The sequence below is a fragment of the Rhamphochromis longiceps genome, linkage group LG14, assembly GCF_057381845.1.
Source record: "Rhamphochromis longiceps isolate RC_006_pf linkage group LG14, R_longiceps_female_GT1.1, whole genome shotgun sequence".
NCBI classification, from domain to species: domain Eukaryota; kingdom Metazoa; phylum Chordata; class Actinopteri; order Cichliformes; family Cichlidae; genus Rhamphochromis; species Rhamphochromis longiceps.
In genome coordinates, this window is record NC_140570.1 from 28,990,084 (window position 1) to 29,119,585 (window position 129,502).

The 129,502-nt window shown below is 39.6% G+C and overlaps 2 protein-coding genes across 6 annotated transcripts; both read left to right on the forward strand.

Annotated features, from left to right (window-relative positions):
- Window positions 1-14,337: 14,337 nt before the first annotated feature.
- On the forward strand, window positions 14,338-98,431 carry ncam1b (neural cell adhesion molecule 1b). 4 transcript variants are annotated; one of them, XM_085380006.1, is made up of 21 exons: window positions 14,338-14,594; window positions 58,418-58,492; window positions 59,107-59,316; window positions 60,364-60,507; window positions 61,347-61,484; window positions 61,862-61,979; window positions 64,731-64,891; window positions 68,837-68,979; window positions 70,211-70,234; window positions 75,818-75,847; window positions 79,376-79,526; window positions 79,697-79,884; window positions 80,228-80,324; window positions 81,794-81,964; window positions 83,442-83,570; window positions 87,221-87,345; window positions 87,913-88,093; window positions 90,335-90,533; window positions 92,284-92,394; window positions 93,159-94,292; window positions 96,335-98,431. In XM_085380006.1, the coding sequence occupies exons 1-20, from the start codon at window positions 14,543-14,545 to the stop codon at window positions 94,288-94,290; spliced, it is 3,579 nt and encodes a 1,192-aa protein (XP_085236132.1). In that variant the 5' UTR covers window positions 14,338-14,542; the 3' UTR covers window positions 94,291-94,292; window positions 96,335-98,431. The 4 variants fall into 4 exon arrangements, with proteins under 4 accessions (XP_085236132.1, XP_085236129.1, XP_085236130.1 ...); XM_085380003.1 differs by having other exon boundaries at window positions 93,159-94,274; XM_085380004.1 differs by lacking the exon at window positions 70,211-70,234 and having other exon boundaries at window positions 93,159-94,274.
- Window positions 98,432-100,660: 2,229 nt separating this feature from the next.
- Window positions 100,661-121,221, forward strand: zbtb16b (zinc finger and BTB domain containing 16b). 2 transcript variants are annotated; one of them, XM_085429432.1, is made up of 7 exons: window positions 100,661-100,805; window positions 101,933-103,198; window positions 106,702-106,799; window positions 109,160-109,246; window positions 115,645-115,815; window positions 116,924-117,091; window positions 118,136-121,221. In XM_085429432.1, exons 2-7 carry the CDS (start codon window positions 102,024-102,026, stop codon window positions 118,363-118,365), a joined length of 1,929 nt encoding a protein of 642 aa, XP_085285558.1. In that variant the 5' UTR covers window positions 100,661-100,805; window positions 101,933-102,023; the 3' UTR covers window positions 118,366-121,221. The 2 variants fall into 2 exon arrangements, with proteins under 2 accessions (XP_085285558.1, XP_085285559.1); XM_085429433.1 differs by lacking the exon at window positions 109,160-109,246.
- Window positions 121,222-129,502: the final 8,281 nt, after the last annotated feature.

Below are 129,502 nucleotides of genomic sequence, written 5' to 3' on the forward strand. Positions count from 1 at the left end.
CAAATCATATATTAATCAATGGCCAAACTTTACATCACTATTATTTATTTTGTCGCTGGTGCTGTGCACTCCGTATTTGCTGCCACTTTATTAGATTTGTTCAGCTGATTGTTTACAAAAAATCTAATCAGGCAACATCTGGGTGAAAATGCATTGTTGATGTCAGAGATCAAAGAAGACCAGAGTGCTTCAGAAATGATAGAAAGGTAACAATACCTCAAATAACTACCAAGGTATGCAAAGAAGATCTCTGAATGCGCATTCAACCTGGCATATCGGCTTCAGATGACAGGGTCAGAATCTGAAAACATGGATCCATTTTGCATTCTGTCAACAGTTCATGCTGCTTTTGGTGCAATGGTGTGGAGATATTTCCTTGGCATGTATTGGGCAAGCATTGTTTAAACACAACACATCCTACCTGAGTATTGTTGCTGACCAAGTCCATCCTTAAATACAGTGAAGCCATCATCTAATGGCTGCTTCCTGCCAGGGCTCAGATCATCTCAAACTGGTTTCTTGAACATGACAGTTTACTGTACACAGGCAGCCTCTACAGTTACTGGAACAGGAGATTCGGATTGTGGTTGTGCAGCCAACAAATCTGCAGAAACCCTAATGCTGTCATTTCAGTATGGCCCACATCTCTGAGAAATGTTCCCAGCAACTTGTCGAATCCCTGCTATGAAGAATTAAGGAAGGCACAAGGTGATCCAGCCTGGTACCTATTAATGTCACGGCTGGCGGGGTGAGCCGTGTGGTGTTGGAGGAAAAGGAGGACCCAAAATGCGGCAGTGACTGATGATTCGAGTGATGTTTATTTACAAGTGGTGGAGTGGCAAAAACAGGCAGTGAGGCATGACAAAACAACTGAAGAAACCTAAACTGGGAGAACTAAATGACAAACCTGAGACCATACAAAAGGGGTGCGGGGCAGAGAGACGCAGAGACAGGAACAGGAACACCATAGAACGCAGACGACACCCACTATATATACACACACACATAGACAAGGTAATCGGGTAATCGCACACAGGAGGGAAGAACAGCTGATCTGAATACACATGATGACTGGAGGACACAAGCTGAACACAATGACAACAGACACAGACCGTCAGAATAGAACAGGAAATCCAGAACACGAGCCTTCAAAGTAAAGCAGGAAACACACAGACTGATTTACAACACAACACGGGGACATGAGCAGAGCACCAAGGACAGACACCAGTAGGGCTGAATATACACCAAACTTCAGGTTCAACCCTAAACTAGTACAAAATCAGAATAAACACAAAACGCTGGGTCAACGACCCAGGACCATAACAATTAAAGTGGTTGGTGATCCTATCATAAACATACCATAAAGAAAGACATCTACTTCTAGTTTTTAGAAATGTCCTGTTAAAAAGCTGGAAAAAAATGTACATAGTAGTTTAAAGCATGAAAAGACTGTTCGGTAGTTCAGTAGAAGCTCACAACAAGCACGTATAGAACTGGTTACTTCCTTGACGTGGAAGCAGCATCCATCAGCTGGTCCGTGTGGCTGTGGTGGGCTTTACAATAAACTTGACATGACAGCTGTACTACCAACAGACTCACAGAGACAATGTTAAGATGCAAATCTGTGTTATCTTTATGATATTTTCCTGGCACACTTTGGGCCCCTTGGTAACAACTAAACATTCTTTAAATGCCATAAGCCTACTTGAGTATTATTGCTGACCATGTCCATCCCTTTATGACCACAGTGTACACAACATCCAGTGACTGTACTCAAAAGGCCTCCACAGTCACAGATCTCATTTAGGATGTGGTGGAATAGGAGATTCACATCATGGATGCGTAGCTGAAAAATCTGCAGTAACTGTGTGATGCAATAATTTTAATGTGGGCCAAAATCTCTGAGGAATGTTTGTTTTTTAAATCTAAGCACACAGATAAAGTAAGGTCCAGCTTTAATTTGAAATTAAATGTCATTAAGACCAATTTTAACGTAAATGAATAAATACTAAACAAAGATGATCTGAATGTCATTCAGATTTATACATTTAACATAACTTAGAGAGACTTAAATGGAATTCAGAGATACACTAGTGCGTGACCTTATCTTTAAGCAGAGTTTATAAGACTGCAAGAAAGTGCTCCACCTCCTTCACACTATACAGAAGGTGTAATGAAGAATGGCATGAAAAATGTGTGGAATCACCTCAAAGATAGCATATGCTTTCATGACTTCAAATATTTCTTTGATGTCAGGGTTTTGCAGGTTTTTTTCTTAATTGCTTTGACAGCATTCAATTCTCACAACATTTTTGAAGTTCTCAGCTCTGAAGGTGCATCTCCCAGAATATTTCATGCAGGCAGCAAAACACTGCAGATAACTTGCAAAAAGCTGTAACGTATCCAAAGTCCTTAATTCATTTAGCAAAATGAAGTGTTTGTGTCAATGAGCGAGTCACTGCCACTAAAATGACATGTTCCTTTAGCAGTGTGTAAACCAGGGTGGTCAAAATATTTTGATATCCTGTCAGGATGACGGTGGACAACAAAAGTATGTTCCCCATCTTCTCACTTACTTATTTACTGACAGTCTTGTCCTACATGTTTACACTGACACTGAATACCACTGTTTGAGCAAATTCTTTTTCATTCCATTTTATTGAGTAGGACAAAAAAAAATCTGTGGTGTATTTCACATAACACAAACATTTAGATAATCAGAAAAGAAGCACAGTGGAAACAAATTAGAATGACTTATTACTGTGTAATTGTATCTTACAGAAATAAAACAGTGCTGAGAATACCTGGGCCTGCTGTACGCTTGACCACAGACTTTGATCAGACTCAGCAGTAGTAGCAGGGAAAGAAAGTGTCTCATTCATTCACTCTTCTACACTCTTCTTCTACTCGCCTACTTCATTAACTACACCACTGGGTTTGATTCCCTTTTGCCTTGAGATACGCTTTTTTATTCTTTGTTGGATAGATTCAGCAAAGAGCTGGAAAGGTTCTTCATATATTTTGGTCCATATTAACACGATAGCATCACACTGGTCTTGCAGATTTGCTAGCTGAACATTCATGATGCCAATCGCCCGTTTCACCACATCCCAAAGGTGCTCTATTGGATTTAGATCTGGTGACTGTGAAGACATCGAGTACCATGTTCATGGTTAGAAGAAGCCATCAGAGGATGGGTACACTGTTGCCATAAAGAGAACAAAAAGGCTAAGGGTACGTCTTTCACCATCTTTCAGTGCTGTGATTGAAGGCATTCCTCAACTGTCTGCGAATGGTATTCATAGCCATGGATCAATGGTCATGATAATTTGCATAATGATCATAAAACTGACCTCAAGGCCCATTGTTAGTAAGTGGTGCTTGTTTCGATCATTATGCATTTGTGCTGTTTATAAGGTTGGGGAAATATGCAGTCAGCTGTGAAGAAGTCACTTGGATGAGCGACAAAAAGATTTCTCCCACTGGAAACGCTGCATCCAGATGAACAGAATGAACTTTTTAGGATCGCCCACACTATTACACCACCAGTAGCAGCTGGATCTGGAAGGATGGTTTAATGCTACCATGGTATTTATGCCAAATTCTGAAATCTAGACTCATCAGAGTCATCATCAATCGTCTATTTTGAAGTTTGGCCATTCTTTTCTGAACCATAACATTAACATTTTTGCCCACAGAACTGCTGCTTACTGGGTATTTCAGTATTAGCGGTTTCTGAAATACTTGGACCAGCCAATCCGGCACCAACAACTGTGTTCTATGTTTAAAGTCACTTAAATCACTGTTCTTCCACATTCCGATGTTCATTTTCTCTTCAGCAGGTCATCTTGACTGTGTCTGCCTGTTAAAATGCACTTTGATACTGCGACTGGCGATTTGATATCAACAAGCAGTTGAACAGGTATACGTAATGATGTGGCCAATACGTGTATATTCTGCTGTCTTCTCCTTGTTACACCCCCACATTCCTATAATCCTGCTCTTCACAGATAAGCCTTTGCCAACATAAGTGTTTATCTGAGCACTCGCCTTGTTCACAAATAACTGTAACTCAGTTGCACTTAAAGTTTTTCTCAGTTGCATTGGCCCAATTCCTGAATGATGCTTGAATTTTGCAAAATAATATGTGAAATCCTTCAACAAGGTCATTTTGTGCACATTGGAAAGAACGTTTCACATTCTTTGCAAGCGTTTGTAAATGTTGTACACACGAAAAGAAATGACTAAGTGCAGTTCTTTTGCTTTGCAAAGTAAAATATGAAACACTCTCGGGATTGTTAGCGTATTCATTTTGATACACAGTAGCGAGTAATTCTTCTATTCTTTTCTTCTCAGAAAAATAACAGTGTTGTACAGTAAGTGTTCATTGTCAGTGAGCTTGCTTAGGACAAGACCTTTAGGAAATTAGAAGATGAAACCTCATGAGAACTTTTAGTTTTTGTGGCAATCATTTATTAATGCAAAAACAAAACAAAAACTGAAAGAAATGAAAGTCAAGATGGTTGGAAGGGTGTGAACTGTGAAAGGGGTCAAAGGAAACATGCAACAGGCAACATTTCTTTGTTCTTATCTTTCTCACACGATCAATAGAAGTGAAAGGGGAAACATTTTAAACACCTCCCCTTTCAAGTCCAACTTATTCAACGTCTCCCACCCCATGCAGCAGACTGTGACAGCACTGAGCAGCTCCTTCAGTGGGAGACTGCGGCACCCACGGTGTGGGACGGAGAGATTTCGCAGGTCTTTCCTCCCCACTGCTGTCAGACTCCACACACATCCACACATGTGCAATAACACTAAGTGCAATAATCCTTTCTGGCATCGTTGTATTTTTACTCAGTTGTATATAGCATTCGTATTCTATTTTTATCTTATTGTATATTTTTATTCTATTTTATTCTACTGTATATAGTATATTATTTTATTCTATTCTGTACAGTTGTGTACTGTATTTATTCTTATTGTATTCTAATTTTTGCCTCATAACTTTTGCACTGTCCACTTCCTGCTGTGACAAAACAAATTTCCCACGTGTGGGACTAATAAAGGTTATCTTATCTTATCTTATCTTATCTTATCTTATCTTATCTTATCTTATCTTATTCTGTTTGAAGTCGGTATTGTAGTACTTAAAACAAGTGAGAGTGTGTTGGTATCTACACTCAGCTCCTCGTAGACTTGAAGAAATGCTATATTTTACAAGCGCACATGAAGAAGTTTACTTTTGATATATGAAGGGTCTAAATATGTCTACATCAAATGATAAGAACAGCTTACTGTATGCCTATGATAATGTGGTATTACAATAAAACTGTGCTGTAATGGAAAAAAAAGAGCTAGAAGCGTTAGACACATTATGAAACTAATGAGAACACCACTTTTGTCACTTGAGTTCCAGAGTTGTTAGCAACTTTGAGTCAAGATGCATCACTTAAAATTAGATGTGGCAAGAATTTTATGTTTTTATTTACCTTTCAGCACTACTACAGTTTCATAATCATACATATCACTGAAACAATGCACAGTAGTTTCTTTTTCTTTACCTATATCACAAATTAAATTCCTGAAATCTACTTCTCATTTAGAAGTCTGCACACTGCAGGAGACTGATGATCTCTTGTATTTCTCAGTTCAGTACCTTGTTGCAGTCACTTCGTCTGAAGTTGAACTTTATGGAGCTTTCTGGTAAAGCCAAGACACAGCCGGGTCTGTATCTTACTGAAATACACAATCGGAAAGTGCGAAGAGCTTCTGAGTATCCTGAATACCTCTGGCTGAGAATGATTTTACATGCCCATATCAGTGTGTGTTCCTGCCGTGTAGCTTGGTTTCAGACAGGTGCTGCATGCTCCAGCGCTGGACACACATCGCCTGTGAAGATGAAAACTCTCCAGTAGAGGCAAAGCAGAAAGCTTTGTGTTGGCTGAGGTCAATATAAACTGTTTGGGACTCCCAGGATCTTTCAATAGAAAGAGTCAACAGAGCTGTTTATAATTCTTTAGGCTGAGCTTCATTCTGTGTTCTTCCATGTCCAGGCCTTGCAGGGTCTGTTGCAGAGTATGGGATAACTGCCTGCCAGAATAATATCATCCACATTTTTCCAGTGGTCACTTCCATTCTGTTAATCGTTGCAAAAAGATGATGGGCCCTAGTACAATTATCTTCAGATATGGGGTATTTCCAACTGGAGAGGTGTCCCTGGTAGCGTACTTTCTGACAGTGGTCTGTTATAATGCTGCAGATCCATGAAATTAGGCCTGCTTTCATTTCAAGATCGAGGAGGCATTGTACTGCCACTGTGTGATCTAGACCATCAAAGACCTTGGCAAAATGTGTTGTAATTAGACTGCATACTGAGCTCCTAACATCACATGATGTATATACTATACGATTTGCTGACATCGCTTAAAAAAAAATTATCAGAAGCTGATAGCCTTACTGAGACTAGTTCCATCCTCATACATCCAGTCGTCTTTTGGGGGGGTTTTTTGGGGGGGTTTTTTGTTGTTGTTTTGTTGTTGTTTTTTTACCTTATCTTACTTCTTGGTTTGCTGGAACAACACCCACAGAGCAATTGCCCAGGTGACACACAGCAGTCCCTAAAGCTCCTGATTTCCATTTCATTTGGGTTTATTGAATTGTATAAAATCCCTATTTTAATCAGAGAAACTGAAGTATAATTGTCTTTCCATCCTTTGTCTTGTCTTGACTATTTTTAGTGGGTTTATTTCTTGTTTTTATGTGATTTCTTCATTATTTTTTAAATACGTATAACATATGATTTCATACTGTATTCAGATTTGAACACATTTGGGTTTTTTTAACATAAACAATTAATTTAGTTTTTGACAATTTTGAAATGTTTATTAATTACCAGATTTTCCCTCAAAATGTTTTCTGCCAATCGACTAATCAGCTAAACACTTTATCTCGGTATGGGTTGAGAAAGAAATGTTTGCCCAGGCTCAGGTAAAAACAATTAGACAGAATAAGACTAGCTGTTTCCCACTGATTTGAGCCTATTAGCTGAGGTAAATGGTAAGTGGCTGTAGCCATTAAAGTCAGACTAATCTTCATATCACCCCTTCTTTTGATGATAGTAAATAGGGATGTTTTTCAACTATCCCCCAATTAAGTTACTACTTAAAATTTGGGGGTAATGTCTGTGTAACAACAGTAGATTTTGAAGGGGACTCTACGGAAACCTTTCTGTTTCTGTTACAAAGCACTGTTTTTTAAATCCTGGCTCTCATGCAGATTACATTCTTTCCTTTTCACTGATTTTGTGTTCTATACCTCCACGTGTCAGTTTTCCAAATAGATTTCCTAACGTTGTGCAATTGCTTTTCAGCGCTGTGTTGAATTTGAACTTAGTTCTCTTTTAGTCAGTGCCTGACTGTGTTTAGCCCACACCTTATTTTGGCATCAATCTAAAGGCACATTCAAAACCCCACTGAAGTTATAGTAGGAGCTGGAGCCAACGAACCATGGCAGAGTTAACTTCCAGGTTGGCTTGCAGGATAATAGCCCGGCTGGACTCAAGTGCCTTGTCAAGGCCATAACACTGGTCACATAAACACTGCACAATGGGAAGAAAGGGGTGGGGGGATGTTAAACTAAGACTACATGGGCAGACACACACAAACGTAGATCTATTTGTGGTACCTAATAACAGCAGTATGCCCAAAATATGAAACAACACACAAGTGAAGATAACACATTGCATTTAATGTATAGCACTAAAATGCAGTGTGCTTGTGTGTGCATTCAGTCCAACAGCTGTTTTTAGATCCAGATGTACCACTAAAAAATGCAAACGATCGTCTTTTTTTCAGTAAAGACGCATTTTGTGCATCTCATCTTTTTTAATGCAGAATTTTTTTTTTCATTTTCAGTATTGCAGAGAGAATGTTGAAGGCAGTTTGATGACAGAGAGCAGTGTTCTATCCAAGGGTTTGAAATGGGGTTTGAGTATGTTAGAGGCTTGTCATACACTTTGAGTGAAATCCAAAGTGACAGGCTTCCTGAAAGACCCAAGATCTGATGCAAACTGTCACTGCACATTATAGAAGCTGGCGCATGCTAAGCTCGGTTTACAGCATGTTTGGGTTGTCTGCAGTGTGAGTCTCAAAATTACACTGTTACTCTGATTGTTAATAAGTTTGTATAAGTAACGACTAGAGCATTTGGGGAGGAGGCTGTTTGCTTGCATTTTTGATGGATTTATAACACTATACAGCTATTTGCCACCTGTTCAGTTGGAACATCTGTGTTGAACTCATTTCCCGTCATTATCAGATTGCAATTTTGGTGTATTTCTGGGTTCTGTTACAATAATTTGTCTGTTATTGTGGTGTAGCAATGAGGCATAGTAACCGTGCATGCGCGCGTGTTTTGAAGGTGATGGGAAAGAAAACCATTTAGCATGTCACATATGGTCAGTGAATTTTCATGTTCGGATTCACTTGTCAGATGTCATTAAATGGTGACGTTTAACACAAATAGTCAAGGTTTTGTGGAATTGTTTCAACCAATTTGGACTGCTTTTAGAATAAAAACAAGAGGGCGTGGGGGCGCATACGAAGACATGAGCCAAAAGCATAAGAACAACCTAAAGATCGGGATAAGAGTACTACTTTTATTTGGTATTGCACACCCCATGATACACTGATGCATGCGATCTAGTCTACCGCTGGTTCCAATTCGGATTTAATTAAATATATCTTCACAGTGTCCAGAAACAAAGAAATTTGTGGAAAAACAGGGGAAAATATGAAAAAACAAATAGAAAAAATGTATGCAATTTGCTGAGCTCTGTAGGTGAGACTTCTTTTTTTTTTTTATAGAATAACCAAGGGAGAGAATTTGCTGGAAACCAACATAGGAAACAAAAAAGAAAAACAATCAATCAAACATGAACCATATCAGATTCAGTATATATCACTGCAGTTGTTTTTGTCTGCGAGGCAGACCTCCCATCCAGCTGGAGGGTTGGGTCATAGTTAGTTAGGTTTACAGCCAGAAACAATGGGTGCAGAATGGAAATCTATTATCCACTCCTTTTTTTCCCCAAATTGCACCTCTTTACAAAAGTAATCAACATTAGTTATCATTCATTCTTAATTGCTTTTGTACAGTGTCCACACATGAATTATACAATAAAAGCAAAAGAATCTGTTGAGGCAGATTTACAGAAGAGGTATACTGCCCCCAAATGTCAGAAAGACCAAATTACATGCTCAGGATTTTCTCAGGTTTTATTTCAGTGCTGTAATCTTTTTACAACCCTAGATGGCAGCAGATATCTAATATGTATTTTTAAATAACATTTCATTTTCAACTTGAGAATTAGTTTTCTTTTAGGCTAAAACACTTTAAGGCTCAAAACAAATTATTTACGTCTTACACTGTTTAAAGGTGTCTCAAATAGGATCCCACATTTTGTGATGTTCAGATGTTTGATTCTTATTTTATTTCTTTATTTATTCCCTAAAGTAAATGTTATAAAAAAAGGTGTTTGAAGATATACGCACTTAGACTCCACCATGAGACAATTTTCATGTGTTAATAATGTCGATTTTGAGCCTCTCAAAACTGTTCAAGCTATTTTGACTGGAAAATGTTCGTTGCACTTAGATGTCATTCATTCATTTGTGGGGTTTAGACTCTGTCAACTTGTGGTCACAGAATGTAGTTTCTTACAATGTGAGTTATGCAAACGAGGTAGAAACAAAATGCCGTCACTGGACTGGCAGGAAAAAACACTAGACTATGAGAGGAACTATGCCCGCTTTGTACTTGGCGATGATGAAACCTGGTTAGAGCATTGCAATGACATCTGGCAATAACACTTAATGTCTACAGTGGTGACAGCAGGCTTGCAGTTTGAATCTGTTCAAAGAAGAATGAAATCTTTATGATGGGCAAGCTGCACGGGAGTGGACACAGCATCCTTTTTTCCTGTTACATAATGAATATGCATATGGCTTAGTCTGTGTCTGTCTGATGTGTGTGGTTGTATGTGAGCTTAGTCAGACTCCTCCAGATTTCTGCCTACGCAGATTAATATCTGCACTTCACAAAGGAGCCCTGTGTGCCTTGCAGGACAGACTTTCAGGACAATGAGTCCACTGTGTGACAACACCATCTCTCACTGAAGCTAACTGATACGCACCCTTTAGTTCTGAGATTATAGGAAGCACAATCTTTCTGCACTAAAGGTGATAATTGAATGACAGAGCTTCCCAGGTTTTCTCAAGGCTTTTCAAAGATTCATTCCTCTGCACTGCAGAACATTCAACTAGAAAAGCCAATACTGTTGCTTTGACACCTGTACCTCTACTTTTGGTCTGCTTTCAGTGTAGGCAGCCCATTTATAGCTCAAAACCACAGGATTTTTAAAAAAGTACATATGATTTATAATGGTCTAAGAAAAGTGCTGTTGGTTATATCAACAAATCCTTATTGAAGTTTGGTGCTTTCACAGGCCATGATGCTGTATTTCTACAAGCCTGCCTGATCCACAGCATGTTTTTGTTCTCCTCTGTCTGAAATGCACAGTAATTGAATATGATCCTGAGAGAAAAAGCCGAGGCTCGGTGGGAAGAAGAAGGCGGTTTTAAAATAATGCTATCCTGGAACGGTGGATTCCCAGTTTATCTCATTAGTCACGCTGATGTCCACAGAACATGTCGTCCACCTCCCTGCGGAAATGACCTCTTGTTACATTCCCCTAAAAGTCCAGGGGATGCAGGGAGGTAACAAAAAATGTCCTTGTTGAAAAAAAAGAAGACAAAGAGGCAAGATTTGGATGCCTGTTAATCAGGAGGTATTGGGGGTCATCTAAAAATCAAAAGGTTAGTTTGCATGTAAAAATATCCCTTGGGCAAGATACTGAACTCTGACTTACAGTGTAGTCACTGTAGTGTAAATGGGCAAATGTTAGATTAAAAGCACGTAGGCTTACAAAAAGGTGTGAATGAGTGTATAAAGGCTTGGAGTCAAAAGAGTGCTCAAAAGCACTATATAATTACCATTCCATTAACCAGTAAAGTAAAGCTTTTTACATAATAATGACAGTCAAGCTGCCATCATCATCAAAAGAAAGAAAACATAAGTTGGTCACAAAATAAAAGAGTAAGTTAAATAGGTAAACCACCACCAACAACCTCCTCTCCAGAGAGCAGGAGTAAGCAGCCGCAACACACCAGGCTCTCTGGTACTGGAGCTTTGGAGCTCGCCTCTCTCTGGCCTAATTGCTGAGTAGACTCAGCGGCAGGGAAGGGTGCACCTGAGGCTGGAGCGAGAACAAGGCACACTTGCTAGGGGAAAATCACAGCAGGGCTTGGGCTGTAACACCTTTGCTTTTCTCTCATGACCCAGAAACCAATGTCCATGTCAGTACTGAATGTTGTCTTCTGTTACAGTAGTGGAGGAGGTAATTGAAGCTATTTTAAAACCTCCTACAGTAGAGACTGTCCACATGGATCCTCTACTGGAGGCTACGGATAGATAGATAGATAGATAGATAGATAGATAGATAGATAGATAGATAGATAGATAGATAGATAGATAGATAGATAGATAGATAGATAGATAGATAGATAGATAGATAGATAGATAGATAGATAGTATATACACTAGTATGGTTCAACAATGGAAAAAATAGATGTAAAGTGCTCCACATGTGTGTGTCCATGTAGGTGTGAGTTCAAGAGAGTCCGTGTGTGGTCATGGCTCACATGGGTGAAGAGGATGAGAAGAGGCGGGAGAGAGAAAAAGTGAGAGAGACTGTAAAAGGGAGGGACAGAAAAAAGAAAAAAAATACCCCCTCACAGGCCGGTGTGTAATGAAACATATGTTTTGCGTTGGAGAGAGATGTGTGTGCATGTAAGCGTGAATTGTGTTTTTGAAATGACTGTGTATTTAATCCTACGCTTCTCTGTGTAAAAGTGAGGAGAATGAAGCACAGTATAAGCATGTACAGTCTTATACTACTACTATTAATACTACTACTATTACAACTGTATGCTTTTTAGCATGAGAGATGAAAACGTAATAGGTCTTGACATGGTTTAGAGAGGGATTCTGGGTAATTTGAGTAGATAAAAGAGCACGTTATGGGCGAATTACCACAAACAGACAGCATATTTCAGTTTAACAAAAAATTGAGTTGATAGCTCGGTGAGAACACAGGAGCACAATTTTTTTTTTACCAAATGATTTTTTTATGAGGAAGATCAGGACATGTGGCAGTTCATGGTATGGTGCCACGCAGAAGATGAGAGGAATGCGGAGTTAAAAGCACGACACTGTTAATGCTGGGCAGATTACTCAGATGGCATGATGTTGTTTGTTCTCTTCAGACTAATTGAAAATAATGTCTCCAGTTAGGCATTTTAATTAATTAATATCAAGGAATTTAGCTGACTGAACCTATGAGATCTCATAATCGTAAATAATTACTCAGCCAGTAGATTTCTCCATTTAAAAAGAAACCACTTGAAGATTTCTTGGGAATTCATACGATACTGAGCTCCTACGTTAACAAGATAACCTAAAAATAAAAACCCGAACTCCACGCCCACCCTCCTTCACAAGTTGCTTATTAGTCGATGGAAAGAGCAAAGCAGGAAGGGAGTGAAAATTCTGAGGCCGGACTCCCAGTGGTGGTATGTTTGGAGGGAATTGCTTGTAAAAGGGTGGGTTAAGGAAAATATGCCAGATATAACCACAGTGCAATTTCAGTGAGCCCACAGATTGATTTGGGTTTATTACACTGTGGCCAACTGCATGTCTTTGCTGGCCAGCAATGAAAATATAAAGCAAACCGCCCTCTCAGGAGGCCTGAGAGGGTGGTGCTCATGGCTACCGATCATCCCTGCTGTGCAAGCAAACAAGCATCTTTTACCCTGCATCGCTCTCAGGTGGCATTCACTTTACAACCTATATAAAAGGCTCCCTTTGGTCATTTGTGGGGGTAACCTGTGGGGTGAGTAGTACTTCAAATATGTCAAAGCAAATGCCTGTGGTTTAACATGCAGCATTTCAAATATGTGTGACACAAAACAGAGTTGGAAGAGATCCAAATGATCAATATTTCACTGTAAATTATAAGCTAATGTGTATAACACTGTAATTAGTTTATCTGGCGCACAGAGGGTAAGATATCAGTGGTGTTGTCGCCACAGTTGTACTACAAGCCCTATTATTTCTGTGAATAGCGGGCTGGGTTTAATAAAGACCAGAGGAGTCTCAGTTCGACAGATGGATTTAATAATTCTCCACAAAAATTATATTTGTGGCAGTGAGATAAAAGCTTTGAAACTGCATTTGGACTAACATGAAGGAAAATAAACTTTTCAAGAAGCAAAACTGATTTGGAGAAAATAGGGAAAAAAGGACATTTGAAGGTCTTCTTTTGGTGTGCAGTCAAAATACAATAGTTGATAATAAACGGTGTCTCTTTAATGATTAATAAATCCTTAACTAATGCAGCAGTAGCAAATTGGGCATTCACATGTTGTGAAATTCCTACTGACTGATGCTTTTTCTTTGTATTTCATAATTAGCCTATGCAATTACAGATGTTGGCAATCCGTTAATGGTTGTGTAGTTAATGAATTTTAGTTTAGATTCTCTACAGCCTTTTTATGTACCATGATTACAGTCAAAGGGAAATGTCAATTCCTTACAAGTAAGGTTGCAAAATATGGTGATGACTTTGGCTCTAATATGTACAACTCACAATAGTAAGACATAACTATCACAATATCCTAGTCCCAAGCATTTTTCTATTTTATTTTTATAATTATTATTTGTGTTATCAGTCCAGAGTTAAAATATATTCTGTTTGCTATCAAATAAGACTGGAAAAGCAGAAAATCCTTGCGTATAGCAAGCTGCAAAAGAAATCAATTATTTGAATTCAGTAAAATTAATTTGTAATAACTGGCCAACAACCATCTTTCCCTAAAGCAATGTAAAACTAAAAGAAACCCTTAAAGTTATTAATTACAATTGCTTATAAAGGGTGCCTTGTTATGTATCTTACCGTAGGGGGGGGGACACCGATATAAAAAAAATACACTAAACAGCTCTGCATTTCACACTTTTACTTGCTTTACCATATTTTGAAACAATCTTATATATGCTATATTTCAACTTTAATTTTTCATTGTTATGATTATTTGCAGCTGTTCCCCTGCTTCCCGTTGATACCCACGCACTAGTTACAGGAGGTGCTTTATTCCGGCTCTGCGGAGTAATTCAAGTGTGTGAAAAGGCTCCGCTTGTCAGTCAGACTTTGAACTGTGCACTGGCGCTCATCGCTGCTAATCTCTGACCGCTGCTTGTCATCAACAACGCTGCCGCTGACACTTATTCCCGACGAGCTCAGTTCTGTAGATTAGGATGAACAGTCGCTAACAGGGGCAGGAAACCCGAGGGCAATACCGTAGGGACCGAGCGGAGATTAAACGTTAGCTACACCGTTTAGCGTTCACGTTACTCGGGAGTTGCGATGGTCCAGACAAGGGATATTTTTTTAGCCTTGCTTCTCGTGAGCTGTACAGGTAAGGAAAAAAATCTCACATTTGAATCAAAGTCATCGCTTTTAAGACAGACGTGTTTTTGTTGGTGTTTTGCCATGAATCCCCTTCTATTTCCACCCTTAAAAAAAAAAAAGTGACCAGGACCGCAGGCATCTCCTCGCCACCTCCGCCCGCAGGCACTCATTTAGCAGGTGCGACGGTAACGGCACTGCGACTGCTGCTAATTAGCCTACTGACGAGCTGTTTATTTATTTTCTCTTATAAGTAAAAACAGCTTAAAGCTGCCAGCTGCTAATGTGTTACACACTCCCATACATTCAGAGGGGGAGCTTCACTTTGCGTGACCAGCCTGCTCGCTGACTTCGCATAATTGTACATTGAATAAAATATGACACCGAAGAAGAAGAAGAGCCTTTAAATTTATATTGGAGTGGATAGGAGCAGCATGGGAAAAGGGATTTGCAGGGGTGGCATGCATTTCTCTGCATTTGTAGTCGTGTTGATGTGGGCCGTTCTCTTAGCTTGGATGGGACGTGTTTGTTGTTGATGGGGAGTGATGCTGGGCTCTCTGTGTTTGTAGACACACACACACAGAACGGGATACGCACTGAATCACGGGCTTCTGGGTTGAGTCACGGCATCTCAGGTAAAGGTATAATCTGCATAAAAAAATAAAACGCATTTTGGCAGGTACCTCTTCATGTGTACAGGTGCGATGGTAGCATTGAGAAGACGATGATGACTGGATGAAGTGCATGGGCAGTCTGTGAGGGACAGTGTTTGGTCTCTCTGGCACACTGATGCATAGCAAGCACAACTTCTACTCTGAATCATCTGTTATGTAATCTGATGCCACGATAAAGGCTTTGAAATGAGATCCTCTAAGTTGGTAAAATGTGTCGTTATGTAAGTGTAATTGAGGGAGTTTTGTGTGAAATTACATTTTAATAACATCTGCCCGCCCCCCCTTTTTATTAACCTTAGTGATTTCACACGTGAGGTGCTTATGTATGAAGTAGTACTCTTAGCTACCCTCACAGGGGCTCAGGATTTTCGTGGGATAGCCTTTTAATCCTTTATGTGCAATCCAGTATGTGCAGGGGTGTTCCTCCATCAGGAGAGGAAAACGCAGAGGGAGTGGAGCTCTCCCTGCTCTGTAATGGTAAACTCTCTTGCAGTATTACAAAATATTAGGTAAAATAATAATAAGACCTCGATTGCTGGATTAAATTTTCTCTTGTAGAACCATTTGAAGTAGGAGGAAGTAGCAGTAGGAGGAGGTAGTATTTTTATGATGTAATGGAGCAAGTATTTATGTTAACCTCTTAGCATATTTGATTTCAGTAGTTGAGGTGAATGTAGACTTGTGGACTTCCTCTTGGCTCTGTTTTTGACTTTAGAAAACCTATTTCATAACAGGAGAGTTCAGCCAATCACACATCCTTTTCATACCTCATCGGGAGAAACAACAAATTCCATTTTGGTGGTGTAGTGGGTTAAACAGAGGTCCTTTCACCCACGAGAGCTGCGTTTAGATCTCCATCATTGTGTGAAAATCATAATTACAGTAATTTTGGTCAGTATTAAACTCACAATTACCTAACACAGTTGGACATATTTTGTAAAAGCAGTGTATTGGAAAAAAAACTTTTCTTTTATTGAAGTTGATTGCTTAAAACTTATTATAATTATGTGAGATTTATCTGTCATTCCATTTTCTTCTGCTTCGGGGGCTGTCCGAGCTTTCATAGTGGAAGCAGCATGGTATACCCTGGACCAGGGGTGCCCAATCCCGGTCCTCGAGAGCTACCGTCCTGCAGCTTTTAGATGCATCCTTGTTCCCACACACCTGAATCAAATGAATGGCTTGTTATCAGGCCTTTGCCAAACATGATGGCATGCTGAAGAGATCAAACCATTTGATTCAGCTGTGTTGGAGTAGGGATGCATCTAAAAGCTGCAGGATAGTAGCTCTCGAGGACCGGGATTGGGCACCCCTGCCCTGGACAGTTCGCCAGTCTATCACAAGACAAAACTGACTAACTATATATATAAATGTGAAATTAACCAAATCTGCCACTCTCTCATGGGGAGTAAATTTTGACTGAGAGGCCATATTGATTGAAGGGGCTGTGCTGAAAGGCAAAGTAAGGAAGCACAATAATTGTATAGTAATTGTTGAAAGCCAAAAATTAAACTTAATTGCACAGTCCTAGTCGCAGTGCTAGTGAAGTAAAAAGTCAGTGTTTTTAAAAAAAAATTTGTATAGGGCTGCTCGATTATGGCAAAAATGATAATCACGATTATTTTCACTGAAATTGAGATCTTGATTATTTGACGATATTTATTTAACCCTTACGACCTACTATAGAACCAAGTCCGCCAGAGCTTATATTATTTTTTTTACATGTTGTAGTGCCATTTGTGGGAGCATTTCAAGTTGCTATACAACTATTATAGCCCATATTTTAATAATATGTATGCGTTAAGTCCATAGTAACTACATTAATTGCAAAAAAGTGCAATAAACTACAAAAAAATTAAATCATTTTTGTTTTGTTTTTTACATATATTTCTACTTGGAGAAATTTAAGAGGTTTATCCCTCAAAACTTTAAATACAAAAAAGTTGCAAAAAATAGTTTCCCACCACACGAAATTTATTTTGAGTGTCTTTATAGTTTTATTTTGGAGATACACCAATTTTTATATACTGCAGGAAAAACGAAAAAACAATCCTATGATGCAAATTTGCAAAGAAAACAGCAGGTGCATCAAAATAAACTATTTCCAGCAGTGCAATTCGAGTTCTAAGCATCCCAGCAACTATTCAGAAAAGTCAAACATGACTTATAAAACACCAGTATAGGCTTTTAAGGCCTACAAGTAAAAAACTACATTTTCCGCGAAAATGACGTCACTTCTGGTTTTGGGCAGGAAATGGCGGACATGCGCGATAATTCGCACTGACGTCTGTTTCACTGTGGGAAGTGTTAGGAACAGCTGATCGGATCGGCAAAGCCTGTTTCTGGAATATTATGTTTTTGTTCCTGCAAGCGCTTTTTATGCAATTTTTGCAAAGCTTTATGTGGAAGGAAACCGTGACCGAGGACAAGCTGATGTCATAAGATGTAAGTACAACTCCTCTGGTTTCATATGCAAAAAAAAATTATTGTGCTAGCTTACAGGGCTCAGGGTTCTTCAGGGATTTAAAAATAGTTACACAAAACTGAGCGTGCAGCTCTGACCGGCTTTAAAGGGTTAACAATAACAATGTATTGAATAATGACTTTAAAAAATAATAGAAAATAGTGTGCAACACCACTGAAGTTTTTTTTTTTTTAACCTCTCTTTTCAACCAACAGCAGTCACTCTCCTCTCCAAATAACTTCTGCTTAGCTTTCCGAGCTTCCCTCGGGTCCTCTTAATCAGCGGTCTCCACCCTTTTTTGCGCCACGGACCGGTTTATGCCCGACAATATTTTCATGGACCGGCCTTTAAGGTGTCGCGGATAAATGAGGGAGGGGCTAATAATCGGCTCAGTCATTTTTAATGATCGTTGAAAGCCCAGATCGTAATCGTGATTAAAATTCGATTAATTGAGCAGCCCTAAATTTGTATGTCCTTACCTTTGCTAGTGTTTTTCTGATGGGAGGAGCTTAGAACCATCCACAGAATAAAACAATGGAAGTAGATTCGGGGTGTGAAAAATGAAACAGACACAGACGTGCCTTAAACCTATATTTTTTTAAATGGCTACCAGTGGGTGGTTGCGCTTGCAAACACTTGCAATCCTATTCACGTTTCATCATAAGCACATTGCGCAAGAGCTGTCCCCCTGTATCAGACAACTCCTTTCTTTGGCACAAGAGAAAATCTAATCCAGTGGTCAGTTTCCTGTTATTTTACCTACAATTGTCTAATATATGCAAGAACGTTGCAATTACAGAGCACGCAGGGCTCCAGTCATTCTGTTTTTCTCTTATGATGGAGGAACACCCTTGCACATACTGGATTGCACATAAAGCGTTAAAAGGCTTTCCCACAAAAATCCTGAGCCCATGTGAGGGTAGCTAAGACTACTTCTTCTTGACATGACCTTCGACACTCTACTCACATAGTCATTGTTTACATACAGATTATCTTTTTTTTTTGTGCTGTACCAAAAAGCTCCTTGTGATTGCTTTGTTCAGCAGCAGATTGCTGCAGTCAACTGTAGTTTGTATAGAACATGTTGGTTTGCCTGCAAACACTCACCAGTTACTACCCAAGTGCTGTTAAACTTGAATGAACTTCAAGAAATGAAGAATGTTCATCTTCAAAGTAAAAGTTGTGCCTCAGTGCTGCAACCAACACGTTTCAAAAGTCACATCATATACTTTTAAGGCTAGTGTTTGCAGACAATTCCCCGTCTTCCACACAAACTACAGTTAACTGCAGCAATCTGCTAGCAAATCGGTTGGGTAATACATAGTTCTACCTTGTGACTGATGGCCTTCAGATGAGCACCAATTGGTCTCTAGGCCTGTGTGACTGAGAGTTTACTCACTTGACCCTGAAGCGTCACACATCCAAAATAGAAAACAAGTTATTGTCACATGGTTAGACAAGGAAAGACCTCATAAATAATTAAAGCAGCTTGAGATCCAACAGACTTCAGTAAAAGTCTGGAAAATGTCCCTAGACTTAACTTCCGTACAAACTTTACTGCTGGGTTTCTGGTCCCATTAACTCATTTTGGATCATTTTCAATGAAAAATATTCCAAAGACTTAATCATCTTTCACAAGAAGGATTATCCAGGCTATTCTCATTGACTAATGACTTAGCCAATGACTGTGCAGTTCCATAGTCTGATCCGCCCACTTCGAAACTCCAGCACGGTGAAGATGAATATGTGCATCTCAAGGCTTAACAAACCAATGGGTGATGCCACAGGCGCTTCACCCATCTTTTATACTGTCTGCGCTTAGAACAGAGGGGAAACAAGAGCAATCCTTTTTTTATTTTATTTTTCAAATTTCTGCATAGTGTATTTTAGTAAGTTAGACACAGATGTATTGCTTATTATATAGCATAATAAATCATAGGCGCCCGTGAGTAACTTCAGAAAATCTGAGTAATGAAATGATAGTGTTAGATGAACTAAAAAAAGTTCTTAACATTTTAATAACATGTGCATAATCATGTTTTTCACTTCTTATTTTCCACTTCATTGCACTGATAATCATGGTCTATATTCAGTGTATCTGAGTGTAAACTGTCATAACGTCATGATTTATGACTCATAAACTAGTCACATTCTCACATAACTCATATGGCATCACCGAAGCAAAATATTTTTTACATTTCTTTCATTAAAGTATAAAAAAAAGGTACTTTAAAATAGCACTTTTGAACTTCGAGCATGTAAATCAAAGAAAATCGTAATCTTTTTACAGATGATTATATGGTGTAGTTGCAGTATTAGTGACTGAACTGAGATTGAGGAAGGATTAACCCTCTTTCTCTATCTCTTTCCCACTCCTGATGGCTGCATGCTCAATGGGCCCGTTGAGCTGCTTGACATGATTATTAATTGATCCTCTTTGAACTGATAACTGGGATATGGAATCATTTCAGAAAATGAAACATAGCCTCGGAACTTAAAGTGAGAGAATTTAAGGAGAATTGGGCAAGATAAGAAATGACTTCCCAGTGTCCTCAATGTGTGAAACTGATGAATGAAGTGCAGTTCTGCAGTTTGACCCTGCAGTTTGGATCCTTTGACTATGCAAATGTGCCTCTCTGGTTTACAGCAGGATTGTTTCACTTAGCTTGTGTTACATCATCAGTCAGATCATGTGGAAATCATGACATTGCTCCATGCTGCACCATACAAAGCAAGATGGAAGCATAGACGACTCTAGGCTGACTAACAAAAGCTCCAGACTTCTGACTTAGCTTCATGAGGGAAAAAATCCAATAGTTCCATCTTAATAAAGCCAGTAGATTGTGGCACATTGTGTACTGGCAGCACTGCTTGCCATATTGAGATTTTATTTGGGACGTCCACTAAAATAGATTTCCCTCCCCCAAAACACACACTACAGTCACCTACGTGACTACAACCAATCATTTTACAAAATTATATAACCCCACTGAGAACAGAGGCCTTAACAGTGTGTCTCTGGCCTAATACCGTTTGTATCTTGGTTCAGCATAGTCATACCTTGCACAAAGACGATAGTTCCATACAATCAGGACTCCAGCTTCTGTTTTTGTTATTGTTAAAGTTCTTTTTGATCTTGTCTGATATAATATTTAGAATTTCAAAATAATTGTCTTTAAATTGTTTGTGTTGCCAGCTAGCGTCAGTCATTTGTTGATGTTAAAAGGATGTTATTCAAGCTCAAATGAAAGATTATTTGGCAATTTTCTTTGGATAACTAAATTTAACAATTATCTAAATGTGTAATTTTGATAAATTCATCTTTTTTGTGGACATTATATAGGGTTTCTTGACTGCCCTATATAATGCCCCCAACATATTAAACCAAATGTCTTTGATTGACTGTGACCAGGATGGACAAGATTAGAAATGAGTATTTCAGAGGGACAGCACGGGTTGAGCAGTTTGTAAACAAAGTCAAAGAGGCAAGTTTGAGATGGTTTGGACATGTGCAGAGGAGGAATAGTGGATATATTGGAGGAAGGAGGTTGACTATGGAACTGCCAGGGAAAAGAAGGAAGTGCAAAGCATTGGTGTGACAGAAGACGATGCTAGGGATAGGGTGAGATGCAGGCATATGTCTGCTGTGGACCAGCCAAAAGACAAAGAAGATCAAAGCAAATGTATTTGTGTCCAGGGTTATCATTTATTAATTAAAACTGTAATAGGAATGCTAGTGTAATGTGTATCTGAAGACTTTACTAAACCTACTAAACCTTGGACTTCTAGTGTCAAGGCAATCTCTGCAAAATTGTGTTAAATGTTGGATTTGAAGGAAATCTGAGTAATCCAGCCAGCCACAGTGGATAAAAGGCTAAGCCCATATCTTATCACCTCCAGTTTCGGTTATTTTTGTTTTGTCTTATCAAATAACTTAACCTGCCATCATATGAGTGTCCACTGACAGTCTACTGCTAAGCTTTAGAGGATGTTTATTGAACCCGAATTTGTTTCGCTATGTAACAGATTATGGAGACGACTACTGCACTGGGAACAGTTTCTGGGAGACAGTTGTCAGCTATTCATTTTTCAAGTGTTTTATTTGTTGAGATGTTCAATTTCAAAAATTTATTATGTTACTTTAACTGTTAAACAGTCCATGATGCCCGTTCCCTTACTCAGTAGCTCTGATACCTCTCACACATGATTTTTAACATTCTCATAGAATCTAAGGTTTTCACCCAGAATTAGGATGAAGCAGCAAGGGAGGGGGTGACTGTGTTTTTATTCAAGCCAGGACTGCTTGACTCTTTGGTGATGGGGACTGGATTAGACAGATCCAGGTCTGAGAGAGTTGAGGAGATTCAGTGCCTAAGGACGTTAAAAAAGATAGCATTACACGTGCATGTTACCCTGTGAGATACTGTAGGAGGAACATAAACATCCTTTCCTAAGGGTGTGCTCACAGAAGACTCGCAGGCTGTGGGCTTAGTTTTTATTTATTTTTCTTTTTGAGTGATTAGCTTCTGCTGGGGTACAGATCTTACAGCATTCCTGGGAGTTTTGACTTAATATATCTGGGATTAATATTAATCAAATTTAATTTAAAAGTATGAAACAGGTTAAAGTAAACTGAACAGAGTGGCCTGGGAGGCAAGCTGGGTTTGCCTTGTTTTTAATGTATATGAGCAGGAAAAATCTGCTTCAGACACTGCTGAACATTAGAGTAACTTCAGACTGTTCCAGCTTCTCTCAGATATAGACTAGAGATGGACCGATCCGATATTACGTATCGGTATCGGTCCGATACTGACCTAAATTACTGGATCGGATATCGGAGAAAAATAAAAAATGTAATCCGATCCATTAAATATCACGAAAGCACCTCACAAAACTTGCAACACGCCGTAACTCACCTCAGAACGTTAGCGCGTCGGAGCAGTATGCATCACGTGATAGAGCGGCTGTGGCATGCGGGACCTGTCGGTGGTCTGGATAGCATGTGGAGCTTCGCTAGCAACCCGGCATTTCATCTCCGACAAAGTTATCCCCGAGAGAAGTAAAGCAAGTGTGTAAGTCCATCTCTGAATGTTTGTAAAGCATTCCTGCGTTAAGCTTAACAAGCGATATATGGAGCGACTGCCTCTTCTTGCTGCTACTTCAATCATGAAACTGCTTAATGATCAGCTGATCGGCTTTTCTGTCGCGAGTCCGTGTCTCTAGTTTGCTTTTGGCCCACTTTGCACCAGAAAGAGGAAACCAGCGGCTGAACAACAGCAGCACGTTTAAGCTTGATCAGCTGTTGTTAGAATTTATTTAATATTACTTTCTACTCCAGGATCTTTTTCTACAGCTGACGCTGGTAACTGTGCAGGGGCGGATCTAGCAAAGTTTAGCCAGGGGGGCCGATAGGGCATTAACAGGGAAAAGGGGCACAAAGACATACTTTTCTTTATTCTCATTTAAAATGTCTAGCTTTTAATAAATAATTATCCGAATCTTACACCCAAAGTTTTAATTTGATGTAAAAGGAATAGAAGTCCATTACTGTATATAGTAACTATTAAGTTACTTCCTTTGGGAAGGTACCATCTGTGCAGTCTGCAATTTTGTTGAAGAAAGATGTTGAATCTATTTAATATTTCTTGAAAAATAATTGATTTCTGTGCATTTTTTTTCACACTGCATCAAATTAAGGTTGATTACGTCGATTAAGCATCATGAGGTGGAGCGTGAGGGGTGGTTCCCTATTTTTTATTTATTTATTTTTGTTGCTAGGAGTTGGAACCCTATTAGTTAGGTTGCTTAATATTTATGCTAAGTACTCTTTAAAATACCAGAATAGGGAGGATGGTGTAGGTTTAAGTTTATTAGATTGATCAGTATTGCTGAACTATGAAATATTTTTTTTTGCATACAGGTATAACAGAATAGCTTTAGTGTAGTTGTTGTTTTAAACTTGAGTATGAACTTATACAAAATTCAGCAAGATATTTAAAAAAAAACCAGTTTTGTTGATTAAAAAACACTATATCGGATTCATATCGGTATCGGCAGATATCCAAATTTATGATATCGGTATCGGTATCGGACATAAAAAAGTGGTATCGTGCCATCTCTAATATAGACATGCTAATATCTCAGCACTTGCATGAAATTAGGGCAATGTGTCCTTGTCATTCATTGAATTAACAGAACACAGTATCCCGGTGGACATGTAACCCTAAACTCACAAACCTTTAGGCATTATTCTCTCTTCTTTGAAGTTTTCCCTTTGTGGAATTTTCAAAATTTTGAGTATCAGTTATCTACTTGGAGTAGGCAAGTCAATTTAATGCTCTAATTCCATCCAATGTTTTAAGGGAGATATGTTATAATTAAATGTTTGCAAACAGTTAAGGTTGTCAGTGGGTATAATAGAACTGATCAAAACCACTAGTCCTGTTTTACCAGAGTTGACCAGTTCCACTTATCTATTTAAATACTTGATGCACTTTCAAAATGTGTCACCTTTTCTCTCCTGGCTATTCACCCTTAAATAAAGACTTATTTTGCCTTGCTTAGGATGATATGAAGTGAGTACCTGCTGGCTCTGTTTGGCCTTTCTGTGCCCTATTTGGCAGTTAGAGAAGCCAGGAGAGACAGCACTCCTGTGACCCAAACTAAATCATCACAGCCTCGTCTGTGGCCCATGTGGCCCCCTGAAATAAGAGATGGGCTTACAATCATGTCATGTCCGTGCTGGGAGGAACTGTGTCCCACTTTACATGAGATGCAGATGAGCCTCCTCAGCTTGAGCTTACAGAGTCTTATCAAGCTTACAGTATGTCTGATTTAAGAAAATGGGTGTCTCATCTTTCCATAATAAAGTAACATGCTGTTGGCTAGGATTTGGCTCTCAACTTCTTTTGTGTAGCGTGAAGGGAAGCAGTGTGTGCGTCTTCTCATGCATCCATGCACATCGTGGTGCATTCATTACCGAAACACTGTAGGATGCATCACCATGCATAAAGCAGGGAAAATTTGGATTGCTATGCCCTAGGCTTTCTTTTGATTCAGTCACTAAAGTGTGTCACCCTCTCTAACATTATACTCCTCTACAGGGTTAGTCATTGGCTGGCAACTTAAAGATACCTCTGTTTCTCCCAGTCTTGACATGTGGTAATATAATTATGGAAAAAAATCCATCATAGTGGTACCACTAGAGGTTTCTACTAGTGTGGAAAGATGAAAAATGTAGTCTTAACATTTAAAATCTTTTAAATACTGTAAAATTGTGCATTTCGTGTTTTTGATGTTTGACCATTTATATATATTAAAAAATGTCAAAGAATCTGCTACCTTAATCAGTGAAAGTTAGAGGGCTAATGGTCACCACCTGCTTGAAGGACTTGTGGAAAATTGTAAAGTAAGTTATCCAAGCCAGAGCTGCCCTGCTCAAGACAGAAAATCAACTTGCAATTGCTTTTCTGGGTGGCTGCTACACCCAGTTAGCTGGAGACAATGCAAAATCGTAAATGAAAAAAGACAAATTCGAGAGTAGATACAAAGAAATCACCATATTATAGAGAATCAGAAGGCTAACACTTTATTCTCCAACCTACCCTGTGTTCTAAAGCTTTTAATAGTAATAAAAAAAAGCTAGTGAGCCATTACAACTAGATTTTGAATGTCAACCAAAAGAACAAGACGAGATTGACATTTATGTGAAACTAGGTTACACGGAATTTGATTCTACTCTGAACAGGGCACACGCCTACTTCATCAATGTAAGACACTTTTTTTCCATTTTAAAGTTTTTCATTGACTTTTCTGTGCTAAAGATGAATCATGACCTGAAATGAGCCCCCTGTGTACCATGCAAAATAGGGCCCAAATTTAGACTTTTTCAGAAACTTTGACTCAAGGCCACTTTCCAGTTATTTATACTAATAGCAGTACTTCAAATAGCAGTTGAAGAACTAATCTTAGAACATATAGCTTAAGTTATGTATGTCTAATAGCTAGATCACTAATTCTTCTAAAGTGGAAGGATGCAACATCACCCACCCATACTCAGCTGGATCAGAGATCAGTTGCAGAGTAATTCTAAAGGGGCTCCATTGACTCAAAAATCTGTTGGTATTAATATAGATTAAATGTGCTGTAAGACAATTTACCTGTTATACCCAGTCATTTGTAGTAAAATATTGTATGTGGTGTTTTGTAATGAAATAATAAAGCAGATTTTCTTATCCCTCTGCATTTCATCATCAATAATAGTATACTTTCTGTATACCCTATTTTCAATCTTTATCTATATTTTTGTGCTTGTCTTAGTGTAGAAGCAAAATGATTAAAAAAAAAATCTATCACTGAACTAGTGCAGTGACACTCATTCAGGAGAAAAAAAAAGCTAATTAGATCACAGTAAGAAGGCTCTATCTCCAGGGGGGCATTAGCAGCTATAGCTATATCTGATCCATTCAACATGCAGGATCCACTTTGAAATAATGACAGTGAGTTCACAGACAAGCATTACTCCCTAAACCTACAGAAAATAAACGGTCACAAAACTATACAGTGTTAAAACCCCGTTTTGCCACATGTAATGGTTTTACATGTGGCAGGGGTTATGTGATGTAATCCATACATGTGGAAAACCAAGCATGTTGATAATTTTTAATGTAATGATAAACAAATGACCCTTACAATTTGCATAAAAATCAATAACCTTGTATTCAAAAGTACTTTATGCATATTCTTAATCAGCTTTTTGTAGATTTATTAGCCTGTAGCCACAGGGATGAGTTAAATGTCATATTATTGTCAAGTTAATTATATTTTATGGGTAAATGTTTCAGTATTAGGATTTTAAGAGCATTAGAAGAGAGGAAAATTTAGAAAGTGATATCACTGGGGCTGGGAATTAACCTCATTTCATTCTCATTCATGCAGAGCAATCTTAAAATTATGTAATGGATATGCCCAAAGATAGAGAGAAACCTACATGGCAACATGGACCCTATTTTTAATTCTTAGCAGAACTTTTTTATCTCCTGGAACTGTAGGTGCACTGACGTGGTAAAAAAAAGTGTTCATTTTGATTCCAATATGTAATATTTACAGATAATTTCTGATCAGTTTGCTTGATTACTTCATTCTGATTGTATCATTGTGTGATAATTGGCTGTCTGCTTTATTTCTAGCTGTGCGAAAACCACTGTGGACTGTTTTGGCAATCCTCCTATTGAAATTTGAGCAGGATGAAGATTTTACACTGTACACTCTGAGATCTTAACGTCCACTTTGACCTTTTGTTATTTTGACACTGGATGCAAGCCCGTGGTCGTTGATCTCAATGAATAATGAATAACTGATGCTAAGAAAACTAGACCATGTCCTTGTATTTGCTTTCTTACTGCTTGCACTCTACTGCCATGCGTTTTCATATTTGTTCACCATTTGACAGACATTTCACTTCAATTTGAGGTGTTTAACTTCTAACTGAAATGCTTTCCACTGTATTTCCTCTAACAGGGAGTCGCAACAACCCTTTTTCCCCAACAGAGTAGCTTCACTAGGAGTGTGTAGCACATGAAGAGGTTCACTCTATTTACCACAGACCCCAACCATTTTCATTCACACTGTAACTAATCAAATGTAACCACAGAAGTTTGGGTGTGGAAGCAATTTTCTGAAGCTGTTGAAGGCCATTTTATTTTGTTTTTATTGGGAGCACTGGATTCCTGACATTAACTGGCAGTGTTATGGTCAGCTTAACAGAACATTTTGTGGAATTCCTAAACCTGGCACCCACACCCATTGGTTAGGAGGTGCAGCTGGAAAACTCAGTTGTCCATCTGAGTCAGAGACCACTGGAGTGCTACAATGACAGGGTGCAGGTGATGGATGGGATGTGATCTGAAATGCTGAAGGCTGTTTAGATATCGTTGGGGTCTCTAGGACCAGTACACCATCACATCTCCATGTCTGTGTTGTTGTTAGTCCACCACGTTATTGGAGTTGAGTCCAAAACCCTGTTTTACTGTGATGGAGATTGACGTCACTTGCGTTAAGAGGAACAACTCCTAATTAAGAACTCGCTGTTGAAGGCTGTAATTATACTGATAGTCTGTTCCTGCAAAAAATAATATTGTGTATTTTTTCCGGAAAGGCAGAGAGCTACATATAGTCATAGATTTTTTTTTTTCCATTCATTGATCTTGCGTGCTGTGTTAAAACACTTAGGCATAGTGGCAAAGTCGTATATTGGTAGGGTAAACTCCGCACACATAATGTTCTGCCAGTAATTCCACATCAGTCTTCTGGCTGTGGACATTGATATGGATGCTTTGGGATAGTGAGTCTGACATTTATTGACAAACCTAGGAAAAAACTAAGAATCTCAACATAGCTCTGGAAATTCCATCATTATATTTTTTGCAATAAAACTATCAAACTAAAAGTCGAATTTCACATTAATAGATAGATATGCAGCTCTTGTAAATATTTGGTGCCCTAAAAAGTGCTGATGACTCATAACTCATGAAATTTCACTTTAAATCTTGACAAATAGCTTTTTATGTTTTGAACATTACTGATCAAGCAGTGACATTAAACTGTCTGAGTACTAACCCATCAAGAAACACTTGGTAGTATTTGTTTAGTGCTGGTTCACTGATATCATATTAAAGTATCATTGCTCAAAAACTAAATGGGAAAAAAAAAAAGCCATTACACTTCATCATTTTCTTCATTTAATATAAATTAATCATAAAAAACGAGCTGTAGATAAAGAGTAGTTGACGAATTAGAAAACAGTTCTTCACCCCAGAAACAATTGATATGATAAATCCTATATAGAATTATTAAATAATTAAAATATGTCCTCTGTATTACTTTATTGATGGGGAATATTTTTATTGTTATTAGTGGTGCTTCTAAATATCCAGAATCCAAACAATGATACCTAGTTACAGCAGAAAAGAGTAGTTAAAAAAATCAACCAGTAGTCAATAAAGCTTACCACTTGATTTATCCAAGTAATGTTTGATACTAAAATGCAGTATCCAAATAGAATTTGTATAATACAGAGCTTTCTTTGAACCTAACTTTTTTTCTATTTTTAATGCCGTGCTGTGAGCTTGGCATCTTGTCTTGCTTGTCTGTCTTGCTCTGTTTTACCCTGTCTCTCACACTGCTCCCTAAAGGATCCCTACTCAGTATGACTCATTGACTTCCACTGGCTGAAAGCTGTCTTGCTCTCTTTGCCAGCAGAAGCCGGATGTGTCATGAACCCCATCGTGCATCTTTTCCATAGATGCCACAGCAGATGAAAATTGCTCTGAAGCAAATAATCTCACAACACCAGTCACGGTGACCAAGCCAGTGTGGGGGCGGGTCATCTATGCGTCCTTAATATGTTTGAAACTGGGAGTAAAACATGAAAACCGCCAATAAGAACCATTGCCATCTTCCCAAGATTATCTTTATAGTTTTAGTATTGTATTTAATGCTACTGTCCTTTTGGTTGTGATTATAAAGCTTCAGTATAGAGCAGCTCAAAACAAGGGTTGTGCTCAAATGTTAACAGTCCCTTAAAATGGTGTTGATTTACTTAACCCAAACCCTGTTAGATTTTTATGGTGGTGTATTCCTCAGAGCATATCTTTGTCAAGCTAAATGCATTTTAAACCAATGGGAGACTGGCACAACAAACAAATCAGAACATGTTTTATTTTTCACATTTGCATTTCTTATTAATGAACCATTATTGCAGTGAATAATAATCTAAAAAAAAAAGTAAAAAGAAAGCACATGTCTTATGAGGCTGCATGTATGCTGTTAGCAAACAGTAATGATCCCCTGTATCCTCAGTGGCATACTAGTGACTTGAGTGCATATTCCCAGTGGAGATTCCTTCACAACACCCACCATTAGTGGAAAGAGGAATATGCCCGTGAAGGACTTTTCTCTACCTTATGACAGCACATGGCTGCTTTCTCTGCATGAGTGGCTGCAATAACAGTTAAAACACATTTTGACTGAACAGGGTCAGGGCTCTGTTTCACTAGTAGTGCTGCCACCATGCTGAAACATTAAGTATTATTGACATCAGCTGCTGTGAGATTCAGAACACTGGTGTGAGTGAACCATATTGGTAAAGATGTGCATACAGTTGTTTGTGTGCATTAGGTTTATTGATGTGAAGAGGCTGAGTCAAATAAAAGTGCCCCTGTCATTTTTTTGTATTATGACCTTGAGTATTATGTTGCAATACTTAAACTATTCAGAGTTGGTCTTTCATTTCAATTTACTGGACCTTTAGGCACTGTATTTGTTGGCATTCAATATAAAAGTACTTTTAAAAGTTTATGCTGATTCCTTGATCCAGCTGTCCAGGTATTCATATGAGCAAAAAAGTGGTTTTAGTCATATATTCTGAGGATCTTTCTTAAACAATGATGTAACAGTTACATCAGTTAATGCCTATCACAGAACATAGCAATGGCTATGTACAGTAGGGCTGCCACGATTAGTCGACTAGTCGCGATTACCATCGACGACTAATTTATTAGTCGAGGCATCGTTTGAAGCTTTGTAAGATCCCAAAAGACGCAGGAATGAGTAGTAGGATTTAAGAGTGTAATAACAGACTGAAACAGAAGATGGCAGCACTGCATGTACAAGGATGCCAGCTGCCGTTAAACCCCAAAGAAGAAGAAGCAGTGTCCCAGAATTCATAGCGCAGCCCAGCTCAGTTTCCAACAATGGCGGCAGCTAGTTGGTTTTAATATTACTCTTATTATTCTTTATGGGTCACAAAATAAACTTTTAACATATTTTCAGGCGCGAATGTAGCTGTGTAAACCTCAAATATCTGCTCAGTTTATCAAGACACCACATATTTTCAAAAGCGCGCCAACGTTTTCGGAGACGTCAGTTATCCACCAGCTTGATAGCTAGCCGGGGTTCAAGGCTCACTAGAGCCCGTGAGAACACCGGACTCCCGGCAAATCGTTTTCAAACCCTCCGCGGTCTTTTGTTACTCAGGTTAAACATGATATATAAGTCACTTAGATAACTTAAAAATGTTATTGTTTGGCTTTTTTCAGTATTTTATTTGTTCCTGAGTAAATCGGTTTGGCTGAGATAAAGTTATAATTTTTACACAGCTGAATAAACGTCAAGCAGACAACTGATTATCAGAAGTGTGAGATGCTTGAGAATATACTCCAGTGTCCCGTTATATTTTAGATAGCAAGGAGCAGACGGCTGAGTTTATTAAACTCACAGATCACAATCTGCAAATTTCATTAAAATTTAATAAACTATCATCTTGTCTTTATTTTTAGTTAGCACAGACCTTAAGCACTTAAAGCTGTAAGCTAATGATAGTTATATAAGAGCAGATGCTGCTGGTGCAATAAGCTGTACGTTTTACGTCCAATGGATGTATGATCTGATTAGTCGATTAATCGCAAAAATAATCGTGACTGGTTGACTATCAAAATAATCGTTTGTGGCAGCCCTAATGTACAGCATACAGTCAGTGTTTTTTTTGTTTCTTTTTCCATACTTTCTCTTACAAATGAGCAATTAATTAAAGAAATAACAGTTATTCTTTTAGTATTGCCTTGTATTGCTGAACTCAAAGGACCCTCATTTAATGTAGCAGATCTACAATCATATTCATCAAGAAATTTTTTTTATTTAATTTCATTTGGACTGCACTATATGCAGTTTGTGTCCAAATCATTGCAGTTTAATGTGTTGCCCAGCCCTTAATTAGAAAATAAACATGGAGGAATGCAGCATTGAAATTCTTTTGCAACATGAGACATCGTGATTGCAGGGCTCTATCACAGAGCTGTTGTGTTGCTTTAGGTTTTTTGGTGGTTTTTCAGTGATAGGTTGACAGATTTTCCCACAATTCCAGGATGCTGTGGGCTGAGGCGACTGTGGTTACTCTGCTAGTGTCTCGTTTAAATAGCCAGCGACAGTGGCCATCATAAACAAGCTGGAGCTACACAGGGGTAAAAATGTATGCTGTTGTCAAAAATAATTGGTCTCAGCCTGATCTGTGTGTTGTGCAAATTATGAGAGCATACAGAAATAATCAGGAGGCTCAGAAGAGCAGTAAAAACCATGAATACATTTATTATTGACAACAGGTGATAAGGGAAGTCATCATACTTCTAAAGCAGGGGTGGCCAACCAGTCAGAGACCAAGAGCCACTTTTTTTTTACTGTGTTACCGCAAAGAGCCACATCCTACACATGGGCACACATGAACATCACCCATCCTTTCCTCCCTCTCTCTCTGTCTCTCTCTCTCTCTCTCTCTCTCACACACACACACACACACACACACACACACACAAACACACACACACACACACACACACACACACACACACACACACTAATATGATAATGACTCCTACAGTACTAAAACCACAGGCCAGTCATTTTCAACAATTGTGTGCACTGTCTCACACACACAAACTCTCAGTTCAACCAAGTCCACAAACAAAAATATAATAATCTACAATAGCATTTACTTTTACAATGCATGTTGTTTAATGGGACTTCTGGCATTCCTTGCCTTGTATGTTGACCCAAACATTGACAGTATCTTAAGCGCAGCCCGTTTGACATTGGGGTATTTTTCCATTGGCATACTTTTCCAGAACTCAATGGTCCCTTCCCTTAAAGCAGGTTTCAATTGGTCCTCCTCACAAAGATCGATCATCTCCAACTCAGCCGCAGCTTTATCTGTGACTAGCGAGACTTTCAAACAGCCGGTCTCTGCATTCAATGGGTCGACGAGGAACGTAATCTGTGGCCTTTTCAATTGTAGATCATGGAACCCGGTCACAAAGCTTTCGTGCAAGTTTTCAATCAGCGTTGCATATCTGGCTCTTTGCTTACTCAGGGCAGCGCTGGTGACTTGCCCGCTTGGCTTTTAGCAGAGTGGGAAAATGCGTTAAATCTCCCTTTTGAATATGTGTCTTGAACAGCTTCAGTTTGTTGACAAACGCAAACACACTTTGCACCAGGTCAGGCAGCATTTTTAACTTACCCTGCAGGGTCAGGTTATGTCTGTCCAAGTGACACAGCATGTCGACCAAAAAGGCCAGATCCATAATCCACTTGAGGTCCGAGAGCACGGGATAGTCCTTGTCCTTCTCTTCCATAAACAGTTTCATGGCATCCAAAAGCTCAAAGAAGTGAGAGAGTACCTGGCCTTTTGACAGCCACCTCGCAGTGCAGCGGCAGGTCACCTGGAAGCCCTTGGTCCAGCTCAGCAATGAGATTCTTGAATTGACTGTGGTTAAGCACATGTGTGCGGATATAGTTGACGATTTCCATCACAGGCTTCATGACGTTATCTAAATTCAATGATTTAGACACGAGTTGCTCCATGTGGATGATGCAGTGGAAATTCCAAAAGTCAGGAATAGTTCGGTCAGCTTTGCACAGCCCCACAAGCCCGTTCACAGATCCCATCATGGCTGGTGCTCCATCCGTGGCTATTGCAGTTCATTTCGTTATGGGCAGATTTGCTTTTTCTAATGCAGCCATCATGGTTTCTTTCACATCTGTGCCACGGGTTCTGTCTTTTAATGGCACAATATCCAGGAGTTCTTTGATCACACAATCGTTTGACACAGACTGTGCAAATATTGCCAACTGAGGCTTGTCTTGTATATCACAACTCTCATCCAATGCGACACTAAAATACTCACATGCTTGAAGGTCAGAGTGCAACTGTGTTTCAATAGCCGTGTTAATGTCCGATATTCTGTGTTCAACAGTGTGGCGGGACAGTTGGACGTCTGATACCATGCGTTTTAATTTGTCGTTTTCAGGAGACAAGATTTCAACAACGTCACTGAGGCATTTTTTAACGAACTCCCCTTCATCGTATGGCTTTTTAGCCCGTGCAATGTTCCAAGCCAGCTGATAGGATGCGAGTGTTAAGGTCTCTGACCGCTTCGTAAATTTTTGGAAAAACTGTATGTGCTGACTTTTCAAAGTGGCCAACTCGTGCTTGCGAAGTTCAGTCCCTTTTGGGTCGATGGTTCTGGTCGATGTTAGCATGGAGTGAGCTGAAGTGGCGCTGAAGATTTGAAGCTTTGAAATGCGCTAATGACGTCTGACATATAAGGCAGAATGGCTTGCCATTGCGTTCAACAAAAAAATATAAACTCTCCCACTCTGTTAAAAACATCCTGTGTTCATCTTCATATTTTCTTTTTGCTGTGTATTTTTTCCTTGCCATTTTAAGGGCAAACTTGCTCCTACTGGGAAACTTTGCGGTATTTTCATCTCACACACATGGCCATTTAATGAAAATACCGTATTGAACTCAAGCGAAGCGAACGTGCACATTTTAAAACAACAACACAAAAAAACCCCAAAACACAAACTTTGATATGAACGTAAGAGCCGCATGAAACCAGGCAAAGAGCCGCATGCGGCTCGAGAGCCGCGGGTTGGCCACCCCTGTTCTAAAGGGTCCACCAAAACAGACTTTTTTTTTTAGCCTCTCCAAACACTAAAATCTCACCATATGGATGAGTCAACAAAAAACTCCACTAAAAGGTGCACTTTTAATGGGGTGTGACATAGGGCTGGGCCATATTATACCGTTCACGGTAATACCGGTATAATGTTAGGCAACGATGGGAAAATGAAATATCGCGATAGAATGGGAGTAAAACGCGCATGCGCAGTGCCTTTGTTTTCATACGCACATGGCCGATTGTTGAGTGAAACAGATGAACCAGAATTGGTTTGTAAAAATGGTGCAACTTCAGTGATGTGGAACTGGTTTGGTGTTTGTCCGTCAGATACACGACAAAGCACATTTTTTTGCAGAACATGCAAGCGGCCGTTGTTATTGTCATATTTGTCGGACTAAGATGCTCTTAAATCTGGGAGTAATCTGGGTCCTAAACTCCGTATACTTCAGGTCAAACAACACTGCAGCATCACTTAGAGTTAAAAACTGTCTAAATTCTTTCATCTTTAATAAAACGATCAGCATTGCTGCTTTACCAGGTGTAACTATAAAGTTTAACTTCCAGGCATCCATGAAAACAAAAGTTATTACATTTAACGGAGTTAGAAGTTAGCAGGAAGCTAGCGGAAGTTAGCTCGCTAGTTTCGCTAGTTACCTAAGCATGATATAGCATGTTCTGACGGAGAGATTTCTGAAAAAAATCAAACGTGCAGCTCTGCTATCACTTCCAACATAAATGAAGACAGGAAACTAAACAGCATTGACGTTTGTAGGGTTACTGAAGTTGGGCTAGCTGGTATATAATGATGTGCTACGTGATCGCTAGCGACACAGCTATGTTAGCATAACATAAACAGTGAAGCTGGAGGACGAACACTAACACTTTTCCACTTATAAAAGTTAACGTGAAGGTTCTTCATGGTTAGAGACAAATGCAATCGCATGGCAGGATGCTGTAAACGGACCAAACTTCAGTCAGGAGAACAACTGAGATAATCCATCCACAATACGAGGTTAGTCATTAATATACTGCAACAACATGGGAATAGAGCAGCTGCCAGAGAATTCAACATTAATGAATCAATGGTACAGAAGTGGAGGAAGCAAGAAGAATGAGTTTAATAAAGTTTGATTTATCTGACTGCTTTGTTTCGCTTAATGTGCCTTATAATCCCGTGCACCTTATGGTCCGAAAAATGCGTACTGCACACTGCAGTTTAATGTTGCAAAGCACCTCTTTTTAACTTCAGTGGATATTATACATGGTTATGCTCAGGATATGTCAGCCCATTTCTACTGGAAATGCCTTTTGGTTAAACTTTCAGCAAGGAATTTGCATTTGCACTGTTACATTTTTATAAAGCTTTAATGTACATAAAAACCAGCTTCTTGTTTAAGTGAAAATAAATGGAAGGTTGTCTTTTTGCGCTAGTAATGTTGTGGAATTGTATTTTGTCTCGCATCAATTATATCGTCGGTTATATCGTTATCGCAAATTTTCAAATATATATCGTGATAAATATTTTTGGCCATATCGCCCTGCTCTAGTGTGACAGCATTACTGTGCCTTCAGTACACTAATACCTGCAGATTACACCCACAGAGTACTACAATAAACTTAAAAAATGTGTCACAACTGTATTACACATGGAATCGGGGGTGATTTATTTGTGTTCTTGTAGAATCTCACAGAGGTTGTGGGATTTTGCATCCTCTGTGTTGCAAATGAATGGTTTTGAAGCAATTACATGCAAACAGTTGCAGCTTTCATGCCTCTATTTAACTTGCTGAATAATATTTCACAGTGCTAGAGGAGAAGAAGTAGTAGTAGAACTTGTAGAACCTCCATTTGATTAAAAAACATATATTGTAGTGTCTTTGGTACTATATTGTGAATATGTGGGGTCTCCTTACATGATTCTAATAAATTATTTCAGTCTGATTTTTTTTCTTTTTCTTTTGGAAAATTTGTGTCTGAGACATTTTGAACATGACTTACATGAAAACTTTTATTTAATATGTCCCCTCACTTGGGAATGACCTGAGTTTCTCAAAGGAAAAAAAAGAAGACCTAAACTGACTTCCTCAGATGACTTACATTTCCGACTTCTGAATTTCCCAGGCTTTTTACTGCTGACAAATGTATTCTGTTAGCACAGCTCACAGGCTTTGTAACAGAACATTGAATGAACTACAGCTCGAACGTGCAGCGTATACCGCCTTCCTTCTACCTCAGGCTGAATTTAATGAATTTTAAGCTGGGAAACTGAATCTGTACCAATCGGGTAGCTTGACTGTTTTTTATCATTTGAAGGTCAACCAAATGAAATGCTCCGGTAACTATCCATAACAAATCATAGCAAATTTAGTGATTTCTTTTTTTTTTATACATATCATCAGCATAACTGCCTTGAAATACATTTCCACTGATAATGAAATAAAAAGCATGATAATGAAAACACTCACGTATAATAACAAGGTATTAAAGGATCTAAAAGGCATTGTGTTGCTAATAGTTGTAAAAAATTCTAGTGCCTAGATTAATGGCAGTGAAACTGTTCCCTCTTTGTGGACGTCTCTGGAGATCCTAGCTCTTAGAAACAGGGAAGTTAACTCTCTGGAGGCTAGCCCTGTCCCAGTGTCTATTTTTATAGTCCAGTCTCTGATTGGCCAAGAAGGTGTGTATGTGTGGAAGCTAATGTTGTGTCATAAGGTGCCTCTGTGCCATCTGTCGCCCTCAGTGGAACCATCGTGTAGCCCGACCACGCCTTGTCAGTCTGTCTCAAAGAATGCAGAACACAACCTTGGGCTTTCCTTGCTCTCTTTTACTGACAGCTATACAGCAAACATGATGGAGATGCTTCTAAAGAAGAGAAATGAAAACCTTTTTGAAGTGAAAAAGATTCTTTTTTTTTTTTCGTGTTGTTCATTTGAGAAGCTATATGTAGTGCGATGAAGTGAATTGAATGTTAATACAATTTTTCTTTTTTTTTTAAATGTGTGTTAGCTCTTTGGATTTGTACAGAAAGGAATGCCTGATGTTAAATGCCAACATTAACCATGGACAGATTTCTTAGCAGGTGTAGTAACAGGTTGTTCATGAGTCACTGCTTGTCTAGTCTATGTGTCGAATATGAACTTGTCTGACTATAAGTGTTAAATAACTGAATCACAACATTTGTGTTACAGACTTGGCGGACCGAAAGATAACACAAAACAGATGACTTTATCACGCTGCGTGATCGTCTCTTGTCATAACTGTCTTTTCTGCCTAAACCTGAACCTTTCCATCACCTTGTTCAGCTTTTGCCTGAACAAGCACACCTGTGTCTAAAAACTCTTAACTGGTGTTGCCTATCCTGATGCTGCATGACAACATCGCTAATTAGTCAGCCACTGGAAATATTTTGGAAGAGGATGGCAGTGTTGCTTAAGAATGCTAATGGCCTGCTGTTATGGCTTAGCACAATTAGATGTGGCATGGATTAATGAGGGACATCGGGAATGGCCTTGAATAACACACAGCATTCTACTGGAGTACAACAGTGTCCTTGTCACAAAGCACTTTACAACTTCAGAGAAGTCAGAATCTGCAATAAGAATTCTGACCATGACCCTGGGCAGGACTGGACAATTAAAATAATTTTATTTTCAATTACCATTCTGGCTTCCAGCACTTATGAAAAGATAATTGAGATAAAGCGATTATTGTGCAGCATTCCTCTGGCAATGATGCTCTTGTTTTGTATTGAATTATAAATATAGCTTGCCAGTTTTCTTTATAGTGGTGGAATTTGACTCCCTAGAAGCCCAAACTAATAGGTTCAGGTGCTATGGTTATTTTTATTTATTTCATTTTGGATTTTTGCTATACTCAAACAACCTCAGTAGCCCAAAATATAAAAAGTATGCTGATAAATGTCTTTTGTTGTTATATAAATATGTATTACTTTTAAGGTCAAGAATCTGTTTTGACTCCTGTCACTGTATTTCCTGTAGCTGCTGTGTTTATTAACCATATGAACATGCACAATAGTTAACAGAAGAGGCCTGTTATTGTCCCTAACCAAGGTACCCACTTCAGCAATTGGTCCCAAGTGTCTTGCAGGACAAAATTTTTCAACAAAAACTATAAAGTCTGTTGTTTTTAATTTGTTAAAAAAAATGAGGGTCTTTGTCATCATTCTTGTGTTGTAATAAACAGGGTTTTATTCAGATACTGCAACCAGGAGGCCAGTTTTTCAATTGGGAAAATGTTGTTTATACACATCGGCCATGTGAACTGAACTGAAGACTGGAGGCTGATTAGTAAGACGGAGAGAGATCCTATGCATATGGATTTTATAAGAGGAGGAAACATGCTGCAAAAATCTGGTGTTGCAGGAAGCTGTTGACAGCTTGGTTTAGTATTTTGAAATCACACATTAAATGAAATCAAAATAGGGTTATTACACAGGGTTTCTAACTGCAGTAAGTAAGTTGACATTTAACATACAAAACAAGTATTTTAAACCCCATTTGACAGTATAAATATTTCTCTTTTCTTAAAATATTATTTCATCAGTTTAATTATGTTCGATTGATTATGGAACATTACTTTCTACTTTACTTTTCTCTCTGCCGTGCTGCTGTTTCTTCTCTCCTTACAATCTTCACGCTTGATGTGAGTGAGCCGTAACACAAACCCACTCATTTTGAGTGCGGCTTCATGTTCTGGAACAATTGAAGAACATGGTGAAAAAGTCAGTAATCTGTTGAACAGGTAAACGCTTTGATTTCAAGCTTGGTCACTCAGTTTTGTATTCATCATGCAGTCTGTTTGGTCATCTTTAAAGTGGTGTTTGGCTGGTTAATCATATTGTCAAGTGGGAAATAACAGCTTAGCATTTTTTTTGTGTGTAGAGCCAGCACTTAAAACAGCTCATCAGAAACCTGTTTGATACACAGGCACTGTTTTGCTTTGGTTTGATTGGCTTAGAGTGGAGAAAGTGTTCACTGGTCAGCAGGGACATAATCTGAGGACAGGAGAAGGCAGCTGAGGCATCATCGTCTTGGCCACTGTGGTGGTTGACCCTTGTTTATTTACTGGCAAAGACAAATTTTACTGGCATTTGATACTTGGCAGGTGTTTGAGACTCTGTATAGAAGGCGGGACATTGCTATGTGATTGACTGCTGGTGGGTGATGTCCAAATGCTCAGCTGCAGCCAACTGTTTCCATGCCAGCAAGCGAGCCGAAAGAGGCAGCCACGATGAACTTTGTCCAGTATTTGTCTGGTCGTGCGATAGCTTTGGACTCCTGGCGAGCGATTTTTTTAATTTATTTTTTTCCACCTGCTATCAGCTAGCTCATGTGATTGTCCTCCTGAGCTCTGTAACCTTGATGGAGATGTGCTCATGCCAGTTTTTATTTTCATTAGTGCTTTAATCCAATTACTGTGTGGTCTGCCCTAATCTCTGAGGGGTTTGCAACACCTCCCTCCGTTCATAGATAACTCCAGAAGTGGCTGCACACACTGTGTCATCCTACACAACATAATGAGCACTCAAGTGCTGCTCTGCCTCTCTGCCCTGCCCCTGGCTCTGTCTGGCTGTATCCGAAATGGTGCATTCCCTCCTATTGATCCTCTTCCTGGTGGAGTCACAGGCAGGCTTATCCGGCTCGTCCCAGCTTGTCTGCTTTCTCAATGGACACACAGAGGGAGCTGTGTGCATGTGCCAGGCTTCGGGGTTCTGTGTAGTCACAGGCATCTTGTGGCTGAGTGGTCATTTTGGCTCCCTCCGTCCAGTCCTCCTACCCTCCCAGTTAGCCCTTTTCCCCCCTCTTTGTTGTTACATTAATTATTAGAGGTGTATGAAAATCTGCCCATTTAGCACAGCCTTATAGTTTTTTATTCTGCTAAACCTTAATGGCTTTCACTCAAGTAGCAAGCGGAGTGGTTGCTTTGTGGGCTGTTTCAGGGGAGTATGTCGTGACTAGCACCATCAGGGAAGTCACAGGAGAAACACTGTAATGATTAATCTGTAAGGATGAGTGTTCTCTTTTTTTTTTTTTTTTTTTTTTTTTTCAGTGACAGACAGTGATGGTTAACATTTCAGTCATTGTTCATGTTACACAGGCTCCCTATTCTTGCCACGGAGAATTCAAACTGTAAATAAAAATTCCTTGCAGAGTCTCCAGTATTCAGCCTCCAAGAATCTTTCCATTTCACTGATTATGCATGTCTTTTTTAGACATAGTGACAGACTGCTCTCTCTCAGTCCTCGCACAGGTTGTACAGCTCTGCTGGAGCTCTAAGCTGGATGAAAATCAAACTCGGGTTTTGGGCATTATTATGTTTTTTTTTTTCACAGGATCATGTATCTGTTTGTTTGAGATGACAAAACATGTTTATTATGGATTGTTTTGGTTTCTTTTGCAGAATTATCTGTTTTTTGTTATGCCAAAATTAATCTGTTTTCTGTGTATTATTATTATTATTTTTAAAGCTTTTTCTCACCTAATTTTTGAGTGTCTCTGATAGCACAATGTCTATATTGTCTCCTTGGCCTTGTATTCAACCTTCTAAATACTGATTCATTACAGGAGCACGCAGCATGGCATGATGGGTCACAGGCGCTCAGCTCTCCGCCTCCCTGGGCTTTTGTTGTGTGGTGCACAGCTGAGGCAGATGCTGAGGGGCACTCACACTAAATTGCCTGAATGAGGGCAAATTTCTCTTGGCCACTGAAGTGGACTGCACCGTAGCTCACTGAGTCACAGCTTATCTTCAGCAGAGAGGAAAAGGGATGCAGCTCAGAGAGGCATATGGCCATTAGAGAAAGAGAGAGATCATTTAAACTCATATTTTGGCTTCTGTTCGATGTTAAAGATCTCTGAGCACCATGGCAGTGTTTACCACAACACAAATTATTATGTGAGTTTTGTCCTTGTTTTTTTTCTTTTTCTTTTTCTTTTTTTTTCCAGCAGACTGTAAAATGAATTTGAAAGTGTCATGTCTGGGAGCGTGTTACACTCAAGTGTAAACCTGGAAAAATAACTTCCCAAATTGAATTTTGCTCATGAATACAGTCGATGAAAATTGAAAAACTGAACCAGCGCACTGAAGCATCACATTATTCCACATTTGCCTAGATCTGTACTTGACACATTTTAATTTTGCAGCGATCAACACGAAAAAGGTCCGTGTTTTAGTTTTAAAAAAATTGAATTGTCAGATTTATATAGTTGATTTTAAATCTGTATTTAAGGTAAATCCTTTTTTATAGTGAACGGCATAGGCTATAGTACACACATCTTTTTGGCCTATGACAATATGATAAAGATGATATGAGATAAAATATGCATTATATTAGAATACTTCAATATCACAGCCAAAAACCTTTCAAGCAGCCACTCTTTAACAAGAGATAAAAATCTGAATCATCCCCTCTGTGGCAGCTCAGCTTCTGCTGCCTCAGCCTCTTATTTTAATGTGTTCTGCCCTATTATATAACACATAAATATGATGATTACGTCAGTATTCCAAGTGATATTTTTCACTTTCATTTTTTAACACCTAAGATTCACATAATATACATCCTGTTTTCTGCAGACTGTGATCGGAGAATATTAAAATTTTCAGATATAATTTATTATTTATAAATTAGGAAAAAGAAATTAAGATGATTTGAAAGATAATCCTTATTCTGTGTTATAGATGCTACAGAAAGATCTGGTATTAAAAGTTGAAAGCTTTGAAATGGATCCACATAATTAGGAACCAGTCATATTTCTGTGCTAGGGGTTCCTTTTGGGTTGACTCATAAACATTTCTTTTAGAGCTAATGAACAGTGACTGTAAGCTGCTAGCCATCTGTTATTCAGTCTTATAGTTGAAAAGTAATGCACAAATGAGAGGCCCCAACTGTCTAAAGCCTTGCAGATATCGATGCCTGAGACTGGAAATATAATAAGGCAAGCACCAGCTGAGCCTTTGCTCTTTAGACATCCAGTAGTTTTATTGAATGGTACTGTATAGAGTGTTGAATTTATAGCTCTGTACAGTATGTAGTTAGCTGGTAGAGACATTCAAGCCTACTACCACCAACGGCTCAACCACTGAAGGCAGCCACGGTGATCAGCTGAAATTGTGTGTTCGTTGTTTTGACAGCCTCTTCAATGTAAATAGTCACTCCTCTGAGGCTGCACTGCTGCCTCCAATCAGAGAGGGAGAGAGAGAGGGAGAGAGCGGCGGGCAAGCGGTGATGTCAAAGTAAGGGGAGAAGGGAGCGGGGAAACACGTTTCCATAGCAACTGGTAGAAATGAGTATAACTGTGGTTGAGAGGCATGAGCGGCAAGCAAATACTCACTAGTTCCTTAAAACTAGTAAGTTCTGAAACTGAGCACTTAAAGAGCAACTCACAAATTGGTGACCTCAGTGAATAAATGTAGGGAAATATGAAGCAATAAGATTAACATAGCATTAAGCATCAACATAAGATTTAACAGAAAAGAAATGTGTTTCTATGCATGAAAATGACAGTTATAGTTGTTGTTTTTTTTAACAACTATACTCAGTTGAATTAGCATGTTTTGACAGTGTGAGATGGGGAGAGTATTACCTGAGTTACTTTGTAGTTACTTATGTGGTAAAGCTATTAGCAAACCAAAAGAACATTTATGTTTTACGAGATATTAATTTGTTTTCAAAGCAGTATGTTACTGCTAGTTCACGTTAGGATTGCTTCTTATTATTTAAATTGTGATACCATCAAATTGGAAAGTTATCAGACATTAAAAATACAGACTTAAAGCACAGTTTGTGTTTCTTTTAAGCCGAATCCCTGACCATTGCTCCCACCGGAACCTGTACAATAAGCTTCTCCTGAAAGTGAAAGTGAAGCAGCGGCTTGCACTCAAGGAACCATACCAGCTATCAGCGTCCCACAGTCCTGACTTCAAAATCCCATCCAGAACTCCATCTTATCTGGAGGAATGTAAGCCTTCTCTCTAAAATGAGTGCTGCACTCAATTTTTTTTCCTGTGACAGACACAGCACAGGAGTCCTACTGCTTGACCTGCACAAAACAACCATGTATGAAAAAAGCTCCATCCCTCTTCCTGCCAGGAAGGCTGTGGGCATGATATTCTGTACAAGCAATAACTCATCATGATAAAATTTGCAAAAACAAAGCAGTTAAAATAAAATAAAATGTCTTGCAAAATGTACAAAATGATGTATTGACTATTTGAAGATGCCTTTCCAATAAATATTTTTTTTAAATTAAAAGTTAAATTATTTTGGTGTTTAAGGCTTAGACTGTTCATTTCAAACTGGAATCCCAGTGCTACATTTTCTAAGATTAAATGTTTCCCATCCCCTTTTTTTGTAATTAGATGGTTTTCTTGATACCAGTATGAATTAGGAATCAAAATGTGTTCGGAATTTTTGAGTCTGTGTCTGCTGCATTGTGAAACCGACCAATTCTCAAGTCAAATGTTGAAATGCATATATTATTGTCATTTCAAATGGCTTGCTAGCTGTAATTTGTGCATTGTAATAAATAAATCTGGTTATGGTTTGCTCAAGTGACAAATGCATTAGTTGAGTTTTGTACTTGTAATAACAAATCAACACCATAAATTGGCCTAAGTTTGTAAATCATTGGCAGCTTTTGTAGCTTGTTGGCATGGGACAAATCATCACTGAGCACGGATGAGTCAGCCTCTTTCAATATATTATAAACACACTGGCACCATTACTGAGCAAGAGGCTCTTGATTTCTGGAGACAGTTGAATTATAGAATCATTTGCTTTCCGGTTATTTAGAAGCTGCCAATTAAATGCTCTTTGACAGTAAAGCAGTGGCGCACGCATTCTTATTTGTGTGTCCCTGCTGAAAAGCCAAATATGAATAATATAAATTTTAGTAATGTATTATGAGCTTCCTTGACCTCATGGCAAGTACACCATTTATTTGGAGGACACGTTCAATCTTTTGTTTGGTTTAAACCACAGATAGCAAGCTGATGTTTATTACTGTGACTGTCGGTTTGGCAGGCTTAAAGTTTAAGTGTTTGAATGTGTGTGCATTTTTTACGCTGGCAGAATAGATGATGAGCACAATCCCACATGGCAAGTGAGGCGAGTCACGGCTTGGGTCGAGGCTTACTACAACATCCGACAGCCTAGGCTTCAGCACCCGGAGTGTTCTAAGATAACTACAGAGGCCAGAAGAAAAAGGCCAAACTCTGCATAATTTTTTTTTATCCATATAGTGTACTTGCCCTTCACATCTTAGCTACACAGCTACTTCCAAAATAACAGTGTGTTCCTGTGGGAAATGTAGATCTAAGATACAAGCCATGCTAGAAAAGATAGGTTTAAGCTACATGAGGCTATTAAAGGTCCTCCAGCTGCAGCCACTGATTGCTGTAACCCAGGGACATCAATGTACATAATTTTCATTCATGAAATCTTACCCTTCCATTACTGTCGTTACATACAAACGCTTGTACACACGTGCGAGCACATGTGCATGAAATTGTGCATGTGCTGTAGTATAATACCCTATGGCTATTCTGAAGAAATGGCAAACATGATCCTTAAATAGAATCTCGTACATAGAAATGATAGAGTTTCAAGAAGGATTTTTGCTGCCATTTCTGGTCCCCAAACCACAGCTGTATTCAGATAGATGGCAAAACATGTTTTGCATTTTCCAGCATCATGCTGTGATCTGCATTGAGAAGCAGCAAATAAATAAACTATGTAACTGATGATATCTTACCAATAATAATTTCATTTTTTATACATGTTAGTATGCATTTAATGAGATTTCTCCAAGACTAAAACACCACTGTGTGGTTGATGACCTACAGAGTCATGAATTATTGACACTGCAAGCTGTCTCCTATAGTCATAATCAGCCTGCATCCAAATATGACATTGCCCAGAGCTACAGAAAATGTTACATCACAAATGAACTGCTAATGTCAGGAGCATAGTTATTGTTTGGATGCAGAAGAAACAGACAAACATTGCTGGTGTTTTCGTGATGTAATTTGTCATTATTTCATTTAAGTAAGACTTTAATTTGCAGCTTAGATTTTGGGTGAGACAAGCAATCTTAAACCAGTTGTTGGCAGTTGATTTTTAAATTCCAGCCATATTTTGTTTTAGTCAACAACAGCTATTATTTACAGTAATTATCTTTTTTTATTTTATTTTTTTTATTACAGTTTGTCTGTTTCTTGAATTTTGAATTTTCTTTGAATACTTCCTGACAACCTTGCATTGTAACTTTGTGTTCCTGGGTTGTTTATTGCATCATAGGCGGACACGTTCAGGTTGATTTGGATGAGGCACTCCCCAGTGGGACGTTTTTGTGTTCATTTTATGTAAAAGCAATTGAATGCCAAGTTGAACTGCAGGGAAATTACATGTTTCTTCAGAACTGGGTCAGTCTTTTGTTTATTTCTCTGTAGGTTTCTCATCCAGTTTATTGCTGGGTGCCTTAACGGCTAGGAAACATAGCACAGGTTTGTGTATGGTACTGCTATATGAACGCAAGTTTTACGAGCCTAAGGTAAGGTTTGGCAATTAGTAGTACATAGCACCTTCTGGTACTCTTTAGACCATCTTCTGCTATCCTCATTTTTAGGTCATTGTTCCAGCGTCAGTATTCAAGAGCCATACTCTCCCTGTAAATTGTTAACGTTTAATTCTTATTGTTTGTGTTTTATGATGAGGTGTTTACAGTTAAAATAGTGCAACTCAATGCGATCAAGCTCAAATATCTAATATGATAAGGAATAGTAAGGAAGGAATGGATGTAAAAAGTTACATTGCATTTACATTCTTTGATTTTGTGCATTAAATTTTGTTTTGAAACTTTACAAACATTTGTTGTTCCTTGGGCAAAGATGTTTGGGGTAAACAGATTTAGTTTTGTTTTTGGATGCTTTATTATGGCTTCGTTTGAACAGAGGCTGTGCAGAGAGAATGAAGATTTTGGAAGATATCGGGGCCTTAACACACAACACAAACAGGACGTCATTTATATGTCTCTGTTGAATCTATATGTAGAGCCTTCAACATAGTTATGGTATTGGCTGCATTTATTCTTGGGCATGGTGTGCCTGTGTTGGTCTCCAATTTTGCTGTAAAACACTACTTGGAGGTAGGGTTTCTTTCTTTGAATTGGTCTGTTCTCTTCCAGTCAGTTTGAAAAGTGGCTGCAGGACAGTAGAAAATGGGACAGTAACAGTCATTAGCGGCTTCGTTGAGACGATGTGTAGTTATATTTATTGGCAGATGCATACGAGGTTAGGGCTGTGCGATATGACCAAAATCTCATATCCCGATATAAGACATCTATCGTCCGATTACGGTATAAATCACAAAAATTTAACATTTTTTGTAAATTCTGTGAATCTCGGGCAGCTCAAGTTGCGTGAAGTTTTTCCAGCTGGGCGTTGTGTACCTGTAGTCGAGTGTTTTAACAGATGCATGAAACTATACATCTTTAGTCATATGTTGTAACGGCTGCTGTTTCTTTGTGAGTATTTATTACACGGCATGCTGCGGGGAAAAGCCGGTTCTAACATTTGAGTCTAAGGTTTATTTTTTAGCACCTGACGGCTCTGTTTTGCTTCTCATCCGTAAATACTCTGCATACTCTTTTACGTGATTCGGTTTATTTTGAAAAGTCTCAACAGGATCTTGAGCTTTCTTGTGAAAGGGTTATGTGGAAGATAAACAAGCGGACACGCGATGGTTTTACCGTCGTTGTTGCTAACCACAACGCATAAAAGCAGACGTTTGTCCGTAGGTAGTGTGGTTATATTAAATATAAGCGAAAGAGAGAACTTTAAGAAATGAATATAGCCACTACAGTGACCATCAAAACGATGAAAAAATATTGCTGTAAACAGTTTATTTTGCGACAGCACGAAACAAACGATGGCGTAAAATGAAATGATAGATGTTTTTATATCATCATCTGATATATATTGTTATATCGAACAGCCCTATATGAGGTTATGTCTTGGGTTTCAGCAGGATTTGTGGATATGATGCACCTGCGACTCAGATTTGTTGCAGAAGTATATGTATTGTTTTTGGCCTCATAGTTCACTCTCTTTGTACTGTGAATATGCCAAACTAATGAAGCTGAGATGTATTTATTTTTTATTACTGTACTCGTGTTGTAACAGATGAAAGTATTTTCCCCACAGTTTTCTCCTTTTTATTTGATGTTGTCTTTACTAAAGCCAAAAAAATTGTCCAAAGAACCCATACAGATTTTAATTGGACAAACTAAAGTTGGGTAATCAGCTCAGTGTTTGGCTTTTCCTCCATCATGCTAGACTGGGTGCAGCGAAGTCACATGACAACACATGTGGTGGTATGATTTAAAAGGTACCATATATACTGGGAGGCGTACTAACAGATTTTAAACAGTCAAATGTAATAACCAACATCGGCAAGATCACATTGATTAGAGGTGAATACCGGTTTTGCTTTATTTTCAGTTAATTGCCGAGATGTACTGGCAGTTACCTGACAGCAACATTAGCCATCTGTTATCATTAGCCTTTAGTTATCATTAAGGTATCTGCTAGCATCTGTGGCAGATAATAAAATGACAGTAATGTGTGAGCTTGGAAGCAAACTTGGCAGCCCTAACAGTCTGTAACATTGAAAGACAGTGTTAATTTAACAGGACACACGATTATGTGTAAAAAGTGTTATGTTTCCCTTGAAACTGAGAAAAATCTACTAGCAAGTAGACAACACCAGTGGCAGTCTATTTTACCAAAGTCACAAGAAACACAGCTGCACACAACCTAAAATCTATCTATCTATCTATCTATCTATCTATCTATCTATCTATCTATCTATCTATCTATCTATCTATCTTGCTTTGCTATGCTATGCTATGCTATGCTATGCTATGCAGTATTTTCCTGGTAATTGGTATTTCTACTATGAAAACAACCTGTAATACAGTACATAGAGAGAAGTTTCATCATCTGAAGGCTGTGACTGTTCAAAATATAGTCTATCCAGCAGTTGAGTCATTTCAGTCTGGACCGTTTAGATTAGGTAGATTAACCAACTGGCATACTATAACTGCTACTTCTGGAAATATGCTACAAGTAATGCTATAAATACTCTTAAGGTGGGGAATTAAGAAATATCACAGTTATTGGTAAACCGTGTTTGAAATGTATGCTACAGGCAAAAATAATTTTCCTGCTTACTCTTATCTACAGTTCTACTCCTTTAAGTTCTTTGATGTGGTGATCCAGTCTAAGCTTATTCAATTGTTCAGATTTCCTGTTAGTTACCAATAGTGTAGCCGCTCACTAATCTAATTTGCGCCACCATAGTTTCATAATGAAACAGAAAATATTTACACTCTTTTCATATTAATATGAAAAGCGTATTTCATTCCCTGTAAGCTATTTATTGCAGCCAAGAGCTTGCATTCAAAATATTTGCAATATTTGTTTTCCTATACAATCTGATTGTGTGGGAAATGTATGCATATCAAATTTCTAGACCACAAATTTGCTTCTCTTCAATTTTGCCACCCTCTGCTTTGAAAGAGTTTTTGCCCTTTAACAAGATGAACTACAGTAGCTTGTTAGCCTCACTAATGTATGAAAAGTGAGCTGCTCGTTGGAGAGCAATTACCCTGTCTTCATAACTCTCAGCGAAGAAGAGCAACGGTTCTGCCTTCAATCTGAGAGAACCAATTAGTGCTTGGCCTACAGAACAATTCCATTTGGAAAACTCTCAGATGGTGCAGGTGTGTTGCTACTGTATTCTAATACCTTACAGAACAAGGAAAAACAACATTTGTTGAATGGAAGGGAAGAGGATATGGGATCATGTGATAAAATTTCCCTTTGGGACTTGAATGTCAGCCTGCTCGGAGGATATGAAAGTGGTTTTGCATTGTTGATTTTAATAGGAAAAGCAGCATTGTGAAGTATGCTGACAGGCTTTAGAGTTGGGCTCACTGCTTTCTGACTTTGTGACAATAATTCAACCCATACAGTTGGGAGAGTTAGATGAAAAGTATAGGTCATTTCTGTCACTACTCACCAAGTTTCTTTCTATTAGTTTAACAGTTATCATTACTTAGCAGTAGAGCAGGGCGATATGACCAAAAATATTTATCACGATATACATTTGAAAATTTGCGATAACGATTTAACTGACGATATAATTGACACTAGACAAAATGCTTTACAACTCCACAACTTTATTAGTGCAAAAAACCCCATCAACGTATTTTCACTTAAACAAGCAGCTGTTTTTTTATGTGCATTAAAGTTATATAAATATTTAACAAATTCCTTGCTGACAGTTTAACCAAAAGGCATTTCCAGTGGAAACTGGCTGACATATCCTCAGCATAACCATGGATAATATCCACAAAACTAAAAAATAGGTTATACACACACAATACGGTAATATTAGGTAATACAGTACGTGTCACTCTGCGAGGCGCCTGCCTAATATAGCCGTAATACTCCGACAATCCATCAAGCGGTGCGGCTTCGTAGCTTAGCAAAGTCATACTAAAACATTTGACAGATTTTCGAGCGCCATGTACGACATAAAATCGCTTCGAGGTCAGTAAATACAACCAGAATTCATACATAAGGCACACGGGATTATAAGGGGCACTGTCGATTTTCAGAAAAATCAAAGGATTGATTTTAATTGTGCCGTATTTTCCAAACAACACGGTAATAACGACGGCCCGCTAGCATGCTCTACCAAAAATAGTGCTTTGTTGTGTATCTGACATACGAAAGCTAAACCAGTTCCACACCACTGAAGTTGCAGCATTTTTACAAACCAATTCTGGTTCATCCGTTTCATTTAACGATCCACTTTCGCTCTTCTCATTCTGCGTTGCCGCCATGTGCGTATGAAAACAAAGGCACTGCGCGTGCGCGTTTTACCCATGTTCTATCGCGATATTTCATTTTCCTATCGGTGCCCAAAATTACACCGGTATCACCGTGAACGGTATGATATAGCCCAGCCCTACTTAGCAGGTTTACAGAGAATAGATTGGTACAATTAGTTTACAGACCTTGATTTTGGTAATGAGATGAAATTTTTTCAGGCTTTTACAAGGCATCTGTTTTATCTTTTGTTTGTCTTCAAACACTGCAGTGGTGAGCATTTAGTGTGTTATAGGTCATCCTGCAGCCTTTGCATTTCTATTTTATATTAGAGTACACTGTATATTCTGAGTTGATTGTTTTTTACTGTACCACTTTTAACGCTCCCCCGAGCAAATTCTCAAAGTCGTATTACTGTTAAAATTTCAGGGGCAAGTAAATGCACAGAGAACATTGCCATTTTACTCAGTGTGCTTAGTGCTAGATGCTAATGATGTTAGTTACTGTGACATTCCTGCTTTGTAATGTAAAATCATCAGCTGCCCCACATCCTACCCCTCTGCATAATGGCCACTTCACCTTCCTAATCCTAATAGTAGATCTTTTCTCCTCTTATCTAAGGGAGCTTATTCCATTCAACCTTTGCTGGACTATTTTCTGTATTAAGCTTCCTATAATGGACTTATCACATTAGTCAATTTAAAAACATTTTCCGCAGCCAAATTTTGGTATAATTATTATATTTTACATTTCTTATCCCTTCGTTCCATTTTTATGTCATGGATGCATGCATGGATGTTTTTGCCTATGTTGTTTTGTCTGGGTTGAAAACTATTGTTTACGCAAAACCGTTTTAGACACTGAATGTGATAATGGGCTGTACACATAAACTTCTCTTGACTTGAATAATTATCACTGGCGTGCCTCCTCTGCAAATTAGTTGCCTGTTTGTTTGACTAAATAAATAAATACAAACTGTTCTCATTTGTTAGTCCAATTAAAACTAAATTCATAAACCTTTTCCATAAAATTAGCATGACATTATTTTTATTAGACACTTGTATTTAAAAAGAATGACAAGAGTTTTGATATCAGGATTTTATGTTCCATCACTTTGAATATAAAATCCTTCTGATAAAAGTGAAATGACAGGCACATTTAAAAATACAACTGTAAGACAACTGAATAACTGTCTTTTCATTAATACGACACAGTACCAGTCACTAAAAATATAGCAAACATTTTATTTTCAGCTTCATATCAGTAATTGCATCGATTCTAAGTTTGGGTAAAGAGCCGAAGGGGTTTATAGATCAACAGTTAATCTATTAGGCAAACATATCCAGAATTTCTGGTATCATCCTCTCAAACAAAACAAAAATATACACACACATATGTTAGCTTAGCTTAGCATTGGAATAGTTGCTTATATTTCACATATTTATTTACAGTTTATTGGGCAAGCTTAAAGAAAGGAATTGTGCAGATTTTAAAAAAAGAATAGAATCTAATAAGAATCTAAAAAAGTATTATTAAATATCTGCATTCTGATTATTTAATTTCCTTCTTAGAAATTTATATATTTAAATATTTATCTATCTTTCTGTGACTCCTGCAACTACTTTTCTGAGAATACGTGCTTCTTTTGTGGTTCGGACTCCTGACATTTCTTTGGAGGTGGAAGAACACCAAAGTAACTGCTTAAAGGAGCTTGCTTCTTCAACATCTTTAAGAGTTCTAAACAAATGTCTGTCCTCCTCCTGAAAATCTTATGTACGCAAACACGCGTTGCAACTTCTTATCTTGTGCGCAATTTTTATTTTGACAGCGAATGCGCACCTGCGGACCACTTATGTGCAGCCCTGGTTATTTAGCTTGTCATTTTGCAGCCACAGAAATTCTGTTGTCCATGAAACCATAAAGCTGCACTTTCTTTTTGCCTTATAGTCTGATTTGTCATAACTTTTCCGTTTTGTGGTAAGCTTTTCTTTGGCTGTCACTTCTTCACCCTGACCTGTCTTATTTGGCTCAGCAGAACTAAAATATATATCCTGCTGCTTTTACACACACACACATAACGCTCAGCGATTCTCTGCGCGATCAACCTCTCACATGTTTAAGCTGCGGGAGATTTCACTTGTCATGTTTGCATAGTAAGTTAACGATTGATAAGACGATGTCAGAGGAATTGGTGCGCAAATTATCATCACTCACAGATCAGTGCTGTCGCTCTCTATACACAGTTCGCGCGATTGCAAAGTGAAAGCATAAAACAAGCGCAAATTCAAACGCGATTTCAATATGTCACACACACACACACACACATACATATATATATATATATATATATATATATATATATATATATATATATATATATACACACACACACATATGTGTGTGTGTGTGTGTGTATTAGAGCTGGGCGATATGAGATTTTTTCATATCACGATATGTTTTTTTCATTTCAGGCGATAACGATATCTATCACGATATAAGCCAAATAACTATAATTGTAAGATTTAAATGTGCCGTTGCTCACAAGTAAAATGTGAAATAATCAGCAGCTTGTTTTTATTTAAATATTTATTTCCCATAATAAGTTCAACAGGGTAGATGTACTTAAGGAACATGAGACTTTTTCAGATAAATAAAGGCAAATATTGCAAACTACACAAAAGGCAGCCGCTAAAGCGTTTAAGTTTCAAAATAGAACAAACGAAACAGACTAAATTGTCAATTCCACTTAGAAACAAAGTATTAATTCTAAAAATAAATCTTAGTTTGTTTTACAGAAGAACAGACAAAACTGACTAACTTTTGTCAATATCAAATAAACTGAGAACTAAAAGGAAATTCTCAATCTCTCCTTGTTGTATAGCTTAGCTTTTCAAACAGTTTTAACAGTTACTTTAGTCTGACAAAAGCCGAATGACAAATTAGCGCTTCCAGTCAGAGACTGAGGCTACGTCCACACGTACACGGGTATTTTTGAAAACAGAGATTTTCCGTTTTCGTTTTAAAAAATAATCCCATCCACACATAAAGGCAGAAATGAAGGAAAACGCTGCTATGAACATGCCAAAGCAGCAGGTGGCGCTAGATTCCTAACCGTGCAGAAATGTTGGCCAATCAGAAGTCTAGAAGCCTCGGTGGGAAAAAGTAAACAAAGCTGGGGCATAGAAGCAGAACCGAGTCGTATGTGTGGACGGACAGTAACTGTGTATATGTAAGCATTTAAACACTGCAGAGAGTAGAATTAACAGTAACAGTATTGTAGAAATTCATTTCACCCAAACAATAACGTGGCGCACAGTGTGACGCATGCACCAGTTTATTGTATTTCCAGACTTGCTTTCGGCACAATTTACAGTGCACGCTACTCTGTTTTTTGTCAGACTTGAAATAGCCGAAATACCTTCACACTACGGAACTTCTATGGCTCTTCCGTTCGACAATCTCTCCGGCATTGGAACCATCATCTGTTTTCTCTTCGGTCACGCTCGGTTGATTTTTCTAGTCGGCACACTCACTTCCTCCATTACCCGCTGGCTGCTTCCCAAACAAACACACGTGCGGCTTGGCACTTGTGCTGTACGTAACAAGTCACGCGACGTGACGCTGCGGCTGTGATTGGTTCGGCTCTGCGCTACTGAATTTGGATCGGCTGACCTTTTTTTTTTTTTTTTTTTTTTTTTTTTTTTAAAGAGGACAAGAGCGGCGAGGTCTATCGCGATAGCTTAATTTCTCTATCGAGTAAAAGTTATATCGCGATACATATCGTTATCGTTCTATCGCCCAGCTCTAGTGTGTGTATACATATATATATATATATATATATATATATATATATATACATACACACACACACTACTGGTGGTGGTCAGAGGGCCCGGTGGCGCCAGTGCCCGGCAGCCTTGCCTCTGTCAGTGCGCCCCAGGGCAGCTGTGGCTACAACGTAGCTTGCCATCGCCAGTGTGTGAATGTGTGTGTGAATGGGTGAATGCCTGAATGTAGTGTGAAGCGCTTTGGGGTCCTTAGGGACTAGAAAAGCGCTATACAAATGCAGGCCATTTACCATTTATATATGTATATGTGTGTATATTAGGGGTGGGGGGAATAATCGATACTGTGTAGTATCGTGATATTTTGTTTGCTAATAATGTATCGATACAGGGACAGCAGAAATCGATATTTTGTTACAAAAAAAGTTTTTGTGGACTGGAACATGCTCTGACTTCAGAGCATGTTCCAGTCCACAAAAACTTTTTTTTTGATCAGCTCCTTTTTCTGAGCAAGAATCCTGACATTCCTTCACTGTCCAAATGTGTTTAACTTTTTTTATGGCAGCAATAAACATGACAGTTTACTTATTTTCATTTAAGACATGTTTTATTTTAATTAAGTTTAAAACTTTTTTATTTAATGTAAAATTATATTTTGTTTTAATTTACTTTCAAATTCTTCAGTTGCTGAAGGGGCTGCAGTTTTCATAAATTTCATAGTTCAGAATAGCTATAATTGTACCAGATGGTTGCATTCAGTTAAGTTGGACTAGACTGTAATACAAACCGTTCAGTTTGTCAACAATAAAACTGACTGAAATGAGAGAAAGACTGAGTGCGAGACTTTGATATTAGATAAAATGAATATTGATAAAGTTTACCTTTATGTACAGAGTCTGAATATCGCAAAATATTTTTTAAAAATTGCAATAATATCGTATCGTGCGTCAAGTATTGTGATAATATCGTATCGTGAGATGTATGGTGATTCCCACCTCTAGTGTGTGTGTATATATATATATATATATATATATATATATATATATACACACACATATATATATATATATATATATATATATATATATATATATATATATATATATATATATATATATACACACACACACACACACACACACACACACATATATATATATATATATATATAGTGTGTGTGTGTGTGTGTGTGTGTGTATATATATATATGTATATATATATATATATATATATATGTATATATATATGTGTGTGTATGTGTATATATATATATATATATATATATGTGTGTGTGTGTGTGTGTGTGTGTATGTATGTATATGTATACAGTGGGGCAAAAAAGTATTTAGTCAGCCACCGATTGTGCAAGTTCCCCCACTTAAAATGATGACAGAGGTCAGTAATTTGCACCAGAGGTACACTTCAACTGTGAGAGACAGAATGTGGAAAAAAAAAATCCATGAATCCACATGGTAGGATTTGTAAAGAATTTATTCGTAAATCAGGGTGGAAAATAAGTATTTGGTCAATAACAAAAACACAACTCAATACTTTGTAACATAACCTTTGTTGGCAATAACAGAGGTCAAACGTTTACTATAGGTCTTTACCAGGTTTGCACACACAGTAGCTGGTATTTTGGCCCATTCCTCCATGCAGATCTTCTCGAGAGCAGTGATGTTTTGGGGCTGTCGCCGAGCAACACGGACTTTCAACTCCCGCCACAGATTTTCTATGGGGTTGAGGTCTGGAGACTGGCTAGGCCACTCCAGGACTTTCAAATGCTTCTTACGGAGCCACTCCTTTGTTGCCCGGGCGGTGTGTTTTGGATCATTGTCATGTTGGAAGACCCAGCCTCGTTTCATCTTCAAAGTTCTCACTGATGGAAGGAGGTTTTGGCTCAAAATCTCACGATACATGGCCCCATTCATTCTGTCCTTAAAACGGATCAGTCGTCCTGTCCCCTTGGCAGAAAAACAGCCCCATAGCATGATGTTTCCACCCCCATGCTTCACAGTAGGTATGGTGTTCTTGGGATGCAACTCAGTATTCTTCTTCCTCCAAACACGACGAGTTGAGTTTATACCAAAAAGTTCTACTTTGGTTTCATCTGACCACATGACATTCTCCCAATCCTCTGCTGTATCATCCATGTGCTCTCTGGCAAACTTCAGACGGGCCTGGACATGCACTGGCTTCAGCAGCGGAACACGTCTGGCACTGCGGGATTTGATTCCCTGCCGTTGTAGTGTGTTACTGATGGTGACCTTTGTTACTTTGGTCCCAGCTCTCTGCAGGTCATTCACCAGGTCCCCCCGTGTGGTTCTGAGATCTTTGCTCACCGTTCTCATGATCATTTTGACCCCACGGGATGAGATCTTGCGTGGAGCCCCAGATCGAGGGAGATTATCAGTGGTCTTGTATGTCTTCCATTTTCTGATGATTGCTCCCACAGTTGATTTTTTCACACCAAGCTGCTTGCCTATTGTAGATTCACTCTTCCCAGTCTGGTGCAGGTCTACAATACTTTTCCTGGTGTCCTTCAAAAGCTCTTTGGTCTTGGCCATGGCGGAGTTTGGAGTCTGACTGTTTGAGGCTGTGGACAGGTGTCTTTTATACAGATGATGAGTTCAAACAGGTGCCATTCATACAGGTAACGAGTGGGGGACAGAAAAGCTTCTTACAGAAGACGTTACAGGTCTGTGAGAGCCAGAGATTTTCCTTGTTTGAGGTGACCAAATACTTATTTTCCACCCTAATTTACGAATAAATTCTTTACAAATCCTACCATGTGAATTCATGGATTTTTTTTTTCACATTCTGTCTCTCACAGTTGAAGTGTACCTCTGGTGCACATTACTGACCTCTGTCATCATTTTAAGTGGGGGAACTTGCACAATCGGTGGCTGACTAAATACTTTTTTGCCCCACTGTATATGTGTATGTAGATAATAGACACTTGTATGCACCTACATATGTATGTATATGTGTGTGTATGTATATGTATATATGTGTATGTAGATAATAGACACTTGTATGCACCTACATATGTATATGTAGGTGCATCTGATAAGCTACATGTCTGTAATATTTAAGGAGTTCTTCCTTCTGTATTTGGTGCCTCAAACAGAATTCTGTTGCAGATACAACGGCCGTTTGGTGAATATCACATTTGAACGTGAGAAAATTGAACATAATACAACAATATTGTTGGGTTTTGTTTAATCTCTTTAACCTTTAACTGTTTAACCTTGAACTATACTTCACATTTGATGGGATGTGTCACTTTTGTGGGAAGACTTGAAACAAATTGACTAAAATAAAATCAGTTATTACCTGTTTGCTCCACAAGTTGACAATATAGAAATAATTCTGCCAGCTCCAGACATTAACTTACATTATTAACTAACTGTGCTATTTTCCCGTGTCAATCGATGTCCCTATGGAGACCTTCTTGCCTTGACCTTTAGTTTGGTACACAGCCACACAGTATTGCTCATGCATGATATAGAGTGGGACTTCAGGTCAATCTCGACACCATTCTTAATCATCCACTGGAACCCTGAGTGCCCCCTTGGGAGGTTCTGCAGGAAGCAAGTCACACTTTGTTCTAATTAAGTACAAAATGTTTCAAGGCATCATTCTCTTTGGATGAAAAAGAGATTTGTATTATCTGACAATCTTTGATGAAGTGCAGGCTATCACTGAGAGGCATTACATTCATCTTGCCAGACGATGTCATTTCTAAAAATTAAATAGTCTTTTAAAAATAATTCGTCTCAAGGTACACTGGGAGCACAGCACTGGTTCCAGCTGCTGAATTTTAGCGGAATATTTGCATTGCTGTGTTGATGTTATTTCTCTTGATAGGACAGGAGGACTGTAGGAAACAGAGGCATAGGAAATGTCCATATTTTTGGTGACATGTCTGCTAGGGCCAAAATTGGCATTGTTGTTGTTTTCTGAATGTGCATGTTGATTGATTTTATTGTTTGTACTGCATTTTAAGTTTCGGTAAAAAAAATATGGACGAATGTACAAAGATAATATCAGGTTTATGTGGCAGAAAACTGAAGCATATTCCTTAAAGTGCAGTAAAGTGTAGATAGATGCTGGCTCCAGCAAGTCTTTGGATCCTTTCCAGTAGAAATTAAAAGTGCTATTGAAGGTACACTCTCGGTTCTGGAGGAAGTAAGATATACACTCAAGTGCTGCTCTTAACGTGAGCAAATCGAAGACCTTAAAATATATTTTTAAAGAACCCCACAGTCGTATTTCTGATTGCCTGCAGGTGATTGCTTTTGCCTTTGCATATAGATGGAACACATTGATATGCAGACATTTGCGCATCTAATTAGCCTGTTTCCTGTTTTAATAATTGTTCCATCTCAGTGTTGAAACATTGTTAAGCATTCTTAATCAGCGCTTCACTTAGTGGGTTGATTCTAATTTTGTATTGTATGTTTGTTTTTCTGCTGCAGTTTCATTGGAAGTACAGATCACACCAACCCACGGTGAGATTAGTCTTGGAGAGTCCAAATTCTTTGTGTGTGAAGGTAAGTTTATCAAAATGTTCCAAGTTATATATATTTTAAACTTTTTTAATAAACTGCACCTTAACAGTTCACCCACTTTTTAGACTGTTTTGCAAAAAATGAGTTTAAAGTGGTTAAACTAGACAAAACATAGCAGAGGTCTGTGTTTCTGTTGGAATCAGTTCATATTTATCCATGTGTTAGGTGTATGGATAAATATGCATGGATGTTTGTGGTACGAATACACAGTATTGCTTGATCAGCCACACTTCCTCTTCTGCAGGATTAAAGTGGACAACTACACCCCCCTTCATATTTTATGTTAAGTGGTTTTCCGGTTACTTGAATGTGTATCATACATTCATCAATCAGTCATCAATGAATGATGAGATTAAGTGTCCTTTTGTTTTTGGTTTGTTTGTTTAGCATCAAACCTTGAAAACATATAACATTTTCTGATGTCTTAGTTACTAGACACAGCTAAAATGCATAAACCACACGCTTCATTCCTTGCAGGAGCATGAACCACCTACAATGTACAGTCTGTGGGCAGTGGCTGACTTCTCTGATTTGAAATGTGTTACCCTATAGATACCTGTTTCTTATGTACTGCTCTGTTCTGTCTGTTGTCTTAGTTGTAGGCGTTGCCAAGCACATAGACTGGTTTGGACCAAGCGGGGACAGGATAGAGCCGAACAGACAAGACACAACAGTAACCCGTAACGATGAGTCATCTTCCACCCTCACGCTGTATAAAGCCGGGACGGAAAGTGCTGGGACATACAAGTGTGTCGCTACCAATGGAGACCAGCAAGCGGAGTCGACAGTCAAAGTGAAGATCTTCCGTAAGTTTCCCCCCACCGCCCCACCCCACAGTATACGGTACACACTCCAAATTACTGAGTGGTGTGAACACAGAAGAAAAAGAATCCTGCTCATTGAACTCATAGTATTTTATTGACTGCTCAAGGGCAACACATTATTCTTTCTTTTCAAGTGAGGATGGATTTTTCATCAGTTCAATAAACGGTCGGAAGACCATTAGAAGGCTGCTTAATGATCCTGTCTGTTGTGCAGTTCTTGTGAGTAATGGATTTTATTTTCCATGAATGCCAAGCATCAGCAATTGTCCGTCAGAGATGAAATTATTTTCCAAACAGAACTTTTCTGTTATTTCAGGGCCTGTTTCAGGATGTTATTAGAAGTGGTCACCCATATTAACAGCAATGCACAATGTTGTGCACAGAAGTGTACAAAACATCACAACTTCCTGTGAATGAACATTTGTACAGTACCAGCAGCAGTTTGCATAGTTAGTTCAGTGCTACAGCTTGCAAGCCATATAAGAGATAACCTATAACTGCTTTTGCCCCATGCAGACGGCCAGTTTAACAGGAGCAGACTTTACATTTAAACTTTTACCGACCATTTCAAGAAATGAGCTGCGCATTACAGCTAAATGGCTTCATATGTTAAGCCTTGATGAGATAGCTCTATAGCTTTCCAGTTCGGAATCCAATTCTGTCACTTGTGTCCTGCTGAAGTCTGTCAGGTAGCAGTTCTGCTTCTTTCTAAAAAGCTTCCAGCAAATTCCATTAACCAGTCAATTTTAGAAATGGCTTGGCTAGATATTGCTTCAGTTCTGGTAACTTGAGCCAGGGGAGCTTGTTTAGGGTGATAATAAAATGAATGAGATTTTTGGTAAAAAATGTTAAGCATTCCTTCAGTTTGATCATTTTCAGTTGTGATTTATTAGCATAGACAGCACTACTTTTAAAGATAGTGTTTTACTAAAACATAGTGCCATAGCAGGGCAATCATAGAGAGTGAAAGCTTTAATGAACCTCGTTATGTCACTGAGTGAATATAGTGCTTTTCTTTTTTTATTCCAGAAAAAATCACCTTTCAAAACGCACCCTCACCCCAAGAGTTTACTGAAGGAGACAATGCCAACATTGTTTGTGATGTTGTTAGTTCACCTCCACCCACTGTCCTCTGGAAATATAAAGGAGCGAAAATACAGATGGAAAAAGATGGTAAGTTTATGAACAATGCAGAATTTATATTTCAGTTTGTTTTCAGTTGATTATAACACAGAACAACAAGGTGAACAAATTTCAGAATTAATGAGGAGGGAATAAGATGATTTCAGCCATACTGACCATTACTTCTCAGGATGTTATAGCTTGCTTTTTTATTGTTTATTTTGTTTGTTAGCCACGAGATTATGTTGATGGCTGCAGTTTGGTGAATCAAAATGTGAGATGTCCGCAAATGAGTCATCCACTGCTTTTGTTGCCATTCTTCTCCGGGATTCACCCTGTGCTTTGAAAGGGAAAAATTAATTTGATTTTGAATTTGAAAATACAATTGACTCTCTGTTATTCACCCTTGACACTGAGCAGTATAATAATGTGTACGGCAGTGTTATTGCTCACTGAAAAATAATAACATGCGCTTATGTGTGGGTTGCAATAGTATTTTTGATTATTATGTGACTACATTTATTCGGTTCACATTTTATCCCAGACTGAAGGAGTTCATGTGGGCTTTGCTTAGATTCTCTTCTGTTTTTCTGGAGCTCGTAAAATGATTGTTGGATATATGGCCTCAAATTTGATAGTTAAGGTAATATCAAATGAGCAATAAAATGACATTCCAGTTTTTGTCACCAAACATTTCAGTGACTAAGATGTTAGTGTTAAAATGTTTAAGTTAAACAAAGTCTTTATAGCTGAGTTGATTCAGATAGTTTTCTTTTTTGATGCCTTACTCACTTCTTTGCTAACAGCTGTTTATCATGTAGCATTTACTGCTGTTATTAACTTGCCAAATATGCATACCTGAAGATGTATTATCTTTTGCTTCCTTCCAGTTCGGTTTAAAGTACTGAATAACAATCACCTTCAAATCCGTGGCATAAAGAAGACGGATGAGGGCTTGTATACCTGCGAGGGTCGCCTGATGGCGCGCGGCGAGATTGATCTGCGTGTCATCAAGGTCGTTGTGAATGGTTAGCGACCCTCTCGTCCCCTCACGCTTTTTCCTCTTCCTTTTTGTTCTTGTCTGAATATTTTGTGTGTGGCAGGTGTCCCGTGATGCTTAAATAAGCTGTAGATCCTTAGAGGCGACCAGGCTCAACATCAATGTGGAAACAGTTGCCCAGAGCAACCGTGTATCAAAGATGTTTCATGCTAATGAAGTCTGTTTCCTGTAACTTCTGAGCCTAGCAAATGAGTGTGTCTAAAATAAGTATTTTGAATTTGTCGCTGCTTCTGTTTCTGGTTTTCCTCTCACTTGCTCTCTCTTGCACTTGCACTCTTTATATCTAGAGCTATACTATATTCTGCATATGTGTCTGCCTATTTTATTTTTCCCTTTGTACCTTAGTGCTCCCGTCAATCAGGATATGGCAGTCAGAGGTAAATGCTACAGCAGACGTTTTGCAGCCGGCTATCCTGACTTGTGCTGTTGATGGTTATCCTGAACCCATGGTGACCTGGACAAGGTAAACCTAATAAAACCAAGTACAGTAAATACCTTTTTGTTATTATCATTGTTGTTTTTTGGCATTTGCATCTTTGTACATTGACGTGATTTATACTCGTAGATCACTTTTTGCCTTCAGAGCTCAGTTTTGGTCCATACTGACATGATGGGGTCACACAGTTGCTGCAAATTGTGTCAGCTGTACATTTATGATGTGAATCTCTCATTCCATCACATCCTGAAGGTGTTCTGTTGAATTAAATTCTAGAGGACATTTTGGCACAGTGAACTCATTGTCATTTTCAAAAAACCCAACAACAGTTTGAGATGATCAGAGCTTTGTGACATGGTGTTATTCTGTAGGAAGCAGACATTAGAGGTTGGGTACACTGTGGTCATAAAGGGATGGACATTGTCAGCTATTCAGGTAGTTTGAGGTTTTTAAATAATACTCATCTGGTACTAAGCAGCCAAGTAAATATTACCCACATCTATTAGATCATCACCATCAGCCTAAACATTTCAGGAAGGATTCATGTTTTGTGTTGTTTACATCAATTTGTGGCTCTACCATCTTAATGCTGAAGCAATAAATAAGGCTCATCAGACCAGTCGACATTTTGGCAATCTTCTATTCTAGTGTCCTGTTCTTAGCTGGCCGGAGTGACACCCGGTGCGGCCTTCTGCTGCTGTGGCTCATCACTTGCTGCATTTATTGCCTCTGTCTTTTTAATTGGATTACTCTTACCTTTCTGTCAGCTTGAAGCAGTCCGACCATTCTCTCTGGCGTCAACAAGGCACTTTCGCCCAACGAACTCCCACTCACTGGATATTTTCTTTTTTTCGGAGCATTGTTTGTAAACCCTAGAGTTGGTTGAGGGGGAAAATCCCAGATCAGCAGTTTCTGAAATAGTCACACCAGCCTGGTTAATACCAACAACCGTGCCACATTTGGAGTCACTTAAATCACCTTTCTTCACCATTCTGAGTTCAGTTTAAGTTGTTTAATCTTGTTGAAGTCTGTATGCTTAAATGTAGTGCGCTGGAGCCAGTGATTGACTATTTGGATAGTTGTACTAATGAACAGTTGAACAGATGTACCTAACAAAGTGGCAGGCAAGTGTAGGATGACTTGTAAAGATGACTTATTTTCTTAAGTTAGTTAGTTAGTTAATTTAAACCCTGTTAAAGTTTAAACAAATCAGTTAATCGAGTTTAATTTTATATAATTGCCGAACTTACCTAATAGCATAAGCAGCTACATCAGATTTTTGAGCTAAATGCTGACAAATGTCCACATCGACACCCTTGGATGCTGTGCTAACATCAGCTAATAAACATTAAACAAAAAGCAAAGTTGATAATTATGGAAGTGTCATCAGTTTTACATGTAGCAAGTTATTACGGTTAATTCTGGGGGGTTACATACGTGCATGTAAAAAAAAAAAAATTCTATGGTAATTCTTTTAATAATTATTGACGCATTTCATTCTGAACAAAAGTACATTTTTAACAGCAATCAAATACATATTTCTGTCTGAACTGCAGTGAATGCGGGAATAACCAACTGCCAGACCAACATTTCAATTCATAGAACCATTTCGTTAAAATCGCGGGTGTCGGCTCTGTAAAGGCAATTGTTGTAAACACCACAAATGACTTACACGTGGCGTCAGGAGAGATAAAAGCTGGCAGCAACAGACTAATGAGGCAGGGCTAATCAAAAATAATGAGCTGCATAATTTGTATGTGTACTGACCAAATATCAGCTTGTATCATCTTGAAAATAAGTGAACATATTTTTTTCCATTGATCTTTTTTAACAAAAAATGACTAATTTCCAGTATAATTTGTATAATGTGTTAGAAGTGGCAACTGCACACTTTTCAACCCTTCCCCTATCACTAACCTGTAGTTCGAATAGCCCACTAAATATAGGCTGCTGGGTGCCTTGCTTTCAGAGAAAAGCTATATGATAATGCTTTATTGGATTGAGTTTCCCATCCAGTACTTGTCTAAAGACTTTAGCATGCAGTTATCTGAATAGTCAAACCCAGTCTCCATGAAAATATCTATACAGTAATGTGACAGGAATGCTACTGGCTCTGTGCACTACCTCAGACCAGCCTACAGGTCAAAGTAACTATTATGTGCATGCAGGGCACTCTAGGTTATTTGGGATACTCTACTAACTGATTTATTCATTGCAGTAGGATACTTAATCACAGGATATCAAAGGAGCATGTAAACAGTGAAACATGAAGACTAGCATGACAACAATAGCCACATTATTCTGTGCCTATCAATGGCTCCATTCAGAGCCATTGATAGGCTTCTGCTTTGTTAAACTGTTCCTGTTCATCTGTTAACTCGGCACAAAACTTAGATCCAGGGTCACAAAGAGCAGACAATTCAAGAGCCAAAAGTTGGCCTTTTTTTGTAATAATTTATACTCTACGAGGCTGGAATAAAAATAAATGAGATGTTTTTGTAGAATTGAATGTAAACAACAAATGTCAAAAGGAGTGCCAAAGAATGCCAAACAATATTATGCTTTTTTAACATTGGAATTTCACTTTGTAATTTGGTGATCATGAAACTACTATTGGTCTGTCTATAGATGTACATAACTAGATTTTCTTTAGATGGAAGGATGATGAAATTTGAAATCCTGGTAAAAGTAAATCTCTGAAAATGTTGCAGCTGAAGAAGAGTGCTTAAATTTGTGTGGATAAATGGATACAGGGTTTAACACTCGCCTTTTCTACAGGAACGAAGTGAACCTTGAGGCAGGAGAGAAGTACAGCTTTAATGAAGATGGCTCAGAAATGACGATAATGGATGTTACCAAACTGGATGAAGGAGAGTACACCTGCATTGCCAAGAACAAGGCTGGAGAAACTGAAAAGGAACTCAGTCTGAAAGTGTTTGGTAAGACAGATTGTTTTGTGTATTTACATGAACGAAAGTGGAATTATAAAATGCTCCAAGTGTGTGGGAATGAGGTATATGTGTATGTAGGTGGGAGAAGAACAATAGTACGGTTTTGTGTCTGTTTTCTTAGGCATTCAAAATACGGTGTGTCGGTGTGGGTTGTGATTGTTTCATGTTGGGATGGAGCCTAAGGATTTAGAGAGCAAGCCAAGTGGGATGAGCTCAGCTGAAATCGCTAAACTCCTTTTTTCCCCCTTTGTTTTTGCCCACTAGGTTTTCTTGTCACTTCAAAGTGACCATAATTTAAAGCCCAATTATAGTATCAGTGCCAGTCTTTTGGTACCTTATCAGTGAACTAGCCGAGGGAGTTTAGTTTTCAAATCAAGAGAAGTGGCAATAGCTCGATTCTTTAGAGTTAGTAAATGACTGTTGTATGTTGCCATCATTTAAGACATTATTTTGTGAAATATTTCCACAAAGCTCTGGTTTCTTTACTTCCGTTTAGCAAAAGCTACAATCCTGCGTTTTCTGTGGTGGCACAGGATCTTTCTTGGAGGAAGTTGTATGTAGTAACCCCAAAAAGTTGATTTGTTCATCTGGACGTAGCGTTTTCAGTGGGAGAACGTCCAGGTAAACAGTCTTCCTCACCTGGATGATCCATCAAAACATTGTATTTAGTAATGTGTCTGGATCAGTTGTGAGTATATTTTAGTAAGCCATCGTCAGTGATGCTCCAATACCAAGATTTACCATTTACAATGGGTAAACAAAGAGCAGAGCCTCCATTTTAATCCACTGGACCAAGAATTATGAATGTGTTTCAATGTAGACCGTGCCATTCATCTTAAAACAACAAAAACAGAAAAACAGGTGCGGGACAAAAAAAAAAAAAGTCATTTTAATTACCTTGAACTTAAATAACTTGATTTTTTATTAGATGAAGCTGGAATCCAACCCAGTATTTACATCAGAAATTAATTATCTAGTAAATCTAATTATTCAGCCGTAACCTGACGGGGACAAAAGCAGGTGGCAGAAATTGACGACAAACATATGAATCAAACATATAAGAATTTGTTTTCTTGTGGATCGGATATTAGTTAGACACACTAAGTGTGCTTTTAGTGATAAATTTGTCAGTTATGTTCAGACTTTGTACCCTTCAGTATATTTCTTGACAGAATTTAATGACTGCATTTCAACATGTCAACATATTTCAGCATGAATTGTAATCAGAATACAATCAGTATGTCAGTAGCCTTTAAAATGTTCCTTTAAACTGCATTTAGTTCAGTGTTAAAGTCATTTCAGGCTCATTTTCACTCAAATATTCACATCATCTCTATGACAGACATCTTTTCATCAGTGAGATAGATTACACTGTGACAAATGATTGATGAATGATCAGTATATTATGTGTCTAAAGCTTTATACAAATACGGTTTATTTAAAGTATGATTGCTGCAGTAACATACAGTAAATGTTTTAGTGCAGGGGAATTGACTGACAACCTGACAGCTGCCTTAATGTCCACAGAGTCACAGAGTTTGAAAGATGTAACCATAGATTTTATTCTAAGCTGATAATAAATCACCGATTATAAATCTGTGCATTTTACACACAGAAAATAATGAACTGATGAACTGGGATTTAAATATTTGTAAAAAGATAAATGCCCTAAATACTAAGAAAAGACTGCAGAGCTGCAGTCTGTTCTGGTATGCTCTTTAAAAGTGACTGAATGAGGAAATGAGATTAAGTGTCAGTCAGCTAGTTCAGATGTAGTGGGAGGGAGAAATCAGAGGGAATCTCAAAGTTTGTGGAAGAAAACTTGTCAGTGAGCAGGTTAGATTCATGGTGTCTGTTACTGGGTCACAGTCGATTTTTTCTTTTCTAGAACAGAAAAGCCAACGTTTCCCTCATCTCTTCGTTAACAGGCTCAGTTTTTTCCAAACCTGGCTTCTAGAGTAGATCCCTGGAAGCATTGTGTTAGCCACAAGGAGGACTAGTCAGGTTCTCTATATACTAAGGACAGATGCTTCAGTGCTTAGCTGAAGATACAGTAGACCATCCTTAGTGAAAAGAAATGAGATCATGTTGAAACACTGAGTGTTCACAAAAAACAACCTGCTTGACAAATGGCACAGATCATCGCACTGTGATTTCCATCTCATTCATTTCTTGCTAACATGTATAAAGATTTCTTTCAGTTCTTTAAAAAACGTGTGCACAGGTAAATTTACAACCTCCTTTTGGGAATTTCTGTATTCCCAGCTCTTAGGATTCTCATTCGTCAATTTTATTTAAAGTATGCAGCAATGCTAATAAAGGTAAAAATTAAAAGTTGATGCAACAATACATCTTTTTATCTTTTATGTTGTTTTAGTGTAACATTAAGAGGCGTGGGAGCACTGCAGTTTCAAATTCCTGTGTATGATCTGTACATATGGTTTTTGACAATGAGGCTGACTTTGACCTGACATTCTTTGGTTTATATCTTAGAGATAGTGTAGTTTCATCTTAAATTCTCTATCGTATCTTTTGTCAACCTTGTGACATTTTCCATCTAGGTCAAGAAAAAGCAATTGCATATAAATTAATTATTTTAACTATTCAACCACTGCGCTAGCCTTGGGAGGTTGGGGGCTGGGTCATCAGCTAATACAACTAATCTGGGTCTTACAGCCTATAAAAGCTGGCCTCTGTCTCTCTTTCATCCACCTGGCATCAGCCGTCCTTTTAAAATGCTAGACATGTTATTTGTAAAGCTGTAAATCCACAGATGAACACTAATACGTGTGCCAGAACAGGTGCAAGGGTGAAATACAAGCAATAGAGGGCAAGCTACCCAATCCAATTTACTAACTACTCTCAACATTAGTCTTCAGGCAGATATTGGTCATGGCTACTTATGCACTGATTCCACCAGAGCCCCAAGCCTGTCCTTTCACCCATGTTCTCCACCCGAAAACAACACCCTTCTTGGGCTCCTTTTTATATCAGCTGTTTAATATAAAACTGAAGTGTACCTATACTAAATTACCAAAACCAGTCTAACTTTAGGGTATGCTTTTATGTGACATAAAAGCTTAAACTAAGAATCTTAGAAAATCAGTTTTACGAGCCTTTGGAAATTGGAATACATAGAATGATATTAGCCTAGCAAATAGCTCCTTAACATTTCTGAATGTAAAACCCATGTACCTAATGTTTTTATGATAAAGTATTGGAATGGATCAGGCTTTAAATAGCTCATGCAGTCTATTTAAAAAGCTATGATCTGAATCGTGCTGACTGCCTTTTGACAGTCGTGGCTGTAAGTACAAGTTCTTAAACGCTGCTTCTTTGTTCATTTAATAATTATCAGTTGAGATCATAGCAGTTAAAACCAAGTCGCAGTTGTTTTCTTAGGCGGCAGGTTACAAATTATATTTACGATCCTGTCTGGGGCTGCGCTTTTTCAGCATATTGCATAATCCATGCATTCATCCTTTTTGGAGCGGAATAGAAAAGATGGGAGCACGAAGTAATGCTCAACTGATTCGTAAACAGCACTTCCGTTTGCTCGGCTCATGTCACCGTTGCAGCACCCCGCTGCGCTTTCAGGTTAACTCGAGTGTAGTGTAACTTGACAGTTGTCTCCAATGTAAACAAAAATGAAAGCCGGCTCCTTTGAGATAGGCTAAATAAGTTATTACACAAATTACGTTTGGAGGCACACATGGTTATCACAGCGTAACTGCTGCTGGGACTGGGAAAGCTTAAATACAGGTTTACTGCCATAAAAATCCCCCTTACCTGTCAACTACTGATCCTCATCCCCTCTTTGAACTCATTTCAAATCTAGAGTTTCTCTTGTGCTTATAATACTCGTGCGGCTGTAACACCTGGCTGCCTTGTTATATGGAGCAGGTGTGATGACGTTGGGTTTTTGTTTTACAGTCAAACCTAACATCACATACATCATAAACCAGACTGCTACCGAGATGGAAGAACAGGTAACCCTGACTTGCGAGGCGTCGGGGGACCCAACTCCCACCATTACCTGGAGCTACGGAGGTCATGTCTTCACAGAAGGAGAGCAGGTAAAATGATTACAGGGAGGCGAGTGAACAGTAGTAGCAAGATACTTATGTATCCTAGGCACTCGATCCTGGTCCGTGAGTGCCTGTATGCATTTTTCCTTCTGGAGTTAATGAACTGCACCTGGTGCAAAGTAGTTTGATATAGTCTGTGTCCCAGTTGCATACTATAAATATATTCTAACCCCTATTTTTTTTAAAGTTTTTCCTATGTTATTAAGAGAAAATGACATAACAAAAAATTAGCGATGAATAAAACGAATAAGAAAAACGATAATGCCCGAAGACACCTATTTCCTTTACAGTTTGCAATTTTATCTTTATCTTTTAATGCATCTGTTCCTCTGTGTACAAAATGGAAAAAGTACATTGTTTTTTTACTATACCTTATTGTGGGTGATGTGAAATTGGGACACACTTAGGTCGTACCCACAAGGGAGCAACACAAACCTGCAGGACACCGGTGTCTCGAGGAGAGGAATTGAATATCTTTAACCTAAACTGAAGTGGTATATTGATTACTTGCAGGTGGGGGACTCAGCTTGCAGTTTCATTGCAGAATGCCCCCAACAAGGTTTATGCACTGCTAATTATTTACCCCAAATTAGCAGTTCCTTTGAGATGGCCCAGTGGATCTCCTGTAATTAGCTCAATTATAGTCAGTCAGTAATGTGGAGTAGATTCAGATTTGACTTGAGATTTCTCAAATGCCACGAAAATCAGCAACAGAAACCTAATTATAACATTCCCAGAAAAGTCACGATAATTAAACTTTGCCCGTTTTCTATTGTATTTGCTTGAACGAGCACTTGAACGTTCAAGTGTTTGTTTAGCACTTTCAATCACTATTTCCATTATTCTTCTCATGCCAGTGATTGAAAAGTTATTTTGATTTATATGAAATTGTTATTTGTCTATACTCTGCTGCCATCTTTTAAATTTGTTTTGGCTCTGCACTGGTCAAGAGCCAGCTTCTTACCCTCCATTACATCCTGATACTCCAGTTTGTTCTCTGGGGTCTTCTGCATTACTCCATGTGCAAACCATCAAAAGCAGTGAATACTTGATTTGTATTCTCATACATCTATGTCCCACCTGGCCTGACTCTCCAAGGCCTTGGTGTGTTGCTACAGTTGGGAGGTAATGAGGAGGAAAATGCTTGAGCCTAATGCTTCTAGCTCATAGAGAAATTCTTGAGCCAGTCCATTACATGCGCTACATTTTTTTCCTACAGGCACATCTAAACAGGATCTATCAGGTAGGAAAAATCCGCGTGGCACAGAAATGTAGTGGAGTAGTGTTGTAAAATTTGCCTCCAGATATGACAAAAACTCCCACTGAAATCAAATCATCCCTTTTTATTGAAAATTTCCCAGCTGCCTCTTGAAAAACCCCAAGGAATGATCTCATCAGAGTTCATGAAATTGATTTGACTGCCGCATGCTTTCCAAATATTGCCTGAAAACCTCAACTGTTCTCGGGATAGCAAGTGCGCAGAGCTTATCTCACGAGATCAGTTGAAAATTTGGTTAATAAGATAATAAAAGGGAAATGCCATTTCTGTGTCGCTTTTTCCTGATCATTTCACACTTTCAATCACAGCATGAGGTCGCTTGGATTCAAGCCCGGTTCAGTCTGTCTGTCATCTCCATCAGATTGTAGATTGTCTAACACTTATGTCAGTGTCACTTCAAAGTTTGAGGGTAAAAGTGCTCCACCTAAAGTCTATCTTTTGGGTATCAAACATTTGCACCCTGCAGCAAAGGTAAAACATGACTGAAACAGAATAATCATAGAACTGCAGGAAGAGATTTAATGGGCATGTTTTCAACAGTAAAAACAGGTCACTTTTGGAGTCCCTTGCAGCTGTTCACTGTGAAAGTAGAAGATTTCACAGCCACCTGTCAAACCACCAGATTGTTTGATATTTAAAAATATATTTTGAGTGGAGCCTCACTCACAAGTGCTAAACACACTGCCACCATATGACGCACATCATGACGGTCCCCCACCCCTTTTTTTTGTACCTACACAGATTGACGTACATGAATGCACCACATAGTAACGATTCTTACTTCTGTCCTATTACCCAGTGTTGAGCAAAATTTTGCTTTGTAGAATAAATTTCCATCGGCTTCCACTTTTGTCAATGACAGGACAGCTTGTATTGTGGTCTTGAGGCTTACATCCCACAGTTTGACCACAGTCATGCTATACTGTAGCAGTGTAGATTGACTCTACAGGTGCAGGGCAGAATAAATAAACAACACACATAGGAAACAATGGGCTATAATAGGCATTACCCACAAATTTTGCACTGTGTAGTTGTTGACATGACACATGTCGTGATGGCCAGCTGCGCAATGGTGGCAGTGTGTTTTGGGGTGCCGCCTATGGTATGCTTTTATATGTGGTGTCTGTTCACAGCCGTCTTCAAAGAAATGATTAGCAGCCTTACCGAATCACGTAGATGCATACTGGTTAGATTTTCCCTCGTAGTTGTGATTCTGAGCAGGGGAAATCATTTCTATGGTGGGCTTTCAATGAATGGGAAACGGCTGCTAATTGTTTAATTGTCTTGTTTTATTTGTTCATCCGATGTCCATCCGCCACGCTATCTGTAATCATCACAACAGCTGCATTTCATCTAGGATGAGTGTGACAAATGACATGACATTCATTTGGGGTGAACATGGTGAATTGAAAAAGGATGTAAAGGGAAGCATTTTTCTGTTAATAATGTGAGATTTTTGTATTTGTCAGAAAACCGGTACAGATGTAGATCTGTGGTGGTGATGAAAGGACAGAATTAATTAGCAGTTTATTCTAATGTGTTTTCAGCTCCTCGGCTCCCTAGTTTATCTGCTGATTTCATTTCTTTTTTTCTTTCTTTTTTAAAATCATTACTCATATCAGATTTTTATGCAAAACGAATGCAGTTTAGTTTATACAAATAAGGCTTCTGATCACCTTTGCTTCACAGTATGACAATGACAATACACAACACAGCTAAACAATTAGATAGTGCTTCAGTTTACTACTTTTCATCTGAGTGGAGCTATAACTGTTCATAGTTCAATGCTCAGATTGATTGTAATAAGAAAAAGATACTTATTTTGAAGAAATAAAAACAGCCTCAGAAACCAATTATGGGAAGACATTTCTACATGTTTATTGTTTTCTTTAAAGTTTGAGTACACTGAAAACCCTTAAAAAGCATGTCTTACAGGGTTATTAAAGATGCAGATTAAACAGATGAGGCTTGTGTTTATGTTGAATGCCACCTTCCAAAACAGTGTCTTACCCTGAGGTATCGGATTGTTAGAGAATCTTTGCAAAGCCGACATTTCTGAAAACATAAAAAACCATGTCCATGTTTATTCGTGTGGCATTTTTGCCTGCTAACTGCCACATCTGGATCACTGTGACAACATGGATCTTATTAAATGGATGTGTCTATTACATGACCTGCATGCCCTACGAAACCAAGGTGGTCTATGTGAAGGCTGAAGCATTTTGAGCTAGATCAGCTATTCATTGTGTTCTCACAATCTTTGTCTGGCTTTGTTTGAATTTGTTCCCAGTCTACTGTGGTCTTGGGTTTTAAAGGTTAACGTAAAGAGAGACTAATTCATTCTGAACAACTCCCTACTCAAAGTCTAAAGTGTTGGCACACAAAAGCATTGTTCGTTAACCGCGCGCGAGTAAGGGGGAACACAATTTGAGGATTGAGGAAGATTACTGTATCGCACAATAGAGAACTGTAGTATTGTACATGAAAAAGACAGAATAAAAGGAGTATGTTCAAAAAGTCTTGTGGGTGTATTCCCGCTTAGTTGTGCTTCAAATTCAAATTGGAGCTCATCAGGGGATGGTTTTGTTTTTGTTTATACAGCTATTAAAGTTAAGTGTTTATATATTTATTTGAAAACTTTCATCAATTTTACATTTGGTATTTGTTTCCTTCAGCCCTTTGAATGCATTCGCTCAAGTCGCTGTAGATAAGTGTGTCGGTTTAATAACTGAAAATGTAAATGGACTATTTATCCATGCTTTGTACATTATCTACATAATGAATATTTTGCTTATTTGAATACATATTAAATGTTGTGCTCCATGCAGACTTTCAAGCAGAATTTATTGGAAAATATCCTGGACTACACAGAAGGAAGTTGCAGGGAAATATGAGTAATTATAAAACCTAAAAGCACATTCAAGTTTGTAATTGATTGGGTATCAGCATTTTATAGTGTTTCAAGTGTGTCTCTTTTTTGTAAGGAGATAAATCTGTATTAAAAGACCTTCTCTGTCTAAAATTTGTAGTCTCAAATAGAGGTTTCCAACATTAAAAGCTAAAAAAAAAAATGGTGTTAAATTAAAAACCAAAACAATGAGATGCTTTGTTATTTAATGTTTTGTGTCAGCAGTGCAGGCAGAGCATCTGAAACAGGCGTACTTCAAGTGTTGCATGCTAATGCAAAGAGAACACTGTTTTCTCCAAACACAAAAGGCTACTCATTTACAGCATGCTGGCTGGCTCAGTAGTGATGTGATGCAAGAATGTCTTCACTAACTAAAATGCTTGTCCATTTTCTGTGATGTACTGCAAAGGTTCTGAGGCTCAGCATTTTCATCCGGGGTTCACTCAGTAAATGAAGCAGTTCTTTATATTTATGTGTTTGTGTTAGTATGTCTGCTTTTTTATCCTCTTTGAACTGACATCCAATTCATGTCAGAACAAAGAGCGGGGCTAATTCTCCATGGAAGGGAGGAACAATAAAATGATAAGTCCCAAGGGAGCCATCACCATATTGTTCTTCGCGTTTGCTCGGAGAAGTGATTCTGTTACGGCGTCTTCTGTTGTGCACGCATGCATCCGCCGCTGTTCATTGTCCTTTTGTCTTAAACAAACACCTGTCACAGATATGACAGCAATACTTGTCAGCTCACTTACTGCAGAGGCAGCGCCGCAGACGAGGATGTGAATGAGGTGGTTATGTTCCACACTGTTAGGTTATGTTTTAATTGGGCTACTGCTCTTTCTCAGTACTGATTTGCAGCCAACTGCTCCTTGTAATGATGTAGGGTGCACAGTGTATTTTATTGTGCCAGTAGGGGAGTTAAACTGCTCTTAAGAAAGGGCTGAATTTATATTCATGCAGTAAGCTTCGGACATGACTCTTCTAATAAGAATTTTATTGCCTCCTCTTTCTACCTTCGGTATTGGCTTTATTTTTCACCGCTGAGGAGGATTAACATTCATCAGTGATATAACTACTTAACCATTATAAAACAAGATGAATTCAACCACACTATATGTCCTTTTGCAGTGATTGTGAGGGGACAATATAGGGGTGATTTTTAGATGTGAACATTGATGGTTTGAGTCACTTTGTTTGCCCTACAGTGATACCACCATTTGCTTTCATTTATTTGACTTTTCTTGCATTTGCGCCTGATGAAATTGCTGTTTCTCATTTTCCTTGTTAAGCTTCAAAATTGTTTCACTGCGTAGGCCATCACATCTCATTGTCATGCTTAACATTTTCCTCAGCATCATAAAATCCACACAGCATGCCGTCCAAAAAAGCTTTCTGTTTTGTAAAGTCGGGCTTTGCAGTCTCTTGTGATTTAATGTGGCATGATGTCTGCCATGTTACTTAGGTGTGACGTTTTATGTGCTTTGGTGTAAAATAAATTCTTTATTTCATTCGATGTGTTACTGACCAACATGTCGATGATAATCACTTGTTTATCTAGAGAAAGGTGATTTTCTTCTTCTTCCTGTATTAGACTGTAACGTGGTCATTTTCTAAAATGTATGTGCATATATTTGCTATTATGCCGGAATAGCTAAAAAACAGTATTCTGAATATTTAAATGTAGTATTGTTTTGGTCAGTTAGTACAGCTTCAGTGGATCCATTCTTATAACACAAAAAAACGGAATATTTTAAAAGTCCACATCTAACAAGGAGAAAGCCATTATATTTCTTATAGCTTAGAAAGTTCAGTATTCATCATGCAAATCACATTTCCTGGCTGTTTTAAGGCTATTTTTGAGTACAATCAAAGCATATCAGTGACAAAGGAGGAAAAGACAGAACTTCATAGTGTAAGTAACAATGAGCAGAACATTGGACTTTCAAAATGACTTAAAAAGGCCACCTGTAGGCTGAGATTTATTTCCAGGTCTCACATGGTGTGGAGGATGAGCTGTAGCAAATTGCTTATTTGAACCTCCTTCATTGCTTATTGAGATATCAAGCAAGTGTTGTTAGAGGGCTTGATTGACTAGGGTACTAACTTGCTTCTCGATCTTGGGAGGGCTTTTTTATATTCATAGATAAAGAGTAAATTCCATTCTTTTGGGCTCACATTATTGCTTCAGCCTTCAGAAATGGATTGTGAGGCGATAATTCCTCTATTACCCAAGGAGACATTACTCTGTTGTTACAGCGTACCAGACTCACCTCTTCCTGATGAACCAATAACCTTATTATCACAAAGCATTTGTGCTATCATGATGCCAAAAGACTTACTTCACGTACAGGCAGGCACAGACTGTAAACATCCCCACAAAATTTCCCTTTCAAACGAAACTCCTGTCCTCCTAAAATAGGCTTCCCTTGAGAGAACATCTAAAGCATACATCTCGTTATGTCTGCAGACTCTTAATTTAGTAAATTCAGACATTCAGCTCAGGTACTTTAGATGCATAAAAAAATAAACTGGTCATTTAACTGGGATGCAGTGTGCAACATCCCAGCTTTGACAGGGTGAGGATTGCTTTCTAAGAATTGCTCTGCCTTTTTGTTTTTTCGTCTCTCTGTCTTCTACAGGCATCATGGACTCGGCCTGAGCAACACAAGGTATTCTAAATGCATGACTTTTTCTTACACCGATCCATCTTTCATGTCAGGGGAATCTAGTCCAATTCTGGATGGATGCAGATCAACATTCTTGATCAAATAAGGTTGGGGAGAGCATAAGCTCTGAGAAGCAGTAGCAAAACAGGACAGTGCAAGTCTGTGTTTCTTTGCTCGCCGTGTTCCTTAGATTTCTTAACAAATCGCAGCCTATTTCAGTCTTTTTTTCTTGTCTTTCTCCTGACCTTTTACCTGTCATGCCTGGACATCAGCAAAAGCATTTTATTACACGCATGACAGTTACAGTTATACCATGTGATCAACTTGTCTTCTGCAGAAATAGATTTTGTTCCTCAGATCTCTCTGTCCCCCCACCCACACATCCTGTCCACCGCTAAATCTTAATTATAACTTCAGAGTATACTTTTGACATTAGTGTATACAGTAGTTTAATTTGAACATGGCTAAATATGTCTGTAGGAGGAAATAAAAGCTGCCTTTGTGCAGCAACAGAGTATGAGAACAAGCGACTGTTTCTGAAAGAAAGCGAAAATTGGCAGTAAGTGAAAGAGCTGCCCACATAAGCTTTTCTCCAATATACAGCACTTCCCTATAGAATGTGTTTTACATACGAGAAAAATGGTGACAAAAAGAATGGATCCAGACTCTTGAAGAGAAGTGATCGCTCACACAAAGCAGTGCCTTGTTGATCAGCCCATCTCTGTTTTAGGAGCAAGATCAGATATTAGGGTTGCCATTTCTATTTTTACTTCAGTACTATTTAACAAGATATGAATGTGTATTCTTAGACCATTCGGTTCCCTAAATAGCCACGCTGTTTTATTTTTACATTGCAGGAAGCACTGGACATCAAGAGAATTGGTCTTTTCCTTTTACTCCTTCTGCTAATAGGTTTAAGGAGGGGTGTTTCTAACAGTCGGCCTTAATTATTCGGTCGTGACAGCTGTTGGTATTTTTTTCATTACGATTGTCAGCTGATACGCATTCATTAATAGCACCTGCAGAAAGTGTGGAATAAAAAATCTCACCCACCTCACCACAGGAGGGGAGGAAGAGCCTTTCTCATCAGGCACATGCTGACAGTAATTGCTCAGTTTGTGTACAACTATGATTTACACATGGATGCACTTGGATTTTTGTGCATCTGCAATACTAAGCTGTTGAATTTGTGAATTGGAACACTTTTATCTTGAAAATCTGAGCAAAATGAATCGTTCTGAACATTTACATTAATGATCTGCTGATTATATTTAAATTAGGCAACCCCAAAAAGCTCAAACAGCGTATCCTAGTTGCTTGCGTTTTCCATTTTTTTTAAAAGACTGATGATCTCAGCAAGTTCCACTGCTGAACACATGCATTACTTAAAAAGAGTTATGCCTCCCTTTTTTAATATATATAAGAGGAGTATTTTAGTTAAATGTGGGCACTCATATCTGTGCAGCATATTTGTGGTTTCAGGTCACAAATGGAACGGTTTACATTAATGGAAAAGGCAATCACTTTGAATTACTCACTTCACATTTTCACTCACTTCACATAATTATATTGTTTTAAAAGTTCACCTGTGCTCTGAATTGATAAGTGCACATCTCTCAAAGACATCCCATTATGAATTGCACAGTGGGGGTGGGGGGGTGGGGGGGTGAGGGTGAGGAGCCATGTTTGTTGCAAAGGCGTAGGAAGCTTAGTGTTCATTTGACAAGCCTCAGAAGGGAAGGTGATTTTGTACTGTGGGCTGTTTAATATTTGGTGAGACACGAGTTTAACATGTCTTCAATGCAATCTCAATTTTATGCCCTGATGCTCCCTCTGTGTCTCTTCTGTTGGTACAGCAGAAGAATCTGTGGGAGAGCTCTGCTGTCAGCTTGGTTTTATTACAGGAGCGCACACGCGAAAGTCTTCATTTTCTCATAGACGTGCGAAATGGTTTTATGCCTTTTTACGCAAGGAGCACAAAATTCAGCACGGATGTTTCCAGTAGACAGCAACTCCGGTGCACTATGAATTTATACTGAAAATATATTGTTATAAAAAATGCATGAATCACAATATTAAGTTGCGTGAAGGCATACATTTTCTTTGCTAAATAACAATAATCATGATGGATTTCATATAGGAAACGAGAGGCTGTAGCTCTGGAGAAACTGCTCATACTTTATCATAAAATAATGACACAAAAAAGGTTTCCATATTGGAGTCAACTCACTTACTATGACACATAGCTGTGCATAGTGTGGCATGTTGCACAGACGCAGGACTCAGAAACAGAACCACAGGGGTCGAGTGAGAATGCTTCCTGCACGGGGTCACAATACAAGGGTAGCGTGTTATGTAAGTGTCTCCCTGGTCCTGCTACCCGCTATGCATAATGAATGCCCCAGACATGCTTTGTCTATTGAAATTGAATACAAACTAACAAGGGTTTCTCTTACATGGCTGCCCAGGCTGGGCCCTAATTCAATATGTGTAAAAGCATTCGGCTATTGTTTTGCCTGTAGCTTGGATCAAAGCCATGAAAGCAACCAAAAGGGAAGCTCAAATATTCAGCCCTGCAGCACCTTGTTAAAGGAATAATTCACAAAAATGCTGCATCTTACTGTGTAAGAGCTTTGTGCTAAAGCCCCAAATCCACAGAGTTTGTGAATAATGCTTAATTATGCTAGATATTACAGATATGTTCAGTAAAAACATCTGTCACAAGACAATAATGTCCAGAGTTTGTTCGAAATATTGTAATAACATAACAGGAAAATGTATCGTTGAAAGGGGAAATTCAGCCTGTCTGAAACTTTACACTCTGCAGTTAAGTGTCACATGGCAACAACAACCACAACAACACAAAGTTGTTGACCCTGTTGGGAAGCTACTCATGTCAGGATGCTGTAACACCGCATATCAAGTTAATGAAACCAGGTTTAGAGAGGGAAGTGCATTTACACATCTCATTAGCCAGCTGTCTGTTATTATTTGAGTGGCTTCAGATGCTTTGTGACTTGGCGTGTGCTTCCTCTTCCTCACTGACACTGGAGCTGGATATAGGTTCAGAGAGTTCCTCAACCTAATACAGTCCACAACACCACAACATTTTATTTTTAAGTAATTAACTTAAAGAAATAAAATGTTGTAGATTGACACTAAATCCAGTGTCTTTAGTGTAAAAGTGCAAGCGCCACACGTAAGGTAATGCATCAGCATATTTCACAAGTAAGCCCTGTGTGTGAAAAGCCCTAGATGGTTTCTAATGCCTTCTGACATCAATTATTGAAAAGCTCCTCTGCACTGTCAACTGGGCCCTTATGTCTCTGCAGCTTTACAGAACAGTCTGTGCTTGTTTCATTCTTTCAGTTTCTGTTCTTTTCTGTAAAAGTGGACTTTAAATACTTTTTTTCAAGGTCACGTGTTTCTGCATAATTGTATTCTTTATGTAAATGTGCATAATATCTATTTATAAGAACTGATCTAACTAATTTCTTTTACTAAACAAAGCCATTTTTAACTTCCATTTAGAGCCCGGATGGAAACGTAGTGGTGAGGAGTCACGCTCGTGTGTCCTCCCTCACCCTGAAGTATGTCAAGTATACAGATGCTGGTCAGTACCTCTGCACAGCACACAGCGTCATCGGAGAGGATTATCAAACAGCATATATGGAGGTCCGCTGTAAGTGTTTCCCTCTGTCTTTATACAAGTGTTTAGCCCTACAAAATGAGTACACTCATGCACTAGTCATTAAAAAAAATAGCACTGCAAGTCACTATGACTATTTATAACTGAACTGTTAAATAACACCTGAAATGGATTGACAGGTTGTATCCGTTTTTATTTCCTAGATACTCCTAAGATAAATGGTACTGTGGCAGTGTATACCTGGGAGGGGAATCCTGCCAATATCAGCTGTGAGGTCAAAGCTCATCCCAGTGATGTCTCTATTGTGTGGCTGAGAGACGGGTTGCAGCTCCCCAACTCAAACACCACCAACATTAAGATCTTCAGGACTCCCTCAGCCAGCTTCCTGCAGGTACGAACACCCGTGTCACACCATGACTTAATCCCTCTTTCTATCTCTCTAATGAATGTACATATACACACAGTGTGCACAAACACACACTCTGAACCCCATGTGTCATCAAGATTTCATGAGCACAGACTTGAAGTGTAGGGTTTTCTTTCAGCTTCATTGTTGGGAAAAAAAAATCTCATGAATAATTCAGCAGCAGGAGAGCTCACAGCAACAAATAAAAATAGGCTACTCTAATGGACAAACAAAAAGGTCACCTTCAGTGTTTGACACACAAGTTAGTTCATCTGTTTTGGTACACTGCCCTTCGTATATTTACTGCTTTATTCCCCCCCCCCTCCAGATAACCCCCGAGTCTGAAAATGACTTTGGAAGCTATAACTGCACTGCTTCAAATGAGATGGGCACAGAGTCCAAGGAGTTCCTGCTCATTCAGGCTGGTCAGTGGCAATGCTGTGATTCAAAATCCATTCTTACTTTGCATTTATAGTGTTTGTGCCAAGATTTTCAGCATAATTAAAATTTGAAAACAAAAAACAAGCAGCCTTATATGTGATCGTGATTCAGTAACAGCTTAAAAATGATGAGTAGGTAAATTTCATTAGATCACATAGTAGTTTTTGTTTCAGGTTTTTTAAGGCTTCGGGAAAACAGATTTTATTTATTTTTTTTGTTATCCATGATCAAATGGCATTAGACCAAAACATCCACCATGACGTGAGATTACACAGATCAGTGTTTGTATCGATGGCTGATAAATTGATTAAGATGAAAAGAATGTGTAACCTACATGATAATGTAATGTTCCCTCTGGTTATTCTACAACTAAACTTTACCTCAACCTCTCACCACTAACATTGCACTGTTTGCAGTATAAAGTAAAAGACTTTTTTATATTAAGGTATAGCATTTTATTGTAACATGGACCTACACCATAGACTTCCCAGACAAATGTACCATTAGGCAAATGGAACAGAGAGCAGAGAGATAATGCCACTCTTAAGCCACAATCAGAAGTGAATTAATTGAAAACACTACATTGTTCACTCAGAGCCGAACATGGGCAACCACAGTAATTACAGTGTGCCTTTTAATTTAGAAGATCAAAGTGATGCAATACAAAACTACTCACACTAGAGTTTGTGAGTTCAGAACAGCCACCATTATTCAGATGTGGACAATCACAGTAGGTTAAATACTTTTAAATAATGTAATTTTCTCTTAAATAAGCCTTTCATTGCTGGCTGAAACAAAGTAAACCTTTTTTAACAAAGGCAGACTGTAAATGAAGAACTAATTGTCTAATCATTGTGTACATCACAGGATGGATCCTTTTTTATTTTCTAAACTTTAATCAAAGTACAATTACAGAAGTCTTTGAACTAGCTTTTGCATATTCTTCAGTTTTAATATTCACTTTAAATTTAAAGATTAAGCTTTGCTTAACTCACTGCAAGGTCTTTGAATCTATGAAATCTCCTTTTCCAATTTAAAGTTTTATCAAACTCAACAGTCTCTCAGAACTTTTGGTCTTTTCAAACATCCAACCAGGCACTTACTGTTTTTTTTAGTGGTTTTCTTTCTGGAGTTATCATCTTTAGGGCTGACTTGGGAATGGTTTGTTCTTGAATCTGTTGGTCATAAGGAGCTTTTAAATGTTTTTTCCTGCCTTTTATTTTCTGAAACGATGTCAGTAGTGTACAGAATTCAGTAGAAGAGAACCAGACTTACTGTCACGATAAATCACAGATTTCTTACGAAGATGAAGCGGTTTTTAGATGCACTGTGGGGTCATTAGGAGCTGTGGGCTCATTCTGTTACTCTGATATAGCAATGGAGTCTGACAATGCTGGTGTGCTGCAATCTTAAAGTTTTTATTGTAACTGCACTGATTTTTTCCCCCTCACAGAGGTTCCGTCAACTCCATCCATCGTGGAGGTGAGGCCATTCTCCACCACAGCACTGATCCAGTTTCAGGAGCCTGAATCCACTGGAGGCGTTCCTGTCCTCAAATATAGAGCTCAGTGGAGGATGCGTGGCAGAGGCAGCTGGGTGCAGAAAGTCTATGAAGTCCAAGATGGTAATAACACAGAAACATGATTGTGATGTTTGTTTGTTCTTTAATGTCTAACTACATTTTTTTTTAAAATATCCAAGTACAATTCAAATAGATAGAAATACATATTAATGTTAAAAATGTTAATTAGATTTTTCACATTTTGTTAAATCATATCAGTAAAGATGACCTGTATTAAAGGAAGGAAGGTTTGCATTCAGCAGCTTTTTGTTTTATAACCAAAGCGATTAAAAGGCTGTGTGAACGTGATTTCTTTTCGTTTTGACAAATATGTCCATATATGCACTAAAACGTAATTTAGAGTTGTTGATACCCTCGACACAGAAACATGGCTTGGTCATGAAGTCACAAAAGGGAGAGCAGCCAAACTAGGTCATGTATGACAAAATAAATTTGGATCCCTACAGTTGTTTGGACACATACTGTAAGACGTTGAAAATATTTATTTAAATAAAAACAACAGCCTTATATGGCCTCATTATTATTTTGATATCACAGATCAGGATAAAAGAGTCCATTTCTGACTGTGTTGTACTAGATTGGGCTGGCATATTAGTGCCATAGCACAAACTGATGCACAAGAATCAACTGCTATCAGCCAAATCTATTAAATTTAGGTATGAGAAAGTCAGCAAACATTAGAATAGATGACTTGTAGTTCACACTTTGTCTAGCTTTATGCTGACCACTGCCAGCAAAACTGAAGAAAAAGCACCAGCTGTCAGTCTCACGCAGTCCTGGTTTAGATGTCTCACGTGAAACTCAATTATATCGTCTGGAACACCCTCATGTCTGCACTTACAGCCTTGTTTTTTGTTACAGATACAGCAGTGGGTCCTGCACAGTGAAGGCAGGAAAGTCTTTCGTGTTTCCTGTAGAAACATGATAATTCAAAATGGTGAAATCATGAAATTAAGGTCAGACTAGGAAAACTGACCAACTCACAGTACAGACATAGCAAAGACTACACAGTGCACATCTCTGCCCTGTACAGTGTGGTCGGACAGAGTTTTAAGAGCAGTGGTAACAATGACTCCTTTCCTCTGGTGTTTGTTTCCCCTAAATGTCTCCTACAAAGTAAAATACAAAAGTTAATGATTATTTCTAAGAAATAGGTATGAATTTAGTTTTTTTGTTTTAACCTACAAGTCACCCCTTTAGAAAGGAATTGAACACGGAAGTGTACATAAAAGCAATATAATTTATATAAAAAGCTTGATCAAAAGCAATCATCATCCCAAAAGGGATCATTACATTTAAGATGACAGTGCAACATATAAAACAGCTGTCACTGTTTGTCTAGTTTTAGACCAACTCTAAATATATTCATCAGTTTTTCAAACATTGTTGGAATGAAATGCGAATTGAGCTAATCGGTGTTTGCTTGGGCAGCAACGAATTATGCATATATTGGTTGAACAGGAGATCTGTTTGTTTTAGTGCTCACCAAAATGATCATGGTGTTCTGCTGTTGTAACAGGCTCCATCGGTGAGGTAACAGTCACAGGCCTGAAGCCAGACACGAGCTACGAAGTGAAGTTGTCAGCCGTCAACGGCAAGGGTGAAGGTGAAAGCTGCAACGCTGCGTTCTTGAAGACGGAGCCTGTTCGTAAGTGGCACATGTTACAGTTTACAGCATGCTGTAATGCTTTTAGTATACCTCTCTGACCTCTTGTCTCCACAAACATATTACCTTCAGTCTCTCTATAAAAACTCGCTGAAGAGTTGGTCCTAAGACTGTTTGGATGATGCCACAAAAGCTTTCACCTGTCTCCTTTCATTCCATGTATGTCTTTTTAAAACCGCTTTTCCGTCTCTACGAAGCAGCTCTCTGACCTTCTTGCTTTTATTTGATTTTTCTAGTTCATGAAATACTTCTGCCATAACCAAATCTTTAAAGCCAGATTGCTTGTTTTTACATATGGAATTAAATACTGATTTCATCACATAGGTATCATTTAGAGCCATCTGCACAGTTGCTTCAGATATCCTGTTTTAAAGCCATGTTTCAAGCCCATCATGTCAATATTCATGTCACCCTGAAGTGTGATTTCATCCTTCTGTAGAAGCCAGCATGCAGTGAAACCTCAACACATTAGTTAGTTTTTAGCGCCCTCTGTTGTTTGGCAATAGATGTTTTTTGAGGGAGTGCTGGTATGATTTATATATTGTCTGTGTACTGATCATCTCTCCTTCTATTTTATCATTCTTAATCATTGATTTTTTTTATCCATTTGCTCTTCTGTCTGTTGTATTCATCAGGCCACACTTACAACAGTAAGTGATTCATTTAAAATGCATTAATTAAAAACATTAAAAAGATAGCTTTATAGTTGTGTATATATATTGCTATTGAATTATGTTGTTATTGAATGGCAAAGGCGAAAGTTGGACTTAAACCCCTTCTCTCTTTTTTTTTTTTAGAACTAAGATCATAATTAAAGGCCAGATCATTAACATTTAGTCATAGTAATTGATAAAACTGAACAAATGTCATATAGGTTTGCTGAAATATCAAATGCGATAGAGGTTTGCTGAAATATTTACATAAAATACTGTCAGAAGAACATCACTTCAAGCTACCTTTTTAGACCGTAAAGTGGCCTTTCATTTTCATGGAGGCTGGCTCTGTCTCCCTACTTTAAATGTGGCAATCATTTCCTAAAATGATTTGTTTTTCTTCCTTTCTGGAGCCATCTGACAGAAATGTGTCTTCCTGATTTCTTCAGTGAAGTGTTATTAGAGATTCAGGTGGTCATTTGTGCAGACAAGTGATTCTGATTGCCTTTCTTCTCTTTTATGTCCCTAGACGGCATTTTTCATTTTTTCACTGAAGACACAGGTTTGTTCTGTAGTGGGGATAATAGAAGATTAGTTTTTACTGCTGTAGCTGTTTCTTACCCAACAGGATAACCCATCACCCCTACTGATTAGCAGTGTTTGTAATCCCGCTTAAGTATTTCAAAAGGTGTATCGTTTTCGAGAAACTGTGACCTATAATGTCATGGCCATCAATGCAAACTCCTCCGTCTGTAACATAGACCGATTAGGTTTTTAATTTTACTTGCATCCCATGAGTTTACAGCTGATTTATCCCATTAGTATTAATATAATTTTGATGTGCAGCATGTGAATTAATTGGCTTAATGCAAGTATGAGGAATCCGAGCCAAATCTCTGCATTTCAAAAGCTGCACATTTTCTCTCTGGCTCCAGCTGTTTGGTGTAGTTTGGGAATGTTTACACTCGGATTAGGCCCATCAGCAGTGATTAATCAGTTAGCTGCAAATTGTCGAGAGCATAAAGCTGCTAGATGTCTTCTGCACTTTTCTCATTTAGAATCCAAACAGAGGAATCCCTGTGCAGCTTGTCAGCATGTGGAGCTGTGATTTATTATTTATCAGTATTGGTTTGTCTTTGGGTCACTTCAGTTTTCTATCCTCAACCTGTACCTGTGTTTTGTTGTCTGTTATGCCTTTCATGCTCTTCCTCCTCTTTCAACCACTCACATGTGTCATTTTATGTCTCTGCGACTGTTATTTGGCTTGCATGTTGCTGATGATTCCCTCCACTCTGCAGAAGGTAACTTTCTGTTGCAGATTCCTGACTGACAATTCCTAACTTGAACTAAAGAATTCAGCAGATAAAACAGCACATAGTTTGCTTCTGCGGTCGTGTAACACATTAATCAGTCATCTAGACATTTGCCTGAGCAAGATAAATGTAAACGTAGAGAACGAGAATGTATTTATTGTTTAAATAACAGTCAGCAGTGTTTACTGTTAGCTTCACTTACATAGTATTGATAGCCTGTCACCTGAGGGATGTTACCATTCTTACTTATAGGATGTGTTGCTATAAATCAAGTGTAATAAACATAGTCAGTATCTTCCAGCCATCCCACAAAATACTCATCCTTGCAGCAGGCTTGCTGGTATATATTTTCTATATTTTCTTAATCTTATTTAACCTGAGGCTTAAACAGCTTAGACTTTATCTAATCCTGAATGTTAACCACTGTGCACATCTTTCTTGTTACCTGTTTGTAAGTGCATTAACCTTTAGAGCTTCAATAATTTGTTGATTAATCAAATATCTGAGACAAAACAAATCAGCAGCCACGTTCAGTGTTCCAGCTCATCAAATTTGAATGTTTTCTGAGATTTCTGACAGTAAACTGAAATTTAGAGTTTAGACAAGATATTTGACTTTACCTTATACTTTGGAAACTTGTGACAGACACTTATGAATACAAACCATTCCTGAAATGTATTTAGACTGTTAGTTACCAGAAATACAGGATTAATTGTTTACTTCTCCATCAGCTCATAGCTGATGATTCGGCTCCACTTAGTAACCCTGGATGAAACACTAGAATATTTTTAGGTCACTGAAATCAGTCTGTAGTTCTATTTTAAGCAATTGGAAAAATGATATATGTGTACTGTGGCAGAACTCAATAGTTTAGGTTGTAAAACAAACAAAGGACGTCCAGTTTTCAATTACATATCAGGTAGCCTTTATGTGATGCTAATGCATAAATTCAGTGGTTTCATTTGATGCAGAACATTTTAATTTTTTAATCTATCTGGAAAGAGAGTTTCAACTGCCCCCAGGACCTCCACCCTGTCAGCAATGGACACAAAAAGATGTCAGAAAAATTAATTTGAATAAATTTAAATTATGTTGACTACATTTATATTAGACTTAATTGGTGTTTGTTATGTAATCAGTGTTTAATAGATAAATGATTACAGGTTTAAGACAGACAAGACATATGTTAGTATAATTCTGTGCGATTTCCATGCCAGTAGGTACAACTATACAACAATTAAAGACAAACCCTGTTATTGTGCTGGAACTTGGCAATCTTATATACGTATTCTTAGTTAATGATAAATAACTCTTTAGCCTGAAGCCTGGTGCGATGTCCATCTGCCAATTGATGTCACTCAGCAACAGCAGCAACACACAGCAACTCTGATGAAACAGATAAGCATGCGGCTGTGTGTCATTCACTAATTAGTAACACAAGCCACCCTTAGGAGAGCGTTTAAGGGAGGTTAAGTGACCTAAAAGGTCAACAATAAGGAGAGCATCCAAGATCAAACTTTGGACTGAAAGTTTTCTTTTTCCTTTATTTCAAAATGGAAAAGTGGACTGACAGAGCTGCCTCTTTCAAAGAAATAACCCTCTAGCTCGCTGCACCTCTTGAAATGAGCCATTAAATGACCTCCATCTTGCTCCTGTGTCCCTGTAGGGAATCCTAATCCTCCTAAACTTGAAGGAGCACTTCAACGTAAAGGCAACTCCCTCAGAGTGAGCTGGATCAAGCAGGATGATGGCGGCTCTCCCATCTTACATTATCTTATCCGTTATAAACCAGTGAGTATGAGGATTAAAGAGCAATTGCTCCTTCTCAACTAAGGCACCTGCTTTGATAACTGATTTAATCATTTAAGTAAAACGATGAAATATTCTCTGAACATTTACTGCTTTACATAGTCTTAAGATTGCTTTTTTTGTGGGTTTTAGAATGTCATGTGCGTTTTACGCTATTTTATATGCCAAAAATTTGATCAGTAACTCTTGATCGAGTACTTAATCGTCAGTGAAAGCAGTAATTTAGTTGCAGCGGTAATAATGATTCTACCAAATCCTTGTAGTTTCAAAAGCACTGCAAAAAAATTTTAATTCTGTGATTTTCAAGCTGTTGTTAGGGCTGAAATTGTTATTTAATACCTGGTTTGTTGACAGAAAATAGAAAAACTTCTCATATTCTCATAATGAATGAATTATGTTTTGGCCAAACAGACACAAATTTTGATTGCTCCGAGCTCTTACAGGTGTTTTTGGAGCAATTTGAAAACATGCTTAAAAATTTCACCTTCACAAGACCAAATAAAGTTTCAACCCTGAATGCATGCACTGTATTTATCTGTGTCTCCTTAGGTGCAGTCTTCAGAGTGGAAACCAGAAATCCGGCTGCCCAGTGTCAGTGATCACATAGTTCTCAGTGGGTTAGAGTGGGACACAGAGTACAACATCTATGTGGTGGCAGAGAATCAGAAGGGCAAGTCTCAGCCAGCAACCATGTCCTTCAGGACTTCGTCAGAGCCAGAGGCCATCCCAGGTAGCGTACCTGCCCCCGGTCACTCACACTAATGTGGAACTAAACAGCCAGAAACCTGAGGAGCCAAACTCAAACCTGAAAACCAGAGCAGCTTGTTCTATTTTTAAATCTGGAGCGCTGACGGGTGAATGACAACTAAATAAATCTATAGAAAAAATAAATAGATTTCGTGGACGGCGGTGAGCCAAAAATGATTTTCCGGCTGAATTTTCTCACTTTAAAGTTTTGACAGCCCTCACTAAATGAGCTTGAGTTTGTGCTTGCAGATCTGGCACACACACTCACACAGAGGATAAAATGATCTCCTCTGAATGTCTGTAGCTTTGTTTACCGTTAATGTGGATAGTTTGTCTCTGTCTGGTTGGAGCTTTTAAAATGACCCTCAGTAACCGCTGATTAACACGTATGTTGAATTCTTAACTGCAGCTGAAGGTTCTTTACTAACCGTGCCAAAACCTACACAGCCTGTCAAATTCTCTTTAGGTGATAGACACACTTGAGTACCTCACTGAAACATCACAGCAGGCCATTATGTTTCCTCTCACTTTTTTCCTAATTCATTCTCCAAACTAAAGCATTTTCCACTCACCCACCACTGAGTCACCATCTAGTTGACATGGTGTAGTTTTCCTCTTTTGTGCTGTGCTTTTGCTTTGATGTGTTGCTGTTTTTTCCCCTTTTTCAATACAAGAAATCAGTTTCTTCGTCTTTTTTTTTCCACTTTTGGTTTTCAGACCTGACACATTTTCACTTTCTCTCTTCCTCTGTTTTCCCCGCCCTTCTCTTTTTCTCCCCCTCTTTGTTCCGTTTCATTTCTCCCCCTCTTCCTTTATTATCTTTCCCCCTTCTCTCTTTATCCCCTCTTTCTCTCTCAATGTTCCTGCTCTCTTGCCTGGTCCTGGACATTGGTGTGGTGGACCACGTGAACATTTTCGTCCCGACCTGTGTGCATTTTGGTGTGGTCTGGGTTGTGCTGTCCCCACCCACAGCCACTCAGGGCTGCTCATCTGTAACATACACTTTGGTATCACTCATCATGTCCCTCATCACTGTTCTCCTGCTCTCATAGTTTTCGTGAGGAAATTCACACCATTACTGTAGAGGAGAGCTTGCCTTCTCTCTGGCTGTCTTTCTGGACACTTTCACTCACTTACAACAGACTTTGTCCATGACAGATGTGTCTCTGTTATGGGTGAGGAAAAGAGTGTTGTGTTGTTTCAGAACAGACCAGACAGACATGTTGAACCAAAGGCAGTGGAAATCCTCCACCTCCCACAGTTTCATACTGCTCAGCATTAGCACTGCTAGTCATCAGCACTAGACAAGAGAGACAGAGAAGAGTGCCAGTTTACAGTGATGAACAATAGTAGATTTTTTTCAAGTAGCATTAGAACAGAGTGAAGGCTGACTGCTGGACCTGTGTGTTTACATAAGCACTGTATTATATTGTTTAATAGCTCACAAAATTCTGCATAATGTAAAGGTTTGTAATATTAACGTTTACACAATTAAGGTCATAAAATGGGGAAACAATTGTTTATATTGGCACAGACTGACAAGCCACTTAAAGAATGATCAAACTACTAAGATAAATGTCCAGATATTCCTCCAGCATGTAATGTTTCGCAAGTGTCATCAGCAATAGTCATTTTTATACGTACGTAATTGGGATGCTTTACTCAGATGTATAGATCTTGTTTACATGTTAATTACCTGCAGAGTTAAATGTATATTTTAGAGTAATTTCTGCTAAATCAAAGTTGATATTACCCAAACAGTGACAATACATCACTGCTTTTAAATCTGGGAAAAGCCTGACATTCATTTTCTGTGCACAGATTATTCCACATGTCTGGGTAACTAGCAGCACACTGTATGCTTTGGTTTGCTCTTCTTTCTACTACCAAATAAATGGGTTGAATATATATTTATACTTTTCGTTTTTTTATGCACAGCTTCATGCATATCAAATCTTCAGTATGCCTCATAATTAGAAATGAAGTCATATAAATAATTAAAGTCTGACAGCACAGTCGATACAAACGACACACAGCATCTAAAGTTGTGCTGAGCCATCTAGAACCTATCAGTGCTCATAGCAGGTGAGTTGTTTCTGTTTTATGGAAGTATTTGTGGTTACAGTAACACGTCAGCACTTTATTTAGTTGTTCATGGTTTCTGTAAAAGTGTGTCCTGCTACGTTAGTTCAGCGCCCTCCTTTTCTCATCTCTTGTGTGGCAGATTTAAGTGAAGAGTCTCCGCTCTCCATGGGCATCATGCTCTGGGCAGGAATCCTCGTTGTAGTATTTATACTCCTGCTCCTGGCTGTGGATGTCACCTGTTACTTTGTTAACAAATGTGGCCTCATCATGTGTCTCTGCGGCAAGTCAGGCACAGGGACCAAAGGGCACAACTTAGAGGAGGGCAAGGCAGCCTTCATGTGAGTATCAGACTGTATATTTACATACATGTTGTCTGGGTCTTTTAAACTGATGTATTTGATGGCACACATATGATGTCTAATTTATGTTCAAAGTTAAAAATGTGGAACCAGAGAGATTGTTTCAACTCAGCGTATGCATATCTTCATTTTAAGATTGGATCAGATGATTGGATCTCTTACATGTGTAATGTGAGATGGTTATATACAACTTTGCACCAAACAACAACAGGACTGAGCAACTAGCTAGTGGAAAAGGTAGACTGTATATAAAAGACTAATGTAGCTTTTGGTTTTTAAAAGCAAAGCCAACATTGATTCAAGTGCTTTAAATCTGCGTTATTTCCAGTAGCCTGAGGATAAGTGATCTGTTACTAAAAAGTCTTTGTAGAGGCAAATGGGAAAACTTTTGGCTCTTATTCTTTGTGACCTCAGTCAACAGTTTTACTTTAAGGTTTTGTTACTTCTTTTACAAAAGGGTGGTTTCAGGGTGACTGTGTCCAGATTTTCTGTAATGTCTATGGGTGAGCATAGAGGAGATAAAGACACATCAGGAGTTGGTGCAGAATAAAACGGCTAAACGCAGAGTTAATATTGGATGTAACAGTCAGACAACCTGACACAAGCACTCTCACCATATCAGCTTTATAAAGTGATTATTAGGGCTGTGTCAGATCATATCATAATGCCATTGCTATAGCAACGCATGCTTATGTTCCCTAGTATGCTCAACAAAAAGACAAACCAAGTCATGTCAGACAGCCAAAGCCACCTCTGCCTCGAATAAACATTTAGCTCAAAATGCGCTACTTCAACATCCTCCAGCAAAGCACTTTGCAAAATGGTTAAGGTACACACAACAAACTTGTTTCATTACTTCAGGTAAAAATGCAGGGAATCATGCAGGGAGAAGATACAAGCAGCTGGTGATGTACGCCACAGTCACTATTTAAAGTCTGTATAACAGGAAGAGCAAGTGGTGGATAGAAATGACTGATGTGGTTACATATTGTACCTAACTTACAAAATCCCAGATAGAAAATAATTTTCAGTTTTGTTGTAAGCAGGTCTGTGGGTAATAAGAAAGACAAAATTAAGAAGATTCTTTGTAGAAATGTGATGTGTTTGAGGGTTTTATTTATCTTCCAATTTACCTTTTGTTTGCGTTTTAAATAAGCCGACCTCAGCTTAGAATAACTGGCCTTCCCACATTTCCCAGAAGGCCTTTCAGGAATGAACTCTGAAGATTACTTAGAATTTTAGCTGAAGGTTTTATTTTATTTTTGGGCTGCTATATCTAGATATATCAAGGGAAGCTTGTGTAATTAAACAATAACTGAGATTGCCTCTTGAGCAAAATAAACATGTATTACAATGTCTAACCAGGCAGTATCTGAAGTACAGCAAGAATACATGAATCAATAAAATGGCCCCATAGGTAAGATGAAATTTTCCTTCAATGAAACAGATGAGGATGTTTGATTCAAGCGCAGCACTGAATGGATGCTTTCATGTGTACAAAACGGCAGTCGTTTTGAATCATTCTGAGTAAGATGTTGCATTACGTATTGGATTGTTACATTTCATGAGTGCGGTTCCACGAAAGCACAGCCAGATGGATGACTTGACGTTACTTTGTAAGCTTGAAAATAGATGATCACTGTGGGCCGTCTGCTGCTTTTGAATCATCCTTTCTTACTGCCCGCTTGGCCAAAAACAACAGCTTAGCAAGACTGTCTGTGTCTTACAGGAAAGATGAGTCCAAAGAGCCAATAGTGGAAGTCAGAACAGAGGATGAGTGCTCAGCCAATCATAACGCAGCAGGACCCGTAGAGCCGAATGAAACCACACCTCTCACAGAGTAAGTAAACGCTGACACACGGCAAACGGCCTTTTTACCGCTCTGAGCTGTTGTACACTGCACTCCACTTTAAAGAATAATGAATTTATTCAACAGGATATAATTTGACGCTTTACATTATTGAAAAAGTTGAGGTCATTCTTGAGTGGAGTCCATTGGACTGTGTTGCTTTTCTGTTTTTATTCCCTAACCAGAGGGATTGCTGTATTTTGTGTTTCTTCTCCAGCCTTTGGAGATTTTTTCTGTCTCATTGTATGAAGGTTGAAGCAATACCAGTCAAATAAACACAAAGGCTTTAGTCCTCTAGAGTGTGGTCAACTCATGAAGCCATTTGACAATTTCAGCAAGCCATCTCATATCAGCAGTCTGGAAAAAAGTAGATTATGCAGTATGAGATTGCCACTGGTACTGTTTAACCCTAATAGGTGGTTCTTTGTGGTGCTGTAGTTTCCTGCAGGAAGGCTGGTGCCTTTTTTTACTACAGTAGTTTTCCTAGTCAGTGTACTCCATGTTGGTGTGTGTATGGGATGTATCCTTTGATGTCCACTCACAGCATGATGCCCTCTTTTTCTTCTTCTTTCTTTTTCTCACTAGGCTTAAAAGTTGCTGTATTTTGTGTTTCTTTTAGTTGCTTTGTCTATGTTTGTGTGAATTTCTAAAGCCAACTAATCCCTCTGCATGCTCTCGTGCGGGCCACCCCTCCTCTTGTCACAGTCACCCTGGTGTCTAGTCTGTGTGTCTCTGTTCTCTCCCTGCTCTCTCAGGAAGGCGGCTTACACTGCTGCTCTGGCACTGGACACCCTCTCCTCCGTAGCCACCAACTCTGACACAGCCACTGCAACAATTGATCCCGCTCAGGACAGCCCCTCTAGTGAAACCACTACCCTCACTTGTAGCCTGTCCACCCCAGCCAACGAACCCTCACCCACCCCTGTCCTGGCTCCGGCCCCGACTCCAGAATCGAACACGGCCCCGCCGCCCCCCCTCGTCTCCACAGCTGCTGTTGAAGCTAAAATGGCCCCGCTAATAGAACAGAGAGGAAGAGATGCCCCAGAAGAACAGGAGAAATTAAACACTCCTCCTTGCACCCCCGAACAGATCAAACCTCAAAAATCTGGGACGCCAATACCACCGAAGCGTAGACACTCTCCTAAACTTGCTGCTCTGAATGCTAAAAGTAGTCCCCCTGTTTCTCCTCTGGCTGTCTCTCCTGTATCTTCCTCTCCCACTTTAGACAACAGGAAACCTGCTCCAAGCCCACCAGTCACTAAACCTCCCACACAGCCAAACACTGTAGCCTTAAATCCAGAGCCACCAGTACAAACTGCCTCATGTCTAGCAACTACTGCCCCTGCACCAGACCCAGATTCAAAACCTACAGCCCCAGATTCCAGTGGGCGTAGCCTTACTGCCTTTAACAAAGACAAAACTGTTGATCAAACTGTTGACAGTACCACGCCCACTGCCAGAGTTGCTACTACTAGTTCACCTGCAGTGATCCACGGTGTTTCTGAAGACCTGGATGCTGTAAACCCTGGTTCTCTAGTTTCAGGCATTCCCTCACCTTTACCTGTTACTCCTATTCCTTCCAATCCTGTCCCTGTGAATCTTGAGGCGTTGCGATCGAACAACCTTCTTATATCAGCGTCAGACACATATGACTTACTGACCCCTGACATGGAGCCCAAAAATGCAGATTTAGACTTAGAGATGATAAACGGGACAGAAAGACCCTCCATGCCCCCCGCAGATCTCATTAGCTTAGACAGCCCACCAGCTGCCCCCTCTCTACCCAATGGAGACGAAGCAGACCCCCCCTCAGGCCCAGTTCTACAGCCATCAGAGACTCTGGCCAAGACTGCTCCTCCTGTCAACGATGAGTACGGCTCCCTCTAGAGGTTTATCTGTGTGTGTGTGTGAGTGTGTGTGTGTGCGTGAGTGCGTGTGTGTAACTTGTATACCCATTCATTCACCACCGCATCTTGCCATTGACCACACAATATATAAAATATTGTAATGGTAAATTGTGGTAATGATAATAAGATAGTTATTAGTACAATGTTGTGGATAGAGAAGTGATACGATGCTTTTGTTTTGTTTGTGACCGTTCTCCATTGTGGGGTCTCTATCTTTGCAACATTCACCACAAACGTAGTTAAATCCCTTTCAAGACAAGAAGCTCGTTACATAAATATGGAAATTTGACATGCCATTCATAAGTCTAGGTGTGTTCCTGGTGAGTGACTTAAACAGAGACAATAAAATCATTCTCACGAACAGGTCAGAAAACTAATAAATGAGGTTAAACGCTGTGCACATGAAATACTGCGTATGTTTAAGTCATTTCAAACCATTATTCAAATTCTTCAGTGAGTAGATTTTATCTTAAATGTCACTGAAAAGCCATTGTGTTACATCTTTGATTGCACACGTCATGCTAGTTTGCTCAGGGAGGTGGAGCTAGCACCGGCAGTTTTCTCACATTGTGGGTGAATGTCTACACACCACTTGTGGTGATCAAGTGGGTTTTACCCAGTTTACTCTGACACGGCTTACATACAGTCATTCACTGTCTAGATCACTGGTCTGCAGGGTGTCTTATGCCCAACTACATACCATTCTGGACACAACAGTTAACTGGCATTGTAAATTATCCAAATATAAATAATTAGTTCAGTGAGTTAGTATTGCTGGAGCCAACTAGCGAGGGCCACAGCTCTTAAACATCTGTTGAACTAGTTTTGCACACTGTTAGTTACCATGACAACACGACGTCCCTAACCGAGCCTCATACGATTCCTGTAAAAAGAACCCAACTGGTTAAGCCAGTGTTGAGCTGTTGAGGTGAGTCTTCATGTATCAACATAATAGTTAAAATCAAATTTATAGTAAACTGAATATTTTTTAGGTTTTGAAGAATTTAGGAAGTGATGAAATAACCTTGAGCGTTAGGAAACTTTGACCTTTTACAGGAGGAATAAATAATCAAGAAAATAAATACGAGTGAATGGAGTGATGCAGCCTTAAAAATGCTGTAAACAGATCTTCTGTCTTTCTCAGTGTGCTTTCATGCCGTGCCGTCTTATTGATGTCTCCGTGGTTCTTAAAACTTCTTCTGGCATGCTTCCCTTCAGAAGTGAAGAAAGCTCATGCCCCACATCCCACAATTTTTTGCAATCGCTGAAAATAAAATCAGCTTTAATTTGCAAAATAACAGCCAGTAAAGTCATTATTGTTCAACAGCAATTGTATTAAGTTGCAGAAAAAAGAAACGCTTAAATCCAACTTATACGTTGTAAAATCAGTCACTGATTATGTCTGTCAGGAGAACAAAAAAAACACGACTTTCCATCTCTACTGTTCAACTACTCGAGTACCTGAGCGTTGCTCTCATGTCTGAATAAAGTCACAATAAGCAGTTAAGTAAAAGCCATCACTTTAACAGCAGTGTTACATGTCTGCAATGGACCTTTGTTAATCACCACAATGTTTAGTTCTCACTAATTCTACAGCTTCTAACTGTGGTGTTTCTGTGCTCTGAGCAACTAGAAACTGTGCTAATTGCTTTAAAGATGAAAATGGACATCACATACCACAAGCCCAGGGCTAATTTCTCGTCCTACCATTGTCTCTCTGTAGTAGAACTAAAGCAATTAATAGCTAATATTTGCTGTTTCAGTTTAGGCATGCTAGTCGTTACAGGACGAGGTGTATGGGTATGCCATTATCTGTTTATTTTATCTGACTGTTGTCAAGGTGGTGAAGAGGTATGTAAGAAGATATCTAAATACAGTGTCTTCTTACATATTGGGTGAAGATGTCATTGAGAATAAATGGTTTAAACTGTTCAAACAAAGTGTTGTTTGTTCAGATATTTTCTGTTGTCTTGCGTGAGACGTCCCGATTTCTAATTTTGAACTTTGTCTCTTTCCCATTGCAGGAAGATTTTTTCTGATGAGAAGGGCAAACTTGAGGAGGGAGGCTTACCAAACACCCTGATCTCTGCAGAACACAACAGTGTCATACAGACAAATACAGCCGAGAGCAAAGCATGATGGGCCGGGGACATCCCAGCCCTATCCAAAACATTTTGCAGCAGCAGCATCGAGCAAGAAACACTGCAGGAGTTTTTGGTTTCCAGTGCCCTTATCTCCACTCTCAAAACAACACGCGTGTCGATTGGTTAGAGCGCACTTTGACTGTGCTTTCATTTCTGCTCTCATTCATGAAATGTTTACTACACCCAAGGAGTTTATCTGTAGGTCATAAGAGATTTATTTTATTTTTTTATTATTATTTTATTTAACCAGTCAGGAAGATTAAGAACAATCTCTAATTATACAGATCACTTATACATGCATATATATATATATAAAAAATTAGACTCTACTTTCTATTGTGCTTATAGTTTGGACTGCAATTGCGCAAAAGTATTGGATTCTTATGAGAAATGTAAAGGTAAAAAAACAACTGACTATAGAAATTATTTTTCTTATTTTCATGTTCTAATGTTCAAATGTAAACGTTTTTTTCAGCATTTTTTTAAGTTTGACTTCTTTTGTGGCCTAGTCTCATTAAATAGCTTGTTCTGCATGTCTGACCTGCAATTGGTTGTGAAGTTTTGTTTACAAGGTTTACTGTTTCACTTCGTCTGCTACGGGGATGTTTAATCACGCGCAGATATATGCTGGCATTGATTAAACATACACTCGAGTTCGGCCTTTGGATTATAGCCATTTTTTATGGTTATATGAAATCCAGGATTAACCCACAGCCAGCTGCAGGGGGGAAAGAGGCTGAGAGAATCCCACAAGTACATGATGTGCATGATTTGATCAGATTTACACCATTTCTGGATCAAATTTATTCAGTCTGTCACTGCCTTACCAGATTGGTAGTTAAAATATTCATTAATAAAATGTATTTGATTTAGAGAAAAACAAAAAGGCGACTCCTTGAACGCTAACAGTCACAGACCAAAAAAACAAACAAACAAACAAACAGGAGGCAGCACAGCTGCTGATTCTCAGCCGCTGGTTGAAGAACTGTGGATCAAGCGAATGTCTTGTGATCTCGAGCTAAATTTGTTTGTTTGGGGGACGACTATGAGAGCTGTAGTTCTTCCTCCCATTTACGCAGATCAAAGGTCTGGCTTCATAGTTTTGAGTTGTGCATTTGAAGCAAAAAAAAAAAAAAAAACCATTTAAAAAAGGAAATTTAAAAAAGCATTTTTTGTACTATTTAAAAACTACAAAGATTTCTTTTCTGTTCCTGCCTGCAAGCTTGTGCACTGTGCCTGTGTGTCAATAGATTGTCTTGTCATCAGTTTCTATGATAATCTGCATAGCTTCGTTGTGAGAAATTTAGCCTATTCTTTTTATTTGATGTGTTATTAGAAGAAAAAGTACGATAAATGGACTAATGTGGTCATTATAACACGTGTAGTGTATGAAACTGTCCGTCTCTGGTCACAGCACCATATTATCGCCAGCTGTAGTGAAGGAAGGCGTTTCAAGCCTCGGCATGAATTCAGTCAGTACATCATAACGTATAACTACAAGGCAGATAGACATGCCCGTGTTTGTATGGGGGCAAATAGTGCTCATATTGATTTAATGAGTGTTACCTTTGGGGCTTGCTCTGGAATAATTATACACATTGCTTTTATTTTTTCCCCCAGTTGTTATTCAAGTGTTCTGTAATGTGATCTCTGAAATTCTTTTTTTTTTTTAAAGTTTTTGTCTTTTTGTACAAAAATCACTCACCAAGAGCGACTGCTTGACGATACCATTGGCAGGAAGCAAGGTGGTCCACCTAAGACAGATGATCATACTTTTTTTTGTACCATCACAAAAATCAGATACAGTTTTAAAGCAGGAATAAAAGAAGATCTTTACTCTCCTTGTACTCCAGTGCTGTCACCAGACCACTTTGCTCTCTCGCCTCTGGATGCTCCTTTTGGTTTTATTGGGTCAAACTCAGAAAATATCTGTTGTGTACAGTCTGAGTGCTAACCCATTTACAAAATAAAATGGTTTCCAAATCTAATTTCGTCCTGTCCCATTTTGTCATTACTTTTATTCACTTTTCCGTTCTTATTTTTCCAGCACAACTTGAATCCGGAACGTGCAGTGACAGATTTCTAACAGTAGATGGCAGAAAGCACCCACTTTTCGGAACCCCTCTTGGTTTCGCCATGTTATAGAAACACAGGACGATTTAGAAAGGTTACAGTGCAAACAGGTTATGTTAGCGCTGGAAGTCCCTCGGGCTAATGCTTCGGATAGATGGGGGAACAAGTAAACACGTGTTACGTAACGCACGCTTGTGCAGGAATAAAGTTAGTACTTCCAGTCTGGAGTGTTGGACAAAACTATGTACCAGTGAGGGCTTGATATTTTCGGCTCCCCTCAGTACCTCTGATGTGACATGAACCAGTGTTGTGTCAGAGTGTCAACAACCACAGTGACCCGGTATGGCATCCAGTTTCAGGAGCCACACCGACCCACTGTCCCCTCTTAGGCAGTTTCATCCCCCCCCCCCCCCGCCTCCCCGGTGTGTCCTGTGCGCACGAACCAGGCTGATGCGTAAACGCACTGAATTAATCAGAGTGTGCTTCTTATTTCAGGCAAACAAACTAGTCCTCCGCCTGTAGCCTGTCACTAGTTCTGAAACGCTGTAGATGTTTCTGACCGCAGCCTTGATGGAGAGCCGAGGAGCAGAGGGCGATCACACCGAGCCGTGACGTCGGCCCGGCGATGATTTGCAGCCGGTAAAGTCAGCAACTAGCAGCCTTGTGGAGACAGGAAGTTAGACGGTGGGATCTTCAAAGTAAAACTGCAAGTACTCAGTGCAAAAGTGATTTTTATTTATTTTCTATAGAAAGATTTCATTATATTCATGCAGGGTTACGGAAATCACGTTGAGCGCCCTTTAGAGAGACCAAACCTCAACCTGCTGTCAAACTTATTTTAATCAAGCTGTGCGTACGACAAAGACACACCGTTTACTTCTCACCGTGTCTGAAGTAACCCATTTCTTTATTCATGCCACAAGCTGACATACTTTCATACTTACATTATTCCCAGTCCCGCTGGCCAATAAAAATTCAGTTCATTTAACCTGTAATCTACGTCATCTGCATTTGTATAAGCCACCAGCAGGACCATTTAAAAGTTGCAGCTGGTCCAGGTGAATAAAATCATATGTTAATATATGGAATTTAGGAGGTATGCAGGGCCGTAAATAGAATGGCATTTCCAGCTCAAATGTATAGGAGTGTAGATATTTCTGAGACTTCCAAGGTAAAATCATACACAGTTAAATAGGCATTGGATGGATTTTTTTTTACCCCCATCTATCGTTGTCTCATATTTTACCTTTGAAAGAGAGAGATGCACAGGAAAAGCACAAAAGGATGGTAAAGGATTACTTAATCAAAACTCCTCAGTCAGATGCAAATTAGGAGCGCTGGGGAAACATGTTGCATATCTTAAAGCACTAAATCACCAGGATGCAACGGATTCAGTGGCCTAAACACAAGAGCATATTTGCAGGCCAGTTTTTCACTTCATTTACTGAAATACTAAAAACTAAAGTACACCGGTTTACAAGTTGGGTAACCTTGTAGCTGGCAAAAATGAAAAAGAAGCAAAGCCTCATAAGAATCGCATTCTTTCTTTGTCTTCAAATACAAAATGATATTCTCTACGTCTGTTCCAAAATATTTGCATTATCTACATAAAATACACAAGTGTAACCATTACTCTCTGTCTACCTTTGTTTCCACGTGAAGGATTAGAGTTAAACCCAGTAATTTGTGTAAAATAGGCTACATCATTTAATACTGATCAAAATATGTTGATGTGTGTGTCAGTATTTAGGTGAATAAAATGCACAGAATATTTGTGAATAATCAAATCTAACTAAACTTTATAATTTCCTTCATGTAGTGCCGTTTTTCCAGGAGTGTCATTTTGCAACGATCTACAAAGACGTGAATACTGTAGTATCGTTATAACGATTTTGACTCACACTAAGTGCTTTCTGCACGCATTTCGATCACTTTGCCCCTCTTAATGTGATCATAGTGTTGGTTCTGGAAACAATTTAGTTCTTGAGTTAGTTACAGCATGTTGGAAACAATGTATTAACGCCACACAGTCACTACGTTTGTAATTATAACCTGATAATAACAGTCAGTTGGATCAACAGTTATTAATCACATCGCTCAGGCCGTCGTTTTATTTTGAAAATTCTCCTCGGCAGTCTCGCTTTCCCCTGCTGGTTTGACTGTCGTGGCTGGGTGATGATTTGCTTACTAGGAGCAGGACTGAGTTTGGAGCGGGTACTGTGAAATGTGTAAGCATGATACTGCCTGGATAATCAGCGGAGGACATTAGGAGACGGAGGTAAGAACAGCTCTGACAGCCGCCACTCTTTATTCTTTCCACTGTTGATTTCTGTCAGGTGATTCAGCTCCGATGAACTACTTTTGAGACCTCCTCATCTTAATTATTAACACTGAACAATAATGTCAGCTTTGCGGCTCCTTGATATAATTTCGATTCGCAGCAACCATGTGGAAATCCACTTAAGTTTAGTCCGCGCACTGCTTTAGGATTTTCCAAACTTGAATGAGCTCAGACTGTATCGCACACTGTTCACGCCACTGTGATGCACTCTGGACTATTTTAGACAAATTGGGTCTTTTATTTTCGAACCCGTCGCGTCCCCTTAAATGAAAAGCGCGCAGGGAGGCTTAATTTGTCGCAATGTGTTTGGATAATCAGGTGGATTTGTGCGTCTGCACCTGATGCGCTCTGATGTTGCGGTTAGTTGAGGATGCAGCCCGTCAGCATCACTCGAGGTGATGAGTGGTCCGACTACACAAAACATCAAACAGGGATTATTCAGACACTCATTCAGCCGTTTGGATGTATAGAAAAAATCCATGCATGCGCGGATTGCGCTTTATTTGCGTGCTTTGCCAGTTTGGTAACTTACTCAGGTTTTTCTTTTTCTTTTCTTTTCTTTCTTTCTTTTTTTTTTAAGCAGAGCGCTTAATTGTAACACATCTAATCATGAACGTGCGCCGCCTAAATGAACTAATCAGCCCTTGAAGGGCTTTGTTAATAGCAGGCCTACCTGTTGAAGGAATGGATGAATGTGTGAGGAGCTTGATAAATTGAATCGTCACCTCTCAGTATGCAGACGTTATTACAGCGACGTGACCGCTCTCAGTGAAACCTCAGACTAATCACCTGCAGTGGAAACTGTTGCTTTGCGCTCATCGACCTGTTGTCTCCCTTTGGTATTTTTTAAATGCATGTAGGGTGCATCAAATAAAATAATTAAAGAAATCACATAGGGGGGTCGAGGGTTTGCTTTTCACTTTATATAATATTCATTAATATCATTTTAAGTTGCTTTTGACTGGTGTGTTCCCTGGAGTATAATCATCTGCCTTTTGCATCATACTGTACGTGAAATGGGCTCTAACAGTCTTCCATCTTCATTCCTCCACCCCAAAACGCAGACCTACAGCGAACTGAAAGCAAAGCAGGCAGGACAGCCACACCTCATGCGTGGGCTCAGCAAAGGTCCGAGTGGATAGGGGTCTGACAAACATGGGTGTTCTTCAACTCCACAATCCCACTCACTCCAGCACGCTCCTGCAGCGGGCTAATCAGATGCGTCTGACCGGCACCCTGTGTGATGTCATTATCACAGTGGATGGCCAAGAGTTTCCAGCGCACCGCACCGTCCTGGCCTGCACTAGCAAAATGTTCGAGATCTTGTTCCACCGCAGCAGCCTGCGCTACGCCCTGGACTTCCTGTCCCCCAAGACTTTCCAGCAGATCCTAGAGTACGCCTACACCGCCTCGCTCCAGGCCACAGCTGAGGACTTGGACGACTTGCTGTATGCTGCTGAGATTCTGGAGATCGAGTACCTGGAGGAGCAGTGCCTGAAGGTGCTGGAGACCATCCAGGCAGAGGAGAGTGAGGAAGTGGCGGTCAGGAATCACAGCTCCGGAGATCACAGTGACCATGGCCGGGCCAGGCACTGGAGGCAAATGCTGATGTCCAAGAAGCATTCCATACAGGATGGACCCAACCACACCAGTCCCACAGCTCTACACCACCTGGCACTGTACCACATGACTGAGAGGAGCTCCCCTGGCCCAGAGCCTGAGGCAGCTCCTGAATCGAGCCCCAAGCAGGACACAGTGGTAGACATGGAGAACTCCCAGAAGGCTCAGCATAGCGGTGTAGAGATAGCCCAGGATTCATCCCACGAACCTCCCAGAAGTATAAAATTAGAGCGCATGCAGGTGGATGATGCCAACAGCTATGAGGGCAGATCCTCCAGTGCAGGGGAGGGAAGCTGCATCTCAGACCAGCCTAGAGACGAAGGCCCGGGGACGCCCCTGAGAGGTAGCGTCATCACCAGTGCTCGAGAGCTGCACACAGGCCCCGAGGATGGAGGACAAATGGCAGGAAACACTCTTGACTGTTTTCCCGGGATCTCTGAGAAACACCTGGCTTCCATATACTCTGTGCCATCCAACCACACAGGGGAGGGCATGCCAGTGTCTGTTTCTGTGGCCCCAACCCTGGGTGTGCCACTAGACCCGAGAACCTACAGTGGACTGCTGCACCAAGGGTTGCTGCACAGGGAGCTCCTGAGCAGGCTTGGCCAGTTTGCAGCAGGGATGAGGCACGAGGCCCCAGCTCAAGGCCAGCAGTGTTGTGGCGAATGTGGGCTCCAGCTGCACAGCCGGCAGGCTGCGGAGCAGCACAGGTAACATGCACAAAACAACCATTAACACTAATTTGTGCTGTTTATTTTTAATCTGGCTTGTTTTAACTAATGCAAAATGAAATAATATACTTTAAAAACGCCAGGCTCAATAGCTAATAATCACAAAATATTTTGTTGTATTTTGTGCTGAAGAAACACTGCTACACTCTCCTGCGGCTCAACATTTTCACTGACAGTTGTGCGTTACCTTTAATAAAAGATGGAGGAGACGGGCGTGCAGGTGGATCTGTGCTTATTGTGATAATGAATGATTATGCTAGACACGTGTCTCTTAAATTTAACCTTTTCTACGTCTTCGAGATTTTCCCCCTCTCTCAGTGAATATAATGCGAGTCAAAAGCTTGAAACAGCATCTGAGAATTTGTTCATTTATTCTCAGGGACACCTGCGCTCGTGTCTTAACAGTGAGACGTGTCGGCAACTTTTGAATCGAGTCTCTGTGAGGGGTTTGATATAAAGAGGCCTTGGTGTCGCAAAATGCTGTCATTTACAAAGCCTCATTTTCTAAATTCTGTTTGATTATCTGTGCAGAAGTGCGCTTCACACAACAGTCTGTCTCCCAGGCTATTTGATATGCATTCCTTTGCATCAGCAGACAGGATCTTCTCAGCAGGGGCCGGGCTGGACGCTTCAGCAACATGATGGATAACTTCTGCTTCACGACTCGGCTCTGTTGTTTTGTTGTTGTTGTTTTTTTATTGTTCTTGTTTATTTTTACCCTACTTATTAGCTTGTCCTTTTGTCATTGTACACAAAAAATTAACCAGATCGATGACAGCTCTCATTAACTTGATTGCAGATGTTTCCAATTGTGCGAGCTCGTCAGCGTTTGACTCATCATCAGTCGGTAGAAACAAGACAGTTTGCAGTCCTAATGTGCAGCTAACCCATGATTAGGATCGCAGTGTTTCCCTGTTCATGCCTGTGGCTGACATTTCAGCCTCACTCCAGAACTCTGTTGAAACAATGCATCCTGTGGGATATTTAGTGATGCGCACAGCTTACTCACGGAGACAGGCTCATGTCCGCAGGTTCAAGGAGCTGCGGTGGTGGCACTGCTTGAGGATGTAATGAAGTTGCTGTAGGTCTGTAACCAGGTCACTGAGCATACACCTGGCCTGCAGATTGACATTTTCTGGTGTTGTTCAGGAGGCATCTCCTGGCACAGTTTTAGTATGAAACACTTCAGAAAAAGAAATCCATTTGGTTTGAATGATTAAAATAAGAAATTGGGAAATATATACCATTTTTAAAAAAAAAATCAGCAGCCTTGAGGCTGAAATTATAAAATGAACAGTTCAGTGTTCCACTAACTTTTCAAGGTTACTAAACAGCCGCTAAAATCAAATTAAAAGCCTGTTTTGCATGTTTGAGGACAGCTCCTCTTTTCAATATTCCAAAATTAATTAACTTCAAATAATTTATCGGTTTTGTTTCAATGACAGTGAAATGAGGGCAGGAAGACGTGGAATGAATTCAAAATCAAACGCAACAGTTGTTCGCATCTGGACTCCGACTTTAAAACATTATGATTACACGGTCAGTGCCTTTAACCCCCGTCCCCACTCCCAGACCAGCAGGACACAAAGTCCACCCCGTTCATTGCATTTGGAGCCCAACAGTTAATTATTCTTTTAGGGCAGAAGCTGATATTGACATTTAACCATATATGGTATGATTTAAAACATAACGAATAAAGTAAAAAGTCACAAAATCAAATTTTTTTGGTCTTCCAAGTATTTCAAACAGTGTCAAACAAAGGAAGAGACCAGTCGGTGACTCGTAGCAGTGACAGCTGAAAAAGCTAATAGTGATGCGAAGTGGGCGGGTGCCAAGCTAAAGCGAGTTCAGCTTTGAAGCGAGTGATTAAAGTGACGACCAGTGGGAATGCAGAACGCTGATGATTGGCATATGCAGACGTGCAGGAGCCACACAGAAAAATGGGACTGCTGTGGAAGGCCACGCCAATAAGCTTTTAAAGAGATTCTCGTGTGGCCCCTTGGGAAAATTAATTACCCACCTCTGTAATTAAGGGGTCATCTATGCAACTAAATGACAAAAATGTCAGCTACATATTGATGCACGGTGAGTGAAGTTAGTTTAAGTTAGTTTCAAATGCGATTGGAACTTAATAGTAATATTATGCTTCTTATTATAAATGCAGAATGCCAGTTATATTGAATAGGAAAATATTTTTCTAGTAATGTACTTCTCTCTATTTAATATGAAAACCACTGATGCTACTCTGCAACATGTGCTGCAGACCTCGCTGTAAGCAATCGTATTGGACACTATTTCTAAACTACCTCAAACATCTTTTTTTAGAGATTAGATTAGATTAGATAGAACTTTATTAATCCCTCGGGTGGGTTCCTCTGGGAAATTCGACTTCCAAAAAAAAGCACAGCAACGACCGAAGTTACAGTTACAGAACTGTTATATATATATACACACACACACACACACACACACATATATAAATACAGAGACAAATATAAATAAAATATACAAAGGGGATAAATAGAATAAATAGGAATAAAAAATAAAAATACAAGTGAATTGCACATTTCAAGTATTGAGTCTATTGCACTGTTGACTATTTACAAAAAGTATTGCACAAGCATATTAACAAATATTAGGAAGCATCTGCCAAAAATCAAAGACTGTAACATAACTGCATATATCGCCGACTGCTTGACCACCAGGATGTCCTAAATAAAACCTAATCTAGTATAGTATAAGAATCTAGTATGAACAGAAGCTGGTCAAATTTGAAACTGGGCCTGCAGCTCTAAAAGGATTCCTTTTTGTTCCCGACGGCGTTAATGTTGATTTCATCTAAATTAAATGACATCTTAAGTCTCATTTATTATGACCACAGTGTGTGTTTAACCACAGATTTTTTAGGCCATTTGCTCTGCTGTTGGCGGGGTGATCCAAGGATAACAGTACAGATGCCTTGCATGCTTGGATGTGTGTGATATGATATGATAGGTTTTGCTGCCGGCGGAGCTTCAGCGAATCATCTTCTTTTCTCCTTTTCATTGCAGTTACAGGAGGAGTGTATGCGTGTGCATATTATGTCGGGATGCGAGTTTGCGTGCATGTGCTGTCTGTGTGTGTGCGCGCGCTAGTCTGAGTGGGTTTGCGTGTGTGCCCAGTGTCTTGCAGTGCTGGCGGGTGGAGGCACGCGTATGTTTGCGCTCTGAAATTAGCCAGATATCCTATTGTCTGTGTTCTTTTAGCGTTCATGCGTTGTGATTCACAACTCCAAGGGCCTCTTACGCTAATGATGCCGCATTCAGCGAGGGATTCTTGCCGGAATTAAAACATGCTCCTCTTGTTACAATGATGCTTCTAGGTTTGGGAGACCTTAATAAAAGTGTCTCGAATCTGCGGCTTTTTTGCTTTATCAAAAGTGCAGTCTCGCTCCGTTTCTTGAATCCGTTAACACGCTCACATTAGTGTTTGTCTTTCCACAGGAGGCTCCATAATGAGGAGAAGGGCAATGGCTGTGAATACTGTGGCAAACACTTCCAGGACAGCATGCGGCTCAGGATGCACATGCTGTCTCACACAGGTACTTAGTAACTCTCACACTCTCATCTCAGAGCATTCAGAGCTGATCAACCCTCTTGATACAGTAGTGCAGCTTTTCAAATGCACCTGTTCATGCTACGACCCCCCCTCCACCCCTACCCATGCCGGTTAGTGCTGCTCCGAATACTTGGATCATGCTTTCTTTTCCATGCTTAGGTCTATGCGCGTCTCCCTCCCTCTCTTCTCTCCGTCTCCCTCTCTAGTCTCTCTCAGTTTGAATCGTTTCTGTGTTTTTTCGGAGACTCTGGCAGCTCGCCAGCTCTGCCCCTTCTGAGTGATGACATCATCAGCTGCCGGCAGGCCTGGGTGTTCTGCCAGTGTTCCGAAGCGTGTGTGATGGCTCGCTCGCAGATGTGTGTCCAGGAACACACTGTACCCAAATGCAGACTTAATCAGACCTGACTGCTCTCCCAGCTACTTTATCCAAAATAGAGAGAGAGGAGGGGCGGGTAGTTTGGGGGGGGGGGGGGGTAGAGATCAGGGACTAAAAATGAAACTAAAACAGAAACCTCAGTTGGATTATGTGTACAGACAAGGCAAAGTCCCTGTCCTCTCCGCCTTCTCTATGAGGATTGTTTTGGAATGACATCCTGATGACGGATGAGAGAAAGAATCTGCTTCTTTAAACTTCACCTGATCCCCCTCCCTTTTTCTGTTCCTCCTCTTTTATACCCTCTGGATAACCCTAAACACACATATTGTCTTGCATTACCCAGACCACCACAACGCGCTTTGATTTTCAATTCGCAGCGACATCCGTAACAGCAGCACCTTTAACCTAATTTGAATTTTTTGCATAAACTCTCCCCATCCCAATGTGTCAACCTATAATACTACAGAAAAAAAAAAAGAGAGAGAGATGTGGATCTCATTTCTTTGTCACTGTGTATTTCGGTATAGCAGCCTTAGATCCCGCTGGTTGCTAAGGAGCGAGTGCTCCACTGCTCTAATGGGCTGATTTGGTATTCAGCTCGATGCTGGCTCTTATTTTGGTATGCCAGACAAAGTGTTTTGATGGAGGACGATTGCAGCCGCGTCTGGAGACAGTTTGATGGTTTATGGATGAGAGCACACTCCGTGCCTTTGACTGCACAAGACAATGCACTATGTTCTCTTCTTCCCTTATCACACAATCTCACACAACACAACACACCACACTGGACAGCGTCACACAACATCAGGATCGCAAATTCTGCTTTAGTGTTACTACTAAACAACACTACTCTCAAGCAAGTTTTATTTTTACGCCGTGTAACAAAACGCACTATTCCAAAACAGTAACAGTTTGTTTTCAAAAATTGTTGTTTTTAGAAATGAACAGATTGGGGCTCTCTCTCTTTTTTTTGTTGGTTCTTTTTTTTTGGTATTTGTGTGCAGCACTGGGAACAGTGGCAGAGTGTCTCTGTATAGTGGCATCGTAAGAGTTGAAAGAGGACCACATTTAGGCTGTAGCGCTCAGAGTTCCCAAAGCTTGTGGGTGTTTTAATGAGTCATTTTAACTTCATTTAAAGCCAGCTGAGCAGAAAATAGATCAGTGAATGAGCCCTGGGCCAGTATGGATCTGCAACCGATTTACATCTCTGTGAGAGCCAACCCACATCCAAACAGCTGTGTGTGAGAGAAAGAGAAAGAGCGAGCGTGTGCGCGTGTGCGTATGCGTATGTGCATATCTGTCTTATTTGTCTGTCTGTGCAGGTGTGAGGTGAGTGCAGAACAAGGATTGAACGTTTCTGCTGGCAGCGTGCATACTTGTCTCTCTCATGTCTTCATCAGAACAGACAAGGGCATTCCAAAGGTGAACTGGGAACTGTAGTTACAGTGTATGCAGTGGGATTCGGGGTGTTGACTCTGAAGTGTTTTTTTTGATAAAGGGATGTGCCGCAGGCGGGAAGCGTCTGCTGTAGAGAGAACACCCAGTCCTTCTGTGGCCTCTCAGGCATACAGTCTGCTCACTGTTCAGAGACTGATAACAGGGCACGGTAAATAAAACTCTTCAGCTCTGCTCTTTTTTTTCCTTTTTCTTTTTTCGAGAAGAAGGACCATTGCACCCTGTCTGGTGCTTTTGTTTGTCCCCAGTTGTGTTTTTACGGCGCTTTCCACTGCTCCATTGTACTCTGCACATTTGCTTCCTTGTGTTAACACCTGAAAAGCACAAGTGTGTGACAAACAAGGCTCTTTGCTGATTTTTCAAACAGCATCTCTTTGTCCCCCCCCTCTCGTTGCTTTTCTCCACAGTCCTCTTTAAATGTGAAATTAACTGACTTAAGCTGCAATTACAAACACATGTTTGTGTTCAGGTCTGATCAAAACACACTCTTTTGAATTTGATTTTGTCTACAGCTCCTGCAGAGGTGCTCGTGTGTGATCAGTGCGGAGCGACATTCTCCTCAGAGGACGCTCTGGAAGCCCACAGGCAAACACACACAGGTACTTTACAAACATGTGTGCATGCTTTCTCAACGTGCACGCACGCACACACACACAATGTTTAACCTGGACAGCATGCACTGAGCTGTTGAGTAAGCCGTGACTACGGGACTCGTGATCATGGTCTAAACTGGCTTGTCATGCTGGCTGGGTTAAACTGTTCCTGTCATGATGCTCCATAATTTATCAACAGGGAGGTGGGAGGCCCTCTCACATATCACCCACTAATATCTCCTGGCATCCAGGCCCACTGCATGCCACTTTGCCACAGCAGTAGCTTTACAGCACCAGCATTACAGTTTCACAGACATACTATCCTCACCTCCCTCATGACAGCGGCTGTGAAATTATTTACCTCACGCCCACACACTCAACAGCAGGCCAGACACCTTTTTGTGATTTTTCAGTGATCTCAAACCAGGCAAAATGTTTGCATTACATACTCTTCTTGTTCAGCAAGTGTCTGGCATTAACATTTGGCACCAAGATGAGTCAAAGTATTTTTTTAAATAGTTATATTTCTGGATGACTGGCTGCACAAACCTGGATGGTGATTTGCAATCTGGACTCTCGTAGTTTGGAAAAACATGCCCGGGGAGCTGAAGTCGTTATCAACGTTAGAAAGTGCCTCACAGAGGGGGGAAAAAAGGAAAAAGGAGGAGATAAAAATGACAAACAACACAAGTGTCCAACTGATTAAATAAAATGCACTAAAAATCAAGCGAGAGATAAACCAGATGTTGTCTAAGTGCAGTACTTTTCTTAGTAAGTTGGTATTTTTCTGTTTGATTTAGACATTTCTAAAAGGTTTATCGGTTGTCTGTAATGAATGCATCATTTTTTCCATCTGCCTAAATTCGAGTTTATTGCCCAACAGTTTTGTTGTCAGATGGCACATACATGTATCCCTGACAGTGTCCGAATCCACACCTTTTCTGCTACTGTCAGAGAAAGGTGATAACCCTCTCAGGAGCACTGGCACGTAACTGTAACTCCAGGTGGCACACACAGTATGAATAGTTAATGGATGTGGACATGGAGGGGTGTTAACGATGCCCAGAAGTTTCTACCCTCATCTCCCTGAGTTGTAAACATCCAGAGCTCGGTTTCAGCTTGGCACTGTATCCAGAGCAGGGTGCAGGAGGGCATTACTCTCTTATTTTGTCATGATCTCAGCTTGGTCCGCTGTGACGCATGACCCTTTTTACTGACTCTTATTGTGGCATTCGTCATGAGCTACAGGTAATTCAATCAGTTGTGCCGAGGTTATGCAAGGAAATTTTCCAAATCACTGCAGAGACTCGCATTTTCCAAATCACCTGGTTTTTATTTCTTGTTCTTCTAAAAAAAACCCACCAAAACAAAACAAAAAAAGATAGAGACACAGTGCCGAGCGTGCAGCTTCTGCTTTAATTTGCCATGTGGCATAACCAGTTAGCCAAATGAGTTTCCCCTTAGCAGATTAACACTTGTCAGACCTCAGCAGCTGCAGCACTGCCGTCCACCTCTTCTCCAGAGGGGAAATAATTCTGCTCTTGGGAGACCTTACTCTGTGGCAATTTGGCTGATTTGGCCGCAAGACTAGTTTACAGTGAAAGTCTTTAGCCACTTTTATATGTCAGAGGTTAATGGCTCTGTGTTGCTGAAGTTAGAGATCAAAGAGAGCAGGGGGTTTGGTGGAGAGGGTTAGGGGTGGGTTGAACTGTGAGAAGGGAAGGGGGTAGGGGGTATGTGAGGACTTCCTGAGGGCAGGAGGATTGCTGCTGGTGTTGGATGCCAGGACACGGAGGAAAACAACATCATGTGCTGCTGTTTACTCCTCACCACAGCACTGTCATAGTCTCCTCTGACCTACTTGTCAGTGCCCAAAATAAAAGAATGGATCTGTCTCCGAATTGCTCTCACAACAAAGGGGTTTGTTTCATCATGGCAAGTAAGGGCTCTGGGGCACCTAGCTTTCCATTTTGGAAAACCCAAGACTCATAGCTTATCTCCACCATGCACAGAAATCGACTGTATGTGCTTCAAACTGTGCTGGCTGACCATTTTGCCACCTTGCCTTGCCTACAGAAAAAAGGCCATAAGAGTGCTGTCTTTGTGTACTCACAGCAGCTGCACTGTTTCCACACATTACAGGCTGCTTCATCAAGTGAATAATATTACCTTCTGTCCAAACCCTAATTAAACAGTCCTGTAGTCTGTTCAGATACAGCCCAGGCTTTCTAATGCATCCCTCTTAATGCAGACCTTTTAGCTCGCCTAATTGCGTGTCCGTCATCATACTGCACCCTCCTGTTAATACTCAGTTGTAATTCGCATAAGCCTTAAACTGAACTGAACTGCGCTCTGTTTGGCCATTATGACCGCCGCCCCCTCCCGTATTTATTTTCCCTGACTGTTACCACACACACACACACAAACACGCCCCGAGCTGCCCTGCCATTTCATGTAAAGTGAAATACAGTAGCTATAGATAATATAGCAAATGTTCTAGGAACAGAGGCGAATGAATCAGTGTGTGGCCTCAATGAACCGGTCCGTGGAATGGTGGTTAAACACGAGCAACGTATCTCATGTTGCATTAATTACTGAGTCGGTTGTTCCTCACTCGGGTAGATTAGCAGTCTACTGATGAGGGCCCGGGGTTGTTTAAGGTACTGTACTGTTGCTCTGCATGGAGCTGTCCGCATGAACACGTACAGTAGCCTGAACGCACGGGGTCATGTGAGGTCCAGCACATAGCACGTAGCCCGCCTGGCTGTGTATGTTTAACAGGGTGATAGCAGTGTGCCGGCAGACGGCGAGCAGGGCCCGAGGACGTAGCTGAAAGTGCCTTTACGCTGCATACTAGTAGTCGCGAACAGCATTGGTGTTAATATTGTAAACTGTGAAAGCCGCTGTTGTTTTGATAGCAGCAGGTGATTTGTTCAGCTCTGACTCGGCCGTCATTCACAATTTGCCGAAACAAATGCCTTAATGGATCGAATTCTGAAAGCGTCTATTAAAACAATGCCAGTTATTTGTGACCGATGCTGTTAAAATGAAGTCTACGGCATATTTCAGCAAACACAGAAAGGACATTTTTCACGGTTCGACCAGTGTAATCTGTAGGCTCAGGACACTGAAGTTAAGATTAACACAGAAGAAATTATACAGCTTTGCGGTCATCACTGATACAATCTCTTGTCCAATTTGCCGTGGGTTTACTCCCAGAATCTCAGGGTGGGAAAACTTTTGTTTGCTGCTTGAAAAGAAACAGGCTGCGCTTATTTGTGAATGAAGGGATTAGCTTGAACACTTCACCCCAACAAGGACCATGATCCTATCTGGTTGCCTAGACACATGGTTTTGTTTCTTAGGCAGCGTGAGAGCCTGGCTGGCTCCCACCTCAGTTGGACTGAATAAGTGGCAGATGCATGAAGGCAGACTATGTTAAATCACACGAGCATACACATCGGCTTCATGGAGATATGCTGAAATCGCATAACAACCCCAAACTGTCCTCAATTACTAACCTAATTGTGCATTAGATGAGCAGCTTAGTCGCATAACGCACACACTAAATGTTTAGATTTTCTGCCTCGTAGCAGAATTGCTTAAAAGTAAATCATTATTCCCACTGTTAAAGCTCCCGCCCACTAATGCTCAGTCAACGCTCCAGCCTTTGAGAAATGCTATTGATTACGTGGTCTTTAGCCTATTGAGGGCCATAGGTCAGGGGGTCATCCTGTGCCTTAAAGCCTAAAGTCCAAACCCATTGTCTGGTTAAGGGTGAGAAAGCAGGGGGCAGTGACGGCCAACTTTAGGGCTTATTCTCTCATAAAGAATCTCCCCAGCATTTATTACCAAAGCTTACTGGAAAACTCCACGACCGCAAAACCTTTTTCGTTTCAAAAGTTAACAGAGCGCAGCGAGGCGAAATGCCACCGCTAACGCATACAAACACTTCTTCGCCTCCAAAGGTTTTTGTTTACACTTCAAGACATTATTTGGTATTTTTATTTTCAGCGTCGCTTGCGCAGAATAAAACCGAAAACGACTGCTGAGCTGTTGTCACTGCGTGTCATCCCGAGATCAAGGGTTGAGATTCTTGTGACAGAAGAGTTGTCATATTCCTTTTCTCAAGTTTCAGCATTGTCAGTGACAGAAAGATCAGGATGTACATCTGTGAGTGTCTGCGAGTGTGTCGGGGAGTCACGGTTTACCTCCACAGAGAAACTAGGATGTAAAACTTCTAGAGCAGACAGGGGAGGAAAAAAAAGGAAAATATGCAAGCTGCACCGAAACAGGCGTTTAAAATATATGACGGTTAATAACGAGAGAGTAGAGGGAGGATAATTAAAGTAGCTTTGAAGTATCTACAAGGTGGATAATATGCTGCTCGGTTGGTTGAGGGCTCTGCTCTGCCTGCAGCTACAGTAACGTGGACACATTGGAACAGAAAGCGCTCCCCCTGCTGGTTGAAAGAATTTACTGCTAGCTGGTTAAAGTGGAGGAAGGCTTCACATCTCGGGGTCATTCAGAGACTGCATTTTCTGCTTCTTAAGTGTTTTTAACCATTTTCGATAGATCATTATCCAGACTATACTGTTACACAGCGTAGAGCAAAAGCAGCATTCGTTAGGTATGACTCAGAAAGAAAGTGAAGCTGGTTAGCCAGTGAAAGGATTTCCTGTATGGTCAGCGAATAAGGGGAGTGGGGAGGGCGCAGGGGCATTGAGACTGGAGGGTCTTTTGTCTACAACTAAAATATTGTGATCCATGTGTGAGAAAGGGCCTTGGTCATTAGGCGACAACATAAAGACAGGGATTGTATGAGTTGCATGAGGAGCCTATGACTAATGGGCTTGGTCAATGAGGGCCTGAACCTCATTGTGTGCCCTTTGTGGAAAAGAGCACAGGCTAAAGCCTCTGAACAGGTGCAGCTCATTCCATCAGACCGGCTCCCGGCAGGACGTTTAAGATCGGGGAATGCATTTCATCCCGTCTTATTCCCGTTAATGATTATGAACGATCGCTTTTATTAAGTTTTGTTTTGGGGTGAAATTTCAGAAGATTTGAGAGAAAAAACAAAACAAAACAGGAAGCTGAGGCTTTCTTTATTTAAGCTAAACTGCAGTCATCCATGAAATGTTAAAGTGTCTTTCATTGTTTGAGCAAACTGTGATGCGCGGATGAGCAAACAATACTCAGCCAACGTTTTTGATTTATCCCTGAAAAAATGTGAATATGCTTGATTTGTTTCTTTTTCTTTCTCCTTTGAACAGGCTTGTCTTTAACTTGATTGAACCTAAAGCAAGTGTCTGACACTCTTCCCTCTTAGTATGAGTGTGCTGTATCCCTTTCCCTGCGTTAATTCCAATTTAATTGCCAGTTGCCTCAAGGCACTTCAATAACAGTAACAAATGATTTGATTTAGTGGACCTCATCAGACTGCATTTTAAATGCGACACAGCAACCCCACTTGAATTCCAATGAAGTGCTGGCACAGTCCTCTGTTTACTAATGATCCTCCGCTGGAGATGTCTGATTGAATCTGAGTCAGGAGCAATGGGACCTGCTAGCATTGTAAATGATCTGCAACCTGTGCAGACAGAGAAATAAGGACCTCATAATCTCACATTAAAGCCTCACTCTCCAGGACATGCACATTATGTCCGATGCCACTGATTAACCAGTCCCTCACCGGTGCACATATGAATTTTGCATCAGTGTGAATGTCACAGTGGAGCGTGCTGGCGTACACATCCTGTAGATCAAATGTTGACTGTATGACAGCCAATGGATCTTCTTCACATAGCCATTTTGACTTAAACTAGCCTGCCAGCGACTCCCTATCTGTATTCCTCTCCACACTCTGTGCAACAGGAAAGCAGCCCCAAAGAGATGCCAGGTCACACACAGGATTAAACTGGATTGTGTTTTTTTCCTGCAATCCTGCCTTTAATGGCTTGATATCACTACTTAACATTCTGCACAGAGCGCATAGTGTAGGCATCATTTAGGGTGGAGCTACTATCAGCTGCTCTTTGAGCACAGAGACAGAGGACTTCACAGGCTGTAGCTGACTCCTGATGGGGAATGAAGAGAATAATTACACATCTAACACACCAGGAAGGAGCCATTGATTGTGTGATTGGCATGCTCTGCATTGTGTGGGAAATTCTTAAAGAAAACAATGACTTTCATGGTTTAAAATAGAACGTATAAAGACTCACAGCTGAAAGTGCCTCTGGGCTTTTAGGGGAGTTAGTTTAGGTAGAGGCACTTGCTCTTTGAAAGAAGCTTTTCCCTCAGAGGACTCACACAAAGTTGAAGTGACCCAGTTTCCCCACTTAAGGCCCTGTCTGTGTATGGTACTGAAATAACTGTGCGTCTGTGTCTTGCGCGTTCTCCAGGGACTGACATGGCGGTGTTCTGTCTGCTGTGTGCAAAGCGCTTCCAGACCCAGAAGGCCCTGCAGCAGCACATGGAGGCCCATGCAGGCATGCACAGCTACATCTGTAGCCACTGCGAGCGCCCCTTTCCAAGCCACACTACCCTCAAAAGGCACTTGCGCTCACACACGGGTAAGAGACGGATCATTTGTACCATCCTCATTATTCACAGTGTCAGCTGCAGTCATAAAACGCGAACATGTCGGTGTCAGGCACATGCATACGTTAAGGAGGAGACGAGAGACAGCTGTATTTATTTTGGTATATGGGTTAATTTCCTGGGGTTATTGGCTTTAAGGTTTTAGTCAATTTGCATGCATCCTCTCCCACCCTCCTTCCTTCTCTATAAGATGACTCACCTCGGCGATGACAGCACTGTACCGTTATGGCCGGTGCATATTTTGGGCAATTTCATCCTGTTTATATTTTGGGTTCTTAGACAGCCTTCGGGCCTCTGCAATTCACGGCTGTCAGTTCTAGTGCGGTTCACCCAAAATGATAGAGGAAACCCAAATAAATATTGAAGGAAAAGCAAATGGAAATGACTTGTCTGTGTGTTCTACCAAGGGTGAGTCTTAGTGCCGCAGGAGACGGAGAGATATTTACTGAAAAGATGTCCCCCTTTCTTCTTTTACCTTAAATAACACTCCCAGCTGTCAGGACGGCTTGATGTCTAGACAGGAGAAATACATAATTGATGTGAAGAGACAGAAGTGAAGGGAGTTTTGGCCATGGCAGCGTATCTTGTTTGTATGCCATTCTGCTTGGAAGTAACATTTTGTAAATGTCATCTGCTCCACAGTGGGGTGGGGGATTGGGGAGAATCGGCCTGTAATGAGGAGAGCAATGTATCCTCTGACTTGGCTGTTGCTGTGGACACTGAGATAATGAGGCACATAGGTCACTGGAGATGAGTCAAACCCTCAGCCTAGGAGAGAAATAGATTAACTACAGTATAGAGAACAGAGCAGCACATGCCTGGAGGACTTTTATTAGCTATTAGCCGACAGCCAAGAGGAGTGTCCTCATGTCATAACATTAGCAACGTCTGAAAGAACATCATTTCCCATGTTTGCTATGCACGTGTGGAAAGGCCTCTGTGACTATTTGACCTATGCAGCTACATATGCGGCGTGCCGTGTCGAGCCAAGGATAAAGTTAGCCTTTAATGCTTCTCACGATAATGGGCTGTGTTGGTGTTGCGGCTGCTGCTGCTGCTGTGACACGATTGTGCTTTCAGGCGATCACCCGTTTGAGTGTGAATTCTGCGGGAGCTGTTTCAGAGATGACGGCACGCTGAGGGGCCATAAACGCATCCACACGGGAGAGAAGCCTTACGAGTGCAACGGCTGCGGGAAGAGGTTCAGCCTGAAACACCAGCTAGAGACACATTACCGCGTACACACAGGTAAGAGCGCGCGCTCGAAAAAAGTCCTTCAGGTGGATCCAGGGAAAAGTCCAACAATCGCCTGTATTATCGGCACACCAAAACTCTCTTATTAGACATGGATACACCGCAGTGTTGCACTTGGTATTACAGTGACCACGGCCAACATTTTCATTTAATGGCACATTTACAATGCTGCTGCTGCCGTTTGTATAATTCAATGTGTATAAATCGTCCTCCACAAAAGCAGTATTTTACTCCTTTATGAGTCACGCTTACTAAAATCTACAGTGCCCTGCTATCTTTATGCTGGAAAATCACTTTAAAGACTCTTCAGTGGGAATGCCTGCCATAGAAAGGGCAGGAACGTATTGATTTAGACTAATGCATTTAAGGTTTTGGCCTTAGAAAAAGACAGAAATAAATAAAACACAGCATTTCTTCTACAGCTAACAGTGTGCTCTGTCAAAATTTCAACTTTTTTTTTTTTTAGGAAGGAAATAAGTTTAATCATTAGTTATCTTGTACTTTAAGGAATGGCCATAGTGAGGCTTTTTATTTTTACGTGATTTTATATTAATCACATAAATTAATCACGTCCCTCTTTTAAGACAGGGAGGAAATTTCTTTTGGATGCTGACAGACTCATTTTAAAACCTTTAAAGCCAATTGTATCATATTTAATACGTGAGTTTTGAGAGTTTTGAGTACTAGATTATCAGTAAGTTTTTTTCCTTCACCCATTTTTAAGCAACAAATTACAAAAAATACCAGATGTAGCAAATATGATACAAATTAAAACTAATATATGCAAATTAATATTTAATTTCTTTTAAAAAAAATTATCAGAAGGTTTAATAACGAATTCATTAAAAAAAAGAAAGATATTGCCAGTATTATTTCATGGCTCAGGGTTTGAAATGTTAATATCAAATTCAGGTCTAACCCTAGAGCACCGACATACAAACACACCTCTGAAAGTGCAGCGGCTTAAACTAGGAGGCGAGTCCCGTCTCATCTGGCTGCAGGTCTACAAGGTTAATGCCGTATTGTTGAATTTTTCAGGTGAGAAGCCATTTGAGTGTAAGCTCTGTCACCAACGGTCAAGAGACTACTCGGCTATGATCAAGCACCTGCGCACTCACAACGGAGCGTCTCCGTACCAGTGCACCATCTGCCAGGACTTCTGCCCCAGCCTGGCTGCCATGCAGAAGCACATGAAGGGCCACAAACCCGAGGAGGTGCCGGCGGATTGGAGGATAGAAAAGACTTACCTGTATGTCTGTTACGTCTGAGCAGGACTTGGACTCCAAGCACAGTCTGACTGGCACACACACTCACACGCACACGGTCACTGTTGGATGAAAACCTGTGTTGCTGGTTTGAAATGTTTCTGTAAGGGTTTTTGAAAGAGTCTGAATTCTTGTTGGGTGAACTGGGAAGTGTATTACGGAGAGATGTCGCTCAAAGAGATACTGAGTTGGTTTTACTTGTTTTTTCCCGACAATTAGACGTGCAAGCACGAAAACAGATGGGCGTACACGTCAGGGCTGCAACCAATGTTCATCATCAGTCAGGTTATTTTTACTCTAAAAGGGGAAAAAAAGAGCAGAAGAAGTCACATTTTGTTGACAAGCTGAATTCTTTAAAGATATTTGCCCAAAAAAGTCCAATAAATATTGCAGGATTAATCGATTATCACATTTTTGACAGTTTCCTGATGACTTAACCGTTTTAGCCCTGACGTGCACAAACATAGACACACACCGTCTCCCTCGCACACAAGTTTTGATAATCACTGTATCTCTAATGGATCCACTGTGGTTAAAATCAATGCCACAATGGCTGTGACTGCTGACCTGTATGTGTAGCAGGAGCATTTTGACTGATTGCTAAACCATCAGACAACCCGAGTTATCATCTATGATTTGCAGTAGATGTTGAAATAATTCCACGAAGGCTTGATTGGCTGAACTTTGCAACATTTTCTCTCCTAATTTCCTGTGACTGCTTTGGGTTTTTTTGTTTTTTCTCCTGCTGTTGGATTTTTATTTGAGTTGTTTATTTTCTGCATGTTTTACTTGAATGGCTGCCACGTTTTGACCTCATAAGCTTGATCTCTTTAATTGCCTTGTCTTTCTTGCAGTGGGTGTTATTGTTTCAGGTGGGTGGGGTAGCTGGCTCACAATTTGAGTTTCTCTTGTAATAAGGTTGTGCTATTTATACGTTGTTTATTTGTTACCAAATATGCGCTGGTTTTCATCAGACGGTCCGTCTCTCTTGGGATGATTTCTAGTAGAGCGAGCTCTACCTCTCCTCGCTTTTCACTGTTTTAAATCCACTGCAAATTATTCATCCATCAGCCGTTTTCAGTTTGTTTGGGTTTTTTTTTTAGAATTCATCATAAATTACATGGTCAAAAAGTGTGTAAAAAATGCCTCAACACGGCTTTCTGTGTAGTTTTTTTTTATTAAAAAAAAATCCTTTAAGGAACAGTTTATCCAAAAATCAAATGTAGGTAGGTTTTCCTCTGGTCTGTAGTGCTTTATTCATCTGGTGCAAGTCGCCCAGTTTTTATAGAGATGCTTGTCTTCTCTTGATTATGATGGAATCAAATGGTACAGAGACTGACCCGGTTACTTTAAAAGAAACAAAACCCCAAAACTCTGTTGTGAGCAATTTCATGTAGGGACTATTTACTCTGTAGTTTCTGTAATCGCTAACCAAAAGAAGCCTGCAGGTAGCTAACATTACAGCTCAGCCACAAGCACGAGCCTTTTGTGATGCCGTCTGATACAACTGCCGTGTGGAATAGTTGATATATGAAAAAACTGAGCTTTTTGTGTTTTGGTTGATTTTTTTTATTTGCATATTGAGATAATGATTTCTATTTACTTTGATGAATTTCAAGAGAAGGACGACATCTCCAAGCAGCGCTGTCTTCTCAAACTGGGCGGCTCGCACTAAAACTAAACAAACGAGTGGCACTAACAGCCAAAAAATCTGATTTTTTGTTGTGAACTGTCCCTTAAACTATATATAGATGTCTTATAAAAATCACAGAATCAGAATTTTCTTGGAGAAAACTGAAGAAAACATGAAAAGTAGTTTTTTGTTTGTTTGTTTTTTTAAACAAAACACAAAAAGAAAATTCTGACACTGAATTACTATGAGCAGGTTATTGTCAGTTGTAGTGTAGCTGTAATGTAAAATCTGTCATGGTATGTTATTCCCTTATGTGAGCCTAACACGGGCCTTATAGATTTAAACATGTTGTATTTTTGTATTACAGTAATTTGCTATCTGTTTACATTTGGTATGATTTGAGAAAAAAAAGAAAACATCTTAATGTGTGTGTTTTATAAGTCTCTGATTTGATTAAGATCCCTCCCTTGTGCCTCTTTTATAAGTAGAGCATTGATGTGCTTGAGTACATGGGTCTGTGCTATTGGTAGTTGTTTCTGGGTGTTTGTTTATTGTTACTCAATTAAAGATAGACTGCCATTTAGATCCACTTTGTCTGAACATTGCAACTGGAAGCAACATACTGTGATAGTGGCTGATACTCTGATGCAAGTTCCAAGCAATTTTTGATGTAAAAAAAAAGTACACGCTTGTCTCAAATTGTTCCCTTCAAAGTGACAATGGACTGACATCTTTGGATGAAAACAGTGTGTATAGCAAATCTTGGCATCTGTGGGCATTACCAATGCCTTCTTAAGTAGCCAACAACACTCAGTGCCATGAAAACACATTCACTGTATCTATTCTACATGAACATGCACTATAAATGGATTTTCCTCGGTGGACCAAAAGAAATAGAGCACTTTTGTTTGAAAAGGATTTTTTTTTCTTTGATCTTTCTATGTTGTGATAATACAGCTGTCTTTTATTTGATGTGTCCTAGAAGGATGTGATTAGCATTGTTTAGATTATGTCAATGTCTGTCTACCTCAGGGCCAGATCAAAGCTCGACCTGGTATCCAATCAGGGTTGTTCTTCTTGCCATGTGTGCAGTAAAATCCCTCTTCATTACAGCTTTGTAACACAGTGTGTGAAAGTGTTTTCTTCATGTGGATTCAGGCACAACTCTGTATGCGTCAGTGTTCAGTGGCATGGTTAAAAAAAGAATAAAACAGTTTACTATTTTATGCATCACGTCTCATTTGCCTGTTGTTTCTGCCGTCTGTGTGCGCTCGTAAAGTGTGACTGGCAGCAGTTCCCAGCCTATTTGCTCTTTACAAAATAAAAAAATAAAAAAATAGAAGAAAAAGAGGGGGGTGATCTGAATTCATTTTACACATTAACAGAATTGTTTGCTTTGAAGTTAAGAAGCAGTGTCTACACTGGTAACTGATGGACTACTTTATTTAAGTTTAGTTTAGGTTTTTATTGCAGATTCCAGTATTTTGTAGCAGAAAGGATGGCATTACACACACACACACACACACAAAGGATCAAATTGTTCATTTCATGCTTTGTTGATGCATATGTTTTAAGCACAGCAGTAGTGCTTCTCCGTAATGTATGAAAAACCTGACAAAATGTGGAAAAACTTGTGAATGTGGACGTTTACAGAGTGAAATTTTACTTCTTTACTTTTCAGCTCAATCTTGTGCAGCAATTGTAATATTCTGGCCCAGCGGGGCAGCATGTGGCTCATGAACAGACACGACCTAATACATTTATTTGACTACAACTTTTGGTTGGAACAAACTTTTGGTTGGTTTGGTTTGGCTTAAACATGGGTGACAAATTAAAGGAATAAACAGAGGTCATAAGCTGTTGGGCTGTTACACGCTGTCAGAAAGTCTTAAGTGCATGCTAAATTTCTGGTTTTCTGCAAGGGGGATCTTTCTTCATGCAAACACTTCTGCTTAGCCAGTTTAGGGTCGTGGGAGCATTGGAGCCCAGCTGAGGTAGGGCGAGAAGCAGGGTACACCCTGGACAGACGACCATTTACCCTCACAGGCAACGAGGCTAATCACTACACTGCCGTGCGTCCCGGGATGAAACAGCATCAGTGCAAAATATGTTCCTTTACCTAGTTTTCTGTGCACAGTACTAGGGAGTGCTGTCTGGCAAAAAATATCTCACAAGGTGTTCAAGTGAGTCAGGTTTGGGTCATATCAGCTGGGGCATTGTAATCCTAGAAACAACCAGTTTCATGAGTTTTATGAAAATGTAAAGTAAAGACCATTTAAGCATACCCACAGCTAACCATTTTATTCATTTAACATTTCAAATGTTTGTTTATTATTTTTGCTAATTGGTTTCATGTTACATCACATGCAGCTAGTGGTGTTAAAATGCTACAGATCAGCTGAGCTTTAATTTTCAAGTACTCTCACATGTCCCTTGGGAATTACTGCAGCATGGTCTCTCCTCTCTCTCTCTCTCCAGTCTCTGATGTCCTAATTCAACCCTCTGAACAGACAATGCTGCTGATCCCTCTTAACGATTTATTGGCTCCTGCCACAAACTTTCACAGTCTCAAGCTGTTTATAGAGTTTATATATCATCTGGGCTACTTGCAAACAGCTGGAGTCACTCCAGGCCCTGTGGTGACCTCCGATGGCGCTCTGCCAGAGCCACAGCTGGCCTGTGTTTCATCCCAGATGTGAAAGAAGTCCATATATCAGGTCTGCACAGCACAGTGAAAATTCAACCTCATAATTAAAGGTAGTGGCAGAATTTACTGTACGATTCTCTGTTTTGTTTTGTTTTCTGCTCGCCTGATGGTTTGGGGCTTAACAGGTTACCGTGCCAATGTTCCTCAGTTTCTCATAAAGTTCCCTCTGAGTAGGCTGTGAATGTTTTATTGTGTAATCTATTTTAAAGCTATATGACTTCAATCCGGTCAGCTAAATTCCAGGTTGCAGTGTTTACTGTTCCACTCTATAATAATCACAACACTCTTATTCTCTAGTGCTCTGCGTTTTTTCAGCTCACTCAGGGATATTTTAAGTTTCATATAAGCTACAGTACGTTGCGGTGTTCATTACTTCCCACTGACTAGAGGAAACCTTAGGATGTGTATGTATATTACTAATGTTATAGAAGAACTTATTTTAAAACGGCTTCATATAATCTTCGTTTGTTCAGACCAAATAAAGATGGTCCTTTATAGTGTAAAGTTGCATGAATGCAGTGATTCCCAAACAAAGGTTTAAGACCACCTACATGGTCCTTAAACGGAGGTTTGGGGTTAAGGGAGGTGCGATATTAACAGCTGAACGGATGAAATAAAGATACATGTTATACAGTGTTTCTTTGGTTTGTTTTTCTGGTGAAAGAATTTCATCTGATGGATATCTCAATCTTAATTTAAGCTAAATAGTAGCAACTCTCTTTAACTTAACTGCTTACTTATTGTAGACATACAGACCAGTTTATAAGTATTTGGGCTAACTATCTTGTTCTTTTTCTTGGGCTCTGATTGTCAGTGCATTCAGTTTGAAGGTACCATGTTCAAGCTTTAATTGGAGTTTATATCGATCATGTGAAAAGGACAGTCTTCTTGTGACTCTGAAGTCCTGACAATAACTAACAGCACTCTCAATAGTTTCATAGGAATTACCAAATATTACCAAAATATTCTAGAGTCAAATATGAAGCCGTCTGTCCAACGGCTAAAGCTTGTCCCAAATGAGTCGCACAACAACACAATGAAAAAGAAAAGAATCAAGGTGTTGCAATTTCCCAGCCAAAGTTCAAACTTCAGCATGATTGAAGCGCTTTGGCTGCAAACTTCAATGAGCTGAAGCAAGGCTGTAAGAAGAGTGGCTCAAAAGTCATCCACGGCAACGTGAGAAAATGATAAAGTCATACAGAAAACGATTCCTTCAAGTTATTGCTGCTAAAGGTGGTTCTGCAAGCAAGTTTTTCACAGGACTGCAGACAGTCCTCTGTAAAAAGAACTGTGTGGGATAGCAAATTGAACGGTAGTGCAGTGGTTAGCCAGAGGCCTTTTCCAGAGAACTTTGCATATTCTTCCTGTGCCTGTTTCCTCAGGCCAAAGACATGCATGTTAGGATAATGATGATTCCAAATCGGTAGTGAGGGTGAGTGAATTATTGTGTCTCTCTTTGTGGTAGCCCTTTCATGGACTGGCAACAAGAAACAACTTTCAGACCGTTTCGACCTTTATCTTTTATGGCAGGAGATCTAGATATTGTGTTTTATGTAGTGTGATAGTTGCATTTGCAACTAACTGGTGATGCTCTTCCAGGGTTTCTATTTTCATCTCGTGCTAACTGTTGGGTCTTTCTGCCTTTAGTGGAATAAAGGAGAATACAGCTAAATCGGACTGAGATCAAGTTGCTGACTTGGGTTGACCTCTTGACCTTGAAGACTTTTTTGATTGCTGAAATGTTGTTTAATGAGTTGTGGTACCTTTGACTGTGCTCGAGTACTCAGGACTATCCTGTAAAGACCTTTTATCTTTTGCTTGCATCAGCAGTGAACACATCAATAAATGCCAGTGTGGCAGTTCCACTACTACCCATACATGCCCAAGCAATAGCAAACATACAGCGTTTGATAGATGACTTTTTTTTTTTGTCATGAGCTGTTGCCATTTTTTCCCTCTAAACTTTTCACTTTCCATCATTCTGACAGGGGTTGATGATTTTCCAGGTCTGTGCTGGTTTCTTTGTGTGTTTTTGCCAACTCCATCTAGTTCTTCTGTTTTTCAGGCATACCAATGGTTTGCATCTTGTTGTGAATGCTCTGAGGTTAGGGTCTTTAAGTGATCTGTTAATCATTGAAAATGAACTAAAGAAGGTAACAAAACATCTTTAGGTTTGTAAAAACGTTTCACATCTCATCCCAAAGGTTTTTTGTGTTTTACAAATTGTGGAGAGGCCAAGGTATTTAACCCCAAGTGACGGTCCACATGTGAGTCGTCATATGAGCTAAGGTGTGGGGAAAAAAAAATCTATTGGGCTGATACCCGATTTACACTTCTGCAGGGAGCCTTTGTAGGGTCTACGATGTAACCTACATAAAGGGCTCACATTGTTGTCCACATTTATGCTCGATTGTGATCCATTACGTCTTAATTACCATGCTGTCATGTCCTGATGTTTCACAAGCGGTGCCAGATAATAGAAAAATACTTTCCCTCCCTCCTGGATCCTCATTTTTTGTTGTGGTAAGTGTTTTTTCCAGGGCTAAGACTATTTGTCCCTATAGATTTTCCACTTCTTTCAACATTCCCTCACATCCATTCGACTAGTTTCCTCAGTCTACCTCCAGGTATTTGCTGACATTTGTAAGTCCTTGCATTGATGGTATTATTTCTTATATTGAGATGATGATTGTGATTCTCTGACTGATACATTCAAAAAACAGAAATGCACAAGAGGAATAAACAGCGCTGAAACTACTGTGACTTTTCCACATCCACCATGTGACCTATTGAGGTCACCTGAGGCAAGGTGTTATTGGAGGTTGAAGCGCCTGGAAAGGGAACTCAACAGTGTACTTTAGGTATCATAAGCCAGCGGTCCCCAACCCCCGGGCCTCGGACCGGTACCGGTCCGTGAGTCGTTTGGTACCGGGCTGCGAGAGTTGAGGCTCAGGTGTGAAATGTATAGTTTTCAGGGTTTTTATCGGTTTTCAGCGTTATTTTGTTATCGTTTTTATCGTTTACTCTGTTTTCCTTGGTCTTTTCATGTGTGTTATGAATAAATCTTCTTTTTTTCGGTACCAGTACTAGTTTTATTTTGTTGTATTTATCCGCGACACCTTAAAGGCCGGTCCATGTAAATATTGTCGGGCATAAACCGGTCCGTTGCGCAAAAAAGGTTGGGGACCGCTGTCATAAGCCATCACCTCTGTTAAATAATGGTTATTCGCAGTGGACATAGATGGCCTTCTTCTTTAGTCTGTCAAATCATCGGTCCTCTTGGTCCAAATTTGAATTGCCATCTTCCAAAGATGTCTTTTGTCCTTTAGGTCCAGGTGTACAGCTGACTGTTGCACAATCATCTATGCTGTCCCACGTTTTTGTGGAGTAACTGTTTAGTTTGTCCTATGTATAAGTCCGAGGATTCCTCACTGCACGGCACATAATAAGCTGTTTAGCTTGTGCTGGGTGTTTCGTCGTTGGGATGAGACAGTTTTTTTCTGATGGTGTTGGCTCCTTTTTTTCTTTTTTCTTTAAAACATCCTCAAGACTCGTTATCCTCCATCTACCAGCTCACTTATCAATTCCTAGTTTTCCTGCTTACTCCTGCTTTATTGACTGAAACCAGCTGCTGGAAAACCAGCTACCTTTGATATACCTCAGGTAAATTGCTTGATTTACGTTGTCATTTGGTTCACCGCTCCTAACTGACAGACAGCTCCGCATCAATCAGCTCTGTGCCACATGCAAACTCTGTTGTTCATGAATTAATGCAGAAACAACAGCACGAGAAACTTTTAGACTTTCAGGTGGATGTCCAGTTACTTATGAACGACTCAGTGTGAAAATGCACATTAAAGTGGTACTATTAAAATACTGGAATACATGTTTTTGATAAATTGAAAGGTTGAGAGCCAGCCAGGTGCATTATCAGAAAGTTCAGCCACCAATGGGCGATCAAACAACCTCAATTAGTAAATCAAACTGACGACCATGTGTAATTTTCTTAGTACTTCTTCTTTTATTAATTCAGGTACTGACTGGATTTAAATATTTAGCGACAAAATGATTTTATTCCAATTATTAAATATGTATGTATTATGTTTATAATATGCTTTATGATTCATTCAGTGGTTAGTAGTTTTGTTTTTCATTTCAGAAGAGCAGATGGGGTGGTCTGACTGCCTTGCTCATGGGTAACAGGTGGATGTTCTTATTTTTTCCCTCTGTGGATCTGGTCTTTCTAACCTTATCTAACTTTAATTTCCTGGAAAATAATTTAGCTTCAAAAGCAAATGCACAAGTTTGCCTCGGAAAAAAAGAAAAAAAATGACAATCACCTCCCTAACCCCTCCACCTCCGTCGTCAGTCCGAGGCCACGCTCAGTGGAGGAGCAGATTGAGTGGGAGCAGTGTTAATGTAATCTCCTCTGTTTAATTAGAGTGAGCGTGGTGGGCAGCTAAAGCAAACCGCATTACCCGCCATCTGGTGAGGAGCATCTCTGCTTTTACCCACTCTCACTATCATTAGCCTCTACAAGACAAGATACAAACACATACATGACAGCTATTTATTCATCCTGCCACTTTCAATACAGACTGCATGCTGCATACCATGATGAGGCCATACTCACGCTTAGACCTGTCATAAATGCATTGTCCTGTAATTACAATATGTTGCACAACAAAACCTCAAATCTGAAATTTAACTATAAAAGCCACAGACACCGGAGCTTTATAAAGGAGCGTGTGGCATTCCTGCTGTGACTTCCTATATATTTAATATACAGGAAAGGCCAAGGAATCGGACTGAGAAAGTAATCTTCCTGCATTTATTATCACTTTGCATACGGATATTACTTTACACAAGAATTAATCCAGCTTTTACGTTGATTTAACTGCAAGCTTATCCTTAGTGGATCCTAAATGGAGGTCTTCAACTCTATCACAAGAGGGCAGTGTGTTACTACAGTTCACGTCTAGCTTTGGCTGCGGGAACGGCTCAGAGCTCAGAGGATTTACTGCTCCACAGAAGGCAGAGCTCACTGGCAGCCAGTAGAGCAGTACAATTATCGAAGCACAGAGGGAGCGAAAAGCTGACAGTAAGAGTAAGTGTGTGTGGCCACTGGGGATTCAAAACCCTGCCCTCACCTCGTGCTGCCTCATTACCTGTGCGGCTTACAGTGGCAACATGTGATTGTGCTGTGACACTGCAGACGCACGGAGCCAACAGGCATGCTTTAGCAGAGTTAAGGTTCAGTTCAGTAATTTCTGAATATATTCATCCGATGCCCCCGCAGAGCCCGATGCTTTGGACCTGTCTGCAGGAGGAGGATTTTTGGCCCGTGTTTTTTAGGCCCTCTCAGATGCATGTGGCACACTTACTGATCCTACCCCTGCGACTGCCATGTTTTGCTGAGGCTTCCTCCACCCTACTTTGCTGTTCAAGTGGAAAAAGACTGCTCCATCATCTCAAATGCTGGCTGAATAACTGCATGAAGCTCCAGGCTTATGAGAAAACCTGTCTCCTTTTTTTCTTTTTTTACAAAATTGGAGAAATCTGAATTAATGTGCATATTTTACCAGATAGCCCAATTTTCTCCTCTTTGCCTTCTTCTCATTCTGCCTCGATGCTACACATTTCTGCATACTGTAGATGAAAAATGTTGTAAAGATCCAAGTATTCTACACAATCAATGATTCAACATTCATGTTCTGTCTTTCTTTATTTCATCCTCATAGCAAGATTCTTAATTATGTTTAAGATACCCAGGAAAAACCTGACCCCAAATCAGTACAACACTGCTCTGCGTGATCACCTTTATCCTATTATGAAAATTTCTATCAATTTCAACGTGAGCATGAAACCATGTAAATGATCTGCTATGCTATTCTCAGTCACCAGATTTTAATCCAGTTGAAGGAGACTTGGACCAATTTGTCACCTTCTCCCCAGATTATTACCGCATCTATAAAAGCTTTATATACTGCTTCCAAAAGTTTTAAAGCTAAAACATGCTATTTTTGTAATGCACGGAGGAAGATTTTGGAAAGAAAGCCAGGTTTACAATTTCTCGCCGTCGTTTCCAGTCTTTATGTGGAGCCAATCTCACTGTCTCCTATTTTTAGCCTCCCATTTATCTGACAGATAGAGTGATATAAATTTTCTCATTTATCTCTGCTCCTTTAAATAAGTCTTACTTTAAGAACAAAACACAAAGGTACACATTGGAAATGTGGCAGGTGGTGTTAATCAAGAAGTGCCTGACAGATCTGTGGAGGTGTATTTAATGCACGCGCACACACACACACACACACACACACACACACACACACACACACACACACACACACACACACACACACACACACACACACACACACACACACACACACTGCTGCATTTTGGATTGTGTCCTTAACAAGCTCCACACTTCCCTTGCTGGATCTGTGTGCACTCCAGCCTTTAATGTCTTCCTCTGCAGAGGGGTCACAGCCAAAAGCATTATTGGCACAACACTCTTGACAGCCCACATAAACAGTTTGTTTCTAAATGGCCTTGGTAGGCTGGACTTTGGGGGGGGGGGTAAAAAGCAGTTGAGACAAAAGCTGCCTAAACCTTGAAAGAAAAAAAACAAAACAAAAAACCAATCCCTCTCTTCTGCTCAGTTAGAACCTACTTTGGGATTTCCGAGTGGGGACCGAGGGACCGCATCTGATGTTCAAGGTCTGGACATTGGACAGAGGCACACATACTAATGGCTGAGATAAGAGCGGGGCTGATCAAATCTCAGTGCACCG

Coding starts and splice junctions, on each gene's coding strand:
- ncam1b (XM_085380003.1), top strand. CDS start 14,543: ATGGTCCAGACAAGGGATATTTTTTTAGCCTTGCTTCTCGTGAGCTGT. Junction 64,892..68,836: donor ACTCAGTCTGAAAGTGTTTG/GTAAGACAGATT, acceptor TTTGTTTTACAG/TCAAACCTAACATCACATAC. Junction 70,235..75,817: donor ATCTAAACAGGATCTATCAG/GTAGGAAAAATC, acceptor TGTCTTCTACAG/GCATCATGGACTCGGCCTGA.
- zbtb16b (XM_085429432.1), top strand. CDS start 102,024: ATGGGTGTTCTTCAACTCCACAATCCCACTCACTCCAGCACGCTCCTG. Junction 115,816..116,923: donor GCACTTGCGCTCACACACGG/GTAAGAGACGGA, acceptor TTGTGCTTTCAG/GCGATCACCCGTTTGAGTGT. Junction 117,092..118,135: donor ACATTACCGCGTACACACAG/GTAAGAGCGCGC, acceptor TGAATTTTTCAG/GTGAGAAGCCATTTGAGTGT.